This window comes from Rhizophagus irregularis, chromosome 12 (genome assembly GCF_026210795.1).
Source record: "Rhizophagus irregularis chromosome 12, complete sequence".
In the NCBI taxonomy this organism is placed as follows: Eukaryota; Fungi; Glomeromycota; class Glomeromycetes; order Glomerales; family Glomeraceae; genus Rhizophagus; species Rhizophagus irregularis.
This window is the reverse complement of record NC_089440.1, coordinates 2220660-2364838: the sequence shown is the minus strand read 5'-3', so window position 1 is coordinate 2364838 and position 144179 is coordinate 2220660. Positions and strand designations below refer to the sequence as shown.

The 144179-nt window shown below is 29.8% G+C and overlaps 18 protein-coding genes across 19 annotated transcripts; 7 read left to right on the top strand and 11 right to left on the bottom strand.

The window, feature by feature from the left end:
* Positions 1-7325: 7325 nt before the first annotated feature.
* On the top strand, positions 7326-9312 carry OCT59_004053 (uncharacterized protein; the record flags this gene model as incomplete). The annotated part of the gene is made up of 5 exons (XM_066148026.1): positions 7326-7385; positions 7460-7513; positions 7671-7760; positions 7831-9193; positions 9263-9312. The coding sequence occupies 5 exons, from the start codon at positions 7326-7328 to the stop codon at positions 9310-9312; spliced, it is 1617 nt and encodes a 538-aa protein (XP_065996665.1).
* Positions 9313-16274: 6962 nt separating this feature from the next.
* OCT59_004052 (uncharacterized protein) lies at positions 16275-16801 on the top strand (the record flags this gene model as incomplete). Its single annotated transcript, XM_066148025.1, has 2 exons — positions 16275-16287; positions 16584-16801. The coding sequence occupies 2 exons, from the start codon at positions 16275-16277 to the stop codon at positions 16799-16801; spliced, it is 231 nt and encodes a 76-aa protein (XP_065996664.1).
* A 6091-nt stretch (positions 16802-22892) lies between these two features.
* OCT59_004051 (uncharacterized protein) lies at positions 22893-23681 on the top strand (the record flags this gene model as incomplete). Its single annotated transcript, XM_025320222.2, has 3 exons — positions 22893-23171; positions 23243-23344; positions 23418-23681. 3 exons carry the CDS (start codon positions 22893-22895, stop codon positions 23679-23681), a joined length of 645 nt encoding a protein of 214 aa, XP_025171833.2.
* A 7352-nt stretch (positions 23682-31033) lies between these two features.
* OCT59_004050 (uncharacterized protein) lies at positions 31034-32028 on the bottom strand (the record flags this gene model as incomplete). The annotated part of the gene is made up of 3 exons (XM_066148024.1): positions 31034-31225; positions 31585-31791; positions 31876-32028. 3 exons carry the CDS (start codon positions 32026-32028, stop codon positions 31034-31036), a joined length of 552 nt encoding a protein of 183 aa, XP_065996663.1.
* A 60-nt stretch (positions 32029-32088) lies between these two features.
* On the bottom strand, positions 32089-32421 carry OCT59_004049 (uncharacterized protein; the record flags this gene model as incomplete). Its single annotated transcript, XM_066148023.1, has 1 exon — positions 32089-32421. One exon carries the CDS (start codon positions 32419-32421, stop codon positions 32089-32091), a length of 333 nt encoding a protein of 110 aa, XP_065996662.1.
* Positions 32422-32624: 203 nt separating this feature from the next.
* OCT59_004048 (uncharacterized protein) lies at positions 32625-32948 on the bottom strand (the record flags this gene model as incomplete). The annotated part of the gene is made up of 1 exon (XM_066148022.1): positions 32625-32948. One exon carries the CDS (start codon positions 32946-32948, stop codon positions 32625-32627), a length of 324 nt encoding a protein of 107 aa, XP_065996661.1.
* Positions 32949-35502: 2554 nt separating this feature from the next.
* On the bottom strand, positions 35503-36376 carry OCT59_004047 (uncharacterized protein; the record flags this gene model as incomplete). Its single annotated transcript, XM_066148021.1, has 2 exons — positions 35503-36110; positions 36223-36376. 2 exons carry the CDS (start codon positions 36374-36376, stop codon positions 35503-35505), a joined length of 762 nt encoding a protein of 253 aa, XP_065996660.1.
* Positions 36377-81890: 45514 nt separating this feature from the next.
* OCT59_004046 (uncharacterized protein) lies at positions 81891-82462 on the top strand (the record flags this gene model as incomplete). The annotated part of the gene is made up of 4 exons (XM_066148020.1): positions 81891-81934; positions 82005-82088; positions 82158-82219; positions 82380-82462. The coding sequence occupies 4 exons, from the start codon at positions 81891-81893 to the stop codon at positions 82460-82462; spliced, it is 273 nt and encodes a 90-aa protein (XP_065996659.1).
* A 3841-nt stretch (positions 82463-86303) lies between these two features.
* Positions 86304-87329, top strand: OCT59_004045 (uncharacterized protein). The gene has a single exon (XM_025322168.2). The coding sequence runs from the start codon at positions 86449-86451 to the stop codon at positions 87109-87111; it is 663 nt and encodes a 220-aa protein (XP_025166915.1). The 5' UTR covers positions 86304-86448; the 3' UTR covers positions 87112-87329.
* OCT59_004044 (uncharacterized protein) lies at positions 87229-88596 on the bottom strand. Of its 2 annotated transcripts, none has more exons than XM_025322169.2 (6): positions 88344-88596; positions 88149-88263; positions 88015-88067; positions 87761-87931; positions 87551-87678; positions 87229-87465 (listed from the first exon to the last, which is right to left on the bottom strand). In XM_025322169.2, exons 1-6 carry the CDS (start codon positions 88504-88506, stop codon positions 87403-87405), a joined length of 693 nt encoding a protein of 230 aa, XP_025166916.1. In that variant the 5' UTR covers positions 88507-88596; the 3' UTR covers positions 87229-87402. The 2 variants fall into 2 exon arrangements, with proteins under 2 accessions (XP_025166916.1, XP_065996658.1); XM_066148019.1 differs by having other exon boundaries at positions 87229-87463.
* A 7790-nt stretch (positions 88597-96386) lies between these two features.
* OCT59_004043 (uncharacterized protein) lies at positions 96387-97352 on the top strand (the record flags this gene model as incomplete). Its single annotated transcript, XM_025322170.2, has 2 exons — positions 96387-96505; positions 96683-97352. The coding sequence occupies 2 exons, from the start codon at positions 96387-96389 to the stop codon at positions 97350-97352; spliced, it is 789 nt and encodes a 262-aa protein (XP_025166917.2).
* Positions 97353-97675: 323 nt separating this feature from the next.
* On the bottom strand, positions 97676-98580 carry OCT59_004042 (uncharacterized protein). Its single transcript, XM_025322171.2, has one exon. It carries the CDS (start codon positions 98446-98448, stop codon positions 97993-97995), a length of 456 nt encoding a protein of 151 aa, XP_025166918.1. The 5' UTR covers positions 98449-98580; the 3' UTR covers positions 97676-97992.
* A 1853-nt stretch (positions 98581-100433) lies between these two features.
* On the bottom strand, positions 100434-100838 carry OCT59_004041 (uncharacterized protein; the record flags this gene model as incomplete). The annotated part of the gene is made up of 1 exon (XM_025328382.1): positions 100434-100838. One exon carries the CDS (start codon positions 100836-100838, stop codon positions 100434-100436), a length of 405 nt encoding a protein of 134 aa, XP_025166919.1.
* A 6440-nt stretch (positions 100839-107278) lies between these two features.
* Positions 107279-109020, bottom strand: OCT59_004040 (uncharacterized protein). The gene is made up of 4 exons (XM_066148018.1): positions 108434-109020; positions 108162-108351; positions 107830-108083; positions 107279-107764 (listed from the first exon to the last, which is right to left on the bottom strand). Exons 1-4 carry the CDS (start codon positions 109010-109012, stop codon positions 107741-107743), a joined length of 1047 nt encoding a protein of 348 aa, XP_065996657.1. The 5' UTR covers positions 109013-109020; the 3' UTR covers positions 107279-107740.
* A 5242-nt stretch (positions 109021-114262) lies between these two features.
* OCT59_004039 (uncharacterized protein) lies at positions 114263-114532 on the top strand (the record flags this gene model as incomplete). Its single annotated transcript, XM_025328383.2, has 1 exon — positions 114263-114532. The coding sequence occupies one exon, from the start codon at positions 114263-114265 to the stop codon at positions 114530-114532; it is 270 nt and encodes an 89-aa protein (XP_025166921.2).
* Positions 114533-124646: 10114 nt separating this feature from the next.
* OCT59_004038 (uncharacterized protein) lies at positions 124647-126673 on the bottom strand. The gene is made up of 4 exons (XM_025309628.2): positions 126083-126673; positions 125800-126001; positions 125480-125727; positions 124647-125410 (listed from the first exon to the last, which is right to left on the bottom strand). Exons 1-4 carry the CDS (start codon positions 126656-126658, stop codon positions 125387-125389), a joined length of 1050 nt encoding a protein of 349 aa, XP_025166923.2. The 5' UTR covers positions 126659-126673; the 3' UTR covers positions 124647-125386.
* Positions 126674-131709: 5036 nt separating this feature from the next.
* OCT59_004037 (uncharacterized protein) lies at positions 131710-133164 on the bottom strand. Its single transcript, XM_025328385.2, has 4 exons — positions 132564-133164; positions 132291-132477; positions 132011-132228; positions 131710-131943 (listed from the first exon to the last, which is right to left on the bottom strand). The coding sequence occupies exons 1-4, from the start codon at positions 133149-133151 to the stop codon at positions 131920-131922; spliced, it is 1017 nt and encodes a 338-aa protein (XP_025166925.1). The 5' UTR covers positions 133152-133164; the 3' UTR covers positions 131710-131919.
* Positions 133165-135004: 1840 nt separating this feature from the next.
* OCT59_004036 (uncharacterized protein) lies at positions 135005-136212 on the bottom strand (the record flags this gene model as incomplete). The annotated part of the gene is made up of 4 exons (XM_025309627.2): positions 135005-135028; positions 135086-135303; positions 135374-135563; positions 135640-136212. The coding sequence occupies 4 exons, from the start codon at positions 136210-136212 to the stop codon at positions 135005-135007; spliced, it is 1005 nt and encodes a 334-aa protein (XP_025166926.2).
* Between the last annotated feature and the right edge of the window lie 7967 nt (positions 136213-144179).

The window sequence follows — 144179 nt, the reverse complement described above, 5'->3', positions numbered from 1 at the left end:
CCCATCATTACCAACTATTCGTCACCTCAAAATATTATTTGTCTTTCAACGTTCCAGATACGCGGTTGTTCAAATTAGTCCACGCCGTGGTTTGAAATCCCGTTTTCATTTATCAGCTCGTCCTGACTTCTTAGTTGTAATCCCTTTCCTAATTTATCTTCTATCCCGATTTGATATACTATTCATCATATCCTTTTCATTGGTGACGAATTTCGTTCTTAAGAACACCACATCTCCTTCTTCAAAATCTTCAATTTGAGTTACTTTAAGGTATACCACCCCGTCAGGTCAGCATCATTTAATCTTATTACAACCATAACTTCCTTTATGATGTATTTTTGCGTTAAATGTTTGGTAGACTCATGGATGTAACAGATAATTGAGTTTTTGTTTTTAGTTTTAGTGGAATGTAATAAAAAATGAATAATCTAATGTTGTGAGTTTTATAGCTTTATTTTTTAAAGCTTCCAAATTCTAAATATTACGATTTGTTTATTTTGAAAGAAAAAAAGGAGGAATGCGAAGCAATACGAATTTTTTCTCATGAAAAAAAAGTGGCTTCGCTATAATCACAAGAAGATGACAGTGAAAAAGAAATCTCACACATTTTTCATAAGTTTTTTTACAAAATCCCTATATCTCATACTTCCTTATAGAAAAATATGAAATTACCAAATTATCATCTTAAAAAAAATACATGTTAAATCTTACATCTTTATAAACAAAAAAAAAATATTTTTTCTAATAATTTACAGAGACGTTGAGATCCCCCAATTCCCTCTGTCATCAATTTACAGAGTTGCCACATCGAACGGGCATTCTCATGGTCGAACAAACGAATGAACGAACGAACGAACAATTGAATAAACGAACAAATAATCAACAGCATAATTTAACAAACAACATAATCAACGAACAATATACAACAACATTCTTGGTTCATGACATAAATAGCGTTAGTAATATAAAACATCAAACGATATAAAATAAAATTAACTTCTCTAAATTTTCCCCAAATTATATCCACTTTACCTTTAATTTCAAACTTCAATAGCTCTCGCTACGAATTATTACTTTTCACAATGTATATTTAATTCTTCTTAAAATTTTCATTTTATTCAATTAAAATTAATTAAGCGAACATTAATTAAAGTTTAGGGCGAACCTATTACCTTTAATTAATATTAAACTTTACTAACGAATAATTAAATGAAACTTATATTTTTATTGAGTTCTGTGGATGAGAACTGTGGAATTACTTTGAATTCCGTTCTCTATTTATACAAATTTACACTACTTTTTATTCTATATCTTTTATATTCTTTTTACATATTATCTTTGAACTATCTTTCTAATATACTATCTATATTTTAAATACGCTATCTTTTAATATGCTATCTTTTATATATGTTCTTTTTAATATATTATCTTTCATATTCCATCCTTGTACTATCTTTTTATATTATCTTTTATATTATTTTATGTTCTTTAATCTTTCTGACATTATTTTATATGTTCTTTCAATCCGCTTTATGTGTTTTACTTATAATCTATCTTTTGTGGCTTATAATTATTCTTTCTTATCGTTCTTATTGTTAAAGATTGCTAAGCCGCAATTGATCGACTCTATTTATCCTATTGGTTCTTTGTCAATCATTTGATAAATATTACATCATGTAGATCATTACTCTTCCTAAATGTTTATCCTTTTCGGCTAATTATTTATCCATCTACGCCAATTCATAATTAATTTGTTTGTTCTTAACATTTGGCAATTACATTTGGTAGTTGAATTTTATCATCTTTTCATGCTTGATATTCGACCGTTTACAACGTTTATTTTTTTTAATGAAAAAGGAGTATGAAAAATGGGGAATTTGATTCTTTCTTAAAACGGTTCAGGCCCTTATAATTTACAAGGAATAAACCCGTTGATTGCAAGAAAGAAAATTTTTTTTCTTTTTGCAATTTATAACCGGTTTAAATAATTGCATATTGTTTGAAAACGATAATCCAAATTTTTTTTTACTTGTATAACAAACAAATAAAAATGAATTTTTTTAAAAAAAAATTTTTTTTTATTTATAAGACCCATCTTCCCATGAGGAAGGGTGGGGCTATAATTTAAGATTCAATCCAAATAGAAATCGAAAAGGAATAGGAATCTGAATCTGGATCTGAATCGATTACATATTTTTTCCTATTTTGGCCAGGCAGATCCAACTAAAAAAGAATATACGTTGCAAGTGTTTTGAAGATCTTAACTCGAGAACTTTATGGGAACATATAAAAATAAAAATAATATAGAATCCTTTAATAAAATTCATAAAAGGTATTTTGTAAAACATCTTACAGATTACAGAATAGGAAAAAGGCATTATACCTGACGTAATATGCCATAATAATTACAGCTACAAATTTCTTTTTTTTTTTATTTTTAAATAGTAACGCATTTTTATTAATTATTTATTAGTAAAAATTACATAATTATATAAAAATACTTAGAGCCTAATCCAAAAAAAAGATTAAACCCTATAACTAAGTATTCTGTAACAAAATCTAAAAAAAAATAAAAAATTTTAGTATATACTAAACTCATGATGTAATGTTTATCAATATCTATTATTTTTTTTTTTGGATAAAAATTATTTATAACTGATAAGGTGCAAATTCAATAAAAAAGAGAATAAGCTCTACTCTATAATCTATAATCGAATCGAGGATTAAGAATAAATTTATAAATCAAAAAAAATCATAATTTTATATATAATCTAAATCTATAATAAATAGAAGAATATAAATTTTTCGAAGTTAATTTGTCTAACCAAAAAAGAATATACTGGGTAAGTGTTTCGATGATCATTTAGACACTACTCCATAGTAATTAACTTTATTCGTACACTGTAATACATTTTTACAAAGTACAAAACCAATACCAAATAGGAAGAAATCAGTAGCTGTTTTCTATACCAGAATAAAAAATTTTTTTTAAATTTCGGTTTAAAAAAAAAACCGAAAAAAATAGATTTATTAAAAAAAAAAAAAATTTTTTATTTATTATTTTAATGTGTTATAAATTCATTGAACGCTAAATCACGTACTCTTTTGCGACTTATGTAATTATATAGGAGGCAAGTCAATTCGGTAGGTATCAGGTAGTGAATTAGTAAATAAAAGGGTGATTATTGTTATATGTTGGATTGATTGAATCCGATTTGAATAGTGGAGAGGCGTTAATACATGATTTTAGATCGAAGGTCATTCCAGTTGTGTGTTTGAGAAGGATGTTGTAATTTTGTGTTTGTTTTTTTAATTCCGTGAGTATGTTATTGTGTTTCAGGCATAAGCCTATGTGAGTGTTTGTAGCTGTGTTCATTGCATTGTTTGCATAGTCGAAGGATAGAGTTTTGAATAGTTTCTTTGAAGTATGTCTAAAGTATATAAGTACTATAAGTAACTCTTTAGTTTAGTTATAAAAAAATATAAAAAACATCGTTATAAAAAAATATATAAGACATCATTATAAAAAAAAGATATAAAAATGTCGTCATAAAAAAAAAAAGATTTTGATCGGTATCACGTAATCAGTTTGCCGATCGATCTTTTTTTTCAATTCGATAAAAAAAAAAAGTCTAAAAAAAAAAGATCTCGTAAAGTATATTTTTTTTAAAAAAAAGTGTTAACATTTCGTTAGAAATGTTTCTTAATACATTTAGAAAAATAAAAATAAAAAATTAAAGAAATAAAAAACCTACCTTTCAAAATTTTATTACTTTTTGGAATTAGACGATAGACAGGTATGTAAGTAGGGTGACGTGCGTGCGTTTTTTTTAAAAAAGTTTTTTTTTAAAATTTTCTCTTATTTTTTGTAGATATCGGTCCTTCGGCTTTGGACTTCGGATATTAACTTCTTGGACTTCGGTTGGATTTCTCGACGTTGGGGCCTTCTTTTGTAGGTCGGCAATGAATTGGTAAGTTTTGAAAATTTCAAAACTTTTTAAATTTATTTATTTTTGATTTTTTATTATTTTAATTTTATTTTGATTTTTTTTCTTTTTTTTTGCAGGTATTGAACTTTTCGAACTCTGGATGATATGATCGGTAAGTTTCAAAAGTTTAGTTTACTTTCGAAACATTTCTTGAAATTTTTTTTATTTTGTTTTGAAGAAACTAACCGTTTCTTCTTTTGTCTATTTTGTAGGAACTGTCTTTAAGATTTTTTGGATCAGCTTTTCAAGTAAGTTTCGAAGTTTCTCTTCGAAACTTTTTTTTTAAAAATTTTTTTTAAAATTAATTTTTTTTTATTGTAGGTTGTACTTATAATTAGACGTTATAACTCATAATGGGATCGGTGAAGTGTTTGGTAATGGTAACTCCAGTAAGGCACAGAAGCATATGACGACGAGGATGAACCTGATATATCTTGATCCAGCTTGAAACGAAACTGGACTTTAAGGTAGTGAGAAATGGGAAAAGGGGTTTTTTGTTATTTTAAACTTAAGAAACGAACTAACGTTTCTTTTCATTATTTTTTTTTTGTAGGACGCGTACTAGAAGGGCGCCGGCTTGAATACTACGACGGACTACTTTAAGGTAGTAAGAACGGGAAAAGGGGGATTTTTTTATTTTAAATATGAGAAACGAACTAACGTTTCTTTAATTATTTTTTTTTGTAGGACGCGTAGAAAGGGGGATAGAGGAAGGTAATTTTGTTAGAACCAAGATTCTTATCTTGGTTTATTTATTTATTTTTTTATTTTATGGAACGGTTTACTAACCGTTCCTTTCTTTCTTTTATAGGTTTGGGTAGACATCCGACGAATGGAACCAAGATTCGTAAGTATTCCGAATCTTAGTTTTTTTTTTCTTTTTTTTAATATTATGAACGGTTACTAACCGTTCCTTTTCTTTTTTTCATAGATTTGGGTGGGTTTCCAAAGAACCGAAAGAAGGAACCAAGATTCGTAAGTATATACGAATCTTAACAGATTGGTAAGTTTTGAAGTTTCACTTCAAAACTTTTTAATTAAATTAATTTTTTTTTATTAATACTTTTATCTTTTTATCATAGGTTGTATTTCCTGAACACGAAGATTGGTAAGTTTCGAAGAATAACTTCGAAACTTTTCTTTGTCCCAGAGTATTGAGTTAATTTAATAGACTTTAGTATATAGATTGTTATAGTGTAATTTAATGTATATAGATTGTTTAATATAGTGTAATTTAATAAAATAATTTGTTATTCAATAATATTTAGCATCGTTATATTAACATATATAAATAATAGTAAAATATTGATATGATGTTTATTATCTTTAAAATAATGTACAGTCACGTCCGAAAGTGACGCCCGATTTAAAATTAATGCCAAAAATGGCAAAACTTTATTGATTTTCATTAAAATTCACATAAAAAATAATTACTAAAAATGGTTAATAATGTGTTGGCCCTCCCCTTGCTTCTAGTACTGCATTTATTCTTTGTGGCATTGAAGCAACAACCTCTTCAAAAATGGAGCAATCCAAATTTTCCCATTCTTCACTTAGTGCAACTTTAAGTTCATCCACAGTTCTTGGAAAGACTTTACAACTCTGGATATTGTCCTTTAACTGCTTCCAGATGTTTTCTATTGGATTTAGATCGGGAGAATTTGCCGGCCAATCAATAACCACAATTTTATTCTTCTTCAACCAATCCTTGGTTATTTTCGCGGTATGTATGGGTGCATTATCCTGTTGAAAAATTGCAGCCCTTCCTGTTAACTCATGAACTGTATGCTGAAATGGATACAGATATGAATTTAGGATTCTAATGTAAGTATTTGAATTGATTTTTTCATTTCCTTCTTTATTTTCATCACAAAAAATTAATGGCCCTTTTATCCCTCCTGCAAAACATCCCCAAACCACGACTGATTTTCGACCACTTTTAAAGATAGGTGTCAAGCATTCAGTGTTAAACCTTTCCCCTGTGTGTCTCTAAACTCTTATTTGTCGTGACTGCTTGCCAATCTCAACACTTGATTCATCTGAGAAAATAACTTGTGCCCAATCATAAGCTGTTTTTTCTTTATATTTCTCACACCAACTAATACGAGCTAATGCATGCTTTTCTGAGATAAAGGGTTTTTTTGCAGCAACATGGGAATAAATTCCAACACTATGTAATGCTCTTTTAGCAGTTGTAAGGCTGCAATTTAAATCTAATGTATTAATGACTTCATGTAAAGGTTCGCATCGATCTTGTGTAACTTTATTTATGAGTGCATTTTTCTCATTATTATTGAGAGCAGGTGGACGCCCCGATCTAGGTAAATTTTTAGTTTTCCCTGTCTTCTTGTATCTGTCAATAATTCTTCTTATTGTGGTGGGGTCACGACCCATTTTTCTTGCTATTTGTGCAGGGTTAAAATTCTCCATATATGCTAGTATTTTTCCTTTATCTTGAAAAGTTAACTCAGTTCTATGTGACATTATTTTTTTAACTTTGCAACGCGTTTATTAGGTTATGAAATTGTGAGAAAAACATTTAAAAATAAAAAAAAGGGGGTATAAATAATGTAAATTTTGTGTATCGTAACACCGTACAAAATCGGGCGTCACTTTTGGACCTGACTGTACATCGTAATGTATGGGTAATGAACATTTTGAATTGGCGATGAACATCAAATATTGTGACATCGGTAGTACATTGCAGGTCAGCATTTCTTTATGATGTACATCAAGTGGCCGATGTACATTTGATGAATATTTTTCCCGTGACTTCCTGATGTAATTATGTCAGTATAAATGAATTACGTTGCGTCAATACGCAATTCGGCATTGTGCCGTAATATTACGGCATTTGAAAATGAGAAGTATACTTATAAATATGTAAATTAGGATATATGGTTAGAATAATCTCATACTGTGTTCTTATGTAACCGATCTGCGCCAAGCCTAGATATCAATATTGCAAATCAGTGACATATTGAGTATGACTAGTACCTCATTATTAGACTGGTGGCGATATTTATTTATTTTTATTAAGAACGTTCACACAGTAAGTTTTTTTCGTTCCAATTCTTCTATTTCTTGCATTTTATTCTTTTAATGTTTCTTTTTTTTTATGATATTTCAGTCTTCCAGTTGATTTTAAAACATGTAAATTTATTATTTTCATTTATTTTAACTTCTTTGTTCTGTTCCTTATTAACTTTATTTTATTTTACCTTGATTTTATTCTTTAGTTTGTCTTTTGATTTTATTCTTTGGGATTGTTATCTTGATTTTATTCTTTGGATTTATTCTTTACTTTAGACTTACTTAGCTTCTTTTAAGAAAAAGATGAAACGTTCAAGACATACCAAATACAATGCAAAGAAACGATTACAAAAGACATCTATGGTACTTTTCATTTTACTTCTAAAAATATAAACAATTCCACTATAATCTAATATCAGAATTTTATAATTAAACAGCAAGTTCAAGATACGAATTCTTCTTCTCAAACAATAGCTTTTGATCTTATAGAGGTATATGATATTATCATTTATAAACTGGATGATTTACTGATCTAGTTTAATATATAAATGAATCAGGATGATGATCCATTTATATACTACTAGATCTAATACTTATATAAATAAGTAATTTAACTAGACAAATTTTTTTTTTTAATTTATAATTAAGCAACAAACTCAAGATGATGTTAGTTCCTCATCTGTTAGTTCCTTCTCGCCTGTTGAAGTAAAAACAAACATAGTATTTAATCCTTTGCAGGTATATATTATCTTTGATATGTCATAAAATATAAAATATAAATAAAATAATCTATATTGTATAATTTAAGCATCGAACTCAAGGAGGTTCCAGAGATTTAAGTACCTCAGATATAGTTCGATATATGAAAAATGAATGGTCAAGTGTTCCGCTTTGCGCTTTTTGCCGAATATCTTCTAATGTAACAACAATTTCAATTATGAAAGATATTTCAGTAATGGATTTATTAATTGAATGCTTAATAAGGGAATCAAGACAATCTAAAAATAATAATGAAATTCCTAAAATTCCCTTAGAATTTTATAATCTTGCTAAAAGTATTACTGAATCAACTAATGATCAATTAATGAACAATAATAATGATATGTGGATTAAATTTGGTCAATGGTTGGAATTAAAAAAGCCAATTAGTAAAAGTGATGTACATCAACATCTTAAATCACAATGGAAGAGACTTTCACATGCTGCTGAAATTCGAAATTCTAAAGTTTTGGAAATATCCAAAGAAATTTTAGAAATTGAGAAAAAAAAATCAACTATAAATAAAAAAAAAATGATTGTATCAGCACAAGATAATAATATTAAGAACTTTCGTTATGTAACAAATTCTGAATGTATTGTTGATGGTTGTGGTAAAACTTTGGTTCATCTGGATGAACTTGATGATTTTAATGCTGTCATTGAAGCAACCAAAGCCATAAATAGTTATTATTTTCATATGTTGGACAATCCAATCCATCGAAGTAGAAATTTTTGGAAAAATCTTGCTGAACGATTTGGAGCTTTCATTAGTTATGGTGATCTTCCATATACTACTTCTGATACTGCTAGCTCTCATAATATTGATCATCAGAATTGTGTTAACGATCTACTTTTTGCACTACAACCAATATCAAATAGTGTAAATAGATTTGTTAACAAATATTATGAACATTATTATACAAAACTAAGCAAGTTAACAATGGGACCATTTGTACCGAGAACTTTTGGAATTTTTCCCACAATAGCTATTAATTTTAACGTAATCAGTAATTACCATTGGGATAGTAATGATGATCCAAATGGATTTTGTTTTTTGGTAGCTTTGGGAGATTTTGAGGGAGGCGAATTATGTTTTCCTCAACTTCAAATCCTGGTAAAATTAAAACCAGGACAAATTGTTGCATTTCCTTCTTATTTGCTATTACATGGCAACCTTCCGATTATTAGAGGGATAAGATTCAGTATAGTTTATTTTGTGCATGTGAATTTTTTATCTAAAAAATTTGAGGATTTTCATAAAAATAATGATAATGATACAATCATTAAAATACAAGATCTTTATAATTCTCAAGGTCATAATCCAAAACGAATTTTACTTAAAAAAGCACAACAATTTCAAATTAAGGAGGAATCATCAGAAAATTCAACAGATAAAAGAAGATACAAAGATGGTAAATATATATTTTTATTGTTTGTTTTTTTTTTAAATAAATAAATATCTAATTTGTAAATTATTTTAGATTTGATAAAAGGACGAAGAGGTTTAAGACATGAAGATCTTTTGGAATAGAAATCATAAATAAAATTAGAAATACGAAATTTTCTTTGAAGATTGTTTTGCTGTTTATGTTTGATAGGGTAAATTTCTGAATTATTTTTCAAGTAATTCATGGTAGGTACTTTGACTCCTGAATTGAAATTTGATAAAGTAATTTACTTAGTCACAAAATAAAAGAACAGTCTAAAAAGAATTTTTGATTAAGTCTAAAGTAATAGGAGTAATCATTTTATGTTCTTGGGGACGATTATTTCCTCCCATGCAACTTAATCATTATATTTTATTATTTTATAAACTTTTTTAATTTAATTTTTATTTATTTATTTTTTTTTTTTATTCTAAATTTTTATTATTAAAATTATGATTCATTTAATTTAGCTGTACTTATTAAAGAATATTAAAGAATTATAGAAGGGTTGATTGGCGAATAATTAAATTTATTCATATTTTAGATAAAGAATTGAAATTTCACTTCATTGCTTTTTTTATTATTACTTTTGCATTATTTTAATTGTTAAATAGAAAATTTAATTTATAGATTAATTCTGGATTGAATACGTATTTTACAATAAATTATACAAACGATAAAAAGCGTGAAACATAGTTGACTGAAACATTTCTTAATAGTTTAAACCTGAAACTAAAATTAGTTAGTCTAATTAGTCAACATGTACATCCCATCACATGCAGCACATATGAATTCTTTCATTTGATATAACTGGTCAAATATATCATTATACTGGAACTTAATTCGATTTTAATTTACGCCATTTTAGAATAGTATCGAACAATTAGACAAATGATTGTTAACAAACTTATAAAATTAACTACACATGAAATTCGTATTGTCTTCAGTTGACATAGCGATATTTAATATACTGATATTCATATACCGATATACTAATATAGGTATAATTGCAATATAATTAAGGAATATGACTTAAAATATTACATTTTTTTTAAAGAAAAATACCTCTTAAATATAATTGCTTTGTTTTACAATTGATGAATAGCAAAAATATATAATTACAATTATTGCTATAACAAAAATATTAACTCTATATTTTTTATTTATAGAATTTTTTATTTAGATATTATTAACATGTTTCAAATAAATTGATAAATAAAAATATGTGTATGTGTAATGATCAGTTAAATATTTTTTAGTTTTATTGTAAGGTTAAAATTAACCAATAAAATCACATTGATCTTTATGCATAATGTAATAATATAAACCAATTAAGATCATTTTGATTATATGCATATGATATCTAAAAATAGATAAAATTTGTGTTTACTAATGCGTGATTTTTTTTGTTTATTTTCAAAGATACACTTTTCTTTCTTATTAAAAATACTATACTTTTCTTTACAGTATTTTTGTTTGTCACTTCTTTTCTCTTTTATTTAAGTATACTTTAATTATCTTTTACAATATTAACAATACTTTACTACTTTAGTTTATATATTCAACATAGTAAGACATATCTATTCACGAAATGTACTTACCACTCACATACGAAAGAAGAGAATAAAAGAAAAGAAAAAATGTACGCAACTACCCACATACAAAAAAGAGAAAAGCTGCTTTTAAATAATAGTAGAGCTATTAAGCAAGGTATGAAAATAGGATATACACGTATTTTTCATATTTTTCTTTACAATATGTTGTGGTTTGAGTCTTTTTTTGTGGTATAAGTGTGAATATATTTTTCAACGGCCATGTATCTATTGCTTGTTAAATATATTTGCAATTTCTTGTCTTTCTTTGTTAAACTGTGGTATTACAATATGAAGTGTAAATATATTTTTCAACGGCCATGTATCTATTGCTTGTTAAATATATTTACAATTTCTTTTGTAATATTTGCTTTAGCCTGGAGGAAAATGTTATGAAATAGGGCTGGATATTTTATGACATTTTCTGCCTTCCAATTACTTTGTCCGGAGGTAGCCTGACAATTTGTCGTTGTCCGTCAGTTGTAGCAACCAGCATTTTTTTACAATATTATGATTTTAAGAAACAAAATTTTTTCAAAAATTTAAAGAAAGAACTAACTTAAAAATATTATTTTATTATTCTTTACAAACGCTGACGCTGGAGTTATTTTTTCTCTCACTTATCAAATCCCAACATGTCCAAAGACTAATCATGTAGTACGCTGTGATCTGGAACCACCCAAGATTTTTGACTACTTAGGGATGAAGTTGTAGGGTACTTGTACCTGATAGGCTAGCCTCCTCTGACTTAAGGTTTCATTAATTGGGAGACGAGGTGGTTCCTAAGTATCTTTCACATCAAGAGCGGACATTTTTTGATACTATACATAAAGATGGTAATTCTATATCTGCGAATTCAAGAAAAAAAAAATCTAAATCAAAAGATGTCAAGGTAATCTAAACATTCTTTTAGAAAAATTTAATCAAAGTTTAATTTGGTTTATATATAGTAATTTTAAGAAAAAGAAAATCTAATCATGTATTTTTAGAAGAATATGGGAGTAACACATATCAAGGTAATTTAAATATTTATTTTTTTATTTTATTAAAAAAATAAATTAATATATTTAATAGCAAATTTCAAAAAAAGGTGAAATAAATATAAAGGTATATTTTTTACTAATTTTTATTTAAATTATTAATATTTTTAATACTTCTTTTCTTTTTTTTAACCTATTAATGTTTGTTTTTACTAATATATTTTACTACTAAATATACTAACATTTTCTATTACTAACCATTTTTTATGTTTCTTTTCTTTTATTAACATTTCTAATATCATTCCTTTTCTTTTACAAATTCGTTTAACAATATTTATACTAATATCTTTATTATTACTAATATACTTTACTATTTCTATTTCTTTCTTTTAAATATTAAAAAGATAAAAATAAGCAGCAAATAACTGAACACATTATTTGTAGATAACAGATATATATAATTCTAATTGTTTATATGGCTAGAATAATTTTTATATACTTTTTTGTAATTTTATTTTTTTGTAATTTTTTATTATTAATTAAAAATAATAAAACTTTTAGTACTATTAAATAAATTAATATTATAATTGAATTTAAATTATGGATTTATTAGTATTTATATTATTGCATAAAATAAATATTGTACAAGTGTATAATATCTATCCGATATTTTACTATAATATACCGGGTACCTGACAATTGACTACCCGATATGTATAAGATATTATATGATGTTTATAATATATATCACCGATTTTCTATATTTCTACTACATATATCAGGTACCTGATATATGTAGTATTGTTAAATATCATACACATATTTCACATTTATTGTACACATATCAGGTATCCGATATGTACCCAAGTTTACCACAATTTTGACCAGTGATTCTATATCTATCTGTCTGATATCTGTATGATATCTGTATAATATATATATGATATATATCATAATATATTGGGTACCCAATAAGTCTATAATATATGACCAATATTTAACTACCCGATATATGTAAGATGTATATATGATGTTTGCAATATATGTCACCGATTTTCTACATTTCTACTACACTTATCGGGTACCCGATATGTGTAGTATTGTTAAATATCATACATATATATCACATATATTGTATACATATCAGGTACCCAATATGTACCCGATAGCATTAATTTTGACCAGTGTCCTCGATTATGGTCTTCTATATGCTGAAAAATCTGTTGTAAGTACTGAAATTCCTTATTTATTCACAATTACTTTTTTTTTTTAGTTTCCACCCAACTCGCACCAAATTGTTATCCTGTCAACGATTAAGGCTGACTGAAAAACTTTAACGCTTTAACAGGTTAACTGGAGTTTAACTTAATAGGAGAGTCTTAAGTTGATCACAAATAATCACGTGAAATATCGTTGGATGTTCAGTTAAAGAAAATAGGTTTTTATTAAAATAATGTAAGATTTTGAATATGACGAAAATATAGATAATCTCTTGGTTGCGAAATTAACTATCTTGAATTATACTACTGGGAATAATACTCTTTTCGTATAACTCGGAAACTACAATACAATTCTTAACTACCTAACTGACCTCCCCTTCTACTTGGTAAAATCCTATCACTATTTATAATAAAGTAAAAATCAAGAATATTTGATAAAATAAATAAATCAAATATAATAAATAAATAGAATAAATAAAATAAAATAAATAAATAAAATAAAATAAATATATCAAACAAATAAAATAAATAAAATAAAATAAATAAATAAAATAAAATAAATAAATCGAATATATCAAATTTATCAGATTTATCAGATTTATCAAATAAATCAAAAAAATCAAGGGATCTACAAAATGATCTACAAAATTGATCTACATAAAATTACTGCGCCACATTTCTATTTTAACAATAGTTGCTCAAGGAAATAAAGATTATACCACCAAAGCTTTATATTATATTGATCAAATTCGGTCTGCAAATATTTATACGTCAAATATTAAAGAAAAAGTTAGTAAAAAGATTGAGTTTGGTTCTACTATATCAGTAGCAAAGACAAGTGTTCAAGTTGCTGTAGCAGAAGGTGTTGCATCAGAATTGATCGGACTTCTTACCCAATTCATTATGAAATATCATCATAATACTGGATTAAATATAGAGGAAATTCATTCTATATCACATTTTAATGATGAAATTCAAGAATCCTCCTATAATTACCAGTGACAGCCATTAGTTGTAGTGGAAGAATGTAATATTCCGAAAATATCAAATCCAGAATATCACAAGCCAAAAGGTCATCCTCTGAAATGATATAAATAGGACCCAGAAATATATATATAGGGGTCAGGTGGCGAAAAAATTTTTTACTATGAGCTGTACGCAGAGACTTTTTATATGAGTAGTACGCATAATTGACACCTGATATTGAAAATCCTGCAAAAATACGCAAATAAAATTTCAGACATTAAGTTATTAATTATTTTATCATGGCTTCTATATTATAAATACTAATGTGAAAAAATAGAATTTACCATTTTTTTAATAATATTTTTCTAAAATTTCACTTTTTAACCCTTAGAAATTTCTTACAATTCGGTTAATTAAATAAGTACGTACAGTAAATATATTATATATATAAGATTAGCCAAATTTAGGTCAAAATACGCAAACTAATTTTTTACATATAAAAAATTTGATAAAAAATACGCAATCTTGATGACCTAACTATAGATGAAAAATTCTAAAATTGTACACAAATCAAAACTTTACTCTGTCTAATTCCACTATGATGGCGACGCATCTGTGTACCCTACCCCTGTATATATATTTCTAGGTCCTATATAAATCATCAACTGAAGAGAACAATAATCAACATATATCTTCATTTTCTAAAACCTGTAGTTATTATCTGGAAAAAAGGCATAATATTAGAGGATGTAGGCAACATAAAGCTGACTTAGTTGATAAAGAAAATAATAACTAAACTTTAGTTGACATAGTAGATTTAGTAGGAGTGGGGTTTAAAGTTCAGTTTAATGTAAAATATTTGTTGGTTGCGTATTCTTGATTTCTTGTATAATCGGCTGAAAAAAAAACTTTGAAATAATAATTACTATTGGACGCATGATTTACTATTACGCAATAAAATTTTATATTTTTCAACAATAAAACGTTAAATTGATCTTAAATCACGTGAAAAATAAAAAATTGTAATACCGGTGATGAAGGACCCCGAACAATATATATAAAGGTAGGTTTTGAGTTTGCTTAACCAACATATAAAAATTTTTCCTATGTGAGATTTATTATTGCTTATTTGATACCATAATTTTTAAATAGTCAGATATAATTATGCGTAGCAGAGTATTAAATTATTAATAGTCAGATATATATTTGCGTAGCAGGATAGATTTTTTCAATATATATATATAATATAATATATATTTACATTTTTCACATTAAAAAAATTTAATAAAATATGTAAACAAAGTTATAAACATGTTTGTGTAAAAAAAATTTACTATTTTTAATACAAAGAATAAGTTAATTGTATACGTAATACAGGAATCATTTTTAGACGTGATTGTGTAACGTGTTTTTGATAAAACAAATACGCGTCCGCGTAACATTAAAATTATAAATCATATACGCGTCCGTGTAACAGTAAAAAAATATATATTAAAAATGAGAGCAACGGGTGGATGGGAAGGGAAAAATAAGTGTTTTTCTGTTTTTTTATAATTTTACACTATAATTTTTGTAATAATCAGTAAAAGTTATTTCATTTTTACTTAGAAAATTTTTTAAAAATATTTTTTTTGACAAATTTTACAGTAAATTTTAAAAATAAAAATTCCGCGTATTGGTGGCGTTACAAAAAACATGAATAAATCCATAAATATCTATTCAATCGTGATAAAAATTTATATGTAAGTAGATTCGAACCTGCTGAACAACTTTACTTAAGAAGGTTTTGGATGTTTCCTTTGACTAAAGTGCCTAAATTACGCTCTGAAGTCACAGAACAGATATACGAAATATTAATAAGAAACATTTATAAGTTGTAATATTACAAAAAAATAATAATAGCTTTATCCATACTTTATTTCAAAAATTTTTGTTTTTTTAGTTTTTTTTATATACATATTTTATAAAAAAAATTATATATAAATATATATATGTCATAAAATAAATTGCTTAGCAGTGTAAAAAATTTATGGGTTAGATAAAAGTTTGCTTAGCAGACATGAAAAATATTTGCTTATTGACCTTAGTAAATTTTGAATTTTTTATCTGACCTATATATATATTGTTCGGGGTCCTGGTGATGATCACCACCGGTGATAAATAGCAAACTCCTTTTTATAATATATTATTATAAAAAAACGTTTTTGCAACGTTTTTATAATAATTTAATGAAAAAATGTTGTGAAATGTTTTTTCAAAGTAATTTTAATTAGAAAAATATTTTTGCAATATTTTTTTAATTAATTTAATGGAAAAACATTGTAAAAATGTTTTTTATAATATATTATTATAAAAAAAATATTTTCGCAACGTTTCTATAATAATTTAATGAAAAAACATTGTGAAAACATTTTTTTAATATATTATTATAAAAAAAATGCACAACATTTTTTTATTATAGGACCAGACTAGACCAGACCAAAATAATTGGTTCATTTCAGTCTGATCCAATTTATGTTAAAAGATAATCTGGGACTGGGCTGAAATGACCAATTATTTTAGTCCAGTTCTGGGTTACTCCCCAATCTGGACTAATCCAGACCATTTAAAACTTTAGATTCTGATAGTAAATCAGACCAATTTAATCCTTTTTATTTGGTCATTGATGATGTTGATGATAAAAGAGCTGCTTCAGTAAATGCTTTAGATGATTTAGCAATGCCATCTTCTAATACCCAATCATCTAATAATGATAAACTGAAAAAAGAATCTACATTATCAGCTCCAGCGGTTGATTCATCTGCACCTGCTACTATTCAGACATCTGATTTATAACTAGTGTTATCTTAGTGTTCCAATCTGATTAGCCGCTATCCAGATTTTTGACGAATATCCGGATATTGGCGGTTATACGGATAACGGATAAGTTAACGGATTGAATCACACGGATGACAGATAATAACGGATTGGATTTCTCGGATGACGGATAATAACGGATTCATCTGACAGATATCCGACAAATTTAATTTATAATGAGCATCCTGTCAAATCACGTGACATTACACAAATTTCCAAAAAAGGAAATTTTAATTTCTGTGAAAATTGGGAATTCTTATTGTACAAGGATCCAAAAAAGGAAATTCTGGTGCCGATCAGTTAATGCCAGCTCGAATTATATCTTATACAAATTTTAATGGTATTAACGGATAATCCAGATAATCGCCCCAGGAAGGATAATCCGGATGATCCGAGATGATACTTATGCGGATATTCCAGATGACGGATTTCTAATCAGATCGGATAAATGGATGGCGGATTCTAATCAGATCGGATATAATGGTGACGGATATTCTCTGATTGAAACACTATGTTATCTTAGCAGCCTAATATTGTAACGTTACTTTCAACTCTTGCTCAAATAATAACTACTACTTCTTTAACAGCTCTCACAAGTTTACTATCTAATAGTCAATATGCAATTACAACCAACCAAAAGATAATTGATCAATCTTCTCAAGCAAATGATGTAAGTTTAATAGCAATATTTATAATTTATTATAAAATTATTTGTTTACGTACTAACAAACTATATTTTTTATTAAGAGTCAATTAATAAATCTTTTTATTAATGAATGCAAGACTCTTTTTATAAGAATTCGTAAGCCAACACCGCAACTGGTTCTTGCTCTTGTACGAAAATGTATTAACTATTTAGGTGTAACCACTTACAATGCACTTGACGTGAAAAAAAGAATGTGGTTGGTTTTCAATATGAAGAACTCAACTTTATGATACCTGTTTAAATATTGCGTTTGACTTTATGGATTATTATGAGTACTATGTATATGATTTGGAATATAAGTATCACTATTAGTATTTATTAAACTATTAATTGCTAATTCACATGTGAATTATAAACTAATTGAAAACCTGATTTTACTTAATAATCTAAAAATAAACACTTTGTACACATTCAGAATATGTGATTTAGGGTGACGCAGATCATTTTAAAGCATCAAAATTTATTTCTGTAGAGTTATTTAACTTAGAAAACTGTAAAATTTAAAAAAATTGCAAAAAAATCAATAATTGCTTAAAATTAGGTAGTTTTTACAGGTTTTGAGGTATTAAATCAAATATAAAAAAAAATCCGTATTTTTTCAATTAATTTTTTTTTAAAGAATATATTAATACATATGTAAAAGTATGTAAATATAAAATTTAAGGCTTCTAGCCAGTACTTTCATAAGGCAAAAAAAAGTGGTGCAAATTTATTCAAATTTTGACTAATTGGCAATGTTTAGGATTTTTTTGTAAAATTTTGAGTTTTATAATATTAATATTAAATATTTAAATAAAAAAGATATAATCTCAAGATTTTTTCAACAAAAATTTTAAGTAATTTGATTAAAATTGATTGACTTATTTATGGGGGAAATGCAGATTTCATATGTAATTTTGACTTGTTTAATTTATAGATGGATTTTTAAAATTTTGAGTTTTATAAGAATCACATTAAATATTTGGATAAAAAAAATCAAATCTCAAAGTACTTTCAATAAAAATTTCAAGTGATTTGGTTAAAAATTGATTGACTTAATCTATGAGAGAAACAGGACTCCGAATAATACTAATATAACTTACAAATGATCTGCAAATATTTACTATTAACTCTATGCATCTTTTTTTTACATATAAACTCTATGCAAATCAAACTCTTAGTTCAAAAAAAATATTTATCAATTGTTATCCATTGTATTGATTGTATTAAAATTTTATTTATAAACTTTTAAAAATGCTTTTTATTATTTATTATATTAAAACTTTATTTATTTAATTGTATTAATATTTTATTTATTGCCAAACTTTAAGACATAATTTCTTGTCAACCATCTAACCAAAATATGCAGGTTTTATACCATTGGATAGAGCAAATTAAGGGCTTTCCAACAAGCCCAAAATTGCATAAATTCAACCACTACATCCTAATAAACTTATCTAAATTCATTCTATAATAAAGTAAGATTAATTGTTAAACTTTGAGATGTAATTTCTCATTAACCATTTAACCAAAATATGCGGTTTTTATACCATTGGATAGAGCAAATCAAGGGCTTTCTAACAAGTCTAAAATCGCATAAATTTAATCACTACATCCTAATAAACTTGTCTAAATTCATCATCTTATAATTGATATTTTTTTTTAAAAAAAAAAAGAATAAAAATAAATTAAATTATAAATATAATTAATATTTTATAAATTAAATATATAATAAATAAAAATAAATTGATTATAAACAAAAAGTAAAATTTACTTTTATTAAAATTATAAAAAAAACAGTAAATTATAAAAATATTTAAAAAAAAAAAATTTGTCATAACATAAAAAATTTTTTATAACATAAAATACTTTGCATTTACTCTTAAAAAATGATCATCTTTATATATATAAAAACTCTTAGTCTGAATTTAGAATTAATCTAAGTAAATCAAAATTATGAGTTTATAGATTTTTAATTGATCTACGCAAATTCAATTTGCTAGTTCAAAATTTTTTTTTCATATAAACTCTACACAACTCCTTATGTGAGTTATATCAGTATTATTCGGGATTATAGCGAAATGCAGATTTCAAATTTGCGGTAATTTTTCTATCCATCACATGCGAATTGGCAATTAAGTTATTATTTACAGATGCAATTCTAATAAGTTGTCTAATGAAATACATATAAGCAGGTTTATTTCAAATGAAGACGTAATTCATGTATTTGGAATTCAATTAAAAAAAGTTAAAAAAAGATGTGCTTATAAAAGATCAGTTATTTTGGACAATTACATTGTAAATGTCATCTTAATAATGATTAGGCATTATGTTAAACTCAATATTAATCGTATATAATATAATGCAAATACTATCATTAGCAGTAATCGGATTAAATGGCGAAATCCTATTTTAGTAGATTTATATAATCTGAATTGAAAAACAGTTGATATAATTATAATATGTGAAGGTGAAACAAGTATTGCAAAGAAAATTAATATAAAGGTCTTTATGGATTGGTGAAAATAAAATGTTCTAATATTTATTACTGGTAGTATACTATAGCAACTTCTTATATCTTAAGATAGTATTAAAATTGCTATATATAGTATTTCATTTATATTTTTAAAATATATCTGTAATCTCTTTTAAAATAATATTAAAATAAATACAAAGAAATTTCTTTATTGCAAAATCATTGTAAAAATATTTTATAGATATATTTTTAAATTATATCTGTAAATTCTATTAAAATTATATTATAATAAATACAAAGTAATTTCATTATTGCAAAAATATTTCATATATAGTATTTCATTTATATTTTTAAAATATATTTGTAAACTCTTTTAAAATAATATTAAAATCAATATAAAATAAATTCATTATTATAAAATTATTGCAAAAATATTTTGTATATGCATATTAATTATATTTTTAAATTACATTTGTAATCCTTTTAAAACAATTTCAAAATAAATTCAAATCTCATAAAACCATTTCAATATAATAAAAGTATTACAAAATTATTATAAAACTAATTTAAAAAAAGTAGTATTTTTAGTAAAGTACATTGAACAATTATGATATTAAGAATAAATTATTTGCACTTACTATGAATAGTAATACTACAACAAATAAAGCAGTTACACAATTGCTTCAAAAAGAGTTGCCTAATGTTAATATAATATTTATAGGATGTATGTGTCATATCCTTAATCTTATTGTAAAAGTAGGATTAACTGAAATAGAACATCTCTGACAAAAGTGCATATTAAGGTTGTAAAATATTTAGCTAATCCTTTAGTTAATGAACAACTGGAATTATTAAAATCATATTGTTGAGTTGTTGGAATAGATTTCTTGCAATTGATACTTGAAATTGATACTCGTTAGAACTCAATACTAGCAGACTAACTATGTTTAAAAGGTATATTTTATTGCATCTAGTAATTAAAAAAAATGTGTCTAAAAGAACTATCAATGCCACCTTGTTTAGAAACAGGGGAATTGGCTGAACTTGAATCAATTTGTCCAAGTTCTCAAACTATTTGAAGATGCTACAGCAGTCCTCTCTAAAGATCAATCAAATTCAATTTCAGATGCTTTGACAGTAATATTAGAAATCAAACAGCATATCAGCAAAACTAGGAGTAATAATTTAATGATAAAAAAATTTAAAAAATATTGGGATGTAATAGCAGATCACATTTTAATTGCACATGTTCTTGATCTAAGATATAAGATGAAATATTTGAGGGCAATTATTATTGATGTTGGAGAATATACTGAAAATGAAGCAAATCAATATGTTAATAGTGTTCATGAAAAAATAATTTTATATGGGCAAGATATTCAACATCACCCTCAACCACTTCAACTACAATAGTTAATGATGTTGAAACATTTAGTAGATCATTTCCTAAAAGGCAAGTTTTAAATTAATACAAATACAATTGACTATGAATTGGAATTATATGAAATGGAACCACTTGAAGAGTTCGAAAATGATAATAATGGAATATTATATTGGAAGTTACTATCAAACTGATTTCCAATTCTTAGTAGGATGGCACGTGACTATCTTGGCATTCAACCTTCAAGCATTGCTAGTAAAAGAGCATTTTCTAGAGCTGGCTTTACAGTTACTAATGACAGAGCAAATCTTAATGAAAAAACAGTTACTTCCACAATACTAATGCATTCATGGCTTAAAGAAAGTCAAAAAAATTTTAGTCCTCTTAACAATTTGCCAGAAATAGCATAATATTACTCTGAAAAAAATTACTTATATTCTTTATTGATGATGTCAATATTTTTTTCCTGCAAAATTGTATTTTTTTTCGTTGCTGAGCAAAAAATATATGTACTATTTACTTAGCACTGTGCCCAAGTATTAGTGCCAGTGCCAATGCCAACGCCAGTGTTCAAGCCTTTTTTTGCCAGGCGTTGGTGCCTATTGTAATGTCTGTGTCGGGTTACAGAACCCTACTTGAAACAACCTGCTACTCCAATATCTTTTATTAGTTTCATTTTTTTTTTTACATAGCCGGCCGGCACTTTCTCATGTATTACTTCGCAATAAAGAATGTTTTGATTGATTTTTAAAATGTGCGCGTTTTGCAAATGTAAATATAAATCTATACATGTGTTATTCAGGTGATTATTAACTCTCATGATAGTGAACTAAATGATTCCCGATTTATACCTTCATTTGAGAGAAATACATGATAGCGTCATTATGCGTGTAAACAATCTATTAACTAAATGATTCCCGTTTTATACATTCATTTAAGATAATCTCCAACACCTGTCTAAGACACAATTTACATTCAGATAATATTGGTTTATGGGTAGATAACAAACTTAATAATAACTTAGATGGTGGTAAAGAGTAGCGGGGCCATCATATGGTTAGGGCTCGGCAGGCTTAACAAGCAGGCGTGTTCTTCCTTCCTGCTACTCTATCATTTTTTTACTTTCATTTTTTCTTAGCTGGCCGGCTCTTTCTCATGTACTACTTTACAAAAATATAATAAAGATTTTACTTCGAATTTTTTAAACGTGTATGTTTCATGTGTATATATTCTCAAATATAGATTTTGTGTTCGCTTATCAGTTATCAATGAAAAATTTGTACATATCTAAAAAAATTAAGTGTCAAAGAAATGACTTGATACGGGGACCCGCATTAAATAATCTAGGATTCTGCACTCTTTGATAGCTACATCTTGCCAGTTTTATGCAGTACAATTAGTATGCGTGACACAGCTACAATTCCTTTTGTCATTGAAAATAAACCGGTTTAGTAGTTACAATTTTTTAGCCTAAATGCATTCTATTTAAGAGAGAAAAAAAAGTTACGCATTGAAAACCATTGCTATCATGGTTAGCGGAATTGAATTAATTTCAGTGTTAAGATTAGCACATAAGTTAATTGTTGGGCTTATTTCTAATGCTCGTTTGGCAAATAATATTATTCCGAAAGCAGAAGAATTGGAAGATCGAATCGTCAGATTAATAGAAATTTTTAATAATCATATTTCGGAGGAAGATGGGGAGATTATGTCACGATATTATTATTTGATTAAGGATGAAATTATACCCTTCTTTGAAAGATTCAACAAAAAAGGACGTATCAAAAAGTTTGTTAATGTTCGTGATGTAAGTATATATTATCAGTATATCAATCGACTTATAGTTATTCACTATACAGTCCTTTCTTTTCACTTTAGGACATAAATAAAATTGAAGGCTTTGAAAGGAAACTAGACGGTCTTAATAAAGACTTCAAACTCAAGCTCAAGCTTCAAATGCGTAACGAAGCACTTAAACAGGTAGGAATTTTGTTCTTTCTTTCAATTACAGAACTATTGTGTTGTATATTTCTAACTTTCTTGTTATAATCAGCCACCTGCTCCATCTACTCCACCTACTCCACCTGCTCCACCTGCTATCAATTACAATTATAATTATTATGATTATAGTAAGAGGATGGCCTATGTTGCCCAACCAAATCAACTCGATCAACCCGGTCAATCCACCGGCGTCCTTTCCTGGCTTAGTTCCTTCTTTTGGAATGAACAACCAAAGCCACCTGTTCAAACTACTTTACCTGCTATCAATTACAATTATAATCAACCCAAACAACCCAGACTTTTGGAATATGAATAATTTATGATATAGTATATTTGCGTTTTCTATTAGATGTTCGATCATGCTATTTGATTGGATACCATAAATAGATCGGTATCTCACTCTCAATTATAAATGGTTGATTACTGAAATAAAACATGTTTATAATATATGCGGGTAAATGTGGGTTGTAAACATTCACCTTATTGCGGAGTTTATTGCATTATTCAGATAGAGATATAGAAACACCAAAAAAAGTTACCGTTATTTTTTTTCCGTAGGGCCAATCCACTACAACGTAACTCTTCACATGCACAAACAAAAAAATCTTATAAATTGTAAATTTTTTCACGCGGTCACATGGTTTTTTATTTCTCCTATTTAGAGTTCAGGAAAGTAAATACTACTATAATTATAGCGCGTAGCAGGGTGTATATGATGTAATAAGTGATACATATGTGCGACTATTAATTGTGAGACTCACACATAAAGCGATCCCCCAAAAAATATTTCCTAGCAATGTTTATTTGCTCCGGAACGTGTCACTATTTTTTTATCCGAGTCAAATATTCCAATAAAAGCACTACTACAGCAACTCGCTCACGTTAACAGACGAAATAAAAAAATATGGTAACATAACGAATATAACTCCACTTTGATTTACTATAAAATAAAAAAAAATACTATTAATATAATATTATATTTATATTATAATACTTAATGTTAAAGTATATATTACTTTACTTATATTTTTCTAGATTTTTCGAATTTTCTTATTTTTGCAATATTTGCAGTATAAAAAGAATAAAATTAGTAGCAATTAAATCTTTTTTTCAACTATTTTTAAGAATGCTAAATAATTTTAATTAGAATAACTTTTTGAAATATATATTATATGATATTAAGTACTAGTAATAAAGTTCTAAATAGTTAATTTTAAAGTTTTAACTAGTATTAATATAATTTATATAATTTAAAAATCATTTTTATTGTTTTTATAAAAAAAAATTATTTGTTACTTAAAAAATAGTAATTAGATATTTAGATTTATAAATTAATGGATAGTTATGATTAATTAATATTATTATTTATCTTATACAAATTTTCATTTTAATAAATATATTATAAGGTTTTTTTAAAAAAAAAAATTTTTCTTATTGTAAATTAAGTTTTATTTTTTATAAAAATAATGTTATTTTTACTTAATTAATTAAACATTTTATACTATAATATTTAATATTATAATTATAGTCAACCCAATTACACCCTTTTTATAAGCATATTTATATTAGCCCTAAGTTACTAATAAACTTATTAAAAAAACCCTCTTTTTAGTTATACCATATAGTATTTTTATAATTATACAATATTTTTTTAGTTCTAAGGGGTGTGCCTATAGAAGGAGTTGACTGTATATAATTTATATTAATAATCTAATTAAACTAATAAATATTATTAATATAATAAATATTATTTCATATTACAATATTTAATATTACAATATATATATTTTTTTAAGTTTTTAAATTTGCAATATTTGTAGTATAAAAAAAATAAAAATAATACAAATTAAATTTTTTTTTTAAAATTATTTTTAAAAATGCTAAACAATTTTAATTAAAGTAATTTTTTTGATTTAAATAAATAAATTTTTGTGAAAATATATATTATATATAGTATTTATAAATACTAGTAATAATAAATTAGATTACTAAAATTTAAGATAATTGTATTATAATAATTATATATAAAAATAATTAAATTACTTATATTTATTTTAAATATATAAATATTATATAATATATATAGATCTGGTTTGTTTATTATAAATTATTTAAACTAATATATTTTAATTGCTTTAATACTTAACAAATTAAAAGATACTGCTAATGATATTTTAATATTACATAAAAAATTAATTCGCCTAAGGTTGCTAGGCAAAACTAAGTAATTTAGACAATTGTTGAAATTAAAACTAGTTAAAACATTTTATTAAAAAATTAAAAATTTGCGAAACTGCGAAACTGATGAAACTGGTAAAACTGCGAAAGGTTTAGACATATTTTTACATAGTAATTAATAAAGTTTACCATTTATTATAATAAATTATATAATTTATATTAATTATTTAAATCATTATATATTAAAATATATTAAAAAAAACTAATAACTTGATCATTATTAAAATAATTATGCTAATCAGAGAGGCATCAATAAACATAAAGTTGGTTAAAATAAAGGGATATAGTGGCATTATAGGCAATGATATAGCTGACAAATTGGCAAAAAAAGGACAATGTGGAAATAATCTTTTTAGAAATAATATAAATTTTATTAATAATATACTATCCTACTTTCCTGTTTTTATAGATAATCCTATTGAAGTTAATATTAGACGATTTATTTTGAAAATATTAGCTACAGGTGAAGCTACTGAATGGTCATTGTTAAAAAATAATCAGGAATTATGTTATGGAGATGTTAATCAGATAGACTGGAAAATTACTTGGCTTATTTTCCATTATTGCAAAGGGTTTCACTGCACTAGTATGCAAACTAACTATTTGTGGACTTTTATAGCAAAACTATTTCATAAAATCCTTCCTTTAGGATCTATTCTAGCATTAAGAAAGCCAAAACTTTATAAGAAGATGAAATGTGTTATGAACTGTAACAAAAAGGAAAATTGGAATCACTTATTTGAATGCCAAGCATATGAATTGATTTGGCAAAAAATTTTGGAGATTATAACAGAAAAATCTATAATTATATGTTTAAAACAAAAGCAAATTAAATGCCAAGGTGAAGATTTTATTAGAAATGTATTACAAGATATATTAGGAATTACAGCAAGGTCAGAAAAATTCCAAAAGTTCCAACACTTGGCATTGAAAGTGAAAGTTGAAACTCATTTAACAATAAAATTACAAAAAGATTTTAAAATAACTCTTAATGAAGCACAGATACTTATGGCTAACATTTTAATACGGTTCATTTTAACATTTAAAGAATTATTATGGAAACCAAAATGTGAACAAATCATTTTATGGGAAAAAAGAAAAGGCATTACTTGAACAGATAAAATTACTTCAGAACCCAAAATAAAAGACAACTTAAATCAACCTTTAAATAAAGCAAAAGACCACTTAAATCAACCTTCAGATAAAGCAAAAGATATACAAACAAGAAAAGCAGATCGAGTACAAAAGGATTCCAATGGTAAAGAAATCAATGGATACCTTTATAAAGAAATACATATGTGAGGATTGGATTCCAATAAAGAAGAAGTTTAATAAGGTTACATTATACATAAGCAAAAAATTACTGGAGTAATATTTTTTTAAAAAAAAAAAAAAAAAACTTTTTAATTAATTATTTATTAGTAAATTTATTTTTACTTTACTTTTATTTTTCCTTTATTTTTCTTTCTAGTTTAATTTTGGTTTATAGTATAGTATTTTGGTTTAATTATTTTGGTTTACTTTTATTATTTAATTTTATATATTTTTAATTTATTTGTGATATAATAGTTAATGTTTGATTGGACTGATCAGGTGCTGGAAGTATCATTTATAGAATAGTTGTGATTATTATATAGTCCAAATATATTCTAATAAAATGATACATGATTCAACATTTAAAAAAAAAAAAAAAAAATATATTAAAATATATAGTAAGTTTAACTAATAACCAGTTTTATAACTGTTTTATAATTTTACTTTTTATATATTATTATTAGTATAGTTAGATTTCTATATAGTTATTTAATTGGTTCTGCAAAAATTGGTAACTATATAAAGGTTTTTACTATAATATGATTATATAAAATAATAATTATATAAATTGGTTTTTCCTAGAAGTGTGATTATATGGAGAAATTTTATATGATATGACTATATGGAGTGTGACTATATGGAGGTCTGACTGTATTTATTAATAATTGTTAATTAATATATAATATTTTATTTTAAATTTTATTAATTAGAAAGTTTAGATATAGTTTAAACATTTAGCAATTGTCAAAACCTTTTGTCATAGTTTAAACTATTACTAATTAAAGTTTAGACTTTTGTCAAAAGTTAAAATGAGTTTAGCCAAGCAATCTTAATTATTCGCCCCATATTTATAATTTTATATATTATTAATTAATTCAAATAGAGTAATTGTTGAATTTCAAGTACAGAAAAAAATACTTATAATTTAACATTAGAATAATTTTCTATTTATAATAATAATTTAAATATTTGTTTTAATTATCTAATTTTAATATTATTAGTCTTATTATTTATATATATATGCAAAAAACTGCAATACTTTAATATTTAGAATAAAATTACTGAAAAAATTAAATGATTTTAGCAAATTAGTAAAATGCTAAAATAATAAAATTTTGCTAAAACTATTGATAAAACTCTGAAAAAAAGCAAAATCTAATAAAACTTATTATAAATACTAAAACTGCTGAAAGTCTGAAATCTTGCTAAAATTATAATAAAATTATAGTAAAATTTTAAAGAAACTAATTGTAAAATTTTGGAAAGGTTTACTTAATTTAAAAATCCTATTTATAATTAATATTTAGAAATTCATCAATTCAATATTTTAATTTTTTCAATCTTATTAATCATTATAATTCAATTATATATAAAAATGATATTATAAAATTAGATTATCAAAATGATACTAGTACTGCTAATGTATAAAACATTTTACTTTTCAAATTTAAAACAATACTTAACTGTAAATTATAAAATACAACTTAAAATGGATAGTTTTTATATATCTATTTGTGATAGATAAGTAGTAAATTTCTTTTATTATTAATTTAAATACAATTTTAATTTATTATTAATCAAATATTATATTACTAATTTAAGTGAAATTGTAAATAGTTATTTTAATCATAATATTACTTTTATTGAAAAAATAAAAATAGCAATAATTAGTTTTTTCTTTTTATATTTTTAGCAATTTCATATTAAAATATTTGTATAAAGATATACTGATTTTATTATAATAAACCAGAATTTTTTTGCTGATCAAATATTTTTAATATTTATTTCTCTTTGTTAATTAATAGTTTTATTAATTAAGATTTATTGTAAATATTATTCTCAAATAATGTTGTTAAATTGCACTGGTAAAAAAATGATTTATCCTACACATATCTTACACATATTGGGTACTCAAAATGTAGAAAATCATACACAAATAATACACATATCATACACATATCGGGTACTAATATATATATCATACATATATCAGGTACCTGATAGGTATACTATATATATAAGTACCTGATATGTGTATGATATATGTATTATTTGTGTATAATTTTCTACATTTTGAGTACCCGATATATGTAAGATATGTGTAGGATATGTGTGATGACCATTTTTTTATTTCCATTTTTATTGTATATTATTTGCCTATTTTTCAAATAATATTTGTTATTTTTCATATTTTTTTATAATAAAATCAATATTATTTAATAGGCAATTTCTATTTGTACACGGAGTGTTTAAACACGGGTCATATTAGTAGATTAAAAACGGCATTCAAAACCTCCTTTAATGCCTTAAATAAACTTTCAGAGCAGGTGAAAATACATATATTTATCTGTAATATAATAAGAATAAAAAGTAAAAGAGTATAATGTCGGTAGCATTCAATTTCAAGTTAAAAAACAAAAAATTAGTCTATTAAAAATTATATTTATATGACCCGTGTACAAACACCCCATGTAAACTTAGAAAATTTCTATTTAATATTATTTGATATTATTTCAATATCATTTTAATGATATTTAACAACACTATTTTCAAATATCTTTAATTTCTTAAATGCATAATATTGAGCATTTTTTTGGTATAGTAAAATAAATAAATTCTAATTTTAGTTTTGCAAAAATTATCTAAATACTACAAAAATATTACAATATATAAAGATACTTGAAAATAAGAAATTAAATTTTAAAAAAGAAAAATTTATTTATAAAGATATTTTTTACTTAAAAAATATTTTACTAAATAATTGTATATAAAAATTTCTAATTAAATTAGGCATTAAATGTTTTACTTGTAGGCTATAATTTTGATTACATATATTATAAATTTATATTTTCTATAAAAAATATTTTTGCTAAAATATACTTAAAATAAACTTAAAATTTTATTTTATACTTAAAATATACTGAAATAGGCAATCATTTAAGTATCCCTTACTAAACGGTAAAACATTGCAGGCAAATTTGCCTGCAATTTTACCGAAAATTCAGTTCTCATCTAATTTTATGAAAAATGAAGTTATTCTAATAAAATTTTTTTTCGCAAAGAGCTTAAATCATAATTTATGTGACAATAATCATTATTTATTAATTACATATTATAAGATTGAAGATTGACCATTGGTCAAAAGTTATATTTTTTAAATGACAAAAAATTTTGAAAAATTTGCATTTAACTTTGACGATCTCATTGGAATTTGATTGCAGCTATATTAAAGCTTAATTGAATATGTAGAAATTTCTATGATGAACAACTTTTGTTATGATGATTTTTAATGTTTAGAAGTGGCATTTTGACTTTACATAGAACCCTAAAAAAAGAATTATTTTTGTGAACTTGTAAAAAATGCATAAAGTTAAATTTTATCATCTCTATTTTGTTCATTAGAGTGTGAAGTTTCATAATAAAAATAAAAAAATATATTAAAATGCTTTGTAATGAAGCAGAATATTATGGTAAAGAAAATTAATTTATTATATAAAAATTCTGATGTTATTTTTTTGAGGTTAATTTGTGACTAATTTCGGTGATTAGCAGTCATTAATCACATATCAAAACCATACAATTGATGCTAAAAATGTAGATCAATATAGCTGCGGAATTATAGGATAATCCAAATCATATTGACAAACTTTATATTTGGATATAAATTTATTTTGAAAAATTGCAGGCAAATTTGCCGGCAAAACCGTTTAAAGGATAATTTAAGTATATAATAATATACTTAAAATATTCTTATTTTAAATATCCTCAAAATATACTGAAATAGGCAAAATTTAAATGTAAATTAAATATGGTGCCGGAAGTCTATACTCGACAATCACGTGATTTTGTTTCAATTTTCCGAGAACCGAACCTAAATCACGTGACTCGAAATTGACCAATAAAATCTAAGATTTGAAATTTTGATTAGATTTTTACATGCAAAAACGTTACGTGTTTTCATTTTAATTTTAATTTCACTGTAAACAATGAGAAAAATGACACTTTTCAGCAACATGAAAGCAGTTAATACTGCTATAAAAGTTATACCAGTCAACCATAAAAGCAGTTAAGTATGTAAAGTATGCATTAATTAATGTCTTTATTATTAATATGTACTTATGTATTATCTAACTGATCCATTATTCTTTCAATATTTTCAGGTAAACGACGATGTGATTTATATTTATTAACAGCCCACTCGGCAGTCCTACCTTCCAATCCTTTATTGTATGCATCCATGTATTTCCATGATTTACGTGCAAACTTGCGGATAGTTGTTACAGAAACACTTATGAGAACTTCCAGAACCTGTATCAATAAATCATTGAAATTATAATTGCATATCCGCCTTGTTTCCCGTTTTGCAAAACCCCAGTACCATTCTATAAAGTTGCATTCACAATAGAATTTTGGGTAACGCTCAAAAATATGTCCTGCTTTAATTAATACTTATTCCAATATTGACCGTTGTTCACAAAAATCTGGTTGCAGTGACATTATTCTTTGTGCACAACAGTCTAGTCTTTTCAGATCAATATTATCATCTTATTTTCCTGAACACTGCTCACACATCAAACGAATACTTTTCTCTGGCCAAAGGTTACGTTCTGTAAGTACTTGCTTGATACCCTTTGGTTTCCTTTTAGTTTATGATTACCTAGAAATACCATTAATTGTGTCTGCTTCTCTCCATTTTTATCGATATACCATCCATCACGCATTTTAGGTTGTGCTCCTCCGGGACTCAAGTTCATTCTTGTCGCAATTAGTGCATCAGCTGCCATTGCATTGTGATTTGTAGATTGATCAAAACAGAAAACTCCAACACAACCAGGGTGCAGTATCTCAAATATTGGAATAGCTTGATGCACAAGCTATTTTTGCAAATGAAAAATCCTTAATCAGGATTTGTTTTTTTTTTCTTTGTTTCTGAGATTTCCAACCATATTTAATCTTACTTGATCTAACATATGCTTCGATTTCCAATATCCATCTGTTTGTATAGAACAAATAACAAAAGCCTCTTTATTTTTTATGTGTGGATTTTCCTGTAACTGTTCATTGGATAATCGTAGTAACCCGTGACATGGACAAAGGAAGGCTGAAATCATAATGGAACATCTCTGGTGCTTTGAGCGTAGGATATCTTCGTCTTCTCTTATCCAGATTCTTTATTGCCCATCATTTGCATAAAAGTGACATTCATCATATGTCACTTGGACTAGTTCTTTTTCTCCTGGCTTAAACTGGAATTCTGAAACAATATCCATCATATCACCATCAAATTCTTTTATAAACTTTTGATATTCAAACATCTTCTTCAACCATTCCTTTCTGTATAGCACTACGTCCGGTTGCTTATGCCCATCATAATAAACTCCCTTCCTTCTTTCATCATACTTATATCCCCACAAATGCATGTAATTTCGGCAAGTTTTCTCAGAAATCGTGTCTTTTTTAATATGACCCGTTAATTTAGGAAATATTATTCCTTCAATATACATTTTCAGGTTTCTAGGAGTACGTGATTCTGGTTTTTGTTGTATGCAAGTATTAGCATTCTTCAATCAAAGTCTTCATTATTTAGCAAACTTTCCAATTTTGTATGTTTTCCTTGATGATAGATAAGAAGCTCTCCTGTCTGTATAAAGTGGGCTTTCCATTTTCGAATACATCTTGCAATATAATCACCTTTGTCCCACATGATTTATGCAATTTGATTACTGGCATCCATTTTACCCTGACCATCTAATAATAATTGTATATACCTACGTATACTTAGACGACGTAAATAATCATAGGTAAAAACATTTTTATTTGTTTTTGCTGATTTCATTATTAAGCATTGTTGATTTATTTCTTTTAGGCGTATTTGTAGATTTCTTGTAAGCTCTTTAGTAATTAAAGAACGATTTTGTGTTTCAGAAAATGAAAATAGAGATGGAAGTGGAAATTGTGGCTGCAATGATTGTGGTGAGAGCATACTAGTTGATGCTTCAGTACTTGTAAATAATGTATCAAGCGTCCTCATTCCCTTTACATCAAGTGCCAATTCTTCTTTTTTTTTTTGTTTCTTCAGACTGTATCTCTCGAAGTTCCATTACAGTCAACTCCCTCTATAGTCACTCCTGTTATAGTCACATTCTACTATATAGTTACACCAGTTGAATGTTCAAAACACTTTATTATTAAAATCTATCCTATATAGTCACAATCTATCTATAGTCACTATCACACCTATCCTCAAAAATCTTATATTAAAAAGAACTGTTTATAATCACAGTTATATAAAGAATATATTAAATAACTTGGCATCTAATAATCGTACAAGGATGTATCATAGCTTGTTAGAATCTTCTCACTGAAACGAATCGAATGGTAGTAGTTTTATCCTTTTCTTGTGCAAACAGTCTTATGACTTTATCTTTTATTCATATTTTAAATTTCAAAAATAAGATCGAACAGTATTACAAAAATAAGAAAATAAACTAATAAAAAATAAAAAGAGTAGCTTCACGACTCATACAAGCAAAGAAATCTAAACTAAAAAATTTAAAGCAAAGAAAAACTAAACTATTACAGAATCGCATACCCCAACTTTACCCGAAGGCCAGTGTGAGTCAACTATCCAACATCCAAAAATCCAGTCCGTTACCAGAAAGAAATTCTAAGAGGTTGAACTGTTAAGCGGCGCAGAAAATCCAAGTGCGAGATCCATGATCCACCCCGAATTATAAAAGAGGATATCCAAGAAATCCAGGAATCCTGAGAAACTGTCGCCAAAGAAGAGTTGTATTTTTGTGAAGAAGTAGCAATAGAAGAAGAATTTGTAGATGGGCCACGTATTTTGGAAGCATCACTAGCAAGCTAGTCGAATTAATCTTTAACCGAAGTTTTATGTGTAAATTCTGGCTGACATAAAATGTTGTAAAAATTTGTAATTCAATAGAGTAAATTCATCAATCGCTAAAGTGCTATATATAAATTTCTGATATAGAATAATAAAATTTGTATTCATAAAAAATTAGGAAGAGAAAATAGAAAAGCTTAAAATAAGCGTAAAAGAAGTGAAAAAGGAGAATAATTAAAAGTAAATAATGAAAAAAAAAAAAAAAAAATTAGCGCAATTAGCGCATTAAAAAAACAGGGTGAACAAAATCAGCAGGTAAATCCCACAGTGTTCGAAAATCAGAAGGAGCAGGGTAAGGATGTGTATCAAACCAAGCGTGCACAAACATCCAATAACATTAAGATATCACAAGGTTTAACACGACCTAGTTTGAAAGAAAACTGTGTATCACTATTCCAAAGATGTGAAAATGTCGAAGAGGAAGCCGATTTGGTGATAATAGATTGGATGGCATCTCGAAGATACTTCTTCGATACCGAGAAAGTGTTGTGCTTGGAAATTAATAACCAGAGGAAATTGTGAGAATGTACATAAATGGAAGCACTATTCGAGAGTATCCTTCAGACTATATCAATAATGGAACGACTAAAGCCAAAAGTTTTAAAATCTTGATAATCAATAACAGGGCAGTTCAGACCAACAAAAGGACCAGAGGTGGGTTTGTCAGTAATAAAATGACTTCCAACTACAGAAGAGGGATTCAAAACCACTTTTTGGATAGAACCTGTAAATTTAGAAGATATAAACGCAACTGAAGAGTGATGTGAACGTTCGTTCAAACAGAAGGAAACATCAGGGCGCACAGATACGAGATTACGTATATTCTGGACAATTGAGTAATCAGTAGTAGACATAGTCAAATGATAGGAGGTAGGAGGAATGACTATAGCATGATTCTTAGTGGCCATCCACATGGAAGAGTCAAGAAGATCAAGCTGAATAACATGTCGTGAAAATTTGCTCTGGTCTGATAAAAGGTCTTTATGGCGTTCTTAACGGGCAAGTTGTTTCTTCGAAGGGTGGGAAATGGATTTGTGAGTAGAGTATGAGATAAGAGTTCGTGCTAAAAGTGTACCACTGTCATCCTTAAAAACATGATGAAAAGCATAAGATTTGCGGTAGGAAAGTCCTAGACGTCGGGAAGTTACATCTTTATAAAAACCATCAGCGTGTCTTTTAGACACACCGGATTCGAGTAAAGCTGAAAGAGGAGAAGGAGGAGGAGGAGAAGTGTGAACAAGTTTTTTGTCATGAATATGACAAGCATGACAAAAGCGAGACATAACATAGGCAGCAGAAGTGTTGCAAAACAGCGGGAACCAAAATAAAGGTCAAGGTAAAAGCAAGATTGATGATATCGAAATTGAATAAAGGTACGAGTACGTCTATTATTACGATGAGAAAATGACCAACGGGCAAGAGAGGTAACACGTTGTGTTAATAAAAGCTGGCGTAACCTATTAAAATATTTACGTCGAGCATACGAGGGAATACGGTTTTGTCGGTAAAAGAAAAAGGTTAAAAATTTTGATAAAATAAATTTCAAATTAGGAGAAGGACGATCAGATGTAAATTCAAATGGCTTAGTAGTTGAAAGGAGAGGAGAATTGGTATGAATCGAATAACAATTATCCGAATCAGGAGTGGAGTCCAAAAGGAAGTAACAGTTGCCTTGTCAAATAGAATATAAACGATTAAAGCCAATATTTCGAGCAGGACGTATCCATCCATCCAGGATGGTACGTATTGTGAAAGTGTAAGATAAACACTGTGCATTATCATGAAGGAGGGCTGAAGCAGAAGTTGCAGGTGAAGATCCCGCAGGTATACTAGTTAGAGAAAGGACCGGAGGAGGAACGTTATTGTCATTATCAGCGGTATCTACTAGAGCTGAAATATGGGGAGTTATGAGAGAGGAGTCTAGGAATTTATTTTGAAAGGGACTTTTAGGTTGGGAAGGACGTGATAAAGGTGGAACTAATAAACGTATTGTAGAAGGGGATAAAACCAAACGCGCAAAAGACAATTTTGTCTTAATTTTCTGTGTGCGCTTAAAGGATGCAGGGGAAATCATAGAGGATACGTGTTTACAAAGAAATTTAGGAGTACGCCGTGGAGGGCGTAAACTATTGGTGTATCGCATAGAAGGGGTACATAAATCTAAGATGATATTAGGATCAGCCTCGTGTTTAGAAGCCCAAATAGCTAATGGAAGAGGAGGTGGATCATCATTCATTGGATCATCATGTGATGGATGATCGTCAACAGGGGGATAGCGAAATCCTTTTTTGAATCCGCAGTAGACGAAAGAGAGGTCAAACGCAAGTGTAAAAGGCGTTTTTGTTCAGAAAGAGAGTCGTCTAGTAGGCGGAGGGGCCAAAAGCGAGGTAAGCACGTGACTTGGCAGAAGAGTTGTCAGGAAGAGAGTTGAAACGAGCAAAAAGAGCTTCTTGTTTAAGGGCGCACTTAGCGCAAAGGTCCTCAACTTCGCGAAGTTTAGAAAGAACTTCATCCCAACTCAAAGTTGAGAAGTCGTGAGAAGAGGCCATAGGCCTAGATAAAAATAGGAAGGATAAAAATAAAAGAAAAGGTAATAAAAAACTTTGAGAAAAATTATTTTATTTTATGTAAATATTGTCGTGAGGGCAACGGGAGAGAGTTTTAGTTTTTTAGTTTTATTTTTTTCTTTTGCAAGTGTTTACGGCCAGACCACCCATTGCCTCTTATGAGACTAATCTCGGGTCTGTGTCCTATCATCTTCAATGGGCAACTATTATACCGAGTACTTAATTCCTCAGGTAACAGCACCACTATAGAAGCATCCCCCATCGGGCCATTTTAGGCTGATCTGAAGCTAGGTACACGCCGCCTACTCATCCTATACCCATTGTATGATACTGATACTCAATTTATTTAACGACCTTTAGAGAGCATCTACTTTCATGGAGGACTTTCGACAGGTAACATCAACCATCTAGTACCCTTCCATACCACCATTTTAGTGACTAAGTCTCACTCAAAGCGCCACTACAGCCCGCGATTACCTAGCACCGATAGTACAGTTGTTTACCCCAGTGGTATACTTTGTAGTGACCACTCAGACAGGAAGTAGCAGGCATCTGTCCAGGATCACCCCTTATGGTGGGTATCAACCACCAGGGATCACCAACTGTGACCAGGCCGGAGTAGGGAATCGAACCCCATAGCCATGCTTACCTGTTCGCGCACGAACACCTTGGTTGGTCTAAGACCTAACAGAAGGTCTAACTACCACTAAGACATTGCACCCTCAGCTTTACCATCTAGGACGACCATCTAGCCATTACTGACCCCAAGCGGTATCGTAGAGTGACCGTCCGGACAGGAAGAATCGAGGTATAGTAGTGGCCACTCAGACAGGACTGCGCACATGCCAATGGCCTCATAGGGAACGTTAGAAGGACACCATGACCCTTAGTTGAAATGTGCGGCCTAACCGTACACACTAATTCACCATGATGCAGTCCAACTACACTAATCCCTGTACCTTCACGCTATTGGTTGTAGCGTCCGCAGTAAAATTCTTTTTATTTCCGTGGTCATGGGAATCGAACCTGCGACCTCACCATACTCAGGCTTAATGAGGGTCTCAGTGACTAACCACCAAGATAGGGTGACCAACCCTAGTTTTATCCTTTTCTGATCACTGGCTGACGAGTTATTCAACAAAATGTTAAACATCGGCATTATAATATTTCTTGATTTACGTTTACTGCGCCATTTAACATTTTGCTAGATTTCTCAGTACCTAGTGATTGTAAAACGACGATTTATAGCTCGTTGGAATCGCCTCATCGAGACGAATCGAATGGTGGTAAGCTCATTCCTCTGTGATCAATATTGACGGAGTTATTACTTAAAAACTATTTAATATTTTTTAATTTCGGAAATTGATCTAGTGATTGGATTTCGATGTATCTTATACCATTAGAACCGTCTCATCAAGACGAATCGAATGGCGGTAAGATCATCTCTCTACGATTAATATTGGCGAAGTTACGATACAATAAAGTTTTAAGTATAATTCTGGCTAAAATTATGTTAATTTTTGGCCGGAATTATGATATACAAATATAAGAAATTTTTTATATAGTCACATCTTTTTATAATCACCAAATATCATTAAGCCTGAGTATGGTGAGGTCGCAGGTTCGATTCCCATGACCATGGAAATAAAAAGAATTTTACTGCGGACGCTACAACCAATAGCGTTTGATTGGTGACAGCTTAGCTTAATTCTGCATACAGGTGAATTAGTGCGTACGGTTAGGCCGCACATTTCAACTAAGGGTCATGGTGTCCTTCTAACGTTCCCTATGAGGCCATTGGCATGTGCGCAGTCCTGTTCTTGGAGGTCACTACTATACCTCGGGGGGACTTCCCGTCCGGGTGGTCACTCTACGATACCACTTGGGGTCAAGAATGGCTAGATGGTCGTCCTGATGGTAAAGCTGAGGGTGCAATGTCTTAGTGGTAGTTTGACCTTCTGTTAGGTCATAGACCAACCACGGTGTTCGTGCACAGAACAGATAGCTTGGTGATTGGGTTCGATTCCCGCCTTCTCGATGGGCGCTGGTTGGTAATTCCTGGTGGTTGATACCCACCATGAGGGATGATCCGGGTAACACCTACAAGCTTACTGTTCGGTGGTCACTACAAAGTATACCACTTGGGGATTACAACTGTACTATCGGTGGTGGGTAATCGCGGGCTGTAGTGGCCTTTGAGTGAGACCTGTTACCTAATATGGTGGTATGGAAGGGGTCTAGATGTTTGAAGGTTATCTGACGAAAGTCCTCCGTGAAAGTAGTAGTGGTGAGGGGTTATAATAGTAGCCATTACAGTATCATGCAACGGATTAAAGGACGAGTAGGGTGGTGTTCAGCAGATTCGAAGGCCTTCGGGTCCCTGGGATATGTCCTTGCGTTTCGGTTGTGGTGTTGAATTGTCCCTGTTAAAAGGTGGCGGGGATGGTTACATTATGGCTTAGTGAGGATGATGCAATGAACGACCTACCTCCATAGCCTTCAATAGAGGGTGCGGAAAGTAGTGGCCACTAAACTTACAAAACACTTGTAAAATAATCACCAAATATAGGATCATCGCAACTCTTTCCTGAAATTTTGAAAATACTAATAAAAATTTATTTTTGAAATTTTCGTTCGAAAATTTCTAAGTGCTCATTCAAAATACTAATATTTCCACAGTTGCTTTCCTCTTTACTGAGCTTTATACTATGACTACACCTCCTGCTCCTTCTGTTATTAACCCGGATATTCCGCCGCCACCGCGTCCTATTATTTCTACTCCTTCTGGAGACCGACCTTTGTCTCCTACGACTACCGCTGGCGCGCCTAACAAACGTTCACGTATTGTCACTGATGATGCTATGAATGTTGATATAACTTCGCCCTCTGCTCCTGCTCCCGCCCCTTACTTCTACCGTTCTTTCTGGTCTTCCTGTCAACAAAGTCCAAGTGATTACCTCTCCTCAAGATACTACTACTCCTGTTGAAACTGTTGACGCTTCTGTCAGTCCCACTAATTAGCAATGGTAAAGGCAAAACTGTTGCCTTCGATGTCCCTGAACGACGACCATCCCCCGATGGTAACGCTGCCGCTATAAAATCCGCTCCATCTCATTATTATGCTGCGGCATATTTACACGACGCGCCTGACGCGTTCACAACTAAATTCACCACCAATCGCTCCATGTGTGATGAAGTGGATTGCTCACTCTCCAGCTATTCCTCTTATGGCGCCCGTGCACGCTGCGATGGATCAGGCGATAACAAAAAGATCCTTGTCTTCTTTAATGATCAGCACGATTATACCGATTGTGTCAGTTCACCACGTGCAGATCTTCTCAATTTGACCTTTATTCGTTATTTCCCTGCAGATGCCAAACTCAATGACGAAGCGAAGTCTTTGTTTGTTACTGATATCCCGCTTTTCCTTACCGAGACTCAAGTTCGTCAGGCCTTTTCCCGATATGGCACTGTAATCAAGTGCAAACTTACCCCTCATAAACATTACTACAATGGACATATCCAGTTTTCCTCTGTGGACGCAATTACCCAATTTCATGATATTTGGGCGATCTTTTGCCTTGGTAATTCTTTACGCGTCTGCCCGGCGTCTTATTCGAAATCCCAACGCGATAGCCGCAGAGAACATGTAGCTATCCTTGCCGGCATTCCCAAGAATATTAAAGAAGCTGATCTGATAGAAATTGCTACTCAAGTTAACGCTAAGGCCGCCCTTAACGTTCCTTTATCTATCAGCTCATACAAGCCTAAACCCTATGTGTATTTGAATTTCTCCTCGTTCGAATCTCTTGAAGCTGCCAAAGAAATGACCGTGGCTTTTCGCGGCAAAGGATTAACATGGCACCCTCCCAATGAAGCACAAACTTTATGCCATGTTTGTGGGCGTCCTGGATGTTCTCCCTCTGTATGTAATCCTCGTCCCACACGGAAAGTGGACGATCGCCTCAACAAGCTTTATTCTCGATTCAATGCTGGACCTAGACGTGGTCATCAGGATTCGCGCCAATCACGTGACAATTCCAATTCCCGTTCAAGATCGCGTTCCAACTCTAGATCCCGCAATAATAATTCCTCTTCATTCCGTTCCAACAACAATAACAATATTAATAACACTTCTCGTCCCAACACTTCACGAAATAACAACAGAACTAACAATAATAATAATAATTCCAGGGACAATGATAATTCTTCTGGTTCTGCTCAACCTCCACACAGACCTCATCCTATCAGTTCTATACACCCTACTTCTTCATCTAACGATCCTGCCCCTACGCTTCCTCAACATGTTGTTGATGAATTAAAGGCACAGATCAAAGAGATCGCTACCACCCTCCACACTCTAGAGGAAACAGTTTCTTGGATGAATGACACTATTACGGCTCATGAATATAGACTATCTGAGTTGGAATCAATGATGAATTATGACGCCCCTGGCGACTCTGAATTGCATTCGCCTCAGGATGATCATGAAAATTATACTCATTCTTATAATAATGGATGGGATGATGCTCCATCCCAAGACATGAATTCTGGATTCAATCTTCCTCCCAATACCTCTTCTTCTCTTAGGACGTTTCCCCTGATGCTTCCTTCTCAGCTCTGGATCCTAACTCTGTTCTATCAAGAAGACACGTCCCTTTACCTATCTCCCGACCTACTAATGTTGCCCCCAGCCCCCGCCGACACTTCGTTTGCAATCGGAAATTTTTAATGTCACCAATACACAAAAGAATCTTTCTGCCCAACTTGGTTCGATTATGGAAAAATTGGACTCCTTCTCTCCCTCAAAACCCTCCCCTTCCAATGATTGAACACCAATCTGTATCGGGTGTATTACAGGGATTTCACCCCCCTACTAGTGCGTTACTTAATAATAATAGTTCTACTAAAATTTCTTCTCCTTCCTTTTCTTCTCCTCTTATTAACTTTGGACAAATCAATGTTAATGGTTTGTGTTCCCCTGTCCGACAATTGCATTTGTTAAATTATTTTTTGCATTCTTCCTTTGGCGTTTTATCTTTAAATGATATTCGCCTTACTTCTTCTGGTGCTAAATTTATTTATCAAAATGAACATTCCTTATATAATTTTAAGTCCTATTGGGCTCCTTCCCCTTCTAATTCACGACCACATGATGGTGTTGGTCTTTTACTTCGTCATCCTTTACATAAACATGTTCAGAAGATTGATCCCTGGAAAGGTCGTCTTTTAAAATTAGATCTTTTTTTTTCATCAGACAAAAATTTCTATTATCTCTGTTTATATTCCTCCTTATCATTCTATTCATTATAAAGAACGAGATGCTATTTTTGCACAACTTAATTTATGGCTTGATAAAGCCCGTTCTAATAACTATCACGTAGTCATCCTTGGTGATTTTAATGCAGATGAAATTTCACATTCACATCTTCCTCAACATCATTTAAAAATTTTACGATCACTTTCTTCTCGATATTTCACAGATCATCAATCCCATATTTCATCAACTTCAGGTCCTAGTCCTACCTTTTATTACCAGAATGGTTCTTCAAGACTTGATTATATCTGGTCATCCCCTGGATTCCCTGCTCCTGGTCTTTTTTCTCATGTTGAAACTTGTCCTAAGCTGAATGATAATCAATTTACTGATCACCGTGTACTTTTAACGGCCTTTGATTTTAGCTCATGTTTCGCTATTTTATCCAAAGCTTGATTAAAGCAAAAAAGCGAACAACGCACCATCTTTCTTTACAAAAATTTGAAAGATGACACTTGGGACAAATTTTCCAATGAAGTAAACTCACGTCTTGAATTATACTTGACCACACACCACCCTTCAGTATCTTCACTTTCAGTTCTTTCATTGGACAAACTTTGGCACGCTCTTAAACGTTCTATTCTTGGTGGTGCCATTGATTCTCTACCATTCCAACATGTATCCAATACTCATCACCATAAATATCCTCCTGAACTTACCATGCTTATTGCTGTCAACAAATTCTTGGATAGATTATTGTTTAAATTGACCACATCTAGGCCTGGTCGTCCTGCTCAAATTTTACAAATGATTAATTCTTTACCAACCCAATTAATCCTCCTTAAGTCTCTTTTAACAGATTATACTATACCTTCTTATAGTACAACACCGCTTCCTACTTTTGTCAAATTTTTACGTTCACAAAAAGCTTTGGTTTCAGCTTATCTTTCCACACAATTTCATCAGCATCGTGTAGATTCCATTGATTATTATACTGCTCTTAGAGATGAACATTTCTCTACATCCCCGGGCTCTTTTATTTCTTCAGCCCTATCAGTGGAACATCGTTCTATCGTCCTTGATAGAGTTTTGGTTGTTATTGACTTCAAACCCACATTACTTACTGATCCTTCAGATATCAAACAAGCTGCTATTAAACACTTCCAATCGGTTGTCACTCCTCCTTTGGTCCAGTATTCTTCTACGGATTCATTTCCTCCACGATGGCAAAGAGCATATACTCCTCTTTCTGATCTTGATTCGTCATTATACAACTCGGTCATGTCTCCTATCCTGGATGATGAATGGAAGAACATTCTCAATTCTATGCCTAATAATAAAGCCTCTGGTCCTTCAAAAATTTCTTATGAGATGCTCAAACATTTAACCGGCGAAGCTTTCAATTTATCCTTGTCTTAGCTAACGCCTGCCTCATTCATGGAGATATTCCCGCTGATTGGCGTGAAGCGCTTGTTTATCCCATTCCAAAGCCTCATGAATTTGACGCCCAATTGAAGAATACGCGACCTATCACTCTATTGGAAACTGTACGAAAATGTGTGGTTAAGGTCGTTACAACTCGACTATCAAAAATCCTAGCCGACAATCAAGTGCTTCAAGGTGGTAATTTTGCCGGATTACCAGGCGGCTCCACCGATATTCCTATTAAGATGCTTGATGCTATTATTCATCAGCGACGCTTTGATAAAAGCGAGACCTTTAATTAACTATGGGTTGTTTCTCAGGACATTTCTAAGGCCTTTGATTCAATTGATTTGAACATGCTTAGACTGGCTTTAATCCGTCTGCATATTCCGTCTTTATTGATCAAATTTATCATTAACCTTTTTACAAGGCGTAATAATAAAATTATTACACATCAAGGTGATACTTCTGGATATAGAGTTAGAATTGGTATTGACAAAGGTGAAATCATCTCTCCACTATTATGGGTTATATACTTGGATCCATTACTTACCACACTTAATCGAGAAGCTTGTGATCCCTTTATTTTGAAATCTTCTGCATTATTGGATTATTCTCCAATTGAATATGAACAACATAATCTTCCTGTTTCACATATTACATTTATGAATGACTCTACTTTGATTGCTTCATCTAAACAAGGAATTGAAGATCGCCTTTCCATCACTGCTGAATTTTACACTTTAAATAATACTCAAGCAAATTCAGCAAAATATATCCTTCTTTCTTCTGAACAATTTTCTCAAACTATTGTATTTGATCTATTCCCATCTTCTTTAAATACGATTCATACCCTTACTTTAAAGGCGTTAGCCTTATCTACATCTTTTCGGTTTTTAGGTGTTTGGTTTAACCTTTCGGCTTCTTCTCGTTTCGTTCATAACCAAACTGTTTCTATGGTCAAAGATATGGCCGCTCTACTCAGTCCTAAAAAACTTTTAGCACAACACATAGCTTATCTTTATAACGTTGTCCTACTTCCGAGGCTAGAATTTCGCCTACAAACCACATTATTTGCAGAATCCACCATTAATCGCATGGTTTCTCCAATGCTTTCTCTTATTCGTCAGAAGGCTGGTTTGGCCTCAGTCACTCCTCTTTCCACACTCTTCACACTGTTGCCTTTCTCTATTCAACAAGCGTTTGGTCGATTTCTATCATCTCATGTGGCTTCATGGCAGAAAATTTTTTCTCACCCTTCATATAAGCTCTTTGCTAATTATATGATTACTTATCTCCAAGGTTTTTTGGACTGTGATGTCTGCCCTTCTACTATTAACCTGGAACCATGGTCCCACACCTTTTCTTTGCGAACACATTCTTTATTTAATTCTTTATTGTTCTCTTCTCGTTTAAATATCACGTGGTCTTTACTGTTCCGACCTCCGAGGAAAGATTTACATCCGGCGATTCCACTCCGGTCTATTTTACCAAAAGATTTGTTTACTTCCATGAAAAATGTTCGGATAAATTTCTGCACTCATTTTCTTGCTCAATTGATTACACCGTATGGCTCTCGACTTCTCTCATGGAAAGATTTACGCTTTCTTAAACGAGTATCGAACAAAAGATCTGTGCCTGCTTGGTTTAATTATTTGTTCAATCTTATTGTTATTCCTAATTCACCTTCCTTTTTTATTTTACAACAATTTAGAATTCCTAGTTCTCATACCGTAGCTTCTATTTCTTTTATAGATATTAGTCGTAATTATTGGTTTAACCCTCAATGGGCTATTTCTTTTAATCGCAATACTAACTCTTTCCTCGTTGGCCGTGTAATTACTACCTATCCTGCTCCACGTAATGAAGCTCTTATTTCACATTGGATTGCGTCTTCGGTTGATGATTTACTTTCTGAATTTACTGCATGCCAAGATTGTGCCTCTGCTATTCCGCGATCCTCTACCTCTAAGACTTTGATTAAACGATGTCCCTCTGAAGGATGTTTCTCTTATGTTCCGTTATCAAGTTTGATCCGTTATCCTACGAAACCTCGTACTTATATACATGCGGATACTCGTTCGGTTTCACTTTCTGCCTCGTTAGGCTATGCCAAATCTCTTTTACTATTTCATCTTTTTGCTCCGGTTCGCTTACCTCCTATGAATGAACTAGTGATTAGGATTTCTGATTTCCAACTTCCTTCTTCGGTGTTTACCCTTTATATTGATGGTTCCTTCCTTTCTCCTCCTAGTCATCCGGCATCCTCGATGGCTTATGCATGGACTGCTATAGATCCTGATGGATTTATTTTGGAATCCCATTATAATATCATCTCTTCCATTTTTCCTTCGCTTTACGTTCAGAAATTTTTGCTTTATTGCACGGATTGGACTCCCTTTCTCGGAATTCAAAGATTACTGTCGCCACTGATTGTGCTCAATTACTTTCTTTATGGTCTTTATATGTGGATGCTCCTTTTATTCCCAGAATGCTTAAAGAATCCAACCACCTTTTGTGGTCCTCCATACGCACTATTATGTTGCAAAAGAATCTGGATGTTACCTTGATCAAGGTTCCTGCTCATGCTGACGACCCTTTGAATAATCATGTGGATGCATTAGCCAAAGCCGCTCATACCGACTCACATCTTTCTTCTTGTCCACCATTGGAACTGATGGCTCCTTGTATTATACAATTTAATTCCTTACCTGTGGATATGAATATCCGGAAATTTATTAGAGATATTTTTGACGCCAAAAGTCTTTTAACTCTTGCTGTATTACCAAGATTTAATTCCTATTCTTCAACTTCTGATATTGATTGGGCTTGCACCAAATTTTGTCTCATTAACAATAAGCATTTTGTCTCTCATCGAAATGGCCAGTTCCGAGTTTTGTGGTTTCCGTATCAAGCTACTTTTAGATATGCTTCTAACGCTTACAACTCTTCAGAGACGAAAGCCTCATCTTTATAATCCAAGTTGGCTTTGTCCTCAATGTAATTCCTTTCCTGAGAATTTAGACCATTTGTGGACTTGTCCTTATATTTTACCAGAATTTAGCCCTTTACAAACTTTTAAAACATTACTATTGGCTCTTCGGACTACTTATCTTGATAATTTCCTTTCCGCGTCATCTTTAATCCCTTTACCGGACTCTTTTGCTGCTAAATTTATGGCTCTTAATTGTTGGGATTGTGATCCTCCTTCAATTTCCTGCCTGCGACTCACAAGAGGACTTATACCGATATCTTTGACAGAATTTCTTGGAATTTATTTTTCTTCACCTACCATATGGTCTATCTTAGATACACCTTTGCACGACTTTCATTTTGACCTTTATGTTCAAATCTGGTTGTGCCGATCCATTTTCTTTCATCATTGGGAATTAGCTCAAGGCATTACAAAAAAAAATGAAATCGTCTGCTCTTGGGCCTTCTTCTATTCTTCGACCTTCCTCTAACATTTCTCTTGACTCTTCGACACCTTTCTTGGTGACAGCTTCCTTGGATTCCTGGGTTTCTTGGGTTTCCTCTTCTATAATCCGTGGGGGATCTTGGATTTCGCATTTGGATTTTTGGCGCCGCTTAACAGTTTAGCCTCTACTTAGGATTTCTTTTTGGTAACGGATTGGATCTTAGGACATGCTGGATAGTTGACTCACACTGGCCTTCGGGTAAAGATGGGGTATGCGTTTCTGTAATAGTTTAGTTTTTCTTTACTTAATTTTATTTTGTTTAGATTTCTTTACTTGTATGAATCGTGAAGCTAGTTCTTTTTATTTTTTATGTTTATTTTCTATATTTGATATTTGTAATATTGTTCGATTTGTTTATTGTACCTTTCGTTTAAATTTAATAATAAAAGATAATGTCATAAGACTGTTTGCTCATAATCACCAAATATAGACTGTCCCAAATGTGTAACTATAAAGAGAGTTGACTGTATTATGAACAAATAATAATTTATGGTCAAATTAACGAAACTGCACCACAATAAGTAGATTCGATTTTTATTCGAGATTCGATTTAAAATCGATTCTTATCGATTTTCGATAGTTTCGATTTTAATCAAATCTTTTCCGATCCCTATACTGCACGAGACGCATGATGATGATTCTCCTGAATTTGCTGATAAAATAAGTAGAGTTTAAGTTATAAGCATCTAATAAACAAAATTTTTTTGATTAAGGATCAAAATGGTCAGTTGCATATAACCAGTCATACTGTTATGTTTTTATTTATAAAACTCACAATAATATGATTGATGTAACGGTAAAATTGATTATGTTTTATTAGTTCGCTTGATATTTGCCTTATTCATATGAGGCAGATAAAAAGAACTACTAACCACATTCATCTTATATGATTTGTAGTAGGTCTAAGAAATTTAGATCCAAAATTACGTTAATATGATAGCATCACGAAAAATCTAACCAACAGATTAAGACGCAAGTCTCTGCTAGTGTTGATGTACAGAATGTATAAAATCTATTTGCAAAATTTGCGAGGCGCAACCTACTTTTTAATTTCCGCAAATTATACATAATTCTAGTTTGCGCATAGCGCAACTTATAATTTTAAAATTAAAACTTCAGATTTTGCAGATACACGCAAATTGGATTTGTTTTTGCGCAAATTGCATGTGATTATTTGTTGTGCATTGCGCAAAAAGTATTTGACTTGAATTTCATACACTGAGGCATGTACTGTAGTAATAGAAATCTATATTTATTCTGATCATACTTGAGTATTGAGATTTGTAAATTTGTAGCTGTTTCTCTCAATTTCCGTTTTCGGTTTGATCCGTGATATACAATCCACAAAACACCAGATTAATTCGCGCAAATCAAACACATTTAAAATTACGTGACAAACTGATACCGTAATGAAAAATTACGGTCATGTGACTTTTAGCCCGCATTATGGCCAGTAACAAATAACATGTGACGATGAATTTATATGATGAAGTTCTATTTTAAGGTCTATTTATTATGACCTTTTAAAACTCAGATCTACTTCATTTTATGGAAATTGAGATGCAAGTTTAATTTTTGTGGCTTTAACAAAAAAATATTTTTTTTTCAAACACCCATTTTTATAGATTTCTACAAACTTAACAAAGTTGAAGACTGGATGTGTGCAATGGTTGTAGAGTATTATCATGTGAAATTAGAGAAAAAGGATTGGATGAGAGTACTGGATAAAATTAAAAAGGATCTTTAAATTATGACATCTTTGGATTCAAGTTTTGATGTAAGATGCAAAAGTAAAGCTCAAAAAATTCTTGATTACTGGAAGATTTGTATTAGTAAGACATTTAGAAAAAGCTGTGACTGTTAGTTTACAGTTATAAACTGTTAGTTCTTCTTTGAATGCAAGCTGTTACTGTTAGTTTACAGTAATGAACTATTAGTTTGACGCTTTTTTTTATCAGATGAAATTTTAGTCTGAAAATTCCATAAGGAAAAAAGTATAACTAACTTTTTTTTTTTATTAGATATAACAGCAGGTGCTTGTAACTGGTTATACTGTATTTATTGATAATATTAATGATTGTCATTTAACTAAAAAACATCTCTAAAATAATGAAGAGAAAATAATAGATAATATGATCTTACTAAAGTAAATAAAAAAAAAAGTAAAGCCACTGTCTTAATATTTCTGTAAATAAAAATAATTTATTTATATGTTTTGTGGATTAGCTTTTTTGTAAATTTAAAACTTCTCAAGCAAAGAAACCAAAAAGTATTTTTCTTATAAATCAGTAATAAAATGCAATTGTTAATACTAGACTAATAACTAGTGATAAATTCAAAGAAAATAATACTAAAAAAAGCAAAAGTAAATAATTTGAATTATTCTAATACAATTTTTATATCAAGATTATCCTTTATTGATTATCATGATAATTGATTATCATAATACTTTATTTTTTATAATACAGATTTAGTTTTTTACATTTTTTGTATAATTATTAGCTTTATTGTAAATATACTATGGTTAGCAAAAAAAAAGTATTTAATTTTTAATTTTAAAGCTTTAAGAATTTCTATAATTTCTTTATCTAATAATAATTCTATTGGTATTATTTCATAGTATAATTTTGTAAATTTAATTTTTTATATAAATAATATTAATAATAGAGTGAAATACTATAAATAATAATATCTAATAATTTCATGTGATATTTATTATAACAAATCCCTATAAAAAAAAATTTTACTTAAAATATATTTAAAATATGGATTAATTTTACATTCACCTCCGGTGAATTTCACCTTGATCTGCAAATTATTAAAATTTTTAATTTTACCCCGGTGAAATTTACCAGGTGATTTGTACTACATACTTTTACACGTTAGTTTTGAAAATAGATTTTTTATTTTTTTTGCTTGCTTTTTACTAACTTCGTCTTCTTTAGATAACAATAATTTCAAATAGTTTCAAGGAATTTAAGGTAAGATTTGCTTTCTTACTGTTTTATTGTTATTGTTTTTTTATTACTAAACAGTAGTTACAGTACTAATCAGTTTTTTATTCTTTTTATTCTCTATATCATTCCTTTTGCTTCCTCTTTGTTTTATCATCACTTTCTTATCACTTTCACCTTGTTTCTTTTATACTTTTATTATTACTTTCGCTCCTTCATTATCCCTTCTTTCCTTTTACATTCTTTCATCATCATTATCGCTTTCTCATCATCTATTTCGTCCCTTTACATTATTTCATCATTATTTTCGCTCCCTCATCATCTATTTCGTCCCTTTACATTTTTTCATCATCATTTTTACTCTCTCATCATCTATTTTGTTTCTTTACGTGTTTTCATCATCATTTTCACTCCCTCATCGTCTATTTCGTCCCTTTACATTTTTTAATCATCATTTTCACTCCTTCATCATCTATTTTATCTGTTTACGTTTTTTAATCATCATTTTCACCCTTCATCATCTATTTTGTTTGTTTATGTTTTTTCATCATCATTTTCACTCCCTCATCATCTATTTCGTCCCTTTACGTTATTTCATCATTATTTTCGCTCCCTCATCATCTATTTCATCCCTTTACATTTTTTCATAATCATTTTCACTCCCTCATCATCTATTTTGTTTGTTTACGTTTTTTCATCATTATTTTCACTCCCTCATCATCTATTTCGTCCCTTTATATTTTTTCATCATCATTTTTACTCTCTCATCATCTATTTTGTTTCTTTACGTGTTTTCATCATCATTTTCACTCCCTCATCGTCTATTTCGTCCCTTTACATTTTTTAATCATCATTTTCACTCCTTCATCATCTATTTTATCTGTTTACATTTTTTAATCATCATTTTCACTCCCTCATCATCTATTTTGTTTGTTTACGTTTTTTCATCATCATTTTCACTCCCTCATCATCTATTTCGTCCCTTTACATTTTTTGATCATCATTTTCACTCCTTCATCATCTATTTTATCTGTTTACGTTGTTTAATCATCATTTTCACTCCTTCATCATCTATTTTGTTTGTTTATGTTTTTTCATCATCATTTTCACTCCCTCATCATCTATTTCGTCCCTTTACGTTATTTCATCATTATTTTCACTCCCTCATCATCTATTTCGTCCCTTTATATTTTTTCATCATCATTTTCACTCCTTCATCATCTATTTTGTTTGTTTACGTTTTTTCATCATTATTTTCACTCCCTCATTATCTATTTTGTCCCTTTACGTTTTTCATCATTATTTTCGCTCCCTCATCATCTATTTTGTTTCTTTACGTGTTTTCATCATCATTTTCACTCCCTCATTATCTATTTTGTTTCTTTACATGTTTTCATCATATTTTCGTTTCTTTATCATTACTTTTGCTCTCTTATCATCATTTTCACTCTTTTTACATTTTCATTATTATTTTCATTCTTTTATCATTACCTTCACTCCTTCATTATCTATTCAAGTTTATTAAATCATTTGATTATTTAACAATTAGTACCAATAATGTATTATACTGTATATATGCATTGTGTTATAATTAGAGATGTTAAAAATTAAAAATTGTACTTTGTTCAAAAACGAGTTTTAATAAAAATAATTATAAATCACGTGATCTGATAAAAATCACCTCCGGTGAATTTCACCTCTGGTAAGCGTTAAAATGATCCTTAAAATATATTTAATTTTCTTTAAAATATACTTAATTTTCTTATTTTATACTTAAAATATACTGAAAATTGAATTTTCGCAAAATTTGAATTAAATTGTATTTAATATATACTTAAAATATATAGTGCTGGAAGTCTATACTAAACAATAAAATTGTAACACTTGAAAAACTTTCAACAAAAAAAAAAATAAGATTTTTACAAAAATAAACTGGTAACTTTGTTCTCCATGATGAATACTATTAAACTACCGGCCAGATTTCTAAAAAAATATTTATATAAAAAGGTATAAGCATTTAAAATCAGATGATTTTTATATTATTGGCCGAAATTTGAAACAATCATATCACGTGAATGCGATTTTATTGGCCAAAATTTTTTATAATTCGAGCCAAAGTTATGATAATTTTAGTGCTGGTCCGAACTATATTCACGAAAGAAACGAGTAATCATGAGAAATTTTTTGATTTTCACATGTAAGTGAGAAACTTTTATTCAAATAGCCAATAATTATTCTTTTAAAATGCTACGCAAAACCAAAAGGCAACTACAGGTTAGCCAAATATCTAGAAAAAGAGGTCATTACATATCAAAAGATTAAGCAAAAACTGAGATAAAGGCTGTTGAAGAAAGGAAAGAGAGTGAAATTGGCGAAAATTGGATAGAGAGTGAGAATATTAATGATTGGACAAATAAAGAGTTTGAAAAGGTAGGAAAAAGACTTATTACCGAAGTTCTTTGTTGGCAAGAAAATGCTACAAGTTGTATTAGAGCAGCATATACAGTCAACTCTCTTTATAGTCACACATTTGGGACAGTCCATATTTGGTGATTATTTTACAAGTGTATTGTACGTTTAGTGGTCACTACTTTTTGCACCCTCTATTGAAGGTTATGGAGGTAGGTCGTTCATTGCATCATCCTCACTAAGTCATGATGTAACCATTCCCGCCGCCTTCAACGCGGGGACAATTTAACATCTGGCAACCGAAACGCAAAGACATATTCCAGGGACCCGAAGGCCTTCGAATCTGCTGAACACCACCCTACTCGTCCTTTAAATATTTGGTGATTATTTTACAAGTGTATTGTACGTTTAGTGGCCACTACTTTCCGCACCCTCTATTGAAAGTTATGGAAGTAGGTCGTTCGTATCCTCGCCATTATTGAACCACCAGATGTCATCAAGGCCACCTTTTAACCAAGACAACTTATCCAGCACGTCCATCAATCAGGCATACCACAGGAATCCGAAAGCCTTCAGACGGAAGAACACCACCCTATTTGTCCTTTAATCCGTTGCGTACGATACTGTAATTGGCATTATTATAAACCCCTCACCACTACTATCGCACGTGAGGACTTTCGTCAGATAACTTTCAAACATCTAGACCCCTTCCATACCACCATATTGGGTATTCGTGCCTCACTCAAAGGCCACTACAGTCCACGATTACCCACCACCTGATAGTACAGTTGTAATCCCCAAGTGGTATACTTTGTAGTGACCACTTGAACAAGTAAGCTTGTAGGTGTTACTAGGATGTATCATTATGGTGGGTATAAACCATTAGGGAATCATAAGCCAGGCCCATCGGAGAAGGAATCGAATCCAATCGCCAAGCTATCTGTCTGTGCACGAACACCTTGGTTGGCCTAAGACCTAACAGAAGGTCTAACTACCACTAAGACATTGCACCCCCGGCTTTACCATCTAGGACGACCGTCAGCCATTACTGGCCCCAAGCGGTATCGTGAAGTGACCACCCGGATAGGAAGTCCCCCGAGGTATAGTAGTGACCTCAAGGACAGGACTGCGCACATGCCAATGGCCTTATAGGGAACGTTAGAAGGACACCATACGCACTTGAAATGCGCGGCCTAACCGTACATACTAATTCACCATGATGCAGTCCAACTACACTAATCCCTGTACCTTCACGCTATCGGCCATGCATGCAACGAACAACGCGACCTCACCATACTCAGGCTTAATGCGTCTCCCCGCAACTAACCACTGAGATAGGGTGACCAACCCATAATATTTGGTGATTATGAGCAAACAGTCTTATGACTTTATCTTTTATTATAAATTTTAAACGAAAAGTACAATGATCAAATCGAACAATATTACAAAATATAGAAAATTAAACAAAAAATAAAAAGAACTAGCTTCACGATTCATACAAGTAAAGAAATCTAAACAAAATAAAATCAAGTAAAGAAAAACTAAACTATTACAGAAACGCATACCCCATCTTTACCTGAAGGTCATGCAAGTCCAACTATCCAGCATATCCTAAGGTCTAATCCGTTACCAAAAAGAAATCCTAAGTAGAGGCTGAACTGTTAAGCGGCGCCCAAAATCCAAATGCGAAATCCAAGATCCCCCACGGATTATATAAGAGGAAACCCAAGAAACCCAGGAATCCAAGGAAACTGTCGCCAAGGAAGGTGTCGGAGAGTCAAGAGGAATGTTAGAGGAAAGTTGAAGAATAGAAGAAGGCCCAAGAGCTGACGATTTCATTTTTTTTGTAATGCCTTGAGCTGTTTCCCAATGATGAAAAAAAATGGAACGGCACAACCAGATTTGAACATAAAGGTCAAAATGAAAGTCGTGCAAAGGTGTATCTAAGATAGACCATATGGTAAGTGAGGAAAAATAATTTCCAAGAAAGTCTGTAAGGGATATCGGTATAAGTCCTCGTGCGAGTCTCAGGCAGGAAAGTGAAGGAGGGTGCAATCCCAATGAACAATCGAAGCCGAGAAATTCGGCCAGTAAACGCTGGTAAAAAAATGGTCATCTACACGTATCCATACACATATCTTACATATATCGGGTACTCAAAATGTAGAAAATCATACACAAATAATACACATATCATACACATATCGGGTACTTATATATATAGTATACCTATCAGGTACCTGATATATGTATGATATGTATATTAGTACCCGATATGTGTATGATATGTGTATTATTTGTGTATGATTTTCTACATTTTAAGTACCCAATATGTGTAAGATATGTGTAGGATAAATCATTTTTTTACCAGTGAAAGGAGTTCCGTAAAGATAATAAAGGTGACGCGGAAAGGAAATTATCAAGAAAAGTAGTCTGAAGAGCCAATAGTAATGTTTTAAAAGTATTTAAAGGACTAAATTCTGGTAAGATATAAGGACAAGTCCACAAGTGGTCTAAAGTCTCGGGAGAAGAGTTACATTGAGGACAAAGCCAAGTTGGATTATAAAGATGAGGCTTTCGTCCCTGAAGAGTTGTAAGCGTCGGAAGCATATCCAATAGTAGTTTGATACAGAAACCACAAAACTCGGAATGGCCATTCCGATGAGAGACGAATTGCTTGCTGTTATTGAGACAAAATTTGGTACATGCCCAATTGATATCAGAAGTTGAAGAATGAGAATTAAATCTTGGTAATATAGCCAGAGTTAAAAGACTTTTAGCGTCAAAAATATCTCTAATAAATTTCCGGATATTCATATCCACAGGTAAAGAATTAAATTGTAAAATGCAAGGAGCCAGCAATTCCAATGATGGACGGGAAAAAAGATGCAAATCAGTATGAGCGGCTTTAGCTAAAGCATCCACATGATTATTCAAAGGGTCGTCAGCATGAGCGGGAACCTTGATCAAGGTAACATCCAGATTCTTTTGCAACATAATAGTTCGTATGGAGGACCACAAAAGGTGGTTGGATTCTTTAAGCATTCTGGGAATAAAAGGAGCATCCACATACAAAGACCATCAAGAAAGTAATTTGGCACAATCAGTGGCGACAGTAATCTTTGAATTCTGAGGGAGGGAGTCCAATCCGTGCAATAAAGCGAAAACTTCTGAACGTAAAGCAGAAGGAAAATTGGAAGGAATAATATTATAATGAGATTTCAAAATGAATCTATCAGGATCTATAGCAGTCCATGCATAAGTCATTGAAGATATCGGATGATTAGCAGGAGGAAGGAAGGAACCATCAATATAAAGTGTAGAAACCGAAGAAGGAAGTTGGATATCAGAAATCCTAGACACTTGATTATTCATAGGAGGTGATCGAACTGGAGCAAAAAGATGAAATAATAATAGAGATTTGGCATAGCCTAATGAAGCAGAAAGTGAAACCGATCGAGTGTCCGCATGTATATAAGTACGAGGCTTCATAGAGTAACGGATGAGATTTAATAAAGGCACATAAGAGAAGCATTTTTCAGAGGGACATCGTTTAAGCAATGTCTTGGAAGTGGAGGATCGCGGAAGAGCAGAGGCACATCCTTGGCATGCAGTAAAATCAGATAATAAGTCATCGACAGATGACGCAATCCAATGTGAAATAAGAGCTTCGTTACGTGGAGCTGGATATGTAGTAATCACACGGCCAACAAGAAAAGAGTTAGTATTACGATTAAAAGAAATGGCCCATTAAGGGTTAAACCAATAATTACGACTAATATCTATAGGAAAAATAGAAGCTACAGTATAGGAGTTAGATATTTTGAATTGCGGTAAAACAAAAAAGGAAAAAGAATTAGGAATAACAACTAAATTAAACAGATAAGTAAACCAAACAGGCACAGATCCTTTGTTCGATACTCGTTTAAGAAAGCGAAGATTTTTCCATGAAAGAAGTCGAGAACCACACGGTGTAATCAATTGAGCAAGAAAACGAGTGCAGAAATTCTTCTGAACATTTTTCATGGAGGTAAATAAACCTTTTGGTAAAATAGACCGGAGTGGTATTGCTGGATGTAGATCTTTCCTCAGAGGTCGGAATGTTAAAGACCACGTGATGTTCAATTGGGAAGAGAACAGTAAAGAATTGAACAAAGAATGTGTTTGCAGGGGAAGGGTATAAGACCATAATTCCAAGTCAATAATAGAAGGACAGGCATCACAGTCCAAAAAACCTTGCAAATAAGTAATCATATAATTAGCAAAAAGCTTATATGAAGGATGAGAAAAAATTTTTTGCCATGAGGCCACATGCGATGATAAAAATCGGCCAAAAGCTTGCTGAATTGAGAACGGTAACAATGTGAAAAGCGCAGAAAGAGGAGTAACTGAGGCAAAACCAGCCTTTTGTCGAATAAGGGAAAGCATCGGAGTGACCATGCGATTAATGGTAGATTCAGCAAATAATGTGGTTTGCAGGCAGAATTCTAGTCTTGGAAGCAAGACAATATTGTAAAGATAAGCCACATGCTGTGCCAAAAGTTTTTTAGGACTGAGTAAAGCAGCCATGTCTTTGACCATGGAGGTAGTTTGGTTGTGAACAAAACGAGAAGAAGCCGAAAGATTAAACCAAACACCTAAAAAACGGAAAGATGTAGATAAGGCTAACGCCTTTAAAATAAGGGTAGGATTTAAAATTAAAGGAGAAGGAAAAAGATCAAACTTTATAGTTTGAGAAAATTGTTTAGAAGAAAGAAGGATATATTTTGCTGAATTTGCTTGAGTATTATTTAAAGTATAAAATTCAGCAGTAATGGAAAGGCGATCTTCAATTACTCGTTTAGATGAAGCGATCAAAGTAGAATCATCCATAAATGTAATATGTGAAACAGGGAGATTGTGTTGTTCATATTCAATTGGAGAATAATCCAATAATGCAGAGGATTTCAAAATAAAAGGATCACTAGCTTCTCGATTAAGTGTTGTGAGCAAAGGATCTAAATAAATTACCCATAATAACGGAAAAATAATTTCATCCTGGTCTATACCAATTCTAACTCTGTATCCAGGAGTATCACCATGATGAGTAATAATTTTATTATTACGTCTCGTGAAAAGGTTAATGATAAATTTAATCAGCAAAGACGGTATATGCAGACGAATTAAAGCCAATCTAAGCATGTTTAAATTGATTGAGTCAAAGGCCTTAGAAATGTCCTGAGAAACAATCCATAATTCTTGGTCATCAGTTTTGTCAAAGCGTCGTTGATGAATAATAGCATCAAGCATCTTAATAGGGATGTCAGTGGACCCGCCTGGCAAGCCAGCAAAATTACCACCTTGGAGCACTTGATTGTCAGCTAGGATTTTTGAAAGTCGAGTTGTAACGACCTTAACCACACATTTCCGTACAGTTTCCAACAACGTGATAGGTCGCGTATTCTTTAATTGGGCGTCAAATTCATGAGGCTTTGGTATGGGATAGACAAGCGCTTCACGCCAATCAGCAGGAATATCTTCATGAATGAGGCAGGCGTTAGCTAAAACAAGAGATAAATTAAAAGCTTCGCCAGTTAAATGTTTGAGCATCTCATAAGAAATTTTGGAAGGACCAGAGGCTTTGTTATTAGGCATAGAATTGAGAATGTTCTTCCATTCATCTTCCAAAATAGGAGACATGACTGAGTTATATAACGACGAATCAATATCAGAAAGAGGAGTATATGCTCTTTGCCATCGTGGAGGAAATGAATCCGTAGAAGAATACTGGACCAAAGGAGGAGTAACAACCGATTGGAAGTGTTTAATAGCAGCTTGTTTGATATCTGAAGGATCAGTAAGTAATGTGGGTTTGGAGTCAATAACAACCAAGACTCTATCAAGAACAATAGAACGGTGTTCCACTGATAGGGCTGAAGAAATAAAAGAGCCCGGAGACGTAGAGAAATGGTCATCTCTAAAAGCAGTATAATATTCAATGGAATCTACACGATGTTGATGAAATTGCGTGGAAAGATAAGCTGAGACTAAAGCTTTTTGTGAGCGCAAAAATTTGACAAAAGTGGGAAGTGGTGTTATACTATAAGAAGGTATAGTATAATCTTTTAAAAGAGATTTAAGAAGAGTTAATTGGGTAGGTAAGGAATTAATCATTTGTGAAATTTGAGCAGGACGACTAGGCCTAGATGTGGTCAATTTAAACAATAATCGATCCAAGAATTTGTTGATAGCAATAAGCATCGTAAGCTCAAGAGGATATTTATGGTGATGGGTATTGGATACATGTTGAAATGGTAAAGCATCAATGGCACCACCAAGAATAGAACGTTTAAGAGCATACCAAAGTTTATCCAAAGGAAGAGCAGAAAGTGAAGATACGAAAGGATAGTGCGTGGCCAAATACAGCTCAAGACGTGAGTTTACTTCATCAGAAAATTTGTCCCAAGTATTTTCTTTCAAATTTTTATAAAGAAAAATTGTACGTTGTTCGCGTTTTTGTTTTAATCTAGCTTTAGCTAGAGTAGCGAAGCAAGAGCTAAAATCAAAGGCCGTTATAAGCACGCGATGATCAGTGAATTGATTATCATTCAACTTGGGACAAGATTCAACGTGAGAGAAAAGACCGGGAGCAGGAAATCCAGGGGATGACCAAATATAATCAAGTCTTGAAGAACCATTCTGGTGATAAAAGGTAGGACTAGGACCTGAAATTGAAGAAATATAGGATTGATGATCTGTAAAATATCGAGAAGAAAGTGATCGTAGAATTTTCAAATGATGATAAGGAAGATGCGAATGTGAAATTTCATCTGCATTAAAATCACCAAGGATTACTACGTGATAATTATTAGAACGGGCTTTATCAAGCCATAAATTAAGTTGTGCAAAAATAGCATCACGTTCTTTGTAATGAATAGAATGATAAGGAGGAATATAAACAGAAATAATAGAAATTTTTATTTGATGGAAAAAAAGATCCAATTTCAAAAGACGACCTTTCCAGGGATCAATCTTCTGAACATGCTTGTGTAAAGGATGGCGAAGTAAAAGACAAACCCCATCATGAGGTCGTGAATTAGAAGGGGAAGGAGCGCAATAGGATTTAAAATTATATAGGGAATGTTCATTTTGATAAATAAATTTAGCACTAGAAGAAGTAAGACGAGTATCATTTAAAGATAAAACGCCAAAAGAAGAATGAAGGAAATAGTTTAACAAATGCAATTGTCGAATAGGAGAACACAAACCATTAACATTGATTTGTCCAAAATTAATAAGAGGGGAAGAAGAAGAAGAAGGATTATTAGGACTATTAATATTAGGTATCGCACTAATAGGGGGTGAAATCCCTGTGATGCACTCGATATAAATTGGTGTTCAATCATTGGAAGGGGAGGGTTTTGAGGGAGAGAAGGAGTCCAATTTATTCATAATCGAACCAAGTTGAGCAGAAAGATTCTTTTGTGTATTAGTAACATTAAAAATTTCCAATTGTAGACGGGAAGCATTAGCATCAGGGGCAATAATAGTAGGTCGAGAGTTAGGTAAGGGGACATGTCGCCTTGATAGGACAGAGTTAGGATCCAGAGCTGAAAAAGAAGCATCGGGAGAAGTGTCCATAAGAGAAGGTGAAGTATGAGGAGGGAGATTGAATCCTGAATTCGTCTCATGGGCTGAGACATCATCCCAACCATTATCATAAGAATGAGTTTCTTGATCATCATGAGGTGGGTATAAATCTGAGTCACCAGAATTATTGTAATCAGAATTCATCATTGATTCGAGCTCAAATATTCTATAATCATGATGCGTGATAGTATCCTGCATCCAGGAAACAGTTTCATCGAGAGATTTGAGGGTAGTAGCAATCTCTTTGATCTGCGCCTTTAACTTATCAATGATATGTTGAGGAAGTGTAAAGGCAGGATTATCAGGCGGAGAAGTAGGTGGTGTAGAAATGATAGGATGAGGTTTGTGTGAAGATAGAGTAGAACCGGAAGAATTTCCATTGTTCCTGGGATTACTATGATTATGGTTGGTTCGGTTGCTATTTCGAGAAGCATTGGGATGAGAAGTATTAGTATCGTTGTTGCTGTTGTTGAGACGGGATGAAGATGAACTATTATTGCGAGATCTAGAATTAGATCGCGATCTTGAACGGGAATTAGAAAAGTCACGTGATTGGCGTGAGTTCTGACGACCATGCTTAGGGCTAGCATTGAAGTGTGAATAAAGTTTATTAAGGCGATCATCCACTTTGCGTGTAGGACGAGAGCAGCATACAGAAGAGGAGCAACCTTGACGTCCGCATATATGACACAAGGTGTGAGCTTCGTTGGGAGGGTGCCATGTTAAATCTTTGCCTCAGAAAGCCACAGATAATTCTTTAGCAGCCTCAAGGGTATCAAACGAGGAGAAATTTAAATAAACATAAGGTTTGGGCTTGTAAGAATTGACAGAAAGAGGTACGTTAAGAGCTTTCGCGTTCACTTGGGAAGCGATTTTTAAAAGGTCAGCTTCTTTGATATTTTTGGGAATACCGGCGAGGATAGCGACATGTTCTCTTCAGCTATCATGTTGGGTTTTCGAAAAGGATGCTGGGCAGACACGTAAAGAATTGCCTAGGCAGATAATCGCCAAGATATCATTAAATTGGGCAATTGCATCTGCGGAGGAAAATTGGATATGGCCATTGTAATAATGTTTCTTAGGGGTGAGTTTGCACTTAATCACAGTGCCATATCGGGAAAATGCCTGGCGGACTTGCGTCTCATTTAGGAAGAGTGGAATGTCGGTAACAAATAAAGACTTCGCTTCGTCATTGAGTTTGGCATCTGCAGGGGAATAATGAGTAAAAGCTAAATCAAGAAGATCTGCACGTGGGGAGCTGACACAATCGGTATAATCATGCTGATCATTAAAGAAGACAAGGATCTTTTTGTTATCGCCTAATCCATCGCAACGTGCGTGAGCTCCATAGGAAGGATATCGGGAGAGTGAACAATCCACTTCGTCACACATGGAGCGATTGGTAGTGAATTTAGCTTTGAACGCGTCAGGCACGTCACGTAGATAGGCCGCAGCATGATAACGAGAGGGTGCAGATTTGATAGCAGCAGCATTACCATCGGGGGATGGCAGTCGTTTCGGGATATCGAAGGCAACAGCTTTGCCTTTACCATCGGTGTTGGAGGGAGCATGGATAGAAGCGTCAACAGTTTCAACAGAAGTAGTAGTATTATGAGGAGAGGTAATCACTTGGACTTTGTTGACAGGAAGACCAGAAGGAACGGTAGAAATAAGGGAGGGAGCAGGAGCAGAGGGCGAAGTTATATCAACATTCATCGCGTTATCAGAGACAGTACGTGTACGTTTATTAGGCGCGCCAGCGGTACTAGTGGGAGATAAAGGTCGGTCTCCAGAGGGAGTAGAAACAACAGGACGCGGTGGCGGCGGAATATCTGGGTTAATAACAGAAGGAGCTGGAGGTGTGGTCATAGTTTAAAGCTCAGTAAAGAGGAAAGCAACTGGAAAAATATTAGTATTTTGAACAAGCACTTAGAAATTTTCGAACGAAAATTTTAAAAATAAATTTTATTAGTATTTTCAAAAATTCAGGAAAGAGTTGCGATGATCCTCATATTTGGTGATTATTTTACAAGTGTATTGTACGTTTAGTGGCCACTACTTTCCGCACCCTCTATTGAAGGTTATGGAAGTAGGTCGTTTGTATCCTCGCCATCCTTGAACCACCAGATGTCATCAAGGCCACCTTTTTAACCAAGACAACTTATCCAGCACGTTCATTAATCAGGCATACCCCAGGGACCCGAAGGCCTTTGGATCGGAAGAACACCACCCTACTCGTCCTTTAATCTGTTGCATGATACTGTAATGGCTACTATTATAAACCCCTCACCACTACTACTGTCACGGAGAACTTTCGTCAGATAACCTTCAAACATGTAGACCCCTTCCATACCACCATATTAGGTACTAGGTGCTCACTCAAAGGCCATTACAGCCCGCGATTACCCACCACCGATAGTACAGTTGTAATCCCCAAGTGGTATACTTTGTAGTGACCACCTGGACAGTAAGCTTGTAGGTGTTACCCAGGATCATCCCTTATGGTGGGTATCAACCACCAGGAATCACCAACCAGAGCCCATCAGAGAAGGGAATCGAACCCAATCGCCAAGCTATCTGTCTGTGCACGAACACCTTGGTTGGTCTAAGACCTAACAGAAGGTCAACTACCACTAGACATTGCACCCTCAGCTTTACCATCTAGGACGACCATCTAGCCATTACTGACCCCAAGTGGTATCGTGGAGTGACCACCCGGACAGGAAGTCCCCAGGTATAGTAGTGACCTCGAAGGACAGGACTGCGCACATACCAATGGCCTCATAGGGAACGTTAGAAGAACACCATGACCCTTAGTTGAAATGTGCGGCCTAACCGTACATACTAATTCACCGTGATGCAGTCAACTACACTAATCCCTGTACCTTCACGCTATTGGTTGTAGCGTCTGCAGTAAAATTCTTTTTATTTCCGTGGTCATGGGAATCGAACCTGCGACCTCACCATACTCAGGCTTAATGAGGGTCTCAGTGACTAACCACTGAGATAGGGTGACCAACCCCATATATTTGGTGATTATGAGCAAACAGTCTTATGACTTTATCTTTTATTAAAATTTAAACGAAAAGTACAAGAAACAAATCGAACTATATTACAAAATATATAAAATTTAAACAAAAATAAAAAAAACTAGCTTCACGATTCATACAAGTAAAGAAATCTAAACAAAATAAAATTAAGTAAAGAAAAACTAAACTATTACAGAAACGCATACCCCATCTTTACCCGAAGGCCAGTGTGAGTCAACTATCCAGCATGTTCTAAGATCTGATTCGTCACCAAAAAGAAATCCTAAGTAAAGGCTGAACTGTTAAGCGGCGCCAAAAATCCAAATGTGAAATCCAAGATCCCCCACGGATTATAGAAGAGGAAACCCAAGAAATCCAGGAATCCGAGGAAACTGTCGCCAGGGAAGGTATTGAAGAATCAGGTGGAATGTTAAAGGAAGTGTGTGAAATAGAAGAAGGATCAAGAGCTGACAATTTCATTTTTTTAGTGATGCCTTGAGCTGATTTCCAATGATGAAAGAAAATAGAACGGCACAACCAGATCTGAACATAAAGGTCAAAATGAAAGTCGTGCAAAGGTGTATCTAAGATAGACCATATGGTAGGTGAAGAGAAATAAATTCCAAGGAATTCAGTAAGGGATAACGGTATAAGTCCTCGTGCGAGTTTCAGGCAAGAAAATGAAGGAGGGTTACAATCCTAACAATCAAGAGCCATAAATTCAGCAGCAAAAGAGTCCGGCAAAGGTATTAAAAATGACGCGGAAAGGAATTTATCAAGATAATTAGTCCGAAGAGCCAATAGAAGTGTTTTAAAAGTATTTAAAGGGCTAAATTCCGGTAAGATATAAGGACAAGTCCACAAGTGGTCCAAAGTCTCGGGAAAAGAGTTACATTGAGGACAAAGCCAACTTGGATTATAAAAATGAGGCTTTCGTCTCTGAAGAGTTGTCAGCGTCGGAAGCATATCTAATAGTAGTTTGATACAGAAACCACAAAACTCGGAACGGCCATTCCGATGGGAGACAAATTGCTTATCATTAATGAGACAAAATTTGGTACAGGCCTAATCAATATCAGAAGTTGAAGAAGAGGAATTAAATCTTGGTAATAAAGCAAGAGTTAAAAGAGTTTTAGCGTCAAAAATATCTCTGATGAATTTCCGGATATTCATATCCACAGGTAAAGAATTAAATTGTAATATGCAAGGAGCAAACAATTCCAATGATGGACGAGAAGAAAGGTGTGAGTCCGTATGAGCGGCTTTAGCTAATGCATCCACATGATTATTCAAAGTGTCATCAGCGTGAGCAGGAACCTTGATCAAGGTAACATCCAGATTCTTATGTGACTTTATAGCTCGTATAGAGGACCATAGGAGATGGTTAAATTCTTTAAGCATTCTGGGAATAAAAGGAGCATTCACGTATGAGGACCATAGGGAAAGTAATTGGGCACAATCAGTGGCGACAGTAATCTTGGAATTCGGAGGGAGGGAGTCCAGTCCATGCAATAAAGCAAAAACTTCTGAACGTAAAGCAGAAGGAAAAATAGAAGAAATAATATTATAATGAGATTCCAAAATAAATCCATCAGAATCTATAGCAGTCCACGCATAAGCCATCGAGGATGCCGGATGACTAGAAGAAGGAAGGAAGGAACCATCAATATAAAGTGTATACACCGATGAAGGAAGTTGGATATCAGAAATCCTGGGCATTTGTTCATTTATAGAAGGTAACCGATCCGGAGCAAAAAGATGGAATAGTAAAAGAGATTTGGCATAGCCTAACGAGGCAGAGGAGTGAAACCAAACGAGTGTCCGCATGTATATAAGTACGAGGTTTCGTAGGATAACGGATCAAACTTGATAATGGAACATAAGAGAAACATCTTTCAGAGGGACATTGTTTAAGCAGAGTCTTAGAGGTAGAGGATTGCGGGAGAGCAGAGGCACAACCTTGACACGCATTAAATCCAGAAAGCAAGTCATCAACCGAAGACGCAATCCAATGTGAAATAAGAGCTTCATTACGTGGAGCAGGATAGGTAGTAATCACACGGCCAACAAGAAAAGAGTTAGTATTACGATTAAAAGAAATAGCCCATTGAGGGTTAAACCAATAATTTCGACTAATATCTATAAAGGAAATAGAAGCTACAGTATGAGAACTAGGAATTCTAAATTGTTGTAAAATAAAAAAGGAAGACGAATTAGGAATAACAATAAGATTGAACAAATAATTAAACCAAGCAGGCACAGATCCTTTGTTCGATACTCGTTTAAAAAAATGTAAATCTTTCCACGGGAGAAGTCGAGAGCCACACGGCGTAATCAGTTGAGCAAGGAAACGAGTGTTAAAATTTTTTCAGACATTTTTCATGGAAGTAAATAAGTCTTTTGGTAAAATAGACCGGAGTGGAATCGCCAGACGTAAATCTTTTCTCGGAGGACGGAACATTAAAGATCACGTGATATTTAAGCGAGAAGAGAACAATAAAGAATTAAATAAAGAATGTGTTCGCAGGGAAAAAGTATGAGACCATGGTTCTAAATTAATAGTAGAAGGGCAGGTATCACAGTCCAAAAAACCTTGAAGATAAGTAATCATATAATTGGCAAAAGGTTTATATGAAGGGTGAGAAAAAATTTTCTGCCATGAAGCCACATGGGATAAAAGAAACCGACCAAATGCTTGTTGAATTGAAAATGGTAATAATGTGAAAAGCGCAGAAAGAGGAGTAACTGAGGCAAGACCAGCCTTTTGTCGAATAAGAGAAAGCATTGGAGAAACCATGCGATTAATGGTAGATTCCACAAACAATGTGGTTTGTAGGCGAAATTCTAGCCTCGGAAGTAGGACAACATTATAAAGATAAGCCACGTGTTGAGCCAAAAGCTTTTTAGGACTAAGTAAAGCAGCCATATCTTTGACCATGGAAGTAGTTTGGTTGTGAACAAAGCGAGAAGAAGCCGACAGGCAGAACCAAACACCTAAAAAATGGAAAGATGTTGATAAGGCTAAAGCCTTTAAAGTGAGGGTAGAAGTTGTAATCAAGGAAGATGGAGAAAGATCAAACATTATAGGTTGAGAGAATCGTTCAGAAGAAAGAAGGATATATTTTGCTGAATTTGCTTGAGTATTATTTAAAGTATAAAATTCAGCAGTAATGGAAAGGCGATCTTCAATTCCCCGTTTAGATGAAGCAATCAAAGTGGAGTCGTCCATAAATGTAATATGCGAAACAGGGAGATTATGTTGTTCATATTCAGTTGGAGAATAATCCAATAATGCAGAAGATTTCAAAATAAAGGGATCACAGGCTTCTCGGTTAAGTGTGGTAAGCAAAGGGTCCAAATAAATGACCCATAATAATGGAGAAATGATTTCACCCTGGTCAATACCAATTCTAACTCTATATCCAGAAGTATCACCATAATGGGTAATAATTTTATTATTACGTCTTGTAAAAAGGTTGATAATAAATTTAATCAATAAAGACGGTATATGCAGACGGATTAAAGCTAGTCTAAGCATGTTTAAATCAATTGAGTCAAAGGCCTTAGAAATGTCCTGAGAAACAATCCATAACTCTTGGTCATCGCTTTTATCAAAGCGTCGTTGATGAATAATAGCATCAAGCATCTTAATAGGAATATCAGTGGAACCACCTGGCAATCCAGCAAAATTACCACCTTGGAGCACTTGGTTGTCAGCTAGGATTTTTGAAAGACGAGTTGTAACGACCTTAACCACACATTTTCGTACAGTTTCCAACAAAGTGATAGGTCGCGTATTCTTTAATTGTGCGTCAAATTCGTGAGGTTTTGGAATGGGATAAACAAGCGCTTCACGCCAATCAGCAGGAATATCTCCATGAATGAGGCAGGCATTAGCTAAAATAAGGGATAAATTGAAAGCTTCGCCAGTTAAATGTTTGAGCATCTCATAAGAAATTTTTGAAGGACCAGAGGCTTTGTTATTGGGCATAGAATTGAGAATGTTTTTCCATTCATCTTCCAAAATAGGAGACATGACCGAGATGTATAACGACGAATCAATATCTGAAAGAGGAGTATATGCTTTTTGCCATCGTGGAGGAAATGAGTCCATAGAAGAATACTGGACCAAAGGAGGAGTAACAACCGATTGGAAGTGGTTAATAGTAGCTTGCTTGATATCTGAAGGATCAGTAAGTAAAGTGGGTTTAGAGTCAATAACAACCAAGACTCTATCTAGAACGATAGAACGATGTTCTACTGATAGGGCTGAAGAAATAAAGGAGCCCGGAGACGTAGAGAAATGTTCATCTCTGAGAGCAGTATAATATTCAATGGAATCTACACGATGTTGATGAAATTGCGTGGAAAGATATGCAGAGTCCAAAGTTTTCTGCGAACGCAAAAATTTGATAAAAGCGGGAAGTGGTGTTGTACTATAAATAGGTATAGTATAATCTTTTAAAAGAGATTTGAGAAGAGATAATTGTGTAGACAAAGAGTTAATCATCTGTGAAATTTGAGCTGGACGACTAGGCCGAGACGTGGTCAGTTTGAATAATAGTCTATCCAAAAATTTGTTGATAGCAATAAGCATCGTAAGCTCAGGAGGATGTTTATGGTGATGGGTATTGGATACATGTTGAAATGGTAGAGAATCAATGGCACCACCAAGAATAGAACGTTTAAGAGCGTGCCAAAGTTTGTCCAAAGAAAGAGCTGAAAGTGAAGATATAGAAGGATGATGTGTGGTCAAATACAACTCAAGACGCGAGTTTACTTCAATAGAAAATTTGTCTCAAGTATCATCTTTCAAATTCTTGTAGAGAAAAATGGTGCGTTGTTTGCTTTTTTGTTTTAATCTAGCTTTAGCTAGAGTAGCGAAACAGGAGCTAAAATCAAAAGCCATTATAAGTACACGGTGATCAGTAAATGGATTGTCATTAAACTTAGGACAAGATTCAATATGAGAGAAAAGACCGGGAGCAGGAAATCCAGGGGATGACCAAATATAATCAAGTCTTGAAGAACCATTCTGATGATAAAAGGTAGGACTAGGACCAGAAAATGAAGAAATATGGGATTGATGATCCATAAAATATCGAGAGGAAAGTGATCGTAAAATTTTTAAGTGATGTTGAGGAAGGTGTGAATGTGAAGTTTCATCTGCATTAAAATCACCAAGGATAACTACATAATAATTATTAGAATAGGCTTTATCAAGCCATAAATTAAGATGTGCAAAAATAGCATCTCGTTCTTTATAATGAATAGAGTGATAAGGAGGAATATAAACAGAAATAATAGAAATTTTTGTTTGATGGAAAAAGAGATCCAATTTTAAAAGACGACCTTTCCAAGGATCAATCTTCTGAACATGTTTGTGTAAAGGATGGCGCAGTAAAAGACCAACACCATCATGAGGTCGTGAATTAGAAGGGGAAGGTGCCCAATAGGACTTAAAATTATAATGGGAATGTTCATTTTGATAAATAAATTTAGCACTAGAAGAAGTAAGACGAGTATCATTTAAAAATAAAACGCCAAAAGAAGAATGGAGAAAATAATTTAACAAATGCAACTGTCGAACAGGGGAGCACAAACCATTAACATTGATTTGTCCAAAATTAATAAGAGGGGAAGAAAGAGAAGGAGAGGAGGGATTATTAAAACTATTATTATTAGGTAACGCACTATTAGGGAGGTGAAATCCTAGTGATGCACCCGATATAAAATGGTGTTCAATCATTAGAAGGGGAGGGTTTTGAGGGAGAGAAGGAGTCCAATTTTTCCATAATCGAACCAAGTTGGGCAGAAAGATTCTTTTGTGTATTAGTAACATTAAAAATTTCTGATTGCAAACGGGAAGTGTTAGCGTCAGGGGTGATATTAATAGGGCGGGAGACAGGTAAGGGGACATGCCGGTTTGATAGGACAGAGCTAGGATCCAAAGCTGAGAAGGAGGCATCAGGAGAAACGTCCATAAGAGAAGAGGAAGTGTGGAAAGGAAGATTGAATCCAGAAATCGTATCTCGGATTGGAGCATCATCCCATCCATTGCCATAAGAATGATTATAATGGTCATGATCATTTGAAGCGAATGCAATTTAGAGTCGTCAGGGGCATCATAATTCATCATTGATTCCAGCTCAGATAGCCTATACTCATGAGCCGTGATAGTATCATTCATCCAAGAGACAGTTTCCTCGAGAGTATGAAGGGTGTTAGCGATCGCTTTGATCTGCGCCTTTAATTCATCAATAACATGCTGAGAAAGTGTAAGGGCAGGATTATCAGATGAAGAAGTAGGTATTGTAGAAACGATAGAATGAGGTTTGTGCGGAGGTTGAGTAGGTCTGGAAGAATTATCGTTGTTCCTGGGATTATTATTAGTATTGTTGGACCGGTTGCTATTACGAGGAGTATTGGGACGAGAAGTGTTAGAATTATTATGGCTGTCATTAGAGCGAGATGAAGAGGAATTATTATAGCGAGATCGAGAATTGAAACGCGATCTTGAACGGGAATTAGAATTGTCACGTGATTGTCATGAGTCCTGACGGCCACGTCTAGGGCCAGCATTGAAGCGAGAGTAAAGTTTGTTGAGGCGATCGTCCACTTTCCGTGTGGGACGGGGATTGCACTTAGAGGGAGAACAACCAGGACGCCCACAAACGTGGCATAAAATTTGTGCTTCATTGAGAGGGTGCCATGTTAATCCTTTGCCGCAGAAAGCCACGGTCATTTCTTTGGCAGCTTCAAGAGATTCAAACGAGGAGAAATTCAAATATACATAGGGTTTGGGCTTGTAAGAACTGATAGACAAGGGGACATTAAGGGCCTTAGCATTGACTTGAGTAGCAATTTCTAACAGATCAGCTTCTTTAATATTCTTCGGAATGCCGGCAAGAATAGCAACATGTTCTCTGCGGCTATCGCGTTGGGATTTCGAAAAAGATGCCGGGCAGACACGTAAAGAATTACCAAGGCAAATAATCGCCCAAATATCATTAAATTGGGTAATTGCATCCGTGGAAGAAAACTGGATATGTCCATTATAGTAATAGTTTCTAGGAGTAAGTTTGCACTTGATTACGGTACCATATCGGGAAAACACCTGACGGACTTGAGTTTCAGTAAGGAAAAGTGGAATGTCGGTAACAAACAAAGACTTCGCTTCGTCATTGAGTTTGGCATCTGCAGGGGAATAATGCATAAAGGCTAAATCGAGAAGATCTGCACGTGGGGAGCTGACACAATCGGTATAATCATGCTGATCATTAAAGAAGACAAGGATCTTTTTGTTATCTCTGATCCATCGCAGCGTGCGCGGGAGTACCAATATGAGGAATATCGGGAGAGTGAACAATCCACTTTGTCGCGCGTGGAGCGATTGGTGGTAAATTTAGCTTTGAACGCATCAGGCGCGTCGCGTAGATAAGCCGCAGCATGATAACGAGAGGGTGCGGATTTGATAGCAGCAGCATTACCATCGGGGGATGGTTGTCGTTCTGGAATATCAAAGGCAACAGCTTTGCCTTTACCATCGGTGTTGGAGGGAGCATGGATAGAAGCGTCGACAGTTTCAATAGGAGTAGTAGTAGTAGTATGAGGAGAGGTAATCACTTGGACTTTGTTGACAGAAAGACCAGAAGGAACGGAAGAAGTAAGGATGGGAGCAGGAGCAGAGGGCGAAGTTATATCAACATTCATAGCATCATCAGTGACAATACGTGAACGTTTATTAGGCGCGCCAGCGGTAGTCGTGGGAGACAAAGGTCAGTCTCCAGAGGGAGCAGAAGTAATAGAACGCGGTGGCGGCGGAATATCTGGGTTAATAACAGAAGGAGCTGGAGGTGTAGTTATAGTTTAAAGCTCAGTAAAGAGGAAAGCAACTGTGGAAATGTTAGTATTTTGAACGAGCACTTAGAAATTTTTGAACGAAAATTTCAAAAATAAAGTTTATTAGTATTTTCAAAAATTCAGGAAAGAGTTGCGATGATCCTCCATATTTGGTGATTATGAGCAAACAGTCTTATGACATTATCTTTTATTATTAAATTTAAACGAAAGGTACAATAAACAAATCGAACAATATTACAAATATCAAATATAGAAAATAAACATAAAAAATAAAAAGAACTAGCTTCACGATTCATACAAGTAAAGAAATCTAAACAAAATAAAATTAAGTAAAGAAAAACTAAACTATTACAGAAACGCATACCCCATCTTTACCCGAAGGCCAGTGTGAGTCAACTATCCAGCATGTCCTAAGATCCAATCCGTTACCAAAAAGAAATCCTAAGTAGAGGCTGAACTGTTAAGCGGCGCCAAAAATCCAAATGCGAAATCCAAAATCCCCCATGGATTATAGAAGAGGAAACCCAAGAAACCCAAAAATCCAAGGAAGCTGTCGCCAAGGAAGGTGTCGAAGAGTCAAGAGAAATGTTAGAGGAAGGTCGAAGAATAGAAGAAGGCCCAAGAGCAGACGATTTCATTTTTTTTGTAATGCCTTGAGCTAATTCCCAATGATGAAAGAAAATGGATCGGCACAACCAGATTTGAACATAAAGGTCAAAATGAAAGTCGTGCAAAGGTGTATCTAAGATAGACCATATGGTAGGTGAAGAAAAATAAATTCCAAGAAATTCTGTCAAAGATATCGGTATAAGTCCTCTTGTGAGTCGCAGGCAGGAAATTGAAGGAGGGTCACAATCCCAACAATTAAGAGCCATAAATTTAGCAGCAAAAGAGTCCGGTAAAGGGATTAAAGATGACGCGGAAAGGAAATTATCAAGATAAGTAGTCCGAAGAGCCAATAGTAATGTTTTAAAAGTTTGTAAAGGGCTAAATTCTGGTAAAATATAAGGACAAGTCCACAAATGGTCTAAATTCTCAGGAAAGGAATTACATTGAGGACAAAGCCAACTTGGATTATAAAGATGAGGCTTTCGTCTCTGAAGAGTTGTAAGCGTTAGAAGCATATCTAAAAGTAGCTTGATACGGAAACTACAAAACTCGGAACGGCCATTTCGATGAGAGACAAAATGCTTATTGTTAATGAGACAAAATTTGGTGCAAGCCCAATCAATATCAGAAGTTGAAGAATAGGAATTAAATCTTGGTAATACAGCAAGAGTTAAAAGACTTTTGGCGTCAAAAATATCTCTAATAAATTTCCGGATATTCATATCCACAGGTAAGGAATTAAATTGTATAATACAAGGAGCCATCAGTTCCAATGGTGGACAAGAAGAAAGATGTGAGTCGGTATGAGCGGCTTTGGCTAATGCATCCACACTGATTATTCAAAGGGTCGTCAGCTGAGCAGGAATAACTGATCAGAGTAACATCCAGATTCTTTTGCAACATAATAGTGCGTATGGAGGACCACAAAAGGTGGTTGGATTCTTTAAGCATTCTGGGAATAAAAGGAGCATCCACATATAAAGACCATAAAGAAAGTAATTGAGCGCAATCAGTGGCGACAGTAATCTTTGAATTCCGAGGAAGGGAGTCAATCCGTGCAATAAAGCAAAAATTTCTGAACGTAAAGCGAAGGAAAAATGGAAGAGATGATATTATAATGGGATTCCAAAATAAATCCATCAGTCTATAGCAGTCCATGCATAAGCCATCGAGGATGCCGGATGACTAGGAGGAGAAAGGAAGGAACCATCAATATAAAGGGTAAACACCGAAGAAGGAAGTTGGAAATCAGAAATCCTAATCACTAGTTCATTCATAGGAGGTAAGCGAACCGGAGAAAAAAGATGAAATAGTAAAAGAGATTTGGCATAGCCTAACGAGGCAGAAAGTGAAACCGAACGAGTATCCGCATGTATATAAGTACGAGGTTTCATAGGATAACGGATCAAACTTGATAACGGAACATAAGAGAAACATCCTTCAGAGGGACATCGTTTAATCAAAGTCTTAGAGGTAGAGGATCGCGGAATAGCAGAGGCACAATCTTGGCATGCAGTAAATTCAGAAAGTAAATCATCAACCGAAGACGCAATCCAATGTGAAATAAAAGCTTCATTACGTGGAGCAGGATAGGTAGTAATCACACGGCCAACGAGGAAAGAGTTAGTATTGCGATTAAAAGAAATAGCCCATTGAGGGTTAAACCAATAATTACGACTAATATCTATAAAAGAAATAGAAGCTACGGTATGAGAACTAGGAATTCTAAATTGTTGTAAAATAAAAAAGGAAGGTGAATTAGGAATAACAATAAGATTGAACAAATAATTAAACCAAGCAGGCGCAGATCCTTTGTTCGATACTCGTTTAAGAAAGCGTAAATCTTTCCATGAGAGAAGTCGAGAGCCACACGGTGTAATCAATTGAGCAAGAAAATGAGTGCAGAAATTTATCCGAACATTTTTCATGGAAGTAAACAAATCTTTTGGTAAAATAGACCGGAGTGGAATCGCCGGACGTAAATCTTTCCTCGGAGGTCGGAACAGTAAAGACCACGTGATATTTAAACGAGAAGAGAACAATAAAGAATTAAATAAAGAATGTGTTCGCAAAGAAAAGGTGTGGGACCATGGTTCCAGGTTAATAGTAGAAGGGCAGACATCGCAGTCCAAAAAACCTTGGAGATAAGTAATCATATAATTAGCAAAGAGCTTATATGAAGGGTGAGAAAAAATTTTCTGCCATGAAGCCACATGAGATGATAGAAATCGACCAAACGCTTGTTGAATAGAGAAAGGCAACAGTGTGAAGAGTGTGGAAAGAGGAGTGACTGAGGCCAAACCAGCCTTCTGACGAATAAGAGAAAGCATTGGAGAAACCATGCGATTAATGGTGGATTCTGCAAATAATGTGGTTTGTAGGCGAAATTCTAGCCTCGGAAGTAGGACAACGTTATAAAGATAAGCTATGTGTTGTGCTAAAAGTTTTTTAGGACTGAGTAGAGCGGCCATATCTTTGACCATAGAAACAGTTTGGTTATGAACGAAACGAGAAGAAGCCGAAAGGTTAAACCAAACACCTAAAAACCGAAAAGATGTAGATAAGGCTAACGCCTTTAAAGTAAGGGTATGAATCGTATTTAAAGAAGATGGGAATAGATCAAATACAATAGTTTGAGAAAATTGTTCAGAAGAAAGAAGGATATATTTTGCTGAATTTGCTTGAGTATTATTTAAAGTGTAAAATTCAGCAGTGATGGAAAGGCGATCTTCAATTCCTTGTTTAGATGAAGCAATCAAAGTAGAGTCATTCATAAATGTAATATGTGAAACAGGAAGATTATGTTGTTCATATTCAATTGGAGAATAATCCAATAATGCAGAAGATTTCAAAATAAAGGGATCACAAGCTTCTCGATTAAGTGTGGTAAGTAATGGATCCAAGTATATAACCCATAATAGTGGAGAGATGATTTCACCTTTGTCAATACCAATTCTAACTCTATATCCAGAAGTATCACCTTGATGTGTAATAATTTTATTATTACGCCTTGTAAAAAGGTTAATGATAAATTTGATCAATAAAGACGGAATATGCAGACGGATTAAAGCCAGTCTAAGCATGTTCAAATCAATTGAATCAAAGGCCTTAGAAATGTTTTGAGAAACAACCCATAGTTCTTGGTCATCGCTTTTATCAAAGCGTCGCTGATGAATAATAGCATCAAGCATCTTAATAGGAATATCGGTGGAGCCGCCTGGTAATCCGGCAAAATTACCACCTTGAAGCACTTGATTGTCGGCTAGGATTTTTGATAGTCGAGTTGTAACGACCTTAACCACACATTTTCGTACAGTTTCCAATAGAGTGATAGGTCGCGTATTCTTCAATTGGGCGTCAAATTCATGAGGCTTTGGAATGGGATAAACAAGCGCTTCACGCCAATCAGCGGGAATATCTCCATGAATGAGGCAGGCGTTAGCTAAGACAAGGGATAAATTGAAAGCTTCGCCGGTTAAATGTTTGAGCATCTCATAAGAAATTTTTGAAGGACCAGAGGCTTTATTATTAGGCATAGAATTGAGAATGTTCTTCCATTCATCATCCAGGATAGGAGACATGACCGAGTTGTATAATGACGAATCAAGATCAGAAAGAGGAGTATATGCTCTTTGCCATCGTGGAGGAAATGAATCCGTAGAAGAATACTGGACCAAAGGAGGAGTGACAACCGATTGGAAGTGTTTAATAGCAGCTTGTTTGATATCTGAAGGATCAGTAAGTAATGTGGGTTTGAAGTCAATAACAACCAAAACTCTATCAAGGGACGATAGAACGATGTTCCACTGATAGGGCTGAAGAAATAAAAGAGCCCGGGGATGTAGAGAAATGTTCATCTCTAAGAGCAGTATAATAATCAATGGAATCTACACGATGCTGATGAAATTGTGTGGAAAGATAAGCTGAAACCAAAGCTTTTTGTGAACGTAAAAATTTGACAAAAGTAGGAAGCGGTGTTGTACTATAAGAAGGTATAGTATAATCTGTTAAAAGAGACTTAAAGAGGATTAATTGGGTTGGTAAAGAATTAATCATTTGTAAAATTTGAGCAGGACGACCAGGCCTAGATGTGGTCAATTTAAACATTAATCTATCCAAGAATTTGTTGACAGCAATAAGCATGGTAAGTTCAGGAGGATATTTATGGTGATGAGTATTGGATACATGTTGGAATGGTAGAGAATCAATGGCACCACCAAGAATAGAACGTTTAAGAGCGTGCCAAAGTTTGTCCAATGAAAGAACTGAAAGTGAAGATACTGAAGGGTGGTGTGTGGTCAAGTATAATTCAAGACGTGAGTTTACTTCATTGGAAAATTTGTCCCAAGTGTCATCTTTCAAATTTTTGTAAAGAAAGATGGTGCGTTGTTCGCTTTTTTGCTTTAATCAAGCTTTGGATAAAATAGCGAAACATGAGCTAAAATCAAAGGCCGTTAAAAGTACACGGTGATCAGTAAATTGATTATCATTCAGCTTAGGACAAGTTTCAACATGAGAAAAAAGACCAGGAGCAGGGAATCCAGGGGATGACCAGATATAATCAAGTCTTGAAGAACCATTCTGGTAATAAAAGGTAGGACTAGGACCTGAAGTTGATGAAATATGGGATTGATGATCTGTGAAATATCGAGAAGAAAGTGATCGTAAAATTTTTAAATGATGTTGAGGAAGATGTGAATGTGAAATTTCATCTGCATTAAAATCACCAAGGATGACTACGTGATAGTTATTAGAACGGGCTTTATCAAGCCATAAATTAAGTTGTGCAAAAATAGCATCTCGTTCTTTATAATGAATAGAATGATAAGGAGGAATATAAACAGAGATAATAGAAATTTTTGTCTGATGAAAAAAAAGATCTAATTTTAAAAGACGACCTTTCCAGGGATCAATCTTCTGAACATGTTTATGTAAAGGATGACGAAGTAAAAGACCAACACCATCATGTGGTCGTGAATTAGAAGGGGAAGGAGCCCAATAGGACTTAAAATTATATAAGGAATGTTCATTTTGATAAATAAATTTAGCACCAGAAGAAGTAAGGCGAATATCATTTAAAGATAAAACGCCAAAGGAAGAATGCAAAAAATAATTTAACAAATGCAATTGTCGGACAGGGGAACACAAACCATTAACATTGATTTGTCCAAAGTTAATAAGAGGAGAAGAAAAGGAAGGAGAAGAAATTTTAGTAGAACTATTATTATTAAGTAACGCACTAGTAGGGGGTGAAATCCCTGTAATACACCCGATACAGATTGGTGTTCAATCATTGGAAGGGGAGGGTTTTGAGGGAGAGAAGGAGTCCAATTTTTCCATAATCGAACCAAGTTGGGCAGAAAGATTCTTTTGTGTATTGGTGACATTAAAAATTTCCGATTGCAAACGAGAAGTGTCGGCGCTGGGAGCAACATTAGTAGGTCGGGAGATAGGTAAAGGGACGTGTCTTCTTGATAGAACAGAGTTAGGATCCAGAGCTGAGAAGGAAGCATCAGGGGAAACGTCCATAAGAGAAGAAGAGGTATTGGGAGGAAGATTGAATCCAGAATTCATGTCTTGGGATGGAGCATCATCCCATCCATTATTATAAGAATGAGTATAATTTTCATGATCATCCTGAGGCGAATGCAATTCAGAGTCGCCAGGGGCGTCATAATTCATCATTGATTCCAGCTCAGATAGTCTATATTCATGAGCCGTAATAGTGTCATTCATCCAAGAAACTGTTTCCTCTAGAGTGTGGAGGGTGGTAGCGATCTCTTTGATCTGTGCCTTTAATTCATCAACAACATGTTGAGGAAGCGTAGGGGCAGGATCGTTAGATGAAGAAGTAGGGTGTATAGAACTGATAGGATGAGGTCTGTGTGGAGGTTGAGCAGAACCAGAAGAATTATCATTGTCCCTGGAATTATTATTATTATTGTTAGTTCTGTTGTTATTTCGTGAAGTGTTGGGACGAGAAGTGTTATTAATATTGTTATTGTTGTTGGAACGGAATGAAGAGGAATTATTATTGCGGGATCTAGAGTTGGAACGCGATCTTGAACGGGAATTGGAATTGTCACGTGATTGGCGTGAATCCTGATGACCACGTCTAGGTCCAGCATTGAATCGAGAATAAAGCTTGTTGAGGCGATCGTCCACTTTCCGTGTGGGACGAGGATTACATACAGAGGGAGAACAATCCAGGCAGGGCCGCTTACGCATGGCATAAAGTTTGTGCTTCATTGGGAGGGTGCCATGTTAATCCTTTGCCGCGAAAAGCCACGGTCATTTCTTTGGCAGCTTCAAGAGATTCGAACGAGGAGAAATTCAAATACACATAGGGTTTAGGCTTGTATGAGCTGATAGATAAAGGAACGTTAAGGGCCTTAGCGTTAACTTGAGTAGCAATTTCTATCAGATCAGCTTCTTTAATATTCTTGGGGATGCCGGCAAGGATAGCTACATGTTCTCTGCGGCTATCGCGTTGGGATTTCGAATAAGACGCCGGGCAGACGCGTAAAGAATTACCAAGGCAAAAGATCGCCCAAATATCATGAAATTGGGTAATTGCGTCGCAGAGGAAAACTGGATATGTCCATTATAGTAATGTTTACGAGGGGTAAGTTTGCACTTGATTACAGTGCCATATCGGGAAAAGGCCTGACGAACTTGAGTCTCGGTAAGGAAAAGCGGGATATCAGTAACAAACAAAGACTTCGCTTCGTCATTGAGTTTGGCATCTGCAGGGAAATAATGAATAAAGGCTAAATTGAGAAGATCTGCACGTGGTGAACTGACACAATCGGTATAATCGTGCTGATCATTAAAGAAGACAAGGATCTTTTTGTTATCGCCTGATCCATCGCAGCGTGCACGGGCGCCATAAGAGGAATAGCTGGAGAGTGAGCAATCCACTTCATCACACATGGAGCGATTGGTGGTGAATTTAGTTGTGAACGCGTCAGGCGCGTCGTGTAAATATGCCGCAGTATAATAACGAGATGGAGCGGATTTTATAGCGGCAGCGTTACCATCGGGGGATGGTCGTCGTTCAGGGACATCGAAGGCAACAGTTTTGCCTTTACCATTGGTGTTAGTGGGAGCATGGATAGAAGCGTCAACAGTTTCAACAGGAGTAGTAGTATCTTGAGGAGAGGTAATCACTTGGACTTTGTTGACAGGAAGACCAGAAAGAACGGTAGAAGTAAGGGTGGGAGCAGGAGCAGAGGGCGAAGTTATATCAACATTCATAGCATCATCAGTGACAATACGTGAACGTTTGTTAGGCGCGCCAGCGGTAGTCGTAGGAGACAAAGGTCGGTCTCCAGAAGGAGTAGAAATAATAGGACGCGGTGGCGGCGGAATATCCGGGTTAATAACAGAAGGAGCAGGAGGTGTAGTCGTAGTATAAAGCTCAAAGAGGAAAGCAACTGTGGAAATATTAGTATGTTGAACGAGCACTTAGAAATTTTCGAACGAAAATTTCAAAAATAATTTTTATTAGTATTTTCAAAAATTCAGGAAAGAGTTGCGATGATCCTCCATATTTGGTGATTATAAAGAGATGTGACTATATAAAAAATTTCTTATATTTGTATATCATAATTCCGGCCAAAAATTAACATAATTTTAGCCAAAATTATACTTAAAACTTTATTGTATCGTAACTTCGCCAATATTAATCGTAGAGAGATGATCTTACCGCCATTCGATTCGTCTTGATGAGACGGTTCTAATGGTATAAAATACGTCGAAATCCAATCACTAGATTAATTTCCGAAATTAAAAAAATATTAATGGTTTTTGTGTAATAACTCTGTCAATATTGATCCTAGAAAGACGATTTTACTACCATTCGATTCGTCTTGATGAGACAAATCTAATGGTATAAGATACATCGAAATCCAATCACTAGATCAATTTCCGAAATTAAAAAATATTAAATGGTTTTTAAGTAATAACTCCGTCAATATTGATCACAGAGAGATGAGCTTACCACCATTCGATTCGTCTCGATGAGGCGATTCCAACGAGCTATAAATCGTGTTTTTACAATCACTATGTACCGAGAAATCTAGCAAAATGTTAAATGGTGCAGTAAACGTAAATCAAGAAATATTATAATGCCGATGTTTAACATTTTGTTGAATAACTCGTCAGCCAGTGATCGGAAAAGGATAAAACTTGCTCTCTAAAGGTCATTAAATAAATTGAGTATCAGTATCATGCAATGGGTATAGGATAAGTAGGCGGCGTGTACCTAGCTTCAGATCAGCCTAAAATGGCCCGATGGGGGATGTCTTCTATAGTGGTGCTGTTACCTGAGGAATTAAGTACTCGGTATAATGGTTGCCCATTGAAGATGATAGGACACAGACCCGAGATTAGTCTCATAAGAGGCAATGGGTGGTCTGGCCGTAAACACTTGCAAAGGAAAAGGATAAAACTAGGGTTGGTCACCCTATCTCGCGGTTAAGCTACTACCGAGACCTCATTAAGCCTCGAGATGGAGGCTCGCAGGTTCGATTCCCATAACCACGGAAATAAAAAGAATTTTACTGCGGACGCTACAACCAATAGCGTGAAGGTACAGGGATTAGTGTAGTTGGACTGCATCATGGTGAATTAGTGTGTACGGTTAGGCCGCGCATTTCAACTAAGGGTCGTGGTGTCCTTCTAACGTTCCCTATGAGGCCAATGGCATGTGCGCAGTCCTGTCCTTGAGGTCGCTACTATACCTTGGGGGGGACTTCCTGTCTGGGTGGTCACTCCACGATACCACTTGGGGTCAGTAATGGCTAGATGGTCATCCTAGATGGTAAAGCTGAGGGTGCAATGTCTTAGTGGTAGTTAGACCTTCTGTCAGGTCTTAGGCCAACCAAGGTGTTCGTGCACAGAACAGGTAGCATGGTTATGGGGTTCGATTCCCCACTTCGATCATGGTTGGTGATCCCTGGTGGTTGATACCCACCATAAGGGGTGATCCTCGGACAGAAGCCTGCTCTTTCCCTGTCCAGGTAGATACATTACGTAAGTATACCACTTGGGGGTAAACAACTGTACTATCAGTGCTAGGTAATCGCGGGCTGTAGTGGCCTTTGAGTGAGACCTCGTACCTAAAATGGTGGTATGGAAGGGTAGCTAGATGGTTGATGTTACCTGTCGAAAGTCCTCATCGAAAGTAGGTCTTTCTCAAGGTCGTAAAATAAATTGAGTACCAGTATCGTACAATGGATTAAGGATGAGTAGGCGGCGTGTACCTAGCTTCAGATCAGCCTAAAATGGCTCGATGGGGGATGTCTTCTACATGGTGCTGTTACTTGAGGAATTAAGAATCTTTGGTTTAATGGTTGTCTATTGAAGATGATGGGACGCAGGCCTGAGATTGAGTCTCCCAAGCCAATGGGTGGTCTGGCCGTAAATAATAGCAAAGGAAAAGGATAAAACTACCACCATTCGATTCGTCCTCAGTGAGACGATTCTAACAAGCTACGATACATCTTTGTACGATTATTAGATGCCAAGTTATTTAATATATTCTTTATATAACTGTGATTATAAACGGTTCTTTTTAATATAAGATTTTTGAGGATAGGTGTGATAGTGACTATAGATAGATTGTGACTATATAGGATAGATTTTAATAATAAAGTGTTTTGAACATTCAACTGGTGTGACTATATAGTAGAATGTGACTATAACGGGAGTGACTATAGAGGGAGTTGACTGTAGTTAATTTTGGCCAAATTCATAATTCCGCCCGCGAATCACGTGATGGAACACAAACTTCCTAAAAAGGAAATTTTATCTCCCAATAAAATTCAAGTTGCTATCGCACAAGGTTGTACAAATTTCCAAAAAAGGAAATTTATTTGTCGATCACTGTAATTTTTTTGTAATCACGTGATATGTGTTTAAATAAACCTATTATAAATAGTATAAAAAAAAATCGGTATTTGCGAAATGATTAATCGCGATTAATCGATTTTAGAATCGATTCTAATAATGGGAATCGATTCCAATCCCTAGTGCAGTATATATATAATGCACCGAGAATTAAATCTTTTGGTCAGGGTGGAGTGAAATATTATGAAGTATAATGGTAATGACGAGAAAATTATAGGCATGTACTTATTGCTGATCTCTGGAATTTACATTATAGGTTCGAAATTAGTCCCTATCGAAAAAAGTTTCTTGTGGACTTTAAACTTTCATATGAACTGTGAGTAGGAATTATATAGATAAGCGAAAATATTGTATGTATGGGTGAGATAAAATAATTCGAAAATCTGTTGTTTATAGAAAATAAATTAGAGCAATATTAGCGATAAAAATAAATTAGCAGTAGAAATTTTCCAGAAATTTAGGAGAGTAAACTCAGCTCGAGTAAAATTTTTTAAAGCGTAATTTTATGGGTACGAGATCTCATCACATGATACGAAAATTGATCACACTTATTTGATGATTAGTTTGAACGCGTCTTATTCTGCTAACAAAAATTAAGAGAAGAGCAAGTCAACTTCTTAAAAAGCCTTGCTAAACCCTTGTTTGTTGAACTTCTTTGTGGATCTCAAGTATCGAAGGAGGTCATCTAAATTTAGATATAACGATTATAGTTTACGTTTGGCCTAATTCGGAAAAGCTGTTGGATTTACAAAAACTTTAGCGATAATAACAATAAAGATGATTGGGGCAATATGAAGATTGGAGGAAGAATAAAAAAGCCAATGTATGGTTTTTCATTCGAGCTAAAGAAACTTAGGTGTATACTGACAAAGGTCATCTAGGATAAAAAAAGAAAGCAAGAGGTTCATGCTTCGTTTCATGCTTGATTAGATGATGGCATCGATGGTGAAAAATTTGATGATGTTCGGAAAAGGGTAAGTTAGTATTTAATCGATTTATTTATATATGATTTAATATTTTAACGCCCAAATCGACAGAATTTAGTTATACTCCTTATACGACCAGAAATGATACGCTATCTGATATTTATGATCAAGCTCAAGTAGCATCCTTAAATGTTGAAGAGAGGTACTGTAATTGTTTATACCAACAACTACGAAGCAATAATTGTAATAATTCTTACGGTTGTTTAAATAGGATGGTCAACGATGATAAATTAGAATTATTCGTTCAAGTAATCATGGAGAGGGTTGTGTGCGGTATTGACCTACGTGATACATTAACTATATCAGATATGGCAAAAATCGAAAGCCCGGTCACGCACTGAGTAAGTATTCTTGTAAACATGTATGTTTTAGATGCAATAATATCTGGCGTACTGATACTGTAAATTCTAGCTAACATTTTACGACATTATAGACATGATACCAGGTCCAAACAGCAATTTTGTAAGAACTCTATCTAAAGAAGGTGTATCAAAACCGTTACCAACACCTCTATGAAGAAATATTTAATTAATTTTATTAAGGTATCATGAGTGTCACCGACCCACATTGTAAATTATGTAGTTTATGTATGTGATTAAATAAGTTTAAGTAATCTATTTTATCTTTCCTTGCAATATAGAATTTTCAATTGTGGAGTGGAGCACCAAACAAACGAGATTATACACACTTTTTCAAAGATAAAATAAAGATTGGAAAGATGTTGAAAGTAATGATCGATCGAATCGTGAGAAAATATGAGGCAGAAAACGCGAAATTACACTCATTAAGAATTTATGGTTTACAGTTTTATTGTAAGTACTGCCAGCTTCAAGAATTATTTAATACTGTGTGAGCCTAACATTTTCCAACTTTTTATAGGCAATGAAATGATCGTTTAAAAAATGGCAATACCATTCCAATTTGCGAATAAACAGTTTGTATCAGCGACCAGAATTCAAGCAACAACTACGAAAATGGACCAACCGGTTTGCCAACAATGATATATTAGCAGATATTTATGATGGTGAAATCTGGAAAATTTTTCAGACATCTCAGGCATCTCATATTTTACATCAGAAACTGCAGATTCCCACTTGGGAATTATGATCAATCTCGATTGATTTCAACCTTTCAAATCATCTGCATATAGCTGCATGGCGATTTATGGAGTTATTTTGTAACCTACCATGTGAAATTTAGAAAATATGCTGACGCTTGGTCTAGGATTGTACACTTTTAATTAAATTTTACAATCAGAGTTTCCGACCAACAATGTTGAAGTTGGACTGTGATCATGATCTATGCCAACATTGATCAAGACTAAGGTTTGTATACGTACTGTGTTAGTCAATTAATACTCCATTAGTTTCTAATTTTATCTGTTATATTACTGCCATGTTATCAGGAATTGCTTAAGAAGAGCTTGGATGATACAAAAGAATACATTCTGGATGCATGCACTAGTACACCAGATGACAATAATACAAGCTCATTTTTTACACGAAATGATTCGATACCTGCATCTCAGCAGGGGAACTTAATATCATTTAAAATGTCTTTAATCATGATATTATAATTAATGAAGTACCTTATTTTACCATACTATATTTACTACTTCCGTGCATTATGAAATTCTACCCCTTATCAGACTTTTTTATATTTTATTGATGTGCCCAATATATTGAGTCTAAAAGTTGTTAATTACAATTTTAATTAAAAATCTTTCAAAAGGTTTAGACTTTGGTGAGAATGAGACTGTAAAATAATAATTGTAAGTCCTTAAGAGCTAAAATTATATGAAATTCCACAATCCCTGTATAGTATTTTCCTTAGAATAAAAACTATTCATATATCATACAAGATGCTAAAAATTATAAAATTAACGCACTTTAGACTGAATGTTATTCTACTACAAGTGGAATAAGTAAATGGTCGCGCGCCAAAGTTCTAAATTTTGACATTTTATTAATTCTAACCGGAATTAGAATTTGGCCTATATCATTAAGCATAATGCGAGGCGAAATTAGAATTTTGCCTACATTATGTTCTACTATAAACAAATTGTTTAATCTGAATAAACCTATTCCGTTTTTGCACTATAATATTAAGTAAATCAATGTATAAAGTATAATCACTAATATTTGATATACTGATATACTTGTATTATTAAAAATCCGGTATAACGATAAAATTTTACTTTCCCACTATATGAGAGAATGATATAAAGATAACAAAGAATTTCATATGAATTCCGGCATACAGTAACGTTATTGTATTAGGGATTCTGTTGCAAGAAAGGCAATTGATCATAAACATTGCTATAATCATATTCAAGTACGGTACTATTTTTTTCAAAGGGGACTTGAAATCGGCACGATTTTCAATTTTTTTAATTTCCCATACTAAACTCAAAGTGAATGAAATGAATGAATGTCAATGATTCACAATCTCTTGGAAAAACAAAAGTCCACTGAAAGTTGCTAAATTGAGAGAAATATCTTACTGAATTTTCTTGTCATATGTGGATTTTCATGCTTCGTAATCGTTATTATTATAGAATTATAGATTGCAACATTGTATAAAAAGTTTACAAGATTTGTTACGGAGATAAGAAATAATTTGTGTTACATTTTAAGAAACTTATCGTGGACTTATTTATCTAGATTCTGATCTACTTTTATGAGTGATCAAGTTTTTCTGTCGCGTCATAAATAACATTGATATTCATCAATGGATATTCATTATATAATCCGATGTAACGAATTCATTATATAATCTACGTAACGAAAATGTCATAACAATGATTTGCCAAAATTTTTAATTACTTCCAAATCAAGGTTGCGCACGCTAGCACGTGTATATCAAGTTTTCAAAGTTATGCTATTACCCGGTTACTATTTTATTCGCGAAAAACCTTAAATCATTTTATGGTATTCATTTTCCCGAATGTTTGATATACAAATTCTGAATTAATGTTATTAATGTTATTAAGCAAAGAGGATTGGTTACCCTAATTTAACATTATGAAATATGAATCGGTTAATAAGTTGGTCCGGATTTACCCTCAACTTATTCAAATAAAGGTTTAAATCAAGTACTGTAATTGAACTTACTTTTTATGAATGATAATAACTTAAAGTTAGATGATCTTTTGTTTTTCTTTTGAATTTCAAATCATGAGTTTTTGAATATCTCTGTTTTACACAAATGATGTCATAACAATCTCGTTTTTTCAGTAAATGTAAACAGTTTTATTTTAATGTTTAATGATTGGACAATCAATCACATATATCAGACCGGTCTAGACTTATCATATAATTGATCTACAATGCCAATTTTATACGCCTGCAGCTATAGATTACGCGATCAGCCAAAAGGAATTTTTCGGAAATTGGCTACTGAGTAATTATTAAGTCATTTAAGACTCCGAATAAAAACTTTACGTATTTTTTTTTGGCAAAATTATAACCGTATGTATATATATCCATCGCATCTCGGAATTTAAATAGTCTGGATCAATTTGTACATAGGCGTTTGAACGAACAATGTTTACTAGTTTACTATAAAAATTCACATTCAAAAGAAAAGTAAAGTTAGTTAATTTTCTAATCATAGGATAATAATTATTTTTAATTATATATTTAATCTAAACCTTTATTTGAAACCCATTCAAAAAATGATTTTTGAAGTTAATTAACTGATTTTAACCGTACTAAATTATCAACTTATAGCTGAATAATCATGAATTATAATTTGTATGGATATTATTGTTTGAATAATATAGATTTGGTTACCTAATGTAAATATTATATATATTATCCATGTATAAGGAAACAGATTAACGCGTTAGGAAATAAACATTCTATAAATTAATTTCCAAATATGATTTTTAACAAGGGATGAGTTATTTTTAACCGTTCTTAGTTTGAAACCCTGAATACTTGAACCGGTAAAGTTTTGTTTTTATTATAAATTCTATTAAAAGTAATTGATGAACCAAATTACAAATGTTGCTATTTTTAAAAAATCATGTGAATTAGGCTAAAAAATTTTCCGTTCTTGATTATTTTTTGCTTTCGTCATCAAAACTTTATATTGATAAAAGAATGATTTAGGTTATAAAACAGTACTTCTTTTTTTTTTTTATTTTAATGAAAAAACAAATTATAACAATGTAGGGAATTTCCTTTTCTGATTGATCTAATGTTTGTTATTTATATGATGTACTTGAACGCGAACTTTGAAAGATCGGAGTGTGAAATTTAACCGGTCGGTTAAATTTTATCCGGCAAAATTTATCCGAAAAATGATTCATTATTAATAATCAGGAGTCCGCGCGGAGTTGATAGTGCGTTGAAAAAATATATAAATAAAAACTGACTCCTTGTTCTTTCAAAATTATTAAATTCTTTTCGATTACAACTAATTCTTTCAATTACAACTTATATCATTTTATAATTTTATCAATTTTACGTTTTACTTTACAATTTTATTATTTTAAAATGGCTTTTTTTAACAAAATCTGCAAGAATAAAATAGGTATACAAAAGCCTTCAACTAACGAAAAAGAAAAACCTACAAAATCATCTAAATTATCTCTAAAGAGAATTATTTCAAAGCCAATTAATAAGGATACTCATAAACGTAAAAGAATTCATCATAAAACAAAATCAGATGAAAGAAGAAAATTTTACTCAAAAGATGATCTGATAACCGCAGTTCCTTCACGAGAAAATATCAAAGTACGATCTCGATCACATTCAATTTCTTACGACTATCATAGAACATTTGATTCAACTACTGTTACACCAGACAAAAGGACTTTACGCCCTGTAAAAAACATTGATATCAAAGCTAATATATTTTGGGGAGAAGAATATAAAAAAGAACAAATTAATTTATCAATTCCACGAACTAGTTCTTATAATTCAATCAGAAAAATTATATCAGAGAAATTAGGGTATGAGATATCAAATGATTTTGCTATACTTTATCACACAAGAAAATATCACAAGGACAATATCATGAGAAGGATTTTAATTGATTATTGGATAAAGAACAAAATCTTGTGGTTGGTAGATGATGATTTTATGCTTAGTAAACACTTATTGTTATGGAGAGATTGTATTGAGATTACGGTTGTGAGAAAATCCATCATATATTAGTTATTGTTCTATATTGTATATTGTATTGTAAATAAAATTCTCATGTAAATAAAATTCTTTTATCAAGTTCAGTAAATCACAGTTGTTACACATTTTTTATCCCTATTCGTGTGAATTTTTTTAATTGCCAAATAATTTATTTATTTACATCGATTATATCAATTATAAAAATTCTTTTAAAGATATATTAATAAATGATTTTACTATTTGTATTAATTAATTAATAAATTCAAAGTAAAGGGTTATTAATGAAACAATATTCAAATTATTATAATGTTAATAATTATTTATTTATATATATAATTCAGATAATTTAGCCCACTCTTTTTTCTTTTCTGCATCTTGGAATATTCTCTATAAACAAAATAAATAATAAATTGAAAATCATAATTAATAAAGTAATAAATTAAATTAGATTAAATGATTTTTCTACTTGTACCTTTGCATATTGATCAATATCAAAAACAAAAGGATTTTGACCAAAATTTACTTCAATATATGCTTTTGGATTTCTCATTCCAAATGTAGGGTATAATTCCCCACCAGAAATATCATCAAATGCTACTCCTAAAAAAGAGAAAACAAAATATATGAGTGAATATATAATAAAATCTTTTTTTTAAAAAAAAAAATTATTATTTTTTTTTACCCAAATGAATTCCATTCTTTGTGTAAAAACATGTATTATTAAAAAAATTCACACAACAACCAATTGTATCATCAGTTGTGTATAAAGGACCATAGTCGTAACCTCTATTTCCGTCTGATATAAACTTTAATCCGTCATCACCATGATATCCATATGATCTCTCATTCCATCCTAATTAATTAAATGAATTAGATAAATAAAGAAGTTCAAATAATTATATAAATTGAAAAGAAAAAAAAAAACTTTCTACTAACCAGGTTGTCCATTTAAATTTACATTAGGTTCACTCAAACCTATTCCAATTAAACTAAAATATGAATAAAACACAAACGTTTTAATAATTGAACAATACTTAATTATTTAATTAACTAATAAAGTGATATGTTACCCTTCTAAGCCTTGATTAACAATATATACTTCGAAATAAAATAATCCTGCTTCAACTGGTAAAGGATAATCCGCTCTAACGGCAGCTGCAATATACCAACTAAGATGCCCTTGCACTTTTTTTTTTATTATTTATTTATATTTAATTAAAAATGTTTCTAAACTTTAAATAGAATTAACTACCAAATATAAATACCATTATAAAACATTGTCAACCCATTATCTTCTATGGTTAATTCATCAGCACAATCGTTTTTATTTAATTTAGTTGGAAGTAAAATAGATTTTTTTTTTCGATTATATAAGTCATAAGGAGTATTTACAAGATAAGATGGAAGAATGAAATTTGAGTATTTCATCGCTTTTTCGCAAAAACTTTGATAAAATCGGAGTTAGCTCCGTTGTTGTTGTATTGTTTGCAAATAAACGAGAAAGGAATTTTTGATTTCGGAATATAAAAATATGCCAATTAAACAAATATTTGTCAGATGATTTTAGTTGTACACAAAATAACATGTGATTTGTGATGCAAACTACGGAAATACTCTGAATATCAGCCAAAATTCCTATTCCACATAAGAACTTGCACTACAATATGAAGGCTACTGATTATGTTATCGCGCATATGAAAAGAACAAAATAAAGAATAAATCGACACTACGCGCAAAAATTTTTTAATTAAAAATTGGGAGAAAACCAATTTCTATGCATTGTTTTTGAGAATAAATTTGTAATTTAATTACAAATATTTAAGTATTTTATAAAAAAAATCAAAAAAGTAATTCATTTATGATATAATAATAAATATTAATGTAATATTACATAGAGTTATATTCCTTATTTAGCTTAGATATTTTTTTAAGCCATGTTACCATTTTAGGAATTTTAGATAAAGATAAATTTTATCGCATCTTGTTTACTTTTTTAATCTTGTGTTATAAAATCAAATATATAAACCTTGGAACTTCTTCCCAAGTTCAAACTTCATAGTCGATATCGGGGCTATCCTTTTGTAAACGTACAAAAGTAATTCTATAAAAAAAACATGCGAACGTGAATTAAAAACGCGCATAATGATAGAATAGTTTTGTAAATAATTAGGTACTTTCCCGATTTTGGTTTTCTTTTTCTTTTTTTCCTTGTTAAATGCATCAAAATTGTTTCTCATAATAATCATAAAATTTTCATTTTTTTCTTTAGTTAATCAAGCGCCATTCAATCAACTAATTAATATATTATTGCCAGTTCAAAATTAAATGAGTTCATTACATTTAACACGTCGCGTTTTTTAAATCATGATTTTAATGTTTTTTTTTTAGTTTATAAAGTTATCGTCGCAAATATCACGTATTACTACATTTATTTCGTTAAAATTATTGTTATTTATCGGTTAATACTCTCGGCCAGGTGCTGATTTGTTATTCTCGTCTATTGTTATACTTTTTTTTATCGATTTAATACAAATATTTTATCAGCTGTGGGGTGCAGATGAATAAATTTTTTTCTTTGTTACAATCGGTATTCGATTTTATTTTTTTTTCTAATATTTTTACCGAAGCTATGTTACCTTTTTTTTTCGAGTTTTTATATGAAACTTAACCAAATGTTCTAAATCCTTTCTAAATTACATAATAACACCCGATTCCAGCATTTACTTAATAATCACGAAATTTAAACTATTTATATTTTCCCTTAGTTCTTTTATCATGATTGTCTCGCGTTTTATCATATATATTTTTTTTTTTTGGTTCATATATAATTATACAAAATAAGCTCACCTTAATAAAGGCAATTAAAACAATAAAACAGTAAACAATTTCAAAATTTTTTTCTTTTATTTTTTCAATATATATTACATAATTACTTAATATTATAAAATAATGATGCAATATAAATGATCGAGATTTACATTACATAATGATAACTATCTTGATGAATTATTTAAGGGAAACATACATAATACATAAAATATATTAAATATATATTAAATATATTAAATATATTGAATACGGAAAATATAAATATTTAACCGATATGATAACGAACTGATAACTAAACATTATGATTAGATCTAAATCAACTAAATTGGGGGAGATTTGCAATAGTGTTACTTATATATCATAACATCATAACAGAGATAACATAATTACTAAAATAAAATCAAAAGATCAAAGATGTTCATTATTTTGATACATTTAATTATTAAAATATGCAATATGTAAGCGGTCGCTAATTTGTAGATATGAGGCTTCATTTTTTGACAAGTAAGTATTCATCAAAAATCATGCACAACTTGTATAAGTTACATTTTTATTTTGAGAATAATCAATCTAAGTGCCACCTTTTCGTGTAATAAATATATAATATCTATCAGTTAAACATTTTGTAAATGAATAAGATGTTGTTTATCATCAACTGGTAACGACTTTTATAAATTTATCCCATAAGGTAATTTAACAAATACGGTATTGGAGTACTTATACTATCAAATAAATCGCGTATTCCGTGAATACCTAAAAATTACCTTATTTACATGTTTTTTCCATCCCGTCAAATATTTTAAAGAAATAATTACTTGATGTAGGATACTATATTAGTCCATTATATGTACAGTTATTCAATGCGCATATGTCACTTCTTTTCATGCAGACTCGTGGTAGCCAACGCTGCATGTAAATGCAGCTGCAATCACTACATTTCAATTGTACCAATTATTGTTCTCTTAGACGTGAGAATTTTTTTTAAAGTCATACGATAGTTATTAAACGGAAACGAGATTTAGATATTCTTTTTTTTTTTTTCTTTCTTTTTTTTTAAAAAAAAAAATGAAAAACCCTTTATTCCTCTTTATTATAATTAGCATATAAAATGAATGTGTTTCTTAATTAATTAATGAAACTTAAACATAGTCGTAAAAAGAAATTAGAAGAAGTTAATTGTTTAACCACAATTGCAGGTAACAAAAAAACTATTATTATTTATGTCACGTTACGTACATGTTAAAGAAACATCTCAATTGTCCAGTCACTAATAAAACTTAGATTTGAATGGTCGTTAAAGAGATTAAATCTAAGATTTGAGTCAAAAATCGTCAAAATTACCTTCCTTTTCTTACATTTTCTAGTCATTGTTATCACACATTGTAATATTAAATATTCTAAACTGGGATTTTGTATACATTGTAAATTAATTAAATTAATTAAATTAGGTGTATCGTATTTTGAAGCATTCATTATCAATCAATGTTGATAAATTAAATAAGTTTTATATGGTAAGTAATTTAATAAATTTTGACATACCATGAGTTTACAAAGATGAACAAGTTGTTATAATATTTGCATTGATTTTCTTTCTTTTTTGAAGTTATATGGGTATCTTGAATTCAGTATTTTGTGACGATCGCAATTGATGATGGTAAAGTCAAATGAATATTTGTTAAAAAGTTCGTCCGTTAGAGAACTTGAATTATTAAGTTATTTTTCTCCAAGTTTCGTAAGTTTTGAGCGTCAAATTGAATCTTTTTTTTTTATTATATTTTATTGCTTTCTTTATTTTGATTGAGATTGTGTAAGGAAAGTTCCTTTTCAAAGAGCTCACGTAAGTATCACTCTTTGTTGACGAATAGTGAACAGTGTACAAATGATAAGAATCTATTCATTAACCTTTTTCTTTTTTCTTTTCTTTTTTTTTACTTTGTTTCATCTTATCATCATATCAGGTAATCGCGTATGGTTTGCCAGAACTGTAGATCGTCCATTGTTGTTTTTTTTTATTCGCCATACTCCGCTTTTATATGAATCACCAAATTAAGTAATCGTTATTAATAAAGAATTTGATTTAATATTGTTCGGGATTATTCAAATAAGCATTCTCTGACGCGTAAGCAATTAGAATATTACCGACTCACGGAAAAAGTTTTCTCAATTAAGGATTAGTAATGAACTTTGTATGCGGGTAACTTCTATAAACTAAATGAAGAAAACGCCTACGGTTATTGATTAATGCTTTATAAGTACAATAAATATAAACATTAATAATGGCTTTTCATTCAAATTATATATTTAAACTTTAAATTCTGCAAACAAAAAAGCAATAAGAAAACATAAATCGAGCCTCTTTTAATCAAATTTATATATTTACTAACTATTTTAATATAATTTAATTTGCTAATAGATGCATTTACATTTATTATTTTATTTATTTTTATTTATTTATTTTTTTTTTATTACACGAATGACACGAATGGAACAATATCAAAAAATATATAGAATTCATTTTTTTTTTCCATTTGTATAAAAAATTATTATTTGGCGTACGAGATTAGATATGATTCATATTCAAAAAATTCTTTAACGAATTACAGTACAAAGCTTTATTGGCGCTAGATCTTTTTTTTTTTACTTTAATTCATTTTAATCATAAAATGAACTTTATGTATATTACCTGCATAATTACGATGTTGTTGTTACAGGCTTATCATGAAATAATTTTTTTGAATCAAGAATAGTACATTCTTACGTTACCCAATTTTTTCGGATCGGGAAAATTTTAAAGTTCATTATTATCATTAATCTTATTTAAATTAAAGTTATACTTTCGGCATAATTTGCCAATCAATGGGAATGAATGCCGAATTTAATTCCGTTTATTGAGACAAATAACCTAAATTAATTCATTAAATAAAGTTATGAATTTTATACAAAATCAAAATTTAGACATAGAATATACTTCATATTATTAATTAAATTAATTTGAATTTTTATTAATAATTATCGATGATCAATCAATCATCAGTATTATAAATTTCTCCACAAAGTTACATGAGCGCTAACCAAAGTAAAAAAAAATCATTAACGATTATAATATTCATTATTAGTGATTATTAGTGTAATATAGATTATAGATACAACATCAATGAAAATAATGAAAAAAAATGATATCTTAAATTATTAATTAATTTTGAAACGTGGCTCTTTTATTTATATTTGTTTTTGATAAATTTTTTTTATGACCCGAATTACAAAAGAAGGGGTATATCATTAGATAACGAAATACCAATTGAAAATAGATATACAAGATTTATGGTTATATCACGAGGATTCACGAGGGACACAAAAAATCACTGGCACGTGATGTTCATAATTTCTATAAGGAATATGATACTTTCTCTACAAGTTTGATTAAAGGTTAAAAGAAAGGATTATATACCATTTTTTGCTCTTTTATATTTAAATTTGTAAAAGTTAACCTTGGCAGAAAAAATTGACATTTAAAAACCCATGTTTTCTCCATAAGTAAACAAGAAAAATTGTATATAGGATTCAATTTTGGAGTTTGTGTAGTAGTTTTGCTAAGTTTTATTTGAAAAATAAAAAATATAAAATTTTCACGTTAACCGAATCTATTTTTTTTAATGATTTTCAAACTGGGATCACGTGCCGATGATTTCTTGGTGGTTACGCTGGCCGGTCAAAAATCCGAAATATTCTGTGAAACATATTGGTGTTGATCTCACGCAGCGTGAGTTTTAATCTGAGGCAAGAATCAATCTGAGGCACAACATATATAAAGAGGGTTTTATAGGTGTGATATTTTAAGACATCTACCACATGAGAAGATTATTTATTCATTTTTTCGTGTTTACCAATTCTATAACATAAATTTGGAAATTGTTTTTTTGGAAGAATTAAGTTAATTGTTCATACACGTATCACGTGACTTTATTAAAAGTTATGTAAAAGTGTGTCCTTAAAATAGACCGGGGTTCGGTACTATCCTCTATCGGTTGTGTTAGAGGATAGGACTTTTGGGGTTCCTTTTATTAGAAGCGAGAGTCTGGCTTTTAGCTAGATGACAATCGTATTTCTGTAGTCAATAACTTTCTGTAAGATTGAATCATAATGCTACTTAATCTCTTGCCTGAATGACAAATTCTTTTTTTTTCTGTTTTTTTTTCGTTAAATTTAATTCTGCCCAACATTAAATGATCAGCATATAAAATTTACTTTTTTGGAAACCCGCGTTTGAACACTCTACCTAAAATTTGAGCTAAATACTAGTTAAAATTCCTTTTTTACGGTTTAGTCGTTTTATAGTTAGACCACTTACACGTTACATTCTAATTGATTCATTATTTCTAAAGATTTTATCCATTAAGAATTTTGGTTAACCTTTGACCCAAAGACTGTCATGTATTGATTCGAGAAACTTGCAAATGATAAATAAACCATATCTTGATCTTATTTGACCATCTTTCATTCATAAAATAATTAATACTGTGATTGGATGAATACTTATCAAAAGTGAAAAGTCTCATATCTACAAAATTAACGACCGCTTACATATTGTAATTAATGCATCAGAATAATGAACATCTTTGATCTTTTGATTATAGTAATTTGCATCTCTCCCCAATTTAGTTGTTTTAGATCTTATTACAATATTTAGCTATCAGTTCGTTATCATATCGGTTAAACATTTTACCGGCTAAATATCAAATATATTTTAATATAATTGCAATCAATCATATAGACTAAGTTTTACAGTTTAATTGTTTCTACTATAATAATAGCATGATCTTGTTTGACTGATACAATAACCCAGTTATTGGTATATGAGTTGTTATTTATATATTATGTTTCCATAATAAAAAGGCTTTACATAATTAATATATGGAATAAAGAGAAAATTTTGAAATTGTTTAATATTGTTTTATTGCCTTTGTTAAGGTGAGCTTATGTTGTATAATTATAAATGAACCAATAAAAATAAAAAAATAAATGTTAAAAAGCGAGAGAAGGAAAATATTAAATAGTCTAAATTTCATGATTATCAAGTAAAAGTTTTAGAACATTTTCTGGAAAAAACTCCGATGAATGATCATTTTTCTAGTTTTTTTATTCCAGAAAAACTCAGACATGTGATCGATTTTCTAAAAATTTTTATAGAGGCATATTAAATGAAAAAAAGGCAACGAAGCTCCGGTAAGGAACGAAGTGAATTTTAGTGTTTTTCTATAAAAAAAAAAAAAATCTTACGAAGGAAAGAAACTACCGAAAAAAATAAAATTTAGTCTCCAGTGTGTATATTTTCCTGCAGTTTCTACGATTTCTAAAATGCTCAATTATGTATAAATAAACATCGGTATAATAACAAATTTTTATATATATTTAAATTAATAGGCTTGTTAAATTTCATTATTAACCGACTTTATTATAAGGTTTATATTAAAAAAAAGTGAGGACTGATACTGTCACAACCTCAAATTTCTGATACTACATTAACTGATACATTCGTTCTATAATGTACAGTACCTAATTATTATGTATGACAGGGGAAAATGCAATGCACTTTGGCATTAATTCATGGACTTTATCTCTGTTCTTTATATTCTACAATGCTACTGAAGCATTTAGGATATAAGTTGGATTACACATAATACAATATTGTTTCGTTTAGAATTAAATATAGAAGTATTTGAAGATGGACAGCTTTCTACGACTACGAACATTTGAGACTTGAAAAATAAGCATTGGATATTTTTATCTTATAATTATAATTATGCAATATTATTTATTATCATAATCTAAGCGTAAAACGAGAAATATAATAATATAGCCTACAATATGATTTAAGAAAACTTTAATATATTATAAATTAAAGATTGTTTACTAAATACTGTGTAACGAAGTAGATAGAAACAGTTCAATATACTATAATTAATTACATTAATGCAGTATATAAATATATAACTTTAAGCAAAAAATTATTTCTTTTTTTAAAAAAATAATTATAATTAGTAAATTTACGCCGTATGATTAGCAGCCTGAAAATACTGAGAGATATTCTGTAAACTAAACCCTGCGTTATTTTTTTAGTATTTTCAGGGACTTTGAGATAAAAACGGACGAATATGTATATTTATCTAATACCGTATACCATATTTATACAACACATGTAATGAAATTCAAGGGGTTTGATGATAAATTTATTGTTGTTATTATTATTGTGATCAAAAACATATGAACAGGAAAACATTGCTTTCGTCATAATATATCATCGCACGTTGTTAAATATAGATTTGAAACCAAATTTTACAATTCACGCAATTCATGCATTTTATAATACATATTCTGCATTGTTTGGAAAATTATCTTTGTAAGTCTTTGTGCATTTGTCGTAGATCATTTATCACGTGCGCACTAATCTTTGTCTTTTTTATACAATTCATTTTCTGAAAATGAAACAAGTTTATACTACTTTATTTAGTAATCTTCTGTTTAGAAAAAAGAAATATGATAAGCTTGGAACTGAAAAAATCCATATTTCGTTTGATGAGCTTAGAACAAGCAATTTTAGGTAATTAATTGAAAATTGTATAAAACCGACAAGATAACATCGAAAACCACTCTAACTCTTTTTTTCTTTTTTTTTTTTATTTTATTTTATTTTATTTTTTTTTTGGTACAAATTTTAAATATTTGATATATTTAATATATTTGCTTATATTTGATATATTTAATAACACTCAAAAAGATGGCCCTACTTTACGAAATTTTTAAGAAAAAGAGAGAGAAAAATATACGCTGCTACAAAGACGAATAAAAAATTCTCAAAAAAATATCAAAAAAAAAATAAGCGTACAAAATGTAAAATAAGTCAAATTAATAAGGATAAAAATAAGTCACAAAAACCATTGGCTGTGCCAAAAATATATTCAAAAGATGATCTAACAACAATCCCAATTCCTTCACAAAGAAACATTAAAGCAAGATCAAGATCACATTCAATATCTTATAACTTACGACCAACATCTAATTCGATTGTTACACCGGATGAAAAAACTTTTCGCAAGGTCAAAAATATCAATATTAAGGTTAATATCTTTTGGGGTGAAGAATATAAGAAACAACAGATTAATTTATCAATTCCACGAACTAGCTCTTATAATTTACTTAAAATGGACTTATCAGAAAAGTTAGGATATAAGATGCCACACGATTTTACTATATTATATCATACAAAAAAATATCATAAAAACAATACTATGAAAAGGGTTTTGCTTGATTACTGGATAATCAACAAAATGTTATGGTGTATAGATAATGATTTTATGTTTAGAAAACATATGTTGTTATGGAGGGATAATATCGAGATAACTGTTACAAAAAAATCTCTTATAGTTAATGAATTTAATAAAAATTAGTAAAAAGTAATTTTGTAAATTGTGAGCGATATTTCGTGTGAAATGGTCAGCAGTGATGGATGACAATTGTTCAAGTTAATGTTGTTTCTTCATTTATTACTTTTCAAATGACTTTATAAACATTTGCGCTTTAAAAATTTATAATAAAATTGGTCATTTTGACGTTCCATTTCCCAATATTGAATTTGTGCATTTTTTCGAATTCGCATAAATTTTAAATTTTTCGCTATGAAGACATGTATATGTATGTTGTATCGTAACGTTATTACTAAAATATGAAATATGGAGATTATTTATACATTTTCACATATCAAAACTTTATTGTTTTTTAGAAAAAGAAATCATATATCTTTATTAATTAATTGTTTTTTTAGATGTATCGTTTCCCTATTGAAGAAAAGAAGAAAATTTCCGGAATTTCTCATTTCTATCATAGAGTTTCGAGCGTAAAATTTGGAAATTATATTATTACTATCTTAGGGAGAAAAATTATTGAAAATTATTGTAAGAACTAGCATAAATTATATATAAATTATATAAATCTACTTATTAATTACTTATTTATATAAATGTATTATTTTACAATTATATAATCTCTGATTATACTACATAAATTAAATATCATCTTATAATATTTTATTTATTTTGAATTAATTCCAAGAAAAATAATATAAGATATGATGACAGAAATTAACAAAGCATTTAATGTACATAATCTTGCCCAAAATTTCACATCTTTTTTATTACTAAAAAGATAAAAAATTCCAATATACCATAAAGGAAAAAAACAAAAACCAAATACATAAAACTTTTTCATAGAAAGCCAAGGTATTTGTGGATGACCACTTTCAATATCATTGATAGAAATTTCTGGAAGTAAAGTACGACTTTGATTTTCGGGAGGATTTGAAGTTGAAAGTGGTAATTCGTAAGGATTTGATAATGATGAATTATAATTTGGTGGCGGGGATAATGAAGAATTTTGATTGTTTTCTGATTTTACATTTGAAGAATCCGAATAATTTGACGACATTTTGTTTGATACAACATTAGAAATTTCAACCTTTACATTTGATAAATTAGTTGTTTCAGACATATTTTTTGATAATTCAAAGTAAAAAAAGGAGAGATTTATTTAATAATTCACTTTAAGTTGAAAGTAAATTAGGGAAATAAAATGATCTATATTGAATTAATTCTATTAATTTCAATTCTACTTTCTATAAATAAGTAATTTTAAACGGAAATTTCTTTTCCTTTTATAATAAATCATTTTTAATTTTTATTTTTAAATTTACATTTTTGGATTGGATAAACCGTATTTTCCTTATAAGAAAACAATTCGGTTAGACTCGAATGCACTAACAAAGAAATCCAAAAATAATAACAAAGAATTGTGTCACATGATTTACATTATTTGTTTTTTTGTTCAGGGAAAAAAAATTGAATTTTCATATGGAAAATCGTTTATGCAAATTGATTTTCTGCATTTAATTACATTTATTTGATTATTTTTATCAAGAAATACAAATAAGAGAGATCAAACAAAAAAAAAAAAAAATTTCTTATAAAGAACAAAGAAATCTATCTGCATTTTATACATATATACTTTCGAATTAAACTTTTATCCTTTACTAAATTTAATCCTTTCTTAAAATCTTTTCCTTTTTCTTTATTCATTCTTAATTACTTGTGTTCTTTAAATGTACTTTTTCATTAATAAGTTTCTTCACGAGAGAAAATTAAATTTTCAATGTGATAATGGACTTTCCAAATTTGTCTTCAATGATTAATTTTATTAATTAAAAATGTCCAATTAAATTATTTTATTCTAATTTTGGTATTTTATGATAAAATCGTGCAATTTGTTTGCAAATTGACTAATTTCAAGAAAAGTGTTTCAGGACGAAAATTCGAATTTAACGAAAAAAAAAGCAGGCATGGTCACTTGACTTTATTTGATATTCATTGTTTGTGTAACATTTGTCTACAAATTTTAAAATTTCTCAAAAAATCACGTTTTTTTTAAAAGAATAAACATTTTATTTTTATTAATTAGAATATAATTTCAAAACAATATTTCATGGTATTTATCTACCAAACTTTTTTTTTTGTTTTTTTAATAATACATTAAATCTTTTTCATTTTCTAATTTAATATTGTTCTTATTAATATTGTTCTTATAATATTATGAATCAAAGATTTCTTATGGCATTCTTCTTAATATAATAGCTGATTATACTTTATTTCGTATTCTTGATACTCCTTACTTTCATATTCACACAAATATTTACCCCAAGTTTACAAGAACTATAATTTAATCCATTTTAAAAAGACGATTCCTATTTGTACAGTATCTTTTAATGACCGGTAATCTTCAACATGTACGTGAAGTGACATAAATAAAGCAAGTAATATCATAATTGCTTTTGTTACTCGTTAAACAATTAATTTCTTCTAACTTCTCTTTACGAAATACATTAATATTACAGAATTTTTCTTTAATAAAAAAGTGAAAAAAGAATATCTTAATCTCGTTTCCGTTTAATAACTATCATATGACTTTTAAAAAATTCTCACGTCTAAGAGAACAATAATTGGTACAATTGAAATGTAGTGATCGCAGCTGCATTTACATGCAGCGTTGGATATCACGAGCCTGCATGAAAAGAAAGTGACATCATATAATTGACTAATAAGACATGTAGATCAAATATTCACAGCGACGGACATTGATAAGATGTAAACGTCAACTAAATTTGGCGAAAGATGAAAGAAAACGCAAATTAGATTCTATTTGGAAAGATTTGTCGTGTTACTTACTAAATACACTTGATTGTGGATCGATATGTAATAATCATTAAAATGCGCATTTGTCACAAAAAAAAAAAAATTTAAAAATGTGCACATAAGTTGCGGTTATAAATTTTATGTCTTTCACTTAATCAATTTTTTAGAGCTCAATTCGAACATTAATGTAACACAATTACCATATAATATCTTATTTATTTACGTGTTTCTTACATATTTCTTAATAATACATGAAAACCAAAAGACTAATGAATTAAGAACCTTAATCGTTTAATTTAATAAGTAATTGCTTAAATATTGAGTTAAGTGAAATTCAAGATTTTGCTTTTGTTCAATAATAAATGATAACTTTTCTTGATCCATATTCTGTTGAAGTTTAATCCCATAAATATTCTCATTCAAGTAATTGGTAATTGCAGTAGGAGAAACCAGTTCGCATATAACCTGATAAAATCGGTTATCATATTGTTGGTAATAAAAGAAAATATGCTCATTTTCGTGTGATTTAGTTACATGATCTCTATTATTTAAATTATTTAATGACTTGTTTAAAAAATACGGAATGTCTTTATATTTAATTTCTTTACAATTAACCTTGTAATGATAAAAATCGTTTTCTGGTTGATAGAAAAAGAATATTGGATGAATAGGTTGAGAATAATCAGTTGGGTTCATGATTTAGTCGATTTTCAACAATTATTTTTTTGGTGAATTTTTTTTCTTTTAAAAAAAGAGAGAAGCAAGACGCCTTGATTTTGTACTTTAAATGATAATTATTGTATTTATAGCCAAGTTGCTATGAAGTTTGAACTTTGAAAGAAGTCCCAAGGTTTATATATTTGATTATATAACACAAGATTTCAAGATGCATAAAATTTATCTTTATCTAAAATTCCTAAGATGGTAACATGGCTTGAAAAAAATATCTAAGCTAAATAAGAAATATCCTATGTAATATTACATTAATATTTGTTATTATATGAATAATGAATTACTTTTTGATTTTTTTTTAAAATACTTAAAATATTTGTAATTTAGTAATTAAAAATTGTTCTCAAAAACGATGAATAAAAAATGGTTTCACACAATTTTTAATTAAAAAAACTCGAAAAGTGACACATTAGATTGATTACTCTTAAAATGGAACTTATACAAGTTGTGCATGATTTTTGATGAATACTTACTTGTCAAAAAATGAAGTCTCATATCTACAAATTAGCGACCGCTTACATATTGCATATTTTAATAATTAAATGTATCAAAATAATGAACATCTTTGATCTTTTGATTTTATTTTAGTATCTCTGTTATGATGTTATGATATATAAGTAACACTATTGCAAATCTCCCCCAATTTAGTTGATTTAGATCTAATCATAATGTTTAGTTATCAGTTCGTTATCATATCGGTTAAATATTTATATTTTCCGTATTTTATATATTTAATATATTTAATATATTTTATGTATTTGTATTTTTCTTTTAAATAATTCATCAAGATAGTTATCATTATGTAATGTAAATCTTGATCATTTATATTACATCATTATTTTATAATATTAAGTAATTATGTAATATATATTGAAATAATAAAGAAAAAATTTTGAAATTGTTTACTGTTTTATTGTTTTATTGCCTTAATTAAAGTGAGCTTATTTTGTATAATTATATATGAACCAAAAAATATATATATATATGTTACCTTTTTTTTCGAGTTTTTATATGAAACTTAACTAAATGTTCTAAATCCTTTCTAAATTACATAATAACACCCGATTCCAGCATTTACTTGATAATCACGAAATTTAAACTATCTATATTTCCCTTACTTCTTTTATCATGGTTGTCTCGCGTTTTATCATAGCTTCGGTAAAATATTAGAAAAAAAAAATAAAATCGAATACCGATTGTAACAAAAAAAAAATTTATTCATCTGCACCCCACAGCTGATAAAATATTTGTATTAAATCGATAAAAAAAAGTATAACAATAGACGAGAATAACAAATCAGCACCTGGCCGAGAGTATTAACCGATAAATAACAATAATTTTAACGAAATAAATGTAGTAATACGTGATATTTGCGACGATAACTTTATAAACTAAAAAAAAACATTAAAATCATGATTTAAAAAACGCGACGTGTTAAATGTAATGAACTCATTTAATTTTGAACTGGCAATAATATATTAATTAGTTGATTGAATGGCGCTTGATTAACTAAAGAAAAAAATGAAAATTTTATGATTATTATGAGAAACAATTTTGATGCATTTAACAAGGAAAAAAAGAAAAAGAAAACCAAAATCGGGGAAGTACCTAATTATTTACAAAACTATTCTATCATTATGCGCGTTTTTAATTCACGTTCGCATGTTTTTTTTATAGAATTACTTTTGTACGTTTACAAAAGGATAGCCCCGATATCGACTATGAAGTTTGAACTTGGGAAGAAGTTCCAAGGTTTATATATTTGATTTTATAACACAAGATTTAAAAAAGTAAACAAGATGCGATAAAATTTATCTTTATCTAAAATTCCTAAAATGGTAACATGGCTTGAAATAAATATCTAAGCTAAATAAGGAATATTACTCTATGTAATATTACATTGATATTTATTATATCATTAATGAATTACTTTTTTGATTTTTTTTATAAAATACTTAAATATTTGTAATTAAATTACAAATTTATTCTCAAAAACAATGCATAGAAATTGGTTTTCTCACAATTTTTAATTAAAAAAATTTTGCGCGTAGTGTGTCGATTTATTCTTTATTTTGTTCTTTTCATATGCGCGATAACATAATCAGTAGCCTTCATATTGTAGTGCAAAGTTCTTATGTGGAATAGGAATTTTGGCTGATATTCAGAGTATTTCCGTAGTTTGCATCACAAATCACATGTTATTTTGTGTACAACTAAAATCATCTGACAAATATTTGTTTAATTGGCATATTTTTATATTCCGATCGTTTATTTGCAAACAATACAACAACAAGTACGGAGCCAACTCCGATTTATCAAAGTTTTTGCGAAATACTCAAAATTAATTCTTCCACCTTATCTTGTAAATACTTCTTATGACTTATATAATCGAAAAAAAAATCTATTTTGCTTCCAACTAAATTAAATAAAAACGATTGTGCTGATGAATTAACAATAGAAGATGATTATTTAAATTTGGTAATTTATCCTATTTAGAGGTTGAAAATATTTTTAATTAAATATAAAAATAATAAAAAAAAAAGAAAAGGTGCAAGGGCACCATAGTTGGTATATTGCTGCTGCAGTTCGAGCTTATACATAACTGATGATGCAATTGATTGTTTTAATAATACATGTTTTTACACAAAGAATGGGATTTATTTGGGTAAAAAAATTTTTTATTATATATAAACATATTTTCTCTTTTATTAGGAGTAGCATTTGATAAGTATTAAGTTTTCGATATTGATCAATATGGAGGTACAGACTACCAAATTTAATTTATTATTTTATAAATCATAAAATTTTCAATTTATTATTTATTTTGTTTATAGAGAATATCACAAGATGCGGAAGATAAAATAGATGAAATGGATGGTCTAAATTATCTGAAATATACTAATAAATATTATTAGCATTATAGCAATTGAATATCGTTCATTAACATTTTACCTTTAATTTATTAATTAATACATATAGTAAAACATTGATATAATTGAAATAAATTATTTTGGCAATTAAAAAAAAAAATTCACACGAAACAGGGACAAAAAATCAAATTACATCTGAATTACTGAACTGATAAAAGAATTTTATTTACACGAGAATTTTATTTACAATAAAATATACAATATAAAATAATAACTAATATACAACAGTTATCTCAATACAATCCTCCATAACAATAAGTGTTTACTAAGCATAAAATCATCATCTATTAACCACAAGATTTTGTTCTTTATCCAATAAAAATCCTTCTCATGATATTGTCTTTGTAATATTTTCTTCTTTAGGGATAATTTAGATGATTTTGTAGGTTTTTCTTTCTCGTTAGTTGAAGGCTTTTGTATACCTATTTTATTCTTGCAGATTTTATTAAAAAAAGCCATTTTAAAACAATAAAATTGTAAAGTAAAACGTAAAATTGATAAAATTATAAAATGATATAGTTGTAATCGAAAGAATTTAACAATTTGAGTCGGTTTTTATTTATCAACGCACTATCAACTCCGCGAACTCCTGGTTATTAATAATGAATCATTTTCTGGATAAATTTTAACCGGATAAAATTTAACCGATCGGTTAATCTCACTCCGATCTTATAAGAAATTTTCTTACATTATTCTAGTTTATTTAAAAAAAAAAGCAGCACTATTTTAACACCTAGATAGGGTTGTTTGACATTACATTACCCCTACATCCTAAATCATGAAATTTTATAATCCTGAAAACAAAAAATCCGAATTTTATAATAATTTCACGATCCCGGCCAATTTCAATAAATCCTGAATTTATTGATTTAAATATTTTTATTGCAAACCCTAAAGGCATATTTTCAATACTCCAGAAGCATGTTAACTTATCATGTAGTATGTTCTTTCGGGACTATACCATTTCGGAATTACGTTAAACGAGTCCTAAAATTTATAACAGAAATCTACAAGCTAATTTTAATATAATTGTCTATTTTCTCCAATAGATTAAAATTTACATATTTTTTTGCTTAAAACAATTACTTATACTAGCACATGTTGAATACAAATGCAATAAAGATTGCTTGAATGGGCATTATTATTTATTATGATAAAAAACGGTTATATTATAATCTTTATATTACGTCAAAAACTATACTTGTTTTGAGCCAAAATTCAAAATAACAGACAACAAGTTATTCTTGTTATAAAATAACATTTTATTTTATTAACATGATATTCAATTAATTTTCATCGGTGACCTTTCTATTTTGTAAGTTATCCTTCATATTTAGACTGTTAATAACGATCTATTTGCTTACAAGTAGGTATTATGTTAATTGTGCCAATAATCTTCAAGAATTTCCATAATCCACTACGAATTCAAAACAGTCGGATCATTTTCGAAGTTATTTTAAATGGAAACCTGGAACCTAAAAAAATAAATGTTAGTATAACATTTGTTAAAAAGTAAAAAAAAAGAACCTCCAAATGACATCTGGATATATTAAAAAAAGAAAAATAAACATTAGTCAATTTTTGTTAAATAAAAACGAACTGATATTAAATATAAGCAATTTAGAGATCGTTTACTGTTACTGATGAGTCGTGTACACGTAATATGATCTTGAGTAAAAACATATATACAGTATATTAGAATCCATAATATACAATTGATGATATAATTGGCTGTCATCTCTACAAGATTCATTTGGGTAAAAAAGAATAATAATTTTTTTTTAAAAAAAATATATTAACCGGTATATTTTTTTAGTGAATTTTGTTTTCGATATTAATCAATATGCAAAGGACCAAAGGTGCAGCGAGACAGTTATTTTAAATAGCATTAATACAAGAAGTAAATATATCATTTTAAAAGAGTTTTGTTATTGATAATTGACGCAAAGTAGATAAATAAATTATTTGGCAATTAAAATCAGTTTACAATACGAGAATTTGTGACTAAATATGATGGATTTTTTCACAAAGTCAAACTTTCCATAACAATTATTTACTAAACATAAATCATTAACCACATCTTGTTCTAATAAAATAATCAAGTAAAACCCTTCTTATGATATTTTTAATATTTTATCGCGTGATAAAGTATTAAAATCACATCCGTTCTGACTTCTGATATAACTTTTCAAAATGAACTATAAGAACTAGTTCATGGGATTGATAAATTAATTTGTTCATTTTATATTTTTTCTCCAAAATAAATTAGTTTTATTAGTTTTTGATGATAATATTTTTACTGGGCGCAAACTCGCAAAGTCCTTTGGTGTAACAGTTGAATCAAATGATAAATCGTCAGAACAGAAATTGGATGTGATCGAAATCGTGCTCGCAGTAATCAGACTTCTTTCATATGATTTTGCATTGTGATGGACTTTTTTTACCTATTACGAAAATATACATATAGATAGAATGTTATATAAATGAACTTACCTGAAGTTGGCTATTATAATTGTTGATGATTTCGTTTTTCTAATATTTAACGAATTGTTCAATAATTTCATAATTAATTTTTTTACATTATCTTTAAAATGATAAATTTGGAGGCGACTTATTTAAGTCGAAGATGCTGGTTAGTCGAATTCATAATAGATAATAACCCATCCAAGACTGATACTGTAATTATTCTATTATTATATTATAGTTGAAGCTTTCTTTTTTGTTTTCTTAATTTTCTTGCTTTTTTTTAACAGTTTTTTTTTAAAAACAAGAATGAATGAAATGCACATATTACGCGTTCTTTTGACAAAGGATTTTTTCTTTTTTTTAAAAAAAAGACACTCGAACCTTTAAAAAACTGCGGTTTTAAATACATAAAAGATGGTTCATACGTTGATTTTGATCACGTATATATTATTTTGTTCACTAGATAATTAATTGAATGAAAGCAATTTTCAGTATTCTTATGACTAATTAATCTTGTTCTATCCTAGTGTTGAAAGGTACGGAGAAAGTTCCCGCACCCTCCTTCAACTTCGTCAATTGGAACAACCTTATTAATTTACTTCTAATTATATTGCGTAACAAAATATTTAAGAATTTTCGTGACTGAACAAAAATTATATACAAAATACTGATCAATATTTATATATTTTCTGCTTAAAAACCATTACTTATACTAGCAGAAGTTGAATACAAATGCAATTTCATATGTAATTACAATTCATAGTACATAATGTATTGTAATATAATTTAAGTTCGCAATTGAACTTCACTATACGCTGCAATGATTACAAATATCAATTGAGTAGTGATGCCGAATTAACTGAAACCATATGTTAGAATTGTTTTAATATTTTAGATTTTAGTTTTAGCTAATTGTTATGTTTAAAGTTAAAATTAACTTACGCTTTCGATAACAATAACATTCCAAATTGTTTTCAATATAAATAATAACAAAATGCAGAAATTTTTAAATGAAAAGATGAAAAGTCTCAATTTATTAGTGATTTAACAAGTTAAAATTATTTTAACAATGTTAGTTTTTGCTTTAATTATAGTTCTGTTAAAGCCCATCACAGTTAAGTCGGCATCACTACTTTTGAGCAGCGAAAAATGAAGTGCATCTAATAATGATGCATTGTTTTTACGGAATGCCTTTCATTTGAGTGAAAGATTGTATGAAAAGGCATTGTTATTTACTATTAATATACTATAATATGTAAGCCTATAATTTTTTTCGTAGATAAAACATAGAATGTTTTGAGCCAAAAAATAACATACTAACATTTTCAACTAATTCCTTTAAATTTTTAATGACCTTTGTAAGATGTTCTTCATATTTAGGTTTGTTAATTTAGTAAAAAAAAAAAGAATTTCTATTTATAAAACTAACATGTGATAAGGTAGAAATGATACTAATTATGCTCATGATCTTTATTCAAGAATTTCCACAACCCACTATGAATTCAAAACAGTCAGATCATTGCAATTAAATCAGATAGTTGTTATTAAATTTATTTTACCTTATGGTTTTCTTCATGACCGTCAGCGTGACAAGTGACTTCTTGATATCCATTATTCAGTATGAAATCGTGGCTCATGAGTGATTTTTTCGCATGTGCATGATCGTGTCGCAGACTAATCGTGTCACCAACTGCCCAATATCCCGAATTGTCATAAATGGAGGTTTTACTATAACGTTGTAGTATCCAGTTGTCCTCCTCATTTGGGGGACCATCATGACCATTCCATTCTAATGCTCCTCCGTAGCAGGTAACTATAATATTAATTTATCGTTATTCCTCATCATTATTTGATCAATCACAAAAATCTAAATTTTTCATTGGTTATTTACCTTCTTGTTGTCTAGTTTTCGGTGACTCTTGTCCACCATGAGAATGCAGATTTCTACCGGTCTGTTGATGCTTTAATCCGATAATAGAATTAAACGGTACCAGGCTACCTGACTGACGGTATTGTTTATTAGGTGGAATTACGATCCAAAAATCGTATTGTTTATCTGGTTGCCAACCACTGCAAAATACCTGGATTAAATACAATATTAAAAAGGAATTACCGGTAATGAATTCAATATAGCATAAACAAAATGTTCCATTGTGTACTAACCATTTGCTGCTTTGACCCAGTTTCATAATTGATACCTTTACTGGACAAAAAACGTCCAGTAACGACATGTTTGAGTGCAATTTTGGAGCCGAAGCGAATCAGGCGCTTATGTTCAAGTATCACGTCTTTGAAAGTATCGATCACCTCACCAAATGAGTTCAAGTTTTCAATTCTACTCCCAAGTACATTCCGAACAATATCATCTGGCATATTTCGAAGTAAGTAATCCTTTTTCTCTCTGAGATCAGTAATGTCGGCGCTATTACAAAGGGAAATAAATTTCGCGATAAATTCGGACATGACTCTATTACGCTCATATTTCAAATTTTTAAGTTTTTCAAGAGAATCTGCGCGGAATACAGAATGAGTGGCATGGTCTTTGAGAACATTAATAAGTGAATTAAATGAGGTTATATCGATATCGTTTGGGATTGGGATAATTGGATCTACTCTTAGAATGGCAATATTCAGAACAGTAGCTTGATCGTGGATACCCCGAAGAGCACAAAAGAATCGCAAGTCTTGGACCCATACTTCTGGCTGAAGAGTACCATCATATCGAGGAGGTAAGTCGCCCATTATAAAGTGTAGTTTTTGATATTCCTTGTGTGCATGTCTAACTGTCTAACGCCCTAACATGTGATAATGCAGTGCTGTCACGCAAATAAGAAATGATCGACTCTAAATTTTGTTTCTTATTTTTTTATTCCAGTTCACATTTTGCAAATTAATAAAGTTTTATTATTATACAATTATAATTAGACAAAAAGTACCTTTATTTTTAATCCTTTTGATTAGAAATGTAAAGTATTTTTTAAATCAAGCAATATTCAAGATAAATGAGTAAATAACATTAGGTACAATTATTTCTATATAAATATAACTTTATATATATAAATACTACTTCAGTAGTTCAGCTTTCTCTTTAATTTATACTAAAGATATTAAGTTAGTCTTAGAACCTAAAGTCTTTAACTCTTTGTAGTTCTATATGTGACTTGGATTTTTGTAAAATACAAAATTTTTTTTTTTGAAATTTGTATAACCTATACATGCTGCCCAAATTATTTTGGGATGCTATAATTATAATTTGGGATGCCATAATTCATTCGGTTTATATATAATTTACTATGTAAAGTGCCAAAATAATTTGGGATGCTATAATTGAATTTGGGATTTTACTTATAATTATGGCAGTCCAAAATAATTTGGGTGGCATGTATAGTATAACCTTTTAAAATACAAAAAATAAAAAATAAAAAATAAAATTTGAGCATAAATCATCCAAAAAGGAAATTTTGCATAGAATTTCCTTTTTAAACAATATCCATCTAAAATTAAAAAATAGATTTACCTTATTCTTTTCTATTATTACTTTTACTGGAAATATTCCAGGTAAATATATATCTAAATATTAAATTTGTTTATAATATTAAGAAGATTTTTAATCCAGTATTTATCATACTTTTATTTGTTAAATTAAAAGTTAGTCCTAAAGATTAATAAAATAAAATTAGATAAACTAAGTACATTTACTTAATGTTTTAATTTATACAGATTATCTTTAATTATTTTTCCTAATAAACTATTTTATATAAATTATTGTTTATTAACTCAATTTTCTTTCTATTTAATTTACTAAGTATATTTGCTAGTTAAATAAAATAATTTTATGGAAAAGTTTTATATATTATATGAAATATATTTTATTAATAAAATTACTATTTTTAATAAAAGTAAATTTTTAAAAAACAATTTTATATTTAATCTAATTAAAAAATAACTAACAATTTTATTCTGTTTTATATAATTTAATTTTAATAGAATTCTAATTTATATATAAGTCATATTTAATTGCCAATCTACATGTGATCAATAGAATTTATATAATAAAATGTAACGTAATATTTATATATAAGCCATGTTGATCATGTTTTTATATCAAATAAAATGCTACCATATTGTTATACAATTGTGTAATTTAACACCTGCAATGTATATTTAAAATCTTAAAAAAAAAAAAATTTTTTAATAAAAAGTTTTTTTTCTTTGCAATTTATAAAGTTTTATATGTAGGAAACAGAGATTTCATAATATTTTACTACTATTTTACTTCTATGGTATAAACAATTTCTAGCTCTTTAACTTTTCTTTGACGTTTATAAAACTTTTTTTAATTATTATTTCTGTCAACTATCACATTTTTAATAATACTATGCACTTTTATATCTCTTTTTCTTTTATAATATGTCCGATTTGTAAAAAATATGAATATAATAAAATATATGACTTAATTGCTGATCCACGAATGAATCAGACCTAGTGATCGGCAAAATCAAATCTCTACTTCCAAAAAAGTAAAGTCAGTCAATTTTTAGCCAAACCAATTAAATTTTTTTTTTAAAAAAAACTTAGAGATTAAATCTATTTTGTAAAAATATAAATTTAAGTATTTCAAAACTCAAAATTTTGCAAATTGCTTTTAAATATCATCAATTAGCGAAATTTTAAGTAAAAATTATTTATCATTTTTTTTCTAATAAAAGTACTAGCAAGAAGTCTCAAAATTCACACATATATACTTTGGACATATATTAATAGAATATTAAAAAAAAATGATATAATAAATGTAAAAATATTTCCTATTTTAAGGTTAACTAACAATAATCCATTTTCCCATTTTTAATGCCTATATGAAACTTTTATAAATCAATCTTTAGAAATTTAAAAATGGTAATTTTATCTTAAAATATTAGTTCTAAACATATTTAAAGCATTTATTTTCAAATTATTAAGTGAAAAAAATTTTCGGTTTTGTGTCGATAGTTACACAAATTACGATTTGAAGAAATTTAAAGTTTATTGGTGAAAGTTTGACTTTTTTAAGAGTTATTTTTGATACTTTAATAAAATAAAGCAAATGTCAAAGTTTTTTCATTAAAAATTTCAATTTATTCGATTAAAAATTGGTGGATATTCCTATATTGGAAATGCAGATTTAAGGGGTGGTCCGATTGGTACATGGATTACGAATTAAATTTTTTTCTTAAAAAATAATAAATAAGTCATATAAATATGACCATAATAATGAAGTTCTGATATAATAGTACCAAACTACCAGTTGCAACAAGTTTTTTAAAAGTTATGTATATATTTGACATTGTTATTTCTTGGAAAAACAGAAATTTCAAATAGTATTTTTTTTATTAATTAATATAATGCTGCATTTTACTATGTAAATTCTATCGATCATATGCAGATCGGTAATTAAAGTTTATTTAATAATCATATATTTTAAAATATTTTTTAAAAATTTTTAAATATTAATTAAAATTTTTACTTCAAATCACTGGAAGTAATTATTACTATTAGCCAGGATTATTAATTTTTACTGGTACTATATTTTTTTAATGTTAGTCAATTGTTATAATTTCAGTTACCAGTAATTATTACTCCTGCTAATTAATTTGAATTAATAAAAATTAAAAACTAAAATTTACAAATCCTATCAGCTTTTCTAAAATAACCAATCTACGTAAATTCAAAAAAGTTAAGTAATACTAAATCTTCAGTTCAGATGATTAACATTCCAATATTCTCAGCTTATCATTCAAAAGAAAACTAAAAGTAAAAATGCTGAAATTTCAGAAAAAAAAAGAAAAAACTAAAAAAATAAAAGAAAAGTCATAATTTCAGAAAACTTCTAAGAAAAAAACTGAATAAAAAAGGTAATAAATACCAAGCCTTTATTTATCATTTCTATACTTTATATGTTAACTGATAATAAAAAAAAGTCTGCTTTCTAAGAGTACCATCTTTACTTTAACTTATATTTTAATAAGAGACCTTTGTAATGCTTTCAAAAAAAAAAAACTAATGGAAAAATCTTATACTAGTGCAGAGTTTAAAGTCTTACTACCTAGTATATAACTGTTACAACTTGAAATCTAGTAGAAGAATTCAAAAAGATTTCACAAAAGTAAAATTCCTTACTAAAAATAACCAATTTTTAAAATGATTTTGTAATAATTTTAAAATACTACTAAAATATATTTATTATATTAAATGTTTTTATTATACTTTTATTATTATTTTATAATTGTATTATATTTAGTCTATAAAAATAACTTATCATTATAATATAATTAACTTTAGCAAAAATGTACGTTATACCGGAAGATACCAGTATCCTACCCCAAAACACGTGATTTGTATACTAATATCGTGACACAAAATCATTGTACAATACTATAATTTAGACTTTTTGATTTATAATACATACAATAAACTCTTTTTATACTTTTTATACTCGAACAAAACTTTTTTTATGTAAAAACTACTTTTCTTTTTATTTAAAATGTGAACTTTCTGACAAATACTCTTTCTTATTTAATAAATATTTCACTTAAACACAATTTTATGAACTTTTTCTGAACACGAAAATTTTACTTAAACACAATTTTATGAACTTTCCTGAACGTGAAAAATTTTACTTAAACACAATTTACGAACAACTTTTCCCTGAATGTAAAATTTAATAATCTTTATACACTAAGTGAGAGATTGGCGGGTTACGCTATAGAATTACTTAGGGTTAGGGTTAGGTTAGGTGCGTTAGTTAAGGAATTACTTAGGGTTAGGGTTAGGTTAGATGCGTTGGTTAGGGAATTACTTAGGATTAGGGTTAGGTTAGGTGCGTTGGTTAGGGAATTACTTAGGGTTAGGATTAGGTTAGGTGAGTTAGTTAGGGAATTACTTAGGGTTAGATTAGGTTAGGTGCGTTGGTTAGGGAATTACTTAAGGTTAGGGTTAGATTAGGTGCGTTAGTTAGGGAATTACTTAGGGTTAGGGTTTGGTTAGGTGCGTTGGTTAGGAAATTATTTAGGGTTAGGGTTAGGTTAGGTTAGGTGCGTTGGTTAGAGAATTACTTAGGGTTAGGGTTAGGTTAGGTGCATTGGTTAGAGAATTACTTAGGGTTAGGGTTAGGTTAGGTGTGTTGGTTAGGAAATTATTTAGGGTTAAGGTTAGGTTAGGTTAGATGCGTTGGTTAGGGAATTACTTAGAGTTAGGGTTAGGGTTAGGTGCGTTGTAGTAATCCAAACTTGATAGAAAATTAATTAGTAATGGAATGTAGGTATCTTAGTATTTTAGACAAATAGAAAATAGCATAGTAAGTCACGTGAAGATCAATCCAAATGATTGACACTGAATGCAGGCACTTTGTGTATTTATTTGTCCACAATGGAACCATTGTAAAGAATAACTCCTGGACACGAGTATAAACTGTAACCAATTAGAATAGATAAGTCATATGAGTTCAAGGATAATTGAAATCTTATTTAATGAACAATTATTTGATCTGAATAAATTAAAAAAATTTTGAACAGATAATTTTGTGGAGAAGTGAATCGATAAGATTTTACCCTTATTGTTGTATTTTGAATTTAATGAATTTATTATTATTAACGAATTATGAATTGTTTATACTTTATTTCCTTTATTGAAAGTTGTGAAAGGCATAAATCTTTTAGATTTTATTAGTCCGAAAGAACAACATTTTATTCGATCCTTTAAAAATGAATTACTAAACCAAGCGTATTAATGTATTTTATATGAAGTTCTGACCCTATACATGAGTTTTTATGTATAATGAGGTATGCATGTGGCAGGTGCATCCTTCAGCGTTGGTTAGGGAATTACTTAGGGTTAGGGTTAGGTATATTTGCTAGAGAATTGTTTACTAATTGTTTACGCTTTGATTTTTTTAGATGTTTGAAGAGATCAATGTTCTTGATTTTGAAAATCCATCAGTTGATTTACTACTTGAAGATGAGATCAATTTATCTGAATGTAATGGTTTATAATAAATCTGCTAAGCAATTAAATTCAAAAAGAGAATTTTATGGACATGGTTTTGGACTTTGCAAGAAAGCTTTGAATTTAGCGATTACAAATGGTTCAAATAAGGTTTTTGAAGAGCTTTTGCAAGACTTTATTAAACAACAATTGTCTGTACAGAATGAAAATAACGAACAAATTGAACACGAAATTGATGTTTCTAAGATATCAAATCTAGCTAGACATAAAGGTAAAAGTTGACCTGCAAATAAAAGGTATCTATCATCTATTGAAAATCATTTCAAGAAATATGCTAATTCAAGTAGTCAAGATGAAAATGTGGAAAGGTTGAAAAAGAAGAACAAGCGGCAATGTGGCATATGCAAATCTTGGTATCATGACTCCCGAAATTGTCTTTTAAAGAATAATAAAAAAGGCGATGTTTATTTTGATCAAGAAAATTTAATGGTTGAATCAAACATATAATTAGTACAATCTAAAAATTTATGTTTCATTATTTTTTCATTTGTTGCTTTATCAATTTGCATTTTTATTCTTAATTAATATTTATTTAAAAAGTTTGTAAATAAAAAGTGAATTTTTAAATCAGAATTTGAATATTTTAAAAATTGGAGTTTAAATTTGGGAAAGGATACTGGTATCCCCCAGTATGAAATAAAAATTTTCTTAACTTTAAAATTATTTTAATGTTTTAATCTTAAATAGAAATTAGAATCAATTAAGATTAATTGATTAATTAATTGATTAAGTTAGTTAACTGATTAAGGTACCTCAAAAATCGGTTAATCAAATAATTTAACTGAATAATTTAATCAATTAATTAATCAATTAATTAAATTGGTTAAAAATGCAAAAACAAATATTATTTATAGATTTATTTTAAATAAAACTTTATTAAAGGTGGCTATTTAACATAAATGATAACGAGCTGAATGATGATTTTATGAATATTGTGACTATAAGAATATTGAAAATATTGAAGAATCTTTTATATCTGGATTGTCAAAGCTTAGTACATTTTCTAGCTAATACTATAATTTCTAAAAGATCATCATTTTTGGAATCAACAACTAGTAATTAGCAGCAACAAATAAAAAAATTAAAGGGTATTGCTTAACACTGGTCGAAATCATTTATTTCGTCAATAAGACCTTTCGGCAACAATTCAGCAAATCGATCACATGATTTGTCACACATTCGGCTAATTACAAAAATCAGAAAAAATTCGGCATAAATCAACTGGTCGATTTTAGGTCGATTTTTGGTTGAGTTGTAACATAAAAAAATCCATAAATCGACCAATATTTTTTTTTATTGATTTTTATTAATAACAAACAATCAACTTAAAAACTTTTTTGACGATTTTTAAACAATTTTTTAATTAATTAATATCAATAATGGCAAAAGTTTAGCAGATCAGTGACATACAACGTACTAAATCTCGCAAACACTAAGGCGCTTGTCTAAACCTCTTCAAAATCCTACGATTAGTTTCGTCAAAATTTTACTATAGATTTATTATAGTTTCGGCAGAGTTTCGGCAGTTTCGGCATTTATAATAAGTTTCGGCAGTTTCGCCTTTCTCCAAAGTTTCGCCAGTTTTTTAATATAACTTTAATATAGTTTCGGCAGAATTTCGCTTTTCGGCGAAACGCCATCTTGCCTAAACCCCTAGGTTTCGGCAAGCAACCTTAGCAGTCACAGTTAAGGTTGCTTGCCAAAACCTCTCCAAAATCCTGCGATAAATTTCGGCAAGATTTTACTATATGTTTACTATAGTTTCGGCAGGGTTTCGGCAGTTTCGGCAAATGGGGGTTTCGGCATTTCGGCAAAGTTTCAGCAGGATTTTTAATATGATTTAATATAGTTTCGGCATTTTCCGTATAGGTTTCAGCAGTTATTAAGAAGGTTTCGGCAAGCAACCTTAGTTACAGTAATTAGTTGATCTATTACCGAATTTAGACTATTAATAATAGTTTAAACTATTTCGAAAAAAAAATCTTTTTTTCTCGAAATGGTTTTTTTGTTTAATCGGCTCTGGCGTGGATACCGATATTTCAGGTAAAGTTTCGAAAAAAAATTCCAAAACTTTCTTTAATAAAACGTTTTTAATACTAAAAAAATGTTTTTTTTTTAATATTTTTTATATAGGAAATCGGTTCCGGCGTGAATACCGATATTCCAGGTAAAGTTTTGAAAAATTTTCAAAACTATCTTAAAAAAAAAACGTTTTTTACTAAAAAACGCCTTTTTTAAAATATTTTTTGTTTAGGGAATTAGTCCGGCGTGGATACCGTTTCCTAGGTGAAGTTTCGAAAAATTTTCAAAACTATCTTAAAAGAAATCATTTTTTACTAAAAAACGTCTTTTTATAATATTTTTTGTTTAGGGAATTGGTTCCGGCGTGGATACCGTTTCCCTAGGTAAAGTTTCGAAAAGTTTTGAAACTTTCTTAAAAAAATAAACGTTTTATAACTAAAAAACGTTTTTTTAAATATTTTTTGTTTAGGAAATTGGTTCCGGCGTGAATACCGTTTCCCTAGGTAAAGTTTCAAAAAATTTCGAAACTTACTTAAAAAAAAAACGTTTTAACGTAAAAAAACATTTTTTTTTGTTTTTTTTTGCAGAAAATTGGCTCCAGTATGGATACCGATGTTCCAGATAAGTTTCAAAAAAAAAATTTGAAACTTTATAAAAAAAAACGTTTTTTAATATTAAAAACGTTTTTTTTTTCATTTTTGTATAGGAAATCGGCTCCAACGTGGACGCTGATATTTCAGATAAGTTTCAAATGTTTCGAAACTTTTAAAAACATTTTTTAATATTAAAAAAATGTTTTTTTTTTACTTTTTTATATAGGAATTCGGCCCAACGTGGATACCGATATTCCAGGTAAGTTTTGAAACAAATGTTTCGAAACTTCTTTAAAAACGAAACATTTTTTAATAAAAAACGTTTTTTTTTTATTATTTTTATTTAGGAAATCAGTTCCGGTATGAATACCGAATCCCAAGATAAGTTTCGAGATTTTCGAAACTTTAATAAAAAAAACGTTAATTTCTAACGTTTTTTTTTATATTATTGTAGGGATATCAGTTCTGGCGTGGATACCGAATCCCAAAGGTAAATTTTGAAGAATCTCTTTGAAACTATCTTTTTTTTAAAGAACGATTTACTAATCATTTCTTTTTTTTTGTAGGTACAGAAAAAACCAAGATTCGTAAGTATATACGAATCTTGGTTTTGTTTTTTTTTTATTTTAATATTACGAACGGTTACTAATAACCGTTCCTCTCTTTTTTTTTATAGGTCGGGTGGATTTCTGACGAATAGATGAACCAAGATTCGTAAGTACAAATACGAATCTTGGTTTTTTATTTTTATTATATCTTTTTTGATTTTTTTTTCTTTTATTTTGTAGGTTTCGGCTTTCAGTTCTTGGGCTTTGGATATACAGGTAAGTTTCGAAGTGAAGGAATCAAAACTCTTTAAAATAAATTATTTTTTTTAAATTTTTTTTTATTTTTTTTTTTTATTTTGTAGGTTTCGGCTTTCAGTTCTTTATTCGTGGGTAAGTTTTGAAGTAAAACTTCGAAACTTTTTTTGAGAAAAATTATTTTAATTTTTTTTCTTCCATTTTGTAGGTTTGGCCTTCGGTTCTTGGATGTTGAATATACGGGTGAGTTTTGGAGTAAAATCTTCGAAACTTTTTTTAAAAAAAAATATTTTTTTTAATTTTTTTTAAAAATTTTTTTTCTTCTATTTTGTAGGTTCGGCCTTTGGTTCTTGGGCATTGGATATGGGTAAATTTCGAAGTAAAACTTCGAAACTTATTCTAAAAGAAATATTTTTTTTTAACTTAATTTTTTTTTTGTAGATTTCTTTTGGTTCTTGGGCGTTTGGATATTTAGGTGAGTTTCGAAGTAAAAGAATCGAAACTCTTTAAAAAGAATAATAATTTTACTTTTTATTTTGTAGGTTTCGGCTTTCGGTTCTTGGGCTTTGGATGTACAGGTGAGTTTCGAAGTAAAAACTTCGCAACTTTTTTTTTAAAAGAATTATTTTTAAAATTTTTTTTTATTTTTTTTGTAGGTTTCGGCCTTTGGTTCTTGGGTATTGGATATACGAGTGAGTTTCAAAGCTTTGTTTAACTTTTCGAAACTTAAAAAAAAAATTTTAATTTTATTTATTTATTTTTTTACTTTGTAGGTGTCAGTTGTGATATCCTTGGACTTTGGATGGGTGAGTTTCAAAATTTCACTTTCTTTTCGAAACTTTTTTAATAAAAAACTAATCATTTCTTTTCTTTTTTTTTTTGTAGGTTTCACTTCGAACTTATATTGAATGGATCGGGTAAGTTTCATATTTTGAAGCATATTTTTTTTTTTTATCGAAGAAACTTTAACTAATTGTTTCTTCTTTTTTTTTGTAGGTTTCCACTTCGGATTTTTGGTTGGGTAAGTTTCGAAATATATTTCGAAACTTAATTTTTTTTATTGAAATAATAACGGTTTACTAACCGTTTCTTTATTTTTTTTTTTGTAGGTTTCTCTTTCGGATTTTTGTCAGATTGCTGAGTAAGTTGTTGGATGGTGGATGATGGGTAGTAGATGAGATGTGGACGATGGTTGATGGTGGTTGACGATGGTTGACAATGGATGGTGAATGGTGAATGGTGAATGGTGAATGGTAGATGGTGGATGGTGGATGGTAGGTGTAAATAGACAGATACTGTAGATATTAGTTATTTAATATGATAATTTTTAATGTGTAATTTTATTAATAAAGCAAAATAATAAAATATAATTAATTGATTGTTATTACAAAATTAAAAATAAGCTAAATACATAAAAATCATTAACAATTAGACAAAATTAGACTTAATTTCGTCTAACATTTAGCAATTTGAAATTTGGATGAATGTTTAGTAAAAGGTTGACGAATAGTTTATTTCCAATTTTTTAATGAATTTTTGCCGATTTGTGATTGCCAAGTGGCAGGCGAACTGTGCAAATCGTCCATAATAATTTTGACGATTTTTTGGCAATGATCGGCCAAAATTAGATCAACTTTCGTCCAACATTCGTCAATTTGAAATTTGGACGAAATGGACTATTCTGACCAGTGTAAACATTGCCTTAGTGATCATCTCTTTTATTTACTAGCATTAAAATAGCATTTTGGATGGAGTTATATTCATACTATTCTTAATTTTGATTAAGTTCTATCCTAATGCTAATAAAGGCGATGATTGTCTAGATAATATATAGTATTTTTTTATTAAATATTTTATTCATATAAATAAATATATTTCAGAATTTAGATATTAATTATATTATATGATAATACGTGAAAAATTATAAAATATTAATAGCAGGTTAAAATACATGCTTTTATCACTTTACCGATAATTTGTTGATCATATAATATATCATGTCACATTAATTTTAAAGCTATAGTTAAAGCCATAAAATGCTTAGCAAAACTATACTAATATTTTTTTAGTAGTATAATTTATGAAAAATAAAAAAAAATTATATTGTTAAAGTTAATCTTAAACTGAAATTTTAATAATTTGATATTTGCCTATATTTGCTGACTATCTACTAATTTGACTTTGGAGCTTCGGACGAAGCCACAGATTTATGGGCGAAACTTGAAATTTTTAAAATATATTATTTAGGTATTCAAGAATCAATGGCTAAAATAATCATATAGAATTTTAGGTAATCAAAAAGTTATCATTGAGCAAATGTTTATAAATATTATTAAAATACACATAGACAAAATTTGTAAAACTTTATTAACTGTTTAAAGAATTTTTTTTGATAAATTTACTATGCAATAAATTTAAATGAATGTTAAATTGTCTGTAAAATTATTATTATATAGGATTTTCAACTGAAATAATTATAATGAAGTGATAAAATTGAATAAATGATCAACAAATAATCGATAAAATTGTGATAAAGTAAAGATGTCTACTATGCTAGTTAAAATTGTAAAAATATTAAATAAACTTACTATAAACTTAAAATTTATATATTAAATTCTCAAAAATAATCTCTCCAAACGAATCCTTAGAAAATTCTCTATCAAAAAATGCCCTAAACGATTTCCTTAATTAAAAAATTCAAAAAATAATTTCTCTAAAAGAACTCTTAGAAAATTCTCAATTAAAAAATGCCTTAAGGGGTGTGCCAAAAATCACATGATTATACTCAATTAGAGACCTGACCCCCTACCCACCATGTGATTAAATTCTGATTGGCTAAAAAAATACATACAATATAATATATACAGTCATCCTCCCATATAATCACATCCTTCGGGACCATAAAAAAATGGTATGACTATAAAAATTATATATGATGTGATTAAAGGGAAGGTTTTTTAATAAGTTTATTAGTAACTTGGGATTAATGTAAATGTGCTTATAAGGGAGTTGTGATTATACAGGAGATGACTATAAGGGAGGACAACTGTAATATATTATATTAATATATATATTATAATACAATTAGTTTGCTATCTAATAATCCAATTTGCATAAACTTTTTTTTGTTTTGCAGCCCCATTTATGCTTTATAAAATAAAAAAAAATTCATTGAAATTGGACTGCTAGATGGTGAAATAATTGCAAAAAGCTTGTTAATAAATAAATTACCATATATTATATATATTATAATACAATTATTTCACTATCCAATAATCCAATTTGCATAAACTTTTTTTTTTGTTTTGTAGACCTCTTTATGCTTTACAAAACAAAAAAAAATTCATTAAAATTGAACTACTATATAGTAAGTTAATTGCAAAAAAGCTTTTTAATAAATAAATTACTATATATTACATATATATTATAATACAATTATTTTACTATTCAATAATTCAATTTGCATAAACTTTTTTTTATTTTGTAGCTCTCTTTATACTTTATAAAACAAAAAAAAATTCATTAAAATTGGACTTTTAGATGGTGAGATAATTGCAAAAAAAGCTTCTTAATAAACAAATTATATATTTTTACTATAAAAAATATACTATTACCATAAAAGGTATATTGTGACACCTGATTGCAGGACCTGACCCCCACCCACCCACTAAATCACGTAATTTCTGGCACGCCCCTAAATGATCCCTTAATTAAAAAATTTAAAAAATAATTTTCCTAACGAACTCTTAGAAAATTCTCAATCAAAAAATGTCATAAATGATCCTTTTAGTTAAAAAATTCTCAAAAACAATATCTCCAAACAAATCATTAGAAAATTCTCTATCAAAAATGTCCTAAGCGATTCCTTTAATTAAAAAATACAAAAAATAATTTTTCTAAATGAACTTTTAGAAATTTCTCTATCAAATGATACTACCTTCAGTTAAAAAATTCTCAAAAAATATTTTTTCCAAACAAACTCTTAGAAAATTCTCTATTAAAAAAATTCTCTATTAAAAAATATTCTAACGGTCCTTTTAGTTAAAAAATTCTCAAAAATAATCTTCCTAAACGAACTCTTAGAAAATTCTCAATCAAAAAATGCCCTAAACGATCCCCTTAATCAAAAAATTCAAAAAATAATTTCCCTAAACGAACTCTTAGAAAATTCTTAATCAAAAAATGCCCAAATGATCCTTTTAGTTAAAAAATTCTCAAAAAACTATTTTCCAAATGAATTCTTAGAAAATTCTTTATCAATAATGTTTCAAACGTTCCCTTTAGTTAAAAAATTCTCAAAAACAATCTCTCCAAACGAATTCTTAGAAAATTCTAAAATGCCCTAAACAATCCCCCTAATTAAAAAATACAAAAAATAATTTTCCTAAACGAACTCTTAGAAAATTCTCTATCAAAAAATGTTTCAAATGGTCCTTTTAGTTAAAAAATTCTCAAAAATAATCTCTCCAAACAAATCTTTAAAAAATTCTCTATCAAAAATGCTCTAAATGATCCTCTTAGTTAAAAAAATAATTTTTCCAAACGGACTCTTAAAAAATTTCTTAAAAAAAATCTATCTAAAAGTTTCTTAAATAAAATCCCTATTAAATATTATTCAAATAGACTTTTAAACTTTCTTAGAAAATTATTTATAAAAGTTATCTAAAAAATGAAAAATTTTAGTTGAAACGGATTATATATAATACAATATGTTATACAAAATAAAAATCTTACGTATTAAAATTTACATATTGGGTACCTGATATGTGTAAGATAGATTAATGCCCGATATACAATATCAGTGATTAATAGCTTAGTTATCGGGTACCTGATATATAAAAATACTGATGTTTATCTGATTAGCCACTAATATATAGGTACCTGATATGTATCCGATAGAATTGATTTTAACCAGTGAGAACAGTGGTTTTATCGTGGATACCCCAGAGAGCACAAAAGAAATGTAAGCCTTGAACCCATACTTCCGGCTGAATAGTTTCATCATATCGAAGCGGTAAATTCTCTATTCATTATTATAACTTCATGTGGCTAAATTTTTCTTAATTATATAGTTCTTAACGCTCTAACATATGATAATGCAGTAATTTATATTACACAAATCAGTAGAAAAAATATATCATATAGGCAGGCATTTAATGTTTAGAATTTAAATAGACTTACATAATGCTAACTTGATATTAATAAAGTTCGATGATATAAAACTAATCATATATTATGCATTATTAAAAGCTTGTTATACTTCCAGTGGAATCTAAATTCCAGACATTAATTTTAAATGGTTACGAATAAAGTACGCTTTATAGATAATGCTAACTTGATATTAATAAAGTTCGATGATATAAAACTAATCATATATTACGCATTATTAAAAGCTTGTTATACTTAAGTGGAATCTAAATTCCAGACATTAATTTTAAATGGTTACAAATAAAGTACCTTTATAGATATTCTTGCCAACACAAGCAATTTTACTACCGTATTACACTAATTGATAATAATAGTTCTTCTTGAAGAATGCAGAGATAAGTAAGATAAGTCTTTTACAATAGAAGTAGACAAGAAAGAATTAGAGAAAGAAAAGTAGTACTTTAGCTTTATCTCAGTTTCACAGTTTTCCTAGCTAGTCAACCTTCTTATTTTACCAAAATAATTTTCAACTGAATGAAATATTCTGCTATCTCTTCCACATAAACAACATCCACTGAGGATTCCAAAGCGAAATCCTTATATCTTATAGCAATGTTTTTCACAATATTTTCCCGCTGAGCCATTAAATTTTCTAATAATTTTAGGATGATTTAGCTAAGCAAAGGAAGTAACAGAAAACTTAATTCTATTTGAACGTTAGTGTTAATTGTTCGTAATTAAACTTCAGATTTGTTCAAACAGTTTTTTTGACAATTAATAGTGAGGCAGTTTAATACAATTTAAATTGCAATATGAACTTTGTGATATGCATAAAGCCTTTGATAGATTATAAAGATTTCTTGAGAGCATATCAAATGTTGCACTATTTTTACATAAGGCCTATCATTAGTAATTAAAGCAAACCAAATTACGTTAAAATTTTATACCTTAAATAATATACTTTTTACCAATTATTTAAAGCTTAGAGTGTAGAAAATTTTTTAAAGGCTTATTTAATAGTGAAAGTGTTAATAATTTGCATAGTGATAAAATTTAACAATTAGTTTAGCATAATTGTTTAAGAAAAATTTAACAATTAGTTTAGCATAATTGTTTAAGAAATTAACATAAATAAATAAAACTAGAACAGAGATTAGAACCCAATAATAGAAGTTCTGGAAGACGAAACTATGATTTTCAATAGTTTATTTATTCATAATTACTGATTCGAAAAATTCATATAATAGTATTCTGTAAATGATAAATTACCTTAATTGTTATTAATATAGCAAATATGTAACATCTTACAAAGTCATTAACAATTCACCAAATTTTAATTCCTGGCTCATTGTGAGAAAGGATACAATGAATTCCATTATTTGGACAAAACTTAGTTTACTACTCTCGTCACAAAGCAAATTTTCGTTGTCTTTTAGAACATTGATAGACCGTGAATATCACAAATCGAAATAGGTTAAAAATCGATTTTTTGAAAATCTACTGATTATTGCCTTTAATTAAGGATCGGTCAGGCCGATGCAAAAATATCATTCTTGATAGATATGCAGGAGAATCTTGATATGCATAATATATTTTTACAGTAAAATCTATCAAGAATAATACCTCATGTCTATCAAGAATGATACTTTTGCGAGAGTAAAGATCAAAAATACAGTATGACATATAAAATTAGAGAAAAACGATACATTTTATCAATAAAATCTTTTTTTTTATTGGTAAATAAAACGATTATTGATAAAATCGTTTTTTCTTTTATTTAGAAGTCAACCTACATATGAACCTGTCTAAAAAAAGAGTAAAAGAAGAAAATTTTCAAATTTTCAATTTTTCCATAAAATGTTTTTTTAAAGAAAAGATTCTACCAATAAGTTGGTTTACTTTTATTTTTTATTAACAAAAACGATTATTAGCCTATTTATAAAATCATTTTTAAATAAATAATAAAAAGCTAAATATATTTACATTAATAAGCAAACGCATCTCCTTACTATCCTAGGTCATTAAATTCATTGTAATGAATGAATTGTGGATAAATAATAATAATTTTGATTTTATGAATAATTAAACAGTTTCGAAAGTTATAATTTATATTTTCATGTTAAACATGTAATTTAGAAAAACTTTCACGTTATATTTTATTCTTTTCTATAAAAATTATTCTCAAACTCTATGTAAATGAAAATGCGATATTGATTATTAAACTTTTAATGCTAAAATCTAACTTAAACTGCTACAGAATTTTTAGTTGCGAGCCGAAAGCATATTAATTTGTCTTTTTACCTCTGGCAAATTGTTACGCAAAAGCAAACAATGGTTATTAAAATATGATGGGTGTTACCGCAATGAGTAGGAAATTAATCTGGCTCGTCATCCATATTTTAATTATGTACAAAATACTAATGTATTTTGTTCTTTTAACTTTATGACTTCATTAATATTTTTTCCTTATAAAATAATATATAAAAACGGGAGAATTATGTTCATAATTTTTATTCAAGAACTTCCACGCACCACTATGAATAAAAACGATCAAATTATCGTAATTGATCATATATTATTGGATAACTAAAACTTAACCTTACCTTATGGTTTTCTTCATGGCCATCGGCGTGACAAGTGACTTCTTGGAATCCATTATTCATCATGAAATCATGGCTCGAAAGCGACCTTTTTGTGTTAGTATGTCGCAGACTAATTATGTCACCAACTTCCCAATATCCTGAATTGTCATAATTGGAGGTTGTGCTATGGCGCTGTAGTAGCCAGTTGTCGTTAACGTCTGGAGGGCCATCGTGACCATTCCATTCCATTACTCTTCCATAACAGGTAACTATAATATAAAAATTTCATCTCGTCATTTATTAATTTACTTCACACTGAAAAATTTTCGTTGATTATTTACCTTCTTGTTGTTTAGTTACTGGTGACTTAGTTGGTGGTGAATCTATATCATGAGAATGCAGATTTAGACCTGACTGTTGATGTTTCAATCCAATAACAGAATTGAATGGTACCGGATTGCCCGATTTGACATGTTGTTCACAAGCTGGGATTACAATCCAAAGATCTTGTAGTTTATCTGGTTGCCAACTGTTACAAAATGCCTGGATTTTTCGTGAAACAAGTTAATTAACCAAAAAAGTATATTAATGTAATTTTCTATAGACATTTCATTATGTACTAACCATATGCTGTTTGAACCCGGTATCATATCTCATACCTTTTATACACGACAAAAAACGTCCAGTAACAACATGTTTGAGTGCAATTTTGGAGCCGTAGCGAACCTGTCGTCTATGTTCAAGCATCACGTCTTTGAAAGTTTCGATTACCTTATCAAATGAATTTAATTTTTCAATTCGGCTCCTGAGGACATCCCGAACAATATCGTTTGGCATGTTTCGAAGTAGGTAACTCTTTTTCTCTTCCTGGTCGGTGATGTTTGCGTTGCTACTGAGGGAAGTGAACTTCGCAATAAATTTAGATATATCTCCATTACTCTCACATTTTAATTTATTAAGTTTCTCAAGAGAAACAGCACGGAATACAGAATGAGTGACATGGTCTTTGAGAACACTGACAAGCGAATTAAATGAGTCGATGTCTCTAGGGATTAGAATATTATGATCTATTCTTAGAATTGCAATACTCAGAACAGTGGCTTGATCGTGGATACCCCGGAGAGCACAAAAGAAACGCAAGTCCTGAACCCATACTTCCGGATGAAGAGTACCATCGTATCGAGGCGGTAAGTCGCCCATTATTAAAACGTAGTGTACTTAATTTTTTTCTTAAATTAAATAATTAAATAGTTATTAACGCCCTAACATGTGATATTGCAGCGATTTTAGAAATGATCGTTAACAGTGCGGTCATGTGCGCTTGCATAGATTTCTCACGTAATCAATTTTCAGATAAATAAAGCTCCTTTATGGATATTTTGCCACCAATTTCTCTTTGAAGAAAGTGGAGTCTGAGCTATTCAGAAAAAGAAAAATAGCAGATTCATATTGCTTTAGCTTTATCACAGTTTCATGGTTTTCCCAGTTATTCAACCTTCTTATTTTATTACTGACAATTCTCAAAGAAGTAGTATTCTTACATCCGCTTAGGTTTCAGAGTGGAAGATCCTTTCTCTACACATTTTCCAGTTAGGTCGTTACATTCACTAATATTCGATATGACTGAAAATGATCTTGCTAATTTGATGTTTGTGCTAAATAAACTGAACAATTAATCCGATTTAAACATTAGTGCTTATTGTTCATAATTTACTTTCAGATTTTTTGAAAATTAAAAATATTGCTTTATCTACGAATAATCTTAATGTGAAAGCTCATGAGGCAGTATGATACATATTATTCTTCTATTAATCCTTTCCTACCATATATCATACCATAAAATAATTAAAATGTTGCTTGACTCATTTAAATACAATTCAAGTTTCAAATATTTCAATAAATTATAAGATCTTCTTGCATGATGTTAAGAACAAAAAGTATTAAATCCTCAATAATAGATGTAAAAGAATGAAGAAAGTACAAATATACCAAAATTGATTCTTTGAATTTAATCAGTAGTTAAAAGTTAATTACAATATGGAAAAAGTATGGATTTCAATATTTATTTCTTTTAATCTATTATTAATAATTAATTATATATTAATATTTATAAAATATTATAAAATTTTTTACTAATGAATATTATTATTATCATTGTATTTAATTTTAGAGCTACTGGAATTCAAGATAATATTACAAATAATAAATATATAAACCTTATTGCCTCTATTGGCTCTATATAATTTGAAAATAAAAGAGATTACTATTTTCATGATTTTTAAAAAGTTTTTAATATTGTACTTCTTATATTTTAGTTTTTTTTTATTTCAAACTCAATTTATGTAAAACTTTAAATATTTAATTCATATAGTTTTAGTATTTTTGAGATTGAAATATTTATTAATAATACTTATTAAATGCAAGATATATTAAAAAATACTTATAAATACTAATTTAAAATATTAATAAAGTATTTAAAAAATTAAATATTTAATAAATAATTAAATTAAATATTTACTTTTTTATTGTTTAATAAATATAAAATTTTAATATTTATTAAATATTTATTATTTGATAAATATAAGACTTTACAGTCATTATTAAAATAATAAATCTGAATATACCAAAAACTCATTATATTGATTCTTATAATTAATTATACTGGATATAAAATTTGCTAAAAATAAAAAGATTATTACTAAAATAATAAAAATAATTTGATAATTTCAACATAATAAAATAATGAAATTATTTTATTATTAAAATTAATTAAAATGCAAATGATGAAATAATAGAAAAATAATTTTGACAATTTTGATATAATAATATTTACTACTAATTTTAACAGAATTCTTGAATATATTATAAAGAAGATTCATCATAATAATAATTAATGTGATATTTATTAAATTAATTAATACAAAATCTTGAATCTATATAAGATTATATTTATGTTCAATAGTACTAAAAATTTAATCTATATAAATAAAGGTAATATAAAAATAAATAATGTAATATAATTGTATTTAAGAATTTGCAACTTTAACTGGATATAATAAAATTATATAGTAAAATACTATATATTATATATATCTGAACTTGTATTTATTGATCAAATATATTAGCCATATACAGTGGACATCAAAAAAAACGCACCAAACTTTTTTAAAATTATTAATTGTTCTTATTAAATCAATTTAAATTCAATTAAAATAAAATTTAAAACTTAAATAATATATGGTTTGGCCTACTAAAAAACATAAAATTTAATATTAATTTACTAATTAGTTTTTTAATTACATAACATTAAATCAAAACAACTTGGTACATTCTTTTTGCCACTTTTTAAAATTTTAAAAAAATCAAAATTTTCACAAAATTATATTATGCTTTTATAATAAAAAAATGTAAAATTAATTATTAAATAGCTTAAATTATTAATTAAAATTAAAAAAAGTCAATACTTTTTAGTAATAAATTGATTAATTTATTTAATGAATATAATTAAAAATTACTATAAAACATATAGATTTTACAGTTTTTATTATAACAGTTTTTCTTAAACTACATTAAATCAAAAAATTTTATAGTAAAATAATACCCAAAATTAAATTCTCCCAATTAAGGGGAATTTGCGAAAAAAAATGGAGTGCAACGGACCTTTAGATAGATTTACACTATATGTAAAATGAAGATCATTGCCATACTTTAACAAGTAATATCTCACTATCTAAAGGTCCGTTGCACTCCATTTTTTTTTTCGCAAATTCCCCTTAATTAGGAGAATTTAATTTTGGGTATTATTTTACTATAAAATTTTTTGATTTAATGTAGTTTAAGAAAAACTGTTATAATAAAAACTGTAAAATCTATATGTTTTATAGTAATTTTTAATTATATTCATTAAATAAATTAATCAATTTATTACTAAAAAGTATTGACTTTTTTTAATTTTAATTAATAATTTAAGCTATTTAATAATTAATTTTACATTTTTTTATTATAAAAGCATAATATAATTTTGTGAAAATTTTGATTTTTTTAAAAATTTTAAAAAGTGAATGCACCAAGTTGTTTTGATTTAATGTTATGTAATTAAAAAACTAATTAGTAAATTAATATTAAATTTTATGTTTTTTAGTAGGCCAAACCATATATTATTTAAGTTTTAAATTTTATTTTAATTGAATTTAAATTGATTTAATAAGAACAATTAATAATTTTAAAAAAGTTTAGGGCGTTTTTTTTGATGTCCACTGTATTGGTAATTGCATGTAGAAAGTTTCCATTTATTGGAAATCATTGAGGAAATGAGTAATAATAACTACGAGATTACTAAAGATGATGTAGTGGAAGTTTTTTGTAAATCAAATACTAAAAAGATTCGAGAATCAGGTTTGAATGAGTTAGAAATATACAAAAGTGGTCGGAAACCAAAATTTGGAAAATTAAAAGAATTTTCTGGTTATATACTTGCAGATTTAATAGTACGTGGTTATGTAGAATAAAAAACTTTACTTCATTATTCTTTACCGAACGCCCAAACCTTATCGGCAAGCGTGTTTATAGAGAGACTTACGACTAAAGCAAAAGCTAGAGTTATAGAAGATTCATGGTATTATTGGGTACATAGAAAATAAATAAATATGTATTTTGTTTTGTAAAATGTAATAATAAAAAAGTATAAAAGAGAAAAATGAATTTTGAAAATGGGTTTATGTGAAAATATGTATATTTTATTTAGTATGGGTCTATGTGCTAACTTATAAGATGAGTCGAGCCAACAAATTGGCAATAAATAAAATCTAAGATTTCATATTCGCTTAAAGCATAGTTCGTATTCGTAACTTTATATGAAGATTTTTCCAAGTTTTTTTTTAAAGAATACAGTTTCTTAAGTTAAAAAATGAAAGTTCAGAACCGTGGCTTTCTAACAGTATAAAATTTATCCTTTTATGTTAGATATTGCAGAAGTTTGAATTTTACAGAAAATTGTGTTACTATATAATGTAAATTTTGCACATCAAATTACTATGAAATTATCACGTGACATACTGCACCCTTAATACCAATTTGACAATTTTTTTTAATAAAAAGAATGCAAATAATATATAAATAGCTTTTGGCAATAATAAGAATTCAGAAGTTAATTAATATATAATCAGTACTAAAATAATAAAAGGCTATAAAAGCCTATAATATAATCAGTTATAACTTAAATAATATCTTCTACATTTTAATCATCTATTTTTATACCATTATAAATATTATTTTACTATTAGTTTATTATAGTATGTTTCAAATAAGTAAAATAATAGTTGCAATTAAATTATAAAGTTAAATTAGTATTTCACAATAATCAAACTTTTTCTCTGAAATTCAATTTAATTTGGATTAATTTAAACTCCAAAAAATAATATTTTGTAATCTAGTAATCAAATTTAAATGATTTTTTTTAATTGATAGTTTTCATTGCTCTGATTAAAATAAAAAAGACTGATAGATCAAAAGTAATTTGTAAAAAACATTTTTACCCTTTGGGATTAATTAGGGTTACATCATATTATAAATAAATTTATGCAAAATACTAATAAGTTAAATACAATTATTAGGTTATAGAGTTATAAATAGATAATAATAAAATATAAATAAGGATAGCAGAAAAAGTCTAAATCAATAATCAAAGTATTGCTAAAATTCAATATAATTTGGAATTTGGAATTGTGGATTTTGGATTTAAAATTGGCAATTTTGAATTTGAGTAGCATATATAAGCTAGAGTACTAAAAAATAATCAGCAATAGGATATTGGTATAATAATCAGATTTTGAAATTAGATTATATCAAAATAATTAGGCAATGAATAGATTAGGAAGTGATTATTAGGTTATGATACAGCAATCAGATTATATCTGAGATATTCAGTGATTATAGCAGTAATCAGATTATTATTATAAAGTAGTACTTATAACCTAGTATATACCCTTTAATATAAAGAATTAGTACACTGCTCTTTGCCCTAAAATGATCCTTTACAACATAATTGATCATAGACTATTATTGTGTTTACTAAATTATGATAGTCAGAGTGCAATGATTAAAAATTAATTTTAAAACGGAGTTGTTAATGATATATTCTTTGTTATACATATTTTCTATACTTAGACAATCATTCAACAAATACACCATTATTGCTGACTTCCATTTTACTGAAAATAAATTCATCAGTCAGTTATGTTTCACTCCTTGCTGTGTCTTAATTTCAAATAAAATTTACTGTTTTTAATAAAATTATAGGCTTATTTACTGTACATTCAAATTAAAATTATTTAGCCAATTTTAATCTGGTAAAAGATTAGAAGCAATAAATACAAAAATATTTTCAAAAAAACTTTAATGACAAGCAAAATTTCATATTCATGCCAATAGTGAAGTCAGTAAATTTTATGTCAGTGTAATTTTCATTCAAAAACTTCCACTATCCACTAAGAATTAAAAACAGTCAGTAACGATCAAATTACTGTAATAGTCATTGGGCAACTCAAACTTTACCTTATGGTTTTCTTCATGGCCATCGGCGTGGCAAGTGACTTCTTGGTTTCCATCATCCAATAGGAAATCATGGCTTGAGAGCGATTTTTTTGTGTTAACATGGCGCAAACTAATTGTGTCACCAATCACCCAATGTCCTGAATTGTCATAATCGTTATTGATGCTATGACGTTGTAATAGCCAGTTGTCATTGCTATCGGCGCCCGAAAAACAAGTGACTGCAAAGATAATTAGTCTTTATTACTTGACTTCAAACAAAAAAATTTCGTTGATTATTTACCTTCTTGTTGCTTAGTTTTCGGTGACTCGTTTGAATGAGAATGCAGATTTCTACTAGTCTTCTGATGTTTCAATCCAATAGCAGAATTAAACGCTACCGGATTGCCTACCTTGCAGTATTGTTTATGAGGTGGAATTACAATCCAAAAATCGGTTTGTCTATCTGGCTGCCAGTTGTTGCAAAATACCTAGATTTTCAGTGAAACAAAATGTAAAATATTAATCGTTATTTGATTAAATATATTCGTTACAAGAAGTTCCATTGTGTACTAACTATGTGTTGTTTTGACCCAGTGTCATATCTGATATCCTTACTAGACAAAAAACGTCCAGTAGCAACGTGTTTGAGTGCAATTTTGGAGCCGTAACGAATCTGGCGTCTATGTTCAAGCATCACGTCTTTGAAAGTCTCGATCACCTTGTCAAATGAGTTTTTATCAGATGAGTTTAGGTTTTCAATTCGACTCCTGAATATATTTCGAACAATATCGTCTGGCAAGTTCCGAAGTAAGTATCTCTTTTTCTCTTCCCAGCCAGTGATATTTGCGCCTCTACAGAGGAAAGTGAATTTCGCGATAAATTCAGACATTTCTCTATTACGCTCACATTTCAATTTATTAAGTTTCTCAAGAGAATCTGCACGGAATACAGAGTGAGTGACATGGTCTTTGAGAATACTTATAAGTAAATCAAATGAGTTTGTATCTTTGGGGATTGGAATATCGGGATCTATTCTTAGAATGGCAATATTTAGAATAGTAGATTGATCGTAGACACCCCGAAGAGCACAAAAGAAACGTAAGTCCTGGACCCATACTTCTGGCTGAATGGTTCCATCATATCGAGGTGGTAAGTTCTCCATTATTAAAATGTATATGCGTATATGCTGGTTTTATTAACTTTTTATATAGGTTTTATGTTGTCTAACGCCATGTGCATTTACATATTAACAAAATCAGAAATGAACAAACACAAACTGGGTTCTTTAACAATATGAAACGTTAAATAGATTGTTTTAAATAAATACGTTTATGGTACGTATATGTTGATCAATTTTATCATGTGATTAAAAAAATTGAAAGTCCTTAGACCCAAATCATATCGAAGCAATGACCATCATTAAAGCATAATGTATCGAATTTTTTTCTTACATGGTTTATATGCTTGCCTAACAATACTAATTGAGCATATATTTCATATAAAATTTGGATTTTTTCCATGTTAGTATCATTTATTATATATAAAATAACATTTTACGTGAATTTGTCCAAATTGATAATTAGTTATTATAGTTTTGCAGATCAGGTTAATAGTAAATGTGATCAAATAGCAACATAGTAAATTCTTACGATCGTTATAAATTTAAAAACGCAATATACAGTAATATGCGAAGTTTAACGTATCCCGTTTTCCTAATTTTAAATAATTTAAAGTCCGACACAAAAGTTTTATATGCACCATTTACTATTTGAGCTACCAGAATAGCATAATAATTATATATTGTCTGCGAATCATTTTACGCTAATTGATAAATGATTAAAATGTATAAACATGATTAATATGAATTCAGCTTTTAACGTAATTATAAGGAAAGAGATAGCAATTAATTAGTTAAACATTTACTGATGGAAGATGAATTAAGCTTACTTGGAACGAAATCGTATGTTCGAATTTTAATATGACGTGCTTTGATCTTTCATAAAATCTTATACATGTAGTGATTACCTATTATTCCAGTTTCAGAAAAACAATTAATCTTGAAATACAAAATTTTTATGAATTCACTTTTTTATAATATAAAAAACTATACTGTATAGATTTTCGTCAACTATACTATACAACATCGGAGGTATATACTCAATATCGTTTAACAATTGCGGGTACTACAGAGAGAAGTGAATTTCGCAATATATTCATACATGTTTATATTACACTTACATTTTAATTTATTAGGTCTCTCGAGAACAAGAATAAGTGAATTAAATGAGGTGATATCGATGTCTTTCAGGATCGGAATATCCAGAACAGTGGCTTGATCGTGGATACCCTTAAGAGCACAAAAGAACTGAACCTATGTATCCAGATGGTAAGTCAACCATTTTTAAAACTGCATGCTTAATTTTATCTTAATTAAATAATTTTCTAACGCCCAAGTATGTAACATTACAAAGAAGAGCAGAATTTAAATTTTTATAATGCATAGTATCTGTATTTCTTGGTATTTGCAAATGGTGATATTAAAAATAATTTTGTATTTGCCGGAAACTCACTGTATAACTATTTTAAAAGTTAATTTAAAAATGTTGCTTTTAATCATGTGAATAAAATTAACGATATTTAGTGTTCCTTATAAACAAAAGAATTCAATTTATATCAAAGACCCACAATGAGTAGGTTAAGATGTTCTTTCTCACCGACTCTTTGTAAAAAATAGGATTAGAGTGCAAGACGATTCGTTTTATCTAATGCTCGATCCCTACTTGCTACTCATTTACTTAGAAAATTATTTTGACAACTCGTTTATAGTCTGAATTTATTATAAGTACTTTGGAAGATATTTTTCATCATCTATTTTTGTTATTAAGCTCGAGATTTTTGTTAATAAATTACTTTAAATTACTTTACAAGTTATTGCGCAAATATTTCCTAAATAGATGTTACCCAAAGTCAACGTCAGTGTTTGAACCCGAAACGCATTCAGTTAGGATAGGGTCTTCACTCAAGAACTTCTATACACCACTGTGAATAAAAATAGTCAATAACAACCCAATATTAGATAATACGAACTTAATTCACCTTATTGTTTTCTTCATGGCCATAGGAGTGACAAGTGACTTCTTGGTTTCCATCATCAAATAGGAAATCATGGCTTGAGAGTAATTTTTTTGTGTTAACATGGCGCAAACTAATCGTGTCACCAATCATCCAATATCCTGAATTGTCATATTTGTTGGTGGTGCTATGGCGTTGTAGTTGCCAATTGTTATTGTTATCGGTACCCGAATAACAAGTGACTGCAAAGTCAAAGCTAATTAGTCATTATACATTACTTGACTTTCAAGCACCAAAAGCTAAGAATTTTACCTTCTTGTTGTTTAGTTATTGGTGACTCGATACCACCATGAGAATGCAAATTTCGACTGGTCTGCTGATGTTTCAATTCAATAATAGAATTAAACGCAACTGGATTTCCTGGCTTGCAGTATTGTTTATGAGGTGGAATTACAATCCAAAAATCTGTTCGCTTGTCTGATTGCCAGTTGCTGCAATATACCTGGATTTTCACGCAAAAATACCAATTATTATTTGAATTCGTATAGCCTTTATAAGAGATTCAAGTGTATACTAACCATATATTGCTTTGATCCGGTGTCATATCTGATATCTTTACTAGATAAAAAACGTCCGGTAACAACATGTTTGAGTGCAATTTTGGAACCGTAGCGAACCTGGCTTCTATGATCAAGCATCACTTCTTTAAAAGTTTCGATCACCTTATCAAATGAGTTTAATTTTTCAATTCTGTTCCTGAGTACATCCCGAACAATATTGTCTGGCATGCTTCGAAGTAGATAATCCTTTTTCTCTTCCCGGTTGGTGATGTTTGCGTTACTGCAGAGGGAATTGAACTTTGCAATAAATTCAGACATGTCTATACTACGCTCACATTTCAATTTATTAAGTTTCTCAAGAGAAACTGCGCGGAATACGGAGTGAGTAACATGGTCTTTGAGAACATTGATAAGAGATTTAAATGAATTAATATCTTTTGGGATTGGAATATTGTGATCTATTCTTAGAATGGCTATGTTCAATATAGTAGCTTGTTCGTGGATACCCATAAGAGTACAAAAGAAACGCAAGTCCTGAATCCAAACTTCCGGATGAAGAGTGCCATCATATCGAGGCGGTAAGTCAATCATTATACTCATTAAATTTTTGAAAGTACTATTTTTTTTTCATCCTTTATATCATATTATGGTTATCCATTGTGATACTTAATCGGGTTGACTAAATTTTGGCTGAGTTATTTAAAATGGATAAACCACTTAAGATACTATGAGGTTTAACTATCTTATTGTTGTAAACAACACTAATTTGGTTATACAATTGGACAAAATAAACCTTTTTGTAAGCAACTGCCTTATTTTTTCAACAATACTTTGGGAGTTGTACAAGTCTTATTACAATGTTTTCAAACTCATTTAGTAATAGTAATATCGGTCGATGCATTGGTTGTATTTTATCACGATGAGGAAATTATGGAAATTATGATAAATAGTTATATACTTTATTATTTATTTATTACATAAATTGCGGTGATATAATTTGAAAAACGATATAAACATCTAATACGAATTAAAATTAAAAATCGCGAAGAAAATGATTAAACTCCTAAAATACGATTTCGCATATTTGGTCTTTTAAACTTATTGTTCAGGAATTTCTTTAAACATATATGTAAATAATACGTATATAGATAGATGTATATTTAATATCGAAATTGTAATAAAACAAAACAGAAAGGAGGAAGGAATAGTTTTATAAGCATTAAAAATATATCGGGTTTAAATATGTATATATTCGAATGCGAACACGAGCGATTTAAAAAAATATATTTATTTAAATTTATGTACGAAGAAAAAAATATTTCGATATACCGATTTTAATTAAACGAAATGATTTTAATTAAACGAAATGTTTACAACAGCAAAAGAATATTCGTTTATAAATTTAATATGGATATTGTTCGAGGAAAAATATTGTTCGAGGAAAAAATATTGTTCGAGGAAAAAATATTGTTGTTCGAAAAAAAAATATTGTTCGAGGAAAAATGTTGTTCGAGGAAAATGAATGTGTGTATGTAAGATATAAGTATTAAATTACGGTTTACGTTTTTATCGTTGAATGAATTTATTAATGGGATCATAACATTAATAAATCATATGAATTCGTGATCATCCGATATTCGATGATGATGAGGAATCTGAAGTGTATAAAAAGTGAACTTATTTATACCTAAAAGAATTATAAGACTATCTAATCATCTGATTTATTCATATAATAATTGTCTCAAGTGTTTGAATCGTGTTTTACGTTTTTGGATATAAAAAAATTCTTTGCTAGGAAATAAATAAAGAAATCTTTAAGAAAGAAATCTATTTTCCGTACAATATTTGTTAAAATTAACATGAATTTTTCATTTTTTACTTTAAACATCTATTGTTTTCAAGTTGTCAATTTTCTATTGTCTCTTTGTTTCTATTTTTGTCCTTTATTTATGTTATTTATGAGGTTGCGTCATTGCGCGTCACATTTTCACCATAAATAAATATAGTATACCAAAAATGTTTATACCTTTATATTAAAATTATCGATCAAAGAAAAAGAGTATTTCTAAAGAAAAAAAAACAATAATTAAAGCTTAAAAAGAACCGTAAACATATTATGTCCTGGTCATTTTATTTATAAAATGATTTTATTTTGTTTGATATAGCTAAAAATAACAAGAAACAAATCTTGTAATTTGAAAGTATTGTAATCATATGTTTTTATTATTTTTTTTATTTCACAGTGTAGAAAGGATACAGTAACTACGAAAATATAACTCTCATGTGATTCTGCGCCACTCTCCTATCCTCGTGATCTTTCGTGATTTGCGACACAGGCCTCCATGCATTTTAAGTCTACTAATTCCCGAGGAGGGATTTGGTTATGTACCTTCTTACAATAGTTGTTACGCTTCTACATTTACATCTTACATATTTACGCATCTACATTTTATGTTTTTACATATCTACATTTTTATACTTTATGCGTCTACATTTTTACATTTTATGCTCATTTTACGCTCATTTTTACATTTTTACACCTTTTTTACTTAAGTTTATGTGCTATCTATCAGAACAATCCGTTTTCATCAGACTAACAAACATCAGTTATCAGCAACTATAAGAATGTATTATGACCTTATTATTTGTATGAAAACACAATTTAAAATTTCATATTCTTAAGAAATTAAGCTCATCATAAAAAAAATGAGAACTTATCATAATTTTCTATTATCATGTTATTATTTTATTATTATTAACTAATACTTTTAGTTACAGGTATATTCATTTTAAATTTGAATATAACACATCTATTTTTTATTATACCATTTATAATCAGAAATTTTCTGAACAAAATGGAGTCTAATAAATTTTTTATCATTTAGAAAAACAAATTCTAGAATTTTATACTGAATATAAAATTTATACTGATAAGGTATTGTATCAATCATATAATATTTAGATTATTCTTATATCAGATTACCAATTATACAAGATCTATAATTTCTTAATCTTAAAAAAACTATATATAAGCAATTGATATTTATTTCAACAAAAGTTTACATACATATTTCTATATATTGTTGATACAATAATAATTGAAATTAAAAATGAAACCAGAATACCAGCAACCTTTACCATCTCAATGATCTTAACAAAATTAACTCTACATCATATATAAGCAAAAATAATAAATATAATTGCAAATTAAATGACCAATATATATTTGTAAAATTCTGGAATTAGTTATTAATAGAAATGATTTCAGAATTAATTTATCAAATAAGACATTAACTACCTTGCAGAAACCCTATCAATATAAAAAATATGTTAGAGATATTTTTAAAATATACCAAACATATGATATTCATATTTATGTTAACTCTGTTTTAACTATATGTTGACAATATGCTGAACATATAATATAGAAATCTAATTTTTATATAATAACTATATGTTATATATATGGTAAAAATATTTTTTTAAATGTGGCTATTATATGTCGAATATGTATCAAAGATATGATAAAAACATTATTTCGAAATGCCAATTTTCTATGGTCATCATATGTCAAATATGTATCAATAATATAATAGATATTTAATTTTATAACGATTATACATATGAAAATATATTAAAAACAGAATAATAATAACAAAATAGTAAAATAATCATGTGTCAATAATATAAAATAATGCAACGATTGTACTATAAAGATATTTTGATTTTTCTTGTCTTTTTCGTTAAATTAAATTTGTGTATATGATTGATTTAGGGAATTTGCGAATTCTGATAATGAATCAGAGGAGACCTACAAAGTGAAAGATGAAGTTACTGTAATTGACGACTTTTCACAAGAGTTCCAAAATAAAAAGTCCTACAAAAGAAAATAGAAAAATATTAATAAAAAGCTGTATTATAATAAAGTTTTGAAACTTTTTTTTTGGAACTCACTTGAGAATCCAATGCCCACAACGAAGTTAATTTCTATACAAAAAGGGGAAACCTGTTAAAAAAACTTTTTACTTTATAACATCTTTTTTCGAAACTCAAGTATCTGGGATTCTGTTTTTCCAAGTTGGATCCAATTTCCCTACAAAAAGGAAAAAAAAGCTATAAAAACTTTTTTTATAGTTTCAAATTCCTTTTCAAAAACTCACTTGGGAAGTCACATCAGAGCTAATTCCCCTAAAAAAAAAAGAAAATGGTAAAAAAGTCTTTTGTATGAAATTTTAAGTTCCTTTTTTCGAAACTTACTACTAATTAGGATTCCAGTTTTCAAGCGGAGCTGATTTCCCTTCAAAAATAGAAAAAAAGAAAACTTTTTTAAAGTTTCAAATTTCTGTCAGTGTGATGTCCGAAGTGAAAATATAAAACTTTCAAGTCGCAGAAGGATCTGGTAACGAAAATAATTATTCCCACTCAATTCAAAATGTTAGATACCAACACATATCTGGTTAGTGAAGGCGTGCTTCTTTGAAACTTACCTGTTCTGTGCTGCTGCATATCCAGACTTCTCTAAAATTAGAAAACCTGAGGCTGATTTCTCACTGAAATCATATGTGTCCAAGCCATTTAAAATAAAAGAAAAAAAGAAAAAAGAAATTAGTAATCATTTTTTAAAAGACGAAATATAAAATTTTTAAAAAAAATAATACACTCACCAAACTTCCACGTTCAGAGAACCAAAAAGCTGCCTAGAGAAGAAATGAAATGAAATATCAATAATTGTTTCAAGAGGTAGGCTAAAAATATTCCTCTTTACCAAATCCTTGTCCAAGAACTTTCAAAAAATACGGAAATTTACATTTGTCTAAAAAAAAAGTGAAGGAAAGAGAAAGTATGAAAGAGAGAGATAAGGGAAAAATGAAGGAGGGGAATTACGAAAGAAAAGGAAAGGTGAAAATGAGAGTTTAAACTTTTTTTTAAACTTTTTTTTATACTTTAGACTTTTTTGTTTAAAAAAGTATTAAATCACGTGATACACGTGATAATTTAATATAAATATAGTCTCATTTTTCCGATAAAAAAGTTTTTTATAAAAATTTTTTTTCATTTCTTTTTTATAATGTAGAAACCATTGTGTAGTTTATATAATTATTACAGCAATTAAATAACATTTAGTTCTTATATAAACTAATTTTATCTATCTAAAAGAAACAAATACTATCTATGACTATACATACGTTACTATTTAATGCATCTTCTTGTTTTTCCCCTTTCCCTGTAATTGCTTTTCTTTTTCTCCTTCTCTTCAACAATAAAATGCTTTTTACCCTCTTTTATACTTACCTTTTCCACCTCTGATATCTTTTTCTAAGTATTATTTTTTAATAAAGTTCAAGTTAACTTGTAAGTTAAACGCTGCTGCTTAAGTATACTGGAACCTTATTATACAAAACTAAAGCCTGCATCTGATAATACCCTAAATTCTTCACTTAATTTCTTGGTATTTTGCATGTAAATAGGGAAAATTAACGTGCAAATTCATCATCTCTTTTTTTTTAAAAAAAATTGTTTCCATATAGCTCTGTGTGAATAATTGTAATCCCCTCTTCTCCTTTAAGTCTGTACAGACTGTACTTCTCTCTTCACTATTTCTACTTTTAAGGGTTTCTTTTTATATAGGTTAGGACCCCGGATATCTCCAAAACAGGTCATAAGTCACACTTTCGGCAGATTGGCCCATTTTTCAGGAGCTCAAAAAATCGTTTTTTGTAAATATCTCGGCATCCAGTGGTCCAATTTTGATGAACTTTTTTTTAAATTGTAGAGCTAAATGAGGGCTACAAAATAAAAAAAAGTTCATTAAAATTGAATTACTGGATGCTGAGATATTTACAAAAAACTATTTTTTGAGTTTCAGCAAAAAGGGGTGTTTTTGGCCAAAAGTCCATTATGACCTTTATATTAGATATCCGGGGTTCTTATAGGTTCTTACTCTTTGAATTTTAAATTGCTTTTTATTCTTATACCTAATTTTTTTAACATCCTTAACGGTTATCATAATATATTAAATCACCAATTCTTCATCTTCTGGATTATTTACTTTTTTAGTTAGTACAATTACTTGAATTCTTAGACGTTGTGTTATTTTCATGTAAAAATTTTTGTTGCACCTCTCGCAGCCAACGTCAAAGGTCAGAGGTATCCTTTCCAAATTTCTTCTATATTATCTGTAGGCTATTCTCAATATTCCTCTTACTAATACTTCTACTATTTAATCTTTTATGCTTGTTGAAACACAAATATTTTTATATTTCTGTATACCACTAGAGTAAGAAGCTTAAAATTTTGGATTTCCGATGAATATTTGCTCTTTAAATGGATCTAGATATGTAAAATTTTGGTGGTAATTGGTATATAGATCATATTAGCTATCTTGGCTGTAAGCTTTTAAAGGGATTGTCTGTACAAGTTGGAGTCATGCAAATTAATCTCAATTGATATTATGTGATTATAAACAATAATGAATGTATTTTTTTTTATTTTAAATTTGATGAATGTTTACTAATTGTTCATTTATTTTATTTTTTCTTTTTAGGGATTTTTTGAAGCATCTTAACTATACTTTTTATTAGTGATGCAAGCATTCTGGGTTTATTAGTATAAACAGACTTGAGGTTAAAGGTCATAAGCTATCCCACCAGCTGGCAAAGTGTATGAAATTTCTTTTAATTCACAAAGAAAGCCTTGCTAAAGTTATCTTTAGTGTAGGTCTAGTAATACATTGCCTTAATTAAGCGTGGCTACGAAGTTTATGATTCTTAAGTAAACTCCAATATATCCTATGTTTAATTACACAATTTATTTATGTTATTATACATTATTGCTATATCAATAAATTAACAGCTAAATAATGACTGAGTGACTTGTTATATTATAATAATGCATTAATGTTATTATAAATGGCAAAGCCAATCAAAGTTTTTACGTATTTTCAGATAGTATTTTCATTAATGGATTAATATTGTATTAACATTATTATTGCTTCTATATTGTCAAGTTGAAGTGAAAGGATAAAAAAGGATAAAATCTATAATTTAAATTTTTTTTAAAAAAAATAGTTGTATTATTTAAAATTAAAAAAAATTGTTCATATAGACAATATAAAGTAGTGATGCACTGAACTGGACAATCGAGACGAAAAAAATACCTTGATGACCTGAAAGAATAAGGATGAGCAATACATGCTAGAAGTGTTAAAGTCACAGTTTCAGTATATATCAACAACATATTCAAAATATATTATTCATATATTAACAACAATATTCAAAAAATATGTTATTAATATATCAACAGCATATTTGAAATATATTAACAATGTATTCAAATTATTCACTATATCATTAATTTAAGTACATATTCGAAAATATTGTAAATTTATTTTATTCATATTACAAAAATATTTACTACATTATATTAGTTTAAGTTTAAATTTCAACATATATTAAAAATATTATAACATTATTTTATTAATATTACAAACATATTACGTATATTAAAATATGTAGAACATATTTATACTATCTGTTAGTAACATGTAGTGATTATGTATAACATATTTTGTGAAAACCAGAGGTTTCTGCAAAGTATATCAGAAATATCTGAATATTATAATTAAAACTACTATAATTTTACAAGTATTTGAATTAGTATACTTGACATTTTTTATAAATATTAGTTTATTTAAATGTGAATTTTTTTTAAAAAAAATAGAATATTAATTTGTTTTGTTTTTATTTATATAAAAAGCTGAATATTCAGTATAATTAATAAAATTTGCTATTATATATTAATTTATTAATATATATTTTAAAATTAATTCACAAAAAATTATAAATAAAAATGTATATTTTAAATTACTATATAACACAATTATTAGCAAATTAAATATTTAGTTGATTAGAAATTGGATAAAATATATGAAGCAAATGCTTTTATTTAAGAAGAATTAAGAAAATTACTAATTATTTTACAATGCAATTAGATTTACCAAGAAGACTTATACAATGCATATTTTAAACAATACTTTTGAGTTAACTCTTTAAAATAAAGAGTATTATAATCTAAAAATCCAATAATTTAAAAAAAAGAGTAGTGGTATTAATATTATATTTTATACAACCAAATAATGCTTCACTTAAAAATTTACCCTTCTGACTAACTGGGATCTTAAATAAAAAAATAACAGGAAAGATTTCAGACTGTACTCAAAGGAGTTCCTGTCTCTGTCAGCGTAGAAAATCCATTATAACATCAGGAAATTTTTTTGGGGTGCAGAACTGCGGAGATCTGTAAAATTAGCAGATCTCCGCTTTTTTTTTGTCATTTTTTGTGTATTTCTGCGAAGTTCTGCAAACTTTGCAACTTCGCAGATAATTGAATATTTTTATCTATAAAATCTGCAAAATTCTGCAATTTTGCAGAATTTCATTTAACAGAAAATTTAAAACATGCCAGTTTTGCGAAGTTCTGCGAAATAGCAGATCTTCGCTTTTTGTCCTTTTTTTTTTGCGAAACTCTGCGAAATTCTTTAACTCAAAATTGCGGGTTTA

Bases quoted from the DNA above. Each gene is read 5' to 3' on its own strand.
- OCT59_004045 (XM_025322168.2), top strand. From the start codon at position 86,449: ATGGCTTTTTTTAACAAAATCTGCAAGAATAAAATAGGTATACAAAAG.
- OCT59_004044 (XM_025322169.2), bottom strand. From the start codon at position 88,506: ATGAAATACTCAAATTTCATTCTTCCATCTTATCTTGTAAATACTCCT. The intron at 88,264-88,343 runs GTATTTATATTT...TAAAAAAAAAAG, and splicing joins GTTGACAATGTTTTATAATG to TGCAAGGGCATCTTAGTTGG. The intron at 88,068-88,148 runs GTAACATATCAC...TTCATATTTTAG, and splicing joins GTTAATCAAGGCTTAGAAGG to TTTAATTGGAATAGGTTTGA.
- OCT59_004042 (XM_025322171.2), bottom strand. From the start codon at position 98,448: ATGTCTGAAACAACTAATTTATCAAATGTAAAGGTTGAAATTTCTAAT.
- OCT59_004040 (XM_066148018.1), bottom strand. From the start codon at position 109,012: ATGGGCGACTTACCTCCTCGATATGATGGTACTCTTCAGCCAGAAGTA. The intron at 108,352-108,433 runs GTTAGTACACAA...TATTTAATCCAG, and splicing joins CTGGGTCAAAGCAGCAAATG to GTATTTTGCAGTGGTTGGCA. The intron at 108,084-108,161 runs GTAAATAACCAA...TTAATATTATAG, and splicing joins GAAAACTAGACAACAAGAAG to TTACCTGCTACGGAGGAGCA.
- OCT59_004038 (XM_025309628.2), bottom strand. From the start codon at position 126,658: ATGGGCGACTTACCGCCTCGATACGATGGTACTCTTCATCCGGAAGTA. The intron at 126,002-126,082 runs GTTAGTACATAA...CGAAAAATCCAG, and splicing joins CCGGGTTCAAACAGCATATG to GCATTTTGTAACAGTTGGCA. The intron at 125,728-125,799 runs GTAAATAATCAA...TTTATATTATAG, and splicing joins AGTAACTAAACAACAAGAAG to TTACCTGTTATGGAAGAGTA.
- OCT59_004037 (XM_025328385.2), bottom strand. From the start codon at position 133,151: ATGGAGAACTTACCACCTCGATATGATGGAACCATTCAGCCAGAAGTA. The intron at 132,229-132,290 runs GTAAATAATCAA...TTATCTTTGCAG, and splicing joins GAAAACTAAGCAACAAGAAG to TCACTTGTTTTTCGGGCGCC. The intron at 131,944-132,010 runs GTAAAGTTTGAG...TTTAATTCTTAG, and splicing joins GCCATGAAGAAAACCATAAG to TGGATAGTGGAAGTTTTTGA.